At 36.0% G+C, this 144,179-nt stretch overlaps 1 protein-coding gene and 1 long non-coding RNA gene across 3 annotated transcripts; one reads left to right on the top strand and one right to left on the bottom strand.

The window, feature by feature from the left end:
- Positions 1 to 30,654: 30,654 nt before the first annotated feature.
- LOC113963709 lies at positions 30,655 to 60,813 on the bottom strand. Its single transcript, XR_003532920.1, has 3 exons — positions 60,695 to 60,813; positions 34,862 to 34,931; positions 30,655 to 30,975 (listed from the first exon to the last, which is right to left on the bottom strand). It is a non-coding gene; the product is annotated as an uncharacterized LOC113963709 (long non-coding RNA).
- PNPLA4 (patatin like phospholipase domain containing 4) lies at positions 60,340 to 82,499 on the top strand. 2 transcript variants are annotated; one of them, XM_027675128.1, is made up of 9 exons: positions 60,340 to 60,452; positions 61,544 to 61,838; positions 62,749 to 62,875; positions 67,551 to 67,735; positions 71,668 to 71,762; positions 71,939 to 72,074; positions 75,361 to 75,426; positions 80,171 to 80,323; positions 82,244 to 82,499. In XM_027675128.1, the coding sequence occupies exons 2-9, from the start codon at positions 61,686 to 61,688 to the stop codon at positions 82,373 to 82,375; spliced, it is 1,047 nt and encodes a 348-aa protein (XP_027530929.1). In that variant the 5' UTR covers positions 60,340 to 60,452; positions 61,544 to 61,685; the 3' UTR covers positions 82,376 to 82,499. The 2 variants fall into 2 exon arrangements, with proteins under 2 accessions (XP_027530929.1, XP_027530930.1); XM_027675129.1 differs by lacking the exons at positions 60,340 to 60,452; positions 61,544 to 61,838 and having other exon boundaries at positions 62,861 to 62,875; positions 67,551 to 67,640.
- Positions 82,500 to 144,179: the final 61,680 nt, after the last annotated feature.

The raw sequence follows: 144,179 nt of genomic DNA, 5'->3' as shown, positions 1-144,179 counted from the left end.
AATAATGTAATAATTAATTTAATAATAAATTATTAATGTCACAATTTTAATAATTGGGTCCAGCTCTGAGGTCCTTAGAACAAGAAAGACATCAACCTGTTGGAGCCAGTCCAGAGGAGGGCCATGAAGATGGTTAAAGGGATGGAGCACCTCTTGTGAAAACAGATTGAGCAAGTTGGAATTGTTCAGCCTGGAGAAGAGAAGGCTCCTGGAAGGCCTTATTGTGGCCTTTCAGTACCTATAAGAGGCCTACAACAGAGCCAGAGTGGAAGTTTTTACAAGGTCATGTAGTGATAAAACAGGGGAGAATGGCTTTAAAATATTAGAAGAAATTCTTCCTAATTAATAGAAATTCTTTACTCTGAGGATGGTAAGGCACTGGAACAGGTTGGCGAGAGAAGCTGTGGATGCCCCATCCCTGCAAGTGCTCAAGGCCAGGTTGGATGGAGCTCTGAGCAACCTGGTCTGGTGGAAGGTGTCCCTGCCCGTGGCAGGGGGTTTGGAACTAAATGGTCTTTAAGGTCCCTTCCAACCCAAACCATTCTCTGATCCTCTGATTCTATAAAAGAAGTATAAGTAGGCAAGGAAGTTTGTAAGAAATTATAACATGTACACATATTTTCAGCATTATATTCTGTAATTCCTATGTATTTATTAATACAGTAGTACCTAAGTGTCATAATTGATGTTGCCTGTACAAGGCTGAGTATTTTAAGTTACAAAACGTAGCACACTTTCTGCCTGGGACACCCAAAACTAAATGCAACTCCAGCTGATGTAAATGGGATCCATGCATTTGCACTTGTATTCTGTATTTTTCCACTCCAGCTTGCCTCTGTAGTCAGACCCATGTATTTGAAACTTGGTGTCTGAATTAGTCTGTGCAGATCCACTTTCCGAATCTGGGTACATTTACACTTCTTTGGGTTTTTTATCAAGATACTAATTTTGTGTCAGCAATTGCTTTTGCTACTAACAATGCTTTTCCCTTCTTATTTGATTTGGTATCCTTGAAACCTGCAGTAGGTATTGACTGGTGTTGCCTGGTACTTAGATAAAAGGAAGATTTAAATCTTTCAGCCCATCGATCATGCATTGTTTCCAGTTCTGGAAAATTAAAAAACAACAACAACAACAAAAACAACCAACCAACCAACCAAACAAACAAAAAACAACAAAAGAAAGAAGGAATGAATGACAGTGTAAATCTCATTAAATTTCACTCCTAACGGGTACAATGAAAGCACTGGTACTTTTAAGGAAAACTCACACAGAGTAATGTTCAACTCTAGCAGTGTTATAAGTAAACTGCTGCTGTGCACCACATTATCCTGGTCAGAGAGATTGACCTTGGCACTGTGATGAGAACTTGAGTGACAGGTTGGATGCAGTAGTCTGGGTCTCACCCTAAACCTGAAACCCTTTCAAAATTCCTCTTCCTGCTCCTTTGGTACCAGGTTGTTTAATTCCTCCTGCTGATATGTTCAAAACCTTCACTTGTCTTGGAGGTAAATATAGCCTTAGGGGGTCCTGCAGTAAAATTAGGAGCAAACAATAAGGTTAAGTTGCCACCTTGTTGAGAATTTTAAACTCAGACTTGTAATTCACAAGTTGCAAACTTTCATCTAAGCTTTTTGGCAGCGACTAGCACAATCTATTGATTTTTACGAAGAATCAATAATACTAAAAAATGTGATTTCACTTCTGGATGCTGACAGGATACAGACAAAACTTTAAAATAAACTCAGAAGAATGAAGAATCACTGAAATTAATAAGTTGCACCCCTGTGTACTATTCTCTGACATCCAAAGAGATAGAGGATTTCTGTGTGTTAGGGTGCAGTAGTCAAAATAGAGGTATTAGAGACAAAGTTAATGTAGAATAGTGGCATAGAACTGCCTTAAAAATCAAGTAATTAATAATGGGGGAGGCAAGGTATAAGCCACCTCTTCAGTTCCTTATCATTGTTGCCAAGTGCCGAATGTAGATTACTAGTTCTTATACAAAGTATAATGTGATTTGTGATTTGCTTATAGGTTACTATAGAGTACCAGGTCATCTCCTCTGCCCCAAGGTTCATCATGCACAGCTAGACTGGACTTAATAAGATGGAGTTGACCTTATGGGAGTATCTTCAGTGTGAGACAGAAGTCACACAACATTTAAACTCACTGGTCCCAAAATGCTAAATTTAACATACTCCTAATTTATGGCATAACTCACATCTATTCAGGTCCACTTAGGTTTTTTTCTAACACACAGCTAAGAAAACAGTCAGTTAGGTTTTATTTCATGCTTGTTTTGTGTACTTTTGTAGAAACAAAACCGACTACAAATTTTTAATAATTTCAATGTGATTCATACTTATATCTCTGTCATTTGTTGGTAGAGTTTAATTGAAGTTGCTGGATTTTTTTAACATAAATATTGATCAATACAATGATGAATAAAGCCTTTTAAGCATTATTATTAAAAAACACTCCAGTGATTCACACAACTAACTCTTTTTTTTTTTTTAAGTATTATTCTCTGAATATATTTCTCTTTTTCTTCTAAAGTCAAAGGAGAGAGAAAACTTCTCAAGAGAATAAATCAGAGTACCAAAGCTTGGTCTTCTGAACCATTCCTTTGGTGGAGGCTATTTTTCACCACTGGCCATAGATTAGATTTCTTCTATTTCAAGTCAGTCTTTCCTAATGCACCACCCTAGTATTGCTGCTATTAAAATCAATGGAATTTTTTCACCAATGCTGAATACTTTTGAAGATTATACTTTTTGTATCCAAACTACTTCTTTTGAATGCATTCACAGAATCTCTTGAAGTAACATCACATCCTGTTTATTTTCCTTAATGTCTCTGGTTTTGCAGCTATACTGCAAGATTGTTACCCACAGAATCATAGAATCATTAAGGCTGGAAAAGACCTCCGGGATCATCAAGTCCAACCTGTGACTGATCACCATGTTCTCAACTAGACCATGGCAATGAGTGCCATGGCCAGTCATTTCTTGAATACTCCTAGGGATGATGACTCTACCACTTCCCTGGGCAGTCCATTCCACTTGCAGTAGTGGCATGGAGTGGCACAAGACCACAACTGACCCACCATATCAGAGTGCAAAGGCCTCCTACAGATCAGCCAGATTCTGTTTACATAATACACTGTTGGTTGACTCTGAGTATAAAACATGGACAATTTACATGAGTTTTGTGCAAAACTATTTGCAAACACTGAAGCCATCAACCATGTCAACTATCTCGTTTACTACATTTATGTTTTATACAAAAGAATCAATTTCAAAAGTACTAGTGAAGTTTTGTGGATCTAGTTTATTGTTATTTATTATTCTTATAATCATCGTTATTTTTGGCTTTGTGTAATGCCATCAGTAAAATAAAACATGTAGGAGTCTTCCACCATATTCTATAAATGTCCAGAAGCATGTTTATAAGTCCCTTATGAAAAATTCTTTCTCATGGATAGTGTCAATGTCAAACAAAACCAACCCTGATGGAGTAGATGACTCAGAGCATTCAACAGTATGCACTGGCTGGAAAGGCTTCTTGACACTGAAGTAGTCTCTGAACTAAAAGCTTACAATACAAGGAAATCTAAAGACTGATGCAGATAAGACACTGTATGGATCTCCCAGTAGTCCTTAACTACTGATCAATGTAGAGAATTCAGTATTCAATGAGAATTTGAAAATTACCCGGTTTATATGAAGTTCCACAAAAAGATATGAATCTACTAATACTGATAATGATAAATACGTGACAAAGGTTTACAGATTAGGGCTATATCAAACCACGTAGCCTCTACTGGAAAGCAAAAATCAGTTTAGGAGGCACGAATTAGACTGTGATTTCAGTTTGTCTCATGTTAATCTAGTCACTTCTGTTGAAATCCCAAAGGTGTCTGAAACAAGCCATGAAGTCTTCAACTAGGACACAATGTGAAGTGCTGAAAATGTGTGAACTAAAATCAACTTAAGCCCAAAAGTTGTCTTGCTGTGAATTGCCCCTTATTTTATTATTGAAAAACTAAATTGCATCCTAACAGCCTGTATAATGGAAAATACGAATGAAAGTACAGAAAATCAGTGTCATATATTTCTGCTGCTATACTGTAAAATCATTCACCTACATACTGAAGCTAGTTGCTCTACACACTGTGAGATGAAACAAGAAGGCTCCGGCGCCAGTAGCTCTAGCTAAAATTCCACATCTGGAACTGCTTAGTAATGTATATGTAAAAATTATTTTGATAGACAATACAATATAATCCCACTCAGACAACATTACACTACTAAGTAATGTTGCCAGCTCAACTTGCTAATTCTAACACTATCAATAGATATAGATTTTCTACTGTTATATTTGCCATGCCTCATAGTTAAGTTTTTAGTTAAAGACTGGAGGTATTGATCCCATAGAAGGACAGATGTAACATAGGAACTATATTTTTCTGCAGATTAATTCCTCCTGCTGGTTTATGAATAGCTGATATCCCAGTATAACAGAGAAATCCAAGCAGCTGTAGCAATTAGACATGACAAAACATTTTCCACATACTGTTTTGTCTAATGAACTGTCAGAAAGTACAGTTTCCCTGACTTTTAATTACTGCACCACCCACAGTTAGGATAAGTTCACCTACCTCTTCGGTCTGAGACTTAATTCATCTTCTCAAATGCATCTTTATTAAAAGTGAGGGTTCCCAGTTTGGACTTCTGCTAAACAGTGCAATGCAACAAAAAGGCAATGTTATGGTAAGCAGTGTGTTTTGTAATGGCCATCCTTTTTCATTTAGAAAGAACATTCATTTGCCTACCTAATGGATCAATTTCTCTGCCTTCACAAATCAATGAGTTTGACCATCCAAAGTAAGGTCAGACTTTACTTGACAAATGTTAATCATTTCACTTATAATATCTTGGATAAATTAGTAGACTGAAAAGGAAACAGTTTTAATACTCTGCTGTATCTAAGACTCCAAGGAAATTCTCCTTAATCACTTGTGATATTTTATAAAGCTTAATTTTAACTATTGAAAAAAGGGTATTTCATTGTGATTAAGGCTAAACACGCATTAAGGCTGAAATCCTGCAAGTGCAGGAAATAGAACTTTTAAGGTAAAATATTATTCTATGAATCTGAAATACAGAGCTGCTTGCATTATACATTTTCAGAAACATTTTCCTTATTATCTCTTTCTGTATTTTTATTTTATTAACAGGATTCCCATAAAGATGAAAACCACAGAATTTTTTATTCTTCTTGCCACCAATAAAAGCCTTCCTTGATATGAAGGACTTTTTTATAGTAATGTTATAACTTATACAATAAGAACATAAGAATGTTGAAACAAGGCATCTGCACACATAAGCTATAAGCATAAACTGAATATTTTTTTATAACTACAGTGCTCCAATAGACGTGAGACCAAAAAACAATTAACTGCTAAATAAAATCTTCATTCAGAACAAAAGAGATCTCTGTCAGTCTCCCTTAGCGAATACTTAAAGACTAAACTCAAAGCAGGGTCAGTGAAAATCTTCACACTAAGTGATATGTAGACACTTGCTTACTGAAAGCTATAAGTTAAAGAATGTCTGGAGAAACCCTACCAAGCTCAGCTTCCCACAGTCACAGACAAGACCAATTATTCTCCAGGGTGGAAAGGCCAGTGATTCTGAGACAAACTAAAGTGCAAATAAAATTTTAAACAGGAAGACCAAGAGAGCTTTAGGTGTTTTCTGCAAGAGTATTTTAGGACTGTGGAACCCTCTCCAGAAATTCTTTATTGAGAAACATCTGCATCTCCTCAGGCAAAAAGACCAAATGATGATAGATAAGAATATGAGTGTGTTTTCAGAGGCTTGCATAGAGGTGGCATGAACACTTGTAGCTGGTCATGGAGAGGAGGATGATAAACAAAATCAATATACAGGGAGCTAAGAGAAGCACAGGAATTCCCACAGATAATGCAGTGTGTTGAAGTAAATCAGGATTCAAGTTCTTGCACTGCCTGAACCAAACCCTTAAGCCATATGAATGAGTGAAAACATTAATCTGTTCTTTTAAGACTGTACCAGGTAATGCTTGGTGAGAAGGTTGGGCATAGGGAAAGAAAAAAAATACTTGGTGGCAGGAAGGCTGAGCAATATCCTGCTTCATTTTTTGTGTTTAAAGGTTATTAGTAATGGAGGAGAATAAGAGCATTTGAAAAGTAGTGCTTAAAGATGCATAGTTTTGCCTATTCTGTGAAGTGACCATTTTATGTATAGAATATAACATTTAGATAGGAGATCATATCTGATAAAAATTACCAGAGTGCTCGGATGTTGCCTCGTAGTCAAGACGCAGCCTCGTATTTCTGCAGATATGTGTCTTTCAGTGTTCCAGCAAAGCAAACACTAATCCATCTCATCTTGAAAAAGGAGGAGTTTTCTGCACTGCTTTCCTATCATTTGGGATTATCTACTGAGAAGGAAAACCTAATTTAAATATTGTTATTAAATGGGCACTAATTTTATAACACTAGATATTATGAATCCAGAGAAATTTTAAGTAATAATATAAAAAACTTACTGTTTGTTATTTCAGTTTGGAAAAATATCCATTAAATTCTCAGTAAAATAAAAGTCAGAAGACTTGAGTGTCAAAATATCTCTCTTGCTCAAGAGAGACACTTGTAAAAAGATGAATAGGATTAAAAGATCTAAAATTATGTGTATGAGTTGAGTGATCTCAGGCCTTTATTACATGTCATATACTGAAACATGGAAACACTTGTTATAAGTTGTTACTATAAACCACACAGACAGTCTTGATCAGCAGAATTCTTTATAGCTGAAAAAGAAAATTAATTCTGCAAACTGTGTGGCAAACTGGGTTGTCGGCTACAGTAAATCTAGACTAATCCCTCCATGAAAACTCTTGAGACTACATTACATTTTTAGTGTAATATATCTATAACTGTACAGATTCTGTGCTGAGGTTCCACAAAAATAAAACTGTCCTAAAAATAAAGTTAAATTATGAAGTTATTAACTTTCACACCAGTACTTATATAAAGATTCATATTTCATTAATTCTGGTGAAAGAGAGGATGTAATTTACATTGTGTAGGGTGAGGGTTTTTTGTACTAGTAGGAAATTCCTTATGATACTAAATTTTACACTTTTATACTCAAATGAACTAAGCAAAGGTACTACTAGTAAGAACATTTTTTAAAAAAATCTTGCATATCTTCAGTTAGAAAGGAGCTGCTATGCCCTTTCTCACTTTTTACCCCTCTGACAGGGCAGTTCTCCTAGAAATTAAGTTATATCTTCAAGATAAAACAAAGAAACAAAAAAAGCTAACTGTTTGCTTGCTTCCTTAACAGGAAAGGAAGACAACACAAAAAAAATCAGACCTACAGCTTTTCCAGGACAAATTTAAACAGGGCTAGGAACCATCTTACAAAGACAAAACAATTCTGTCTTTCAGACTGGCACAAGAGATCTGTTCATCCCCTAGCCTGTACTGATACTGGGGATTGCCCTGACCCAGGTGCAGCATCTTGCACTTGGACTTGTTGAACTTCATGAGGTTCTCATGGATCCACTTCTTGAACTTGTACAGCTCCCCCTGGATGGCATCCCATCCTTGTGGTGTGTCAACTGCACCTTGATATCATTTGTAAACTTGCTGAGAGTGCACTTGATCTTACTATGTCATTGATAAAGGTATTTAAGAGCACTGGTGCTAAGACAGAGCCCGGAGGGACCTGGCTATGTCAACAGCCTTATGTCCAGGTGGATGTTGGTGATGAATGATGTCCCTCAGGGGTCTGTTCATTTTTAATGAATGCTTCATTAAAAAACTAATCAGCCTTTTAATTAACCAAGGCACTTGACCCAGACTTCAGTAAAATCAATGGGCTGCCCTGCTCATCTCACCCCACTCCAGGAGCAGTCAAGTAGTCTAAGCATGTAAAATTTCGGTGATATTTCAAATCTTCGAGGTGTCAGACATTCACATAGGACCAACAGATGTGATAGGACTAAGAGATACCCTTACACTGCTACAGGTGAGAGTCAGGTAAGAGATCTGCAGTATCTAACGTGACTTAGATACCTATGGTAAAAGTAGCAAATTCCCAACATCTTGAGAAGTCTGTGAGATACAGTTTACTGTGTTGTCATGTCAGATTGGATGGAGAAGCCACGATACTGGTATTCAATCCTTATGGAAAAAAACAAACTGACACAAAAATAAATGCAATAGCTTTGTACTTCTATACAAACTGCCTTTGACAGTTTTCATATTAAGTTCTTTGCTAACCACACATTTTTAAAGACATATTGTGTAGTACTTTGTAAAAGAAGTGCATGCAGTATCTTATAGATTTAATGATTAATCATATACAGATTGTACAAACTATATAATCACATAGCATAGAGTTATTTTGTTTTATAGAAAGATACGTGTAAAAATAGTACATTTTATGGAGATTTTAAAGACAGATTTCTGAAGAAGTTTGGGAGAAAGTTGTCTTCAGAAAATGCCATGATTTCAAACTACATTTGATCAAAAGAAGGAGCATTCTAAATCAGATTTAACTAATCCTTAAGCGAGGGTTGTTCAAAGTTCAGAGTGGAAATGAAACAGAGCTGCAGTTAAAGGATGGGGCCACAACGAATTCTCCTCATAGCAAGAACTTAGGTTTGGATTTCTGCCATCTCCCTCTCTGATTGATGTTTCTCATGTGATTTCAGCATTGTGTAAAAAAAGCAAAATAAATAAATAAATAAAAAAACCCATATCCTCTAAAAATTTATTAAAATCAGGGATTTTGTTTGACATAGACTAAAGTTTAAGAATATTGACAACGGAATCTTAACATCAGTTGGGAATATTCAGTATCATTTGTTCTGATTACATGAAGGAACCACTTTCCTGACCATGGGACTCTTGAGAATATTGTCTTCTGATGTTTTGTTCCTGGCCTGGGGAACCAAGTATGTTGCTCAATATTATGCGTGGTTCCTGGTGGTTGAAGAGAAAACCTCATTCAGTTTCAAATGACTGAGAATGGATGGTTGTTTTCCCTTTATTTCTTCCAAACATTTTTAAATTATGTTATTTGAAATTATGTTTTAATATAAAGCAAGGGAAAGATGCCGATAAAATCTACAATAATCTTGTTCCTATACAGGTTCTCCTTAAAAGACTGCATGAATAAAAACACACATAGCTGCAATTAAATAGATTTTTGCAATCTTCGTCAAATGAAAAGTCAAGGCCATACTAAGGTGGAAAGCAACATAGAGATTGAGATGGAATTTTAAGAGTTTAAATTAATGTTATAAACCAAAAATATATTTAGGTTCCTTCGTCTACAGTATCTATATCTTAATCTTATGTAGTGTTTTTCACTCAGAAGTGCCCCAGAGAAATTCTGTGGAAACACCAGGAAATAGATAGAATTTCCATGGCACTGTAGTAATGAAGGAAAACCATAGTCTTTCTGGTCTTCCTGTAGATGATAATTTCCTAAATGAATGGGGTGTCATGCTGCCCTTTAGGTTTACATTTAAGATTATGGACACATGATTCTAATGAATTTTAATGGATCCTTAGAAGTTTTGTAACATTATTCAGTAGTTTGTAGTAGTAGTACACTTAACGCATTAATAATAAACATATATTCATTTTCAAACCAGCTGTTAGAACAACACATGGTCTTCCTAAAAAATAGATTGGGAAAAATGTTATACCAATTGCTCCAGAAATAATAATTAAAAAGTTGCATATCAACAACAAGGAAGTTGAGTATAAGGCAACTGCTTACTGAAGCAAGGCTTTCATTCATTGTTAGACAGTTTCAACATAATTTGTACCTGAATGAGTATATAGTGGGTCGGACTTCATTTAGGTTACAGCCTAAAGAGAAGGGTTCAGGAAGAGAGTCATGTTCCTACAGAAGTGATGAGACTTATTCTTGTTCATCAGAGTGTCAGTGTTTCTCAGTTTAGAAGCAGACACAATCTATTGAAGTTTTAGTGAATGCATCTGGCCATGATCACTCTGACTGACTTGCGGTACAGAGTGAAACCATCAGCAGTCACCAGGAGGAGGCCAGGCTTCAAGTCCACTCACAGGCAATGTTAGATGGTTAGCCAGCTTCAGGGGACACACTATCCTCCAAGACATGGCATTCTCTTTCCTTTGGTCACAGTGGACAGTTTCAATTAGGACAGCTGCAACCAGATCAGCCAGTCTCCTGTTCTAGGCAAGTGTCTCTTGTGAGAGAGAATGACGTCAGTCTCTCTTAAGACCATGTTTTTCTCTAAGCAGGTTCAACTCTATTATCTGACATCAGTTAGGGAAGATCTCCTCCTCTCTCTGTTCTACTGTTTTTACAAGAAAGAGGACAGAGTTTTAGGGACTATTTAGGGTTTGTTCTTTTACCATGAATGAACTAGAAATAACTCAATGAAATGTTTCCCAGCTACACCACTATTATTATTATCATTCATTTTTATTCTCCATTCAGTAGGCTGGTATGCAAAGGACCTTTTTCTGATATTCAATGATAATGAGGTACAGGGTTACTAACAAGAGCCCCATCAACTGCAGGGCAGCCACATTCCATGTGCTCTGAGTCCCTGAGAGCTTTCAGGAGCACAGCTGTCCCATGAGGAGGATTAGCCAGGAGCCACAGTGACCCAACCAGCAGCAGGGAAGAGCCCTCACCAAGAAGGGCTCAGCCCTGTGACACCTGAGCATGGCAAGAAGGGCAGGGCTGCTGACAATAGCAGGTTGTAGCAGCAGTCCAGTGATACTTAGACAAATTCATAGTGGCAAGTCAGGTCTAAATTCCATCCAAGAAGTGCACCCAACAAGTCAGGAACAGCAGAAGACAGACATTGGTCTGGAAACAGCAGCAGCACAGACCCAGAGGGGAATGGGGGCCCAACCTGAACTGAAATAGGACTCCTGGGTCATAGGCAGGGGAATTAGGAGGCCCTGGTGAAGCCAGTGAGGGCCATTAAGACCTTCTTACTGCAGTGAGAAGCATCCCATCCCTACTGTCCTACTGTCTCCAGACCCTGCATGGCATGGCTTTTCAACTCAGGCATTGCTCACAGTGAAAGGTGCAGCGGGCATAAATCAGTTGGTCTGCAGCACAGAGAGCCAAGGGGCATCACCATGATCTATTATTTCTCCTACAGGAGCAGTTATGGACGAAGGTTTCGCTGCTCTTGGCACTGCAATGAGAGCTCTTCCTCACAGGGGTCACTGCTCCGCTTTGTAAGGCAGGTAAGGAAACAGGGGCATAAAGGGGAAGAAAGATGGGTGAATTGTGTAATTCTGTGCAATGAAAAGCACTCTCACATCAGCTCCTGTTTAAATAGTTAATGAGAGTCGCTCAGTTTTTCTTTGCTCCCTCCCCTGCCTGAGGTTCATAAAGCCAACTGTGGGAGCTCTGAACTGTTGAAGAGAATCCAATTAACTCATTTTTCTCATTTAACTTTGACAATTTAATTAGTTTCATTGTTTATAAGGTTTATGTTTATAGATATATGTGTTTATGTCCCAGTGATGTCTTTAAAACACTGTACTGGGTTGTTTCTTTTTGGAGCTAAGTTTTTTGGTGGTTTTTTTGTTGGTTTGTTTTTGGTTTTTTTTCCCCAGTAGTTTGTCTTTTTGATTTCTGGTATGGAAATATTTGCGACATACAATGCACTAGCTCTTCCAGAATAGTCTTTCTGTCCTTGAGAGCAAAGATTTATTAAGATTCTCATTACAAGGTATTTTCAAATTAGTCAGGAAGTGGGAAGAGCAGTGTAATCAGTTACCAGGAAAAAGTAAATGTTGCCTTCTGACCTCTTATTATAAGAATGTAGCCCACATCACCTGCCTAATTTTTATGACTGACCCTTTTCGTGTCTATACACAGTTCAATTAATTGGATATTATTATTTCAGAAAATTTCTGTAGGTCTGACTGTTTTCTTCTGGCAAGATCTGGGTTCAATTAAATTAAAATGACTGTGTTTGTCTTGTTCTGCTCACTTTGCAATGCTCAATTTTGTTGATAGAGAAATAATGTCAGTCAACATTAAAAGTACCTATGTGAAAGATATTGATAATTATCTATATTTTATTTTTGTGACAATATGATTTTTGAGTGGAAGCCTGCTATTAAATCTCTTCATGCAATATGGGACAGATTGAAATCCATCTATGCTCAAAAACTTTATCTTATTCAAGCATTGGCAGACAGCCATTCTGAGATGAATTCCTGGTGATACAGAATCAGTTCTAAAACAAACAGGGAACAATTAAACTATTAAATTGTTAAGCTTTTTATATTATTAAACATGGTTATAGGCCACATGCTTGGGAAATAACCAGAAATAACCTTTTTTTTTCACCAAAGAAGTGTCTGCATCATTTATATATATGGAAAAGGAGGAGGGGAAAAAAGGCATAGAGTAGTTTAGGAACAAGTTACAGGTACAGTCTATCATATACACACACAGCTGTAAATCTTTTTGGTTGCTTCATATGTAGGTATAAGGTTTGATTTTATAAAGACATCACACTGATCATCCTTTGGTCTTAATCTGGGGACTTTCAGATCTAGTGAGCCAATGTAATTCTAGCTAAGGATATCTCAGTGGGAGCTGTAGCAGTAGTATGCATCATAGATAAAGAACATGAGAACACATGAGATGTATTGCTAAATGAAATTTTATGTGACTTTTACAGTTTTCAAATAGTGTTGAATGAAAAAAGTATGTTCATATGAACGTTCATGGATAATTAATAACAAAGATTGGAGGCATCATGTAGCGAACTGAGAATTACTAGGCAAATCAAGGTTGGCAAATACATTTTTTGGGGGGCTAAAGTACCTATTTTTGGCTAATAATATTAGTTAAAGTACTGTTAGTAAAATACATTGCTAATTAATAGCACAGACTGAAACTTCAGACCTTTAAAATAGCGACATAACTCATCTTGGCTTCAGTATGGTTAAGATTAATGAATACTTCTTCATGAAAGTAGCAATGAAATACATACGTAAATAAATAAATTCTCTCTTATGTTGCCAAATCTAGGTTAAAATTCACTACGGCACTAAGTAATAATTTATCAACTACTCTCTGTATCAAAGCAGACTTCTGTGTTCAAAAACAGGCCAATTACTGAGGTCACCGACAGCAAGCGCTTGTATTTCTTCACATTTCTTCATCAGTGAGTGTGGAAATTTATTTCACTTCTCAGTGGTCTGGAACTCGAACCAAAGTTTAAGCTGTAGCCTTTTTGCAGCCCTTTAAATGCATTGTTTTCACCAGACAGAAGGTTCTCCTAAATGCCTCACAAAAAAAGGGGAAAAAGTCACTCTTTCCCACCTCCTTTTTTTTCCTGTAAGACAAATGTGGTTGTGTGTTGTGGCCGATGTATTTTGTAACTGACATTCATACAGATTTAACAGACAAGAGGGACAAGCTCATTGGTAAACCCTGTCTCATTTATACATGAAATTATTGATCGTAGAGGTCATCCAGCATATAAATTTAAAAATGCTGCAGCATTAATTTCTCTAAAATGCATGGAAACCTCCTTCTTTGTGCTTAAGTATCCATCTGAGGCCACATGGGAATGATCATGGTGTGGTTAAGTTCTCGTTATTCCAGCCTTGAAGGGGCAGTTTTGTGCTCAATGGCTAATGCATTTGTCTCACTCTGATGGATTAAACAGACACACAGAGCTAAGAGCCTGTGGAGGGTGCTTCAGTAGGCTAAAGCCCTCATATTCTAGCCTGAGCCATAGGTAGCTCTGACAAAAGGTTAGAAGCATAAAGATTTAGGTGCTCCTTCAGGATGTGAACTTATTACCTGTCTCAGGAGAGAAATGCAGTAAGAATATAATACTTCCTAGAACAGCACCAGGTCAGCCAGCATGGCCCTGAGCATTATGGTGAAATCTTAACCTCAGTGAGTGCAGAAGGAATGCTGCTTTCAATAATAAACTCAGACCCTGGGTTCAGTGGAGGAGCTGATGCTGGTTTCCTCATCTCCAGAGATCTTTTTCCTTTGCATGTAATTGCATACAGTAGATTGTACTGCCAGTTTGCAGTTCCTTTCCTCCCTCTAATACTGATCTCTGGTACTAGAAAAGGATAAAGATAAATATTGTTTTTCAAGAGCGTGTTTTGACTCCTTCATGCAGTCCATCACTATCCTTTCCAACACCTTTCATCATATGATCTAACAGCCGCCTGAAAATAGACCTGTCTATTCCTGTGTATCAGACAGCACATGAACACAGACAAAGTCTTTGAAGAGAAGAATAGAAAAAACACTGAGGAAAAGGAATTATGAATGCTACAGATCTAGGAGAATCCATTTAGTCAGTCCATTAAATTCTTGTCAAATCTCTTCAGGGAAGAGATTAACCACTTCAGAAATCACAGCTGAAGAATCTGAGTTACTATCGCTTTCTTTAGAGAATAAAGGCATGTGGGAGAGGTCTGTACATATTGCCTTCCCAGATCCAATTAATGGCCCATCTAGTCCTATATTTTCTCCCTTGTAGCTCCCAGATATTTAGAGGCAAAAGACCTGTAATGCTGGTAATTTTTAAATAGAATGTTTGTAAGATCTTTTTTCCCTTAAAATTAATTTTTTTCCAGAAACAGAATCTTCCAAAAGAGATGTGGCAGAAGTGAAATTACTACCACTCCTTTCCAGCAGCTCTAAAAAAGTGTAGTACAGAAATAACAAGATACAGTAGGTGGTAAGGAAATGTTACTTGAAATGACAAGAGAAGATCTAGACTTTAAAATTTTCTTCTTGAACAAGAATTTGGGGTAGCCAGCTGTTACTGTTACTTTCCTATGCCTGTTTTCAGTTTGCCTGAGAATTAAGAATTGTTATATCAGACCTACTGAACGTCACAAAACGGTTTCACCCAGAAAACTTGTGTTATGTCCAAATTCAAAGTCATTTTATTACTCAATGGACTCAGCTTCACATCAGTGGCAGAGATGAGATCAGTGCTGAACCAAAAGGCAGGTAATGGATATGTGAGGTATAGGTGAAATATACCCAGATGGCCTCACCGAGATCTATGATATAAACAAAGCCTCCACAACCCTAAATACAGTGATCAGTAATCATTTAACACTAGTCAGCCATCTAAAAATTAAAATTCTCTGTAACCTGTCAACGCATAGTGCTATAATGTTGATTGTCTTATCTTTGACAATAGCTAGTATTTCATTCTCCATAGGGAGAAAAAAACCCCAAATTTTCAACAGATATATATAGGCTTCTCTGTATCTAAAGATGGAGAAACAAATCATTGTTAAGCTTTAGGGAATGCTTTATTTGTAATTGTTACCTTTAAGTAAAATATTATCTGGTATGTTGAGTCCTATATGAGTGTCCACAAAGGGAGGGGATGAAACTCGCAGATTTTAAAAGCAAAGGGACTATCCCAACAACTCTCTCTTTCTTCCCTTCCCTTTCTGCCCTACATATACTAATTCAAACACAACCACACAAATCATAAAAAATTGCTTTTAATAAATTCCTTTCTAATTATATGAAATCTGTTTCTGAAGTCCCTAATGGCAAGAGCACCTTCCTCCTCAGTGTCTGGTGTTTAGCCACATTGTTACTCCTATACTGCTAAGACATATCATGTCATTTCCAAGTTTAATATTTTCTAATATTATTTGGATTCCAGCAACAGTATTTTGTCATATCTTTATCATCAGACTCGAAAAATCTTCCATCAGCGGATAGGTCACCTTTCATCCTCCTCTTCTATGAATGGAAAAACTATGCTAATCTGAATTTAAATAATGTGAGCATCCTTTGAATACTCTTTTTATTTTAATGTTCTTCAAGACTGGGCATTAGACCTGGACATAATGTTGCATAGAAAAGCAAAGTAATTTCCCTCCCCGCACTTAAATTTAAACTTAATTTAATTCCAAGTTTGAATAAATTACAAAAATATTTTCTCAAAATCCTTCATTTTACTCACTTCTAAAATACAGAAAATTGCATCTCTCTTTTATAATTACTTTTGAAAATTCAAAAATAACTACAAAATTACTCATTGAATAACATCTTTTGTTAACGTTTGAAACATTTTTTTTTGTTACATTTGTTTCCCTACCAAGCACCATGGTGAATATGCAGCCATTAATAGCCTTTTTACAACCCTCTACATATTAACATTTTGTTGCTTTATTCTACAAATTACAGTATGTGATCCAATTACAGAAAATGTATGTACATACATTGAAATATAGACAGCGTATATATGTATGTCTATGTATAGACACTGTACATTTCTTTACTTATATTTTAAAATGTCATTGCAGGATATAGAGGTTAAAAAAACAGAAAAGGTGTTCTGATGGTTATGAAAAGTCTCTCTCGAGCAAGTACTCCAATTACAAAGACTGTAAGAAATTATCCACTATCTTTCCGGGTCAGAGAATAACAAGAGATTACCTTTAAATCCACTACCTCCTTCATTCTTGCTGGATTAGCTGAGAGACAATATAAATACTGCCTTTCTTTCTGATATCTTTGGGACTTTTTGAAAGTCAAAGTTCTTGAGAGAAAACATCTTCCATAATGATATTTGGTGGGTATTTTCACATATACAGTTACAAATAAAAGAACTAATATACCTGAAGAATGGTATTTATCTTCCCTAACTTAGTATTCTAAAAGTCATCTGAATTGACTGGTGAATGTATACCACCCAATAGACAGGCATACACTTAGTTTAATTCACACCATCAGCTTCTATTGCCATTACCTCCAAGAAGTTTCACTTCTCAAGATGGCCAAAGGAGCTGCCCAGTTCTGAGGCAGCTAACATTTCAGTGTACACATCTGTCATAGTTTGAAATTGGCCCCCCTGAGAGTCGGGGGCTCAGAGGTGATTGGGTGCCAGGAAGAGCTGTGCTTCGGTACCACTTTCCTAGGATGTAAGTGTAAGTGAAACAGGGGCACCATCAGATGTGTTCTGCAAGCAGCTGTTTCTCCATACTGTGAGGGTCACCAGTTGCCAGCTGTTTCCCAGCTGTTGGACACACTCTTTTACCAATTTGCCGATAATCCTCCTTTTCACAGTTCAGGTGAACCGAGTTGGATTGCTTGGATGAGCTATTTAAAACGTCTAATCCTATTTTGAGTGAAATATGTTAGGGATCCCCAGGGTTGGGGAAAATGAACTGGTTTAATTTAGACAGTCTAAAAAGGAAATCCTGGATAACTCAGCACATTTTGACATAAAAGGGGTGAAAAACAGCACAGCTAGGTGATCAGTCACTGTCATATTGCAATTTTAATTGCAAATGAGACAGAATAAAGACTGAAGTAGCTTATTGTCTGTCCTAAAGCAGCATTGGTAATGCACCTCACACCTGGGAACTCCTCATCTCCCTAGTCTTACAGAGGTCAAACACTTATTGAAGCACTCAAGCTTTAGAGCTGATACTCACAGTAATTCAGTTTTTGCTATTAACCAAGTCAAAATTTCCCTACTTGCTGTAAATTTGTGGCCTTTATAAATCTCACCAGAATTAAGGAAGTCTGGCATCATGTAGCTTTTTGTAGCTCTCATATGGATTCTCTGATGTCTCATATGTTTCAAGTGTCAATCAAGATATTCCCAACCTCTCCCTCACACATGAACCCTCATGTGTCAGATTAGACTCCTTCAGATGTGACACCAGTAGGGTCTCTCTTTCCTCCTCCAGAGACCTTTTCCATGATTCATGTCTTTGATATATACAAGACCATCACATCCTGTTGCTGATTTGATCAAAGAGCTTTGGGGTGTTTTAGGTGTGGGTGCACTTACATACATAAATACCTCCAAAATAATGATGTTTCATTCTCTTATGAAATTCCTCATGTATCACCACAAAACTGATGCAATTCACTAAGAGCAAGAATTTGCTTACATGAAAGTGTTAAAAAAAGTACATGATCCTTTCAACCAGCTGCAAGCACAGTATAAGTCTCTGTCTTTGTAATGAGTTATATTTTATTGAAAAAAAAAGCATTAATCTTTAATCCAGGCAGGGTTTTTTCAGATCTTCTTTTTTGGTTTATTTTATCTTAGTGTGCGCAACACTTTTTGCAAATGATTAGTGTGCAGTTTGCATTTACATATTCTGTAGAGATCAGTAACATTATCAGAAATATATCTGAAGTAATATTACAAATTGTGAAAGGACAGAAAGCATTTGTTAGTTTTAAATTAACACTCATTTAAACTGTAATAATTTAATGATGTTATACCATAAAAGCCTTTAGCTTCATAGAATTAAGGAAAGACAAGATTATTTTCCACATTGATTATATATAAATATAGAAGAGGTTAAATATGTACATCTAAGATGAGAGGAGTCTCAGATAGAGTTCTGAAAACAATCACTTTTAAGTAAAAGCTCTAACAGAAAGGTAATCTCTGAAGAAGCTCCTATTTTTGTCTGAAGTCATGTAAGCATTTAGTATCAATTGTAAAACTGATTATCAACTCTTAAAATCTTTGCCTGATTACATGTCTATATGGATTTGTTTTGCAGGCTAACAATTGTAATGGACACATCTATTCTACCAAACCAGGTATTGACCCTGGACACATGAGCTCTGATCATCCACTCTGCTAGTCCTTAGCCCCCTTACTGATGTGGGATGCTCTGGCTAGCCCTCTCAAACACCACTCCTATTTATTGTTCTGGAAATCCTTCACTGTGGGAACTGATCCCAAAAGCCACCATGGAAGAAGCAAAAGACCGAAACAGAGATTGACTCTGTATGGAGCCGTAGTGTTTTTCCCCAGATGCACGTATGTTGCATATGTTCCTGTGTGATATCACCCCTCAGTTTCATGTTTTAGGTGTACAACTGCTATATATTCTTGTGTTATATTGAGAACTCTGAACTTAAAAACCAAACTAATAAACAAAACCCATGACCACAAAAAATAGTCTGACGAAAGGGAAATCCCAGAAGGAAATTCAAAATTAATTGAAAAGTAATTAGCATAGAAGAGACTAGCTGTCAGGAAAGTGCACACAAACTTGTCTGTATCTCTCAGCTTCCGAGCTAGAGATCTTTTCCTGGTGCTGATTTGTTTTTCAAAGTAGATGCAGGCATTGGAAATGTGACTGATAACACTGGTAAGGATGAAGATATCTACAAACTCTACCCCACTGCACAGGAAGCAAAGGTCTGCTGTGTAGAGAAGCCATGCATCAGGTCCAAGCCTGGGTGTCTTCTCAGCCTCCTTCCACTCCAGTGGCTTCAGAAGCCTCCCCCAGAAATATCTGCCTTAGGTTTCCTTCCAACAGGATGGTGATTAAAGGCCTGGGGAGAGGCACACCTTTCCTCACTAATCTTATATGATGTACCCAGATTATTCCTCCCTGGACCTTTGCATTTCCTCATATTTCAATGAGGAATTTCCTCATATTTCTTCTGGGAAGAAGAAAACCTCTATCTTCCTCTATATTCTGTTCAATACACAAAGACTTTTTCTACAGTGCCCTTGAGTAAAAGCTTCAGGCCCATGGAGCATTTGCAGATCTCTATTGATCCTTTTCAGGGTGCAAATATATTTAGCTCTTTAGTGCTCTTTTCTTTACCAGCAAGGGAGGGAAAGTAGCTTGTACCAAAATGGGATAAATGTTATTCCATTCATGCTCTAATTCTAATAATTGGAAATATTCATATCTGCGCAACAGATCTCACAGTCTTTAAATTAAGTTTGCTAAAAATCTGAAGTGTTGTGAGTTTGGTTTTTTTGTTGTTGTCTTTGGATTTGTTTGGGGTTTTTTTAATTTATTTAGGGTAGGGTTCTAAATCTTGACACTTTTCCCATAAGCTGTGGCAATTTGGGAAATCTTTCAATGCACTATTTGTTGTCTCCCGTTGATATGCTATTAAATTGACATATTATGAAATTACAGTGTATGGATATGTTTTTTGATGCTGGGCTATATGCTTTTCCATTCCACACCAGGGCAGCCCACGTGGATTTTTGTGCCTTGGCACTGAGCTACAGGGTCCTGACTTCACAGAAGAGTGTCAAATGTGAGCTGTGCACTTGGGGAGAGCATTTTTCAGAGTGTAGAGTTAGAAGCAGTGCTAGCACTGTGCTCAGCCTCCAGAGATTTACAACATATGAGATCCCATAAAATCTAATGCTAACAGAACCATCTGGAGAGCATCCAGTCAGGGAGGCACCTCTCCTAGAGCTGTGTGCCTGGCATAAGCCAGAATCAAACTGTACATACTAATGCTGATAGAATTTTTTTCTTTGGGTGGAGGGAGATGTTCTTTTTTGGTTGTTGTTGAGGTTTTTTGTTTGTTTGGGGTTTTGTTTTTGTTTTTTATTTTATTCTATCATATATTATTAACACACTGCCTAAATAATTCCTTTTGTTATACTTAAGACATTGAAAGAAAAGGAAAGGTCTTTCAGCAAAGGGAAGAGAGCAACTTGGCAGAGGTATAAACAACAGGGCAGGGCATGAGCTATTTAAGCTAAACTGTAACAAGGATACAACTAACTGAGAGGCAATGGAGGGGGAGCTTTTGCACAGAAATGATATGGAGAAAATATATGACAATGATATATTTCAGATGACGATGGTGTATTTATGAAAGGGACTATGAGAGCTATGGCTCTGTAATGGCCCAGGTTCTTAGTCACGTGCCCACCTAAATTCACTGGAAAGCTGAATTGTTTAGTTATACTTCTGCATAGCTAATTGTGCTTTTGACCCCTTTGAAGAAATAAAGCAGAGTAATGCACTGATAAAGTTGGGGTTTCTTTTGTGGGGATTTACAAACTCATCACTTCACTGGTGCAAGTTTCTCCTGCCTGGTATATCACATATACCTCCCATTACCTGGAGCGATGAGTTGATTAGGAAGGACAAAACAGAACTATTTATCCGAAACAAGCTATTCCTTTTTACATTTTGGAATATATGTAAACTTTCAGTTGTTCTATAAAGTGGATGGAAAGTATGGCAGAACTCATAAATCTTTTATTTTTTTCCGTTTTTCCCTGCTTCCAAAATATCTGGAACTTATGTTTCCACCAGGTCTAGGGAACTCATTGGAGGCTGGTAAGAAAAGACTCATGAGCATGCCTGGCCCTGCTCCACAGTGCACAGGCAGCAGGAAACCGAGAGAGGCTGCACTTTCATCCACCCCAAGCAGAGCTTGGGTAAAAGTGTGCAGGATAAACTGTCTGTTCTGTACAGGCACTATAGAGAGGAGAAGGAGACCATACAAGTGGAGCTAAATCATGTGTCCTTGAAAAAAGACACCTCAGTATGTAGCTTAGCAGAGCCCTCAAAAACCCTGGGAAACTTTCTAACACATAAACTGGCAGAATTTGGTCCACTGCCAGGAGCTTAAGTGTATTCAAACTATCCTATATCAAAAAGGCATTTCTGGGGACAATTTACATTCACATAATACATGTGAACTGTAATGGGATGTTACCTAAATGTTCACAGGCTTCATATTTTACCAGCAGAAAACTGGAAAACTTCACAATATCTTTTTGGTCTTTAAATCCTCTAACTCCTGTATATCACTATATTTACAGAGCACAATACTCATTTCTAAGTATTATTTGCTTATTTAAGACCAGCTGCTTCCTGACCCAAAATGCCATTTAAACAAGTAATCCTAGCTCTTTGACAACCTTACTATTTGCCCTTTCAGTAAGTTTTTTTTATCTTTTTGGTTTGCAATCACTTGCACCCTCACCTGCAGTTCAAATCAGCTCTCAGTACCTCAGAAGGTTACTGCTTTGCTGTGAGAGTGTGATTGTAAAAAAACCTAGTTTATATTAGCGCTAGTGGTCCTATTCACACCCCCAATCAACCCTGAAATTGATATTCTTCATCTGATCTGCATAGGTCATCTGGCAGGTCACTGCCTCTGTTATATTACACCAGTGTTTTTCCACCAACCCAGTTAACAAGGTTAACTAGAAACGTGACAGACAGAAGAGAGAAGCTGGACACATGGCACATATTATTTGGCTTGGAAAATAGCAGAGCTTTCTCTGTGGCAAGAACATATGAAGAAATGATTTGTGACTCAGTCAAAATAATTTTAGTGTCTTCTTTTTTTTTCTGAATGTCAAAACTCTTGAGAGACCAAACCATGCCCCTCTCTACCCTCTCAACTACAGCAAACTCCTCTTGAAATAAACTGTTTGCCTTAAAGCAAAAAAAAAAAAAAAGGCAGAAAAGCTATTTCTCTTGCTGGCGCGACTTGAGAGAAGAGTTTTATAAATTTAACTGCCAATATACCATCTGCCTCTGCTGCTCCTTTGAGCCTAGCTCTTCTAATTGTGTCTTTAACAGATGACAAAACCCCTATATTCCTCTTGGGCACTGTAAAATAATAACAATTAAAACATGAATAATAATAATTAATGAAGCACACATGGTGCAGTAAGCCTGCAGCCTCAACAGGCTGCCTATTCTGCAGGAAGTCTGTGCTCATTTTGTCTTGGGAGATAACATTAAAAGGCACTCCATCCTGGAGCTGAGGCACCAGCCTTGGGAGGGCAACTTTACATAGTAAGTGACCCACCGCAGCAAACTCTATGTTCTGCATCACTTTATGCATTTTTAGTTTCTATTGACCATAAGCAATTTTAGCAGGTGGGCCACAACCAGCAGACTGGGCAAGCTGTGTTTTAGACATGAAAGTTTTTAGCTACCCTTTTTTCCACCTGCTATATTTGGCACCTCAAACATCAAAGTGAAAAATCAGTTTGTTGCAGTTCTTAGCTGTGTTCCAGTTAATTTTTTGCAGCTCTGCTAGTTTAAAGCAAAATATTACTTCACACACTTGGCAAAGGAAGCATCAGACTTATGTAACAGATCTTGGAAAAATCTGCTGGGAAAAAAATTGCTGTCACTTCTCCTAGCTGTAACATGTGCTGAGAGAGCTTGGGTTATGAGCTCAAATGATCTCTAGGTGATCTTTGAGTCTTTAAGATAGTTGGTATGCCATATAAATTAGAATAAGCCTTAGGTTTCTTTAACATACACTCTCAGGCTCTTTCAACACAGACTGTGGGCTGGTGCTCAGAGTTGCAGATCTGCTCCTCCTGTCTATCCAACATGGCCTGTTTGGGCAGTGAATGCAGCCAAGGATTTAGCTGAGTCCAGTATTCAGGGCTATGGCAGCAAACTATGATGGCTAAACTCCACTTTTGTTCCACTGCTAGGGCAGAGGGTACTCATAGGGAGTTTTTCTCAAGACTTCTCTGAACTTTTAGAGGCCCTTGTTTTTTAATTTGTATTTTTAGTTTGACCCTTTCAGGATGTCCAAGAAGAACTGTCTTTTGGGATAAGGTTAAAACTTGCATATAAACTACTAGAATTGTGAATAAAGATACCTGTAATTTGTGATTAACTTCAAGCAGTAACTTATGTGTTCATAAATTCAGTCCACTAGTAATGTTTTCCACTCTGACCACAGATGCTCAGTGAAGATACTGGCTGTTTTTCTCCTTCACAGTGGAGAAAAACAGTGGCTGTGTCTTAAAAGGCATTTTGACATTTTAGTACTGAACAGTGCTTTCAGCAAAATTATCCTCCCACATATGGAATTTTCTTCTCTCTTTTCTGTGAAGTTTGAAACATGACTGTGAAATGCTTATTTTCTGCAAAAATATACTAATTCACCTAACCTTTCTGATGCCTGGTTCCTGTTCAGTCCTGTAATAAGGTTCACAGATGAAAAGAATTAAAAAGTATTTGTATATATAGCTGTATATCCCTTCAATCATCTCTTCTCACTAATTGATATGCAAGCAGCCATGAAGTTAGAGACAACTATTTAAAAATCTTATATTGATGGAGGAAATATGATCAAATACAACTCTGAAAGTGCTTTCATGTTACTGACACCCAAAATTTCCACAGCTGGTATGAAAACAATGAATATTCAGGCCTCATGGTCAAATGTCTTTTCCTCACGTTCTTTATTTTTCATGCTGACTGTAATCTAATAGCAGAGTGATGCTGAGATAGATGTTGATTATCTGCTTTCAAAGCCTACTCAGCAACTGTTGTCTGTTGTGTGAAGCTAATGGCTTCCAAGTGAGTTCGAAACACTGGAAAACATGTTTGTGTAAAAACATTTCTTGTTTGTTTTCATTAGAACTTATCAAATATGTTACAACAAAATGTAACTGAAAAAAATGACTTTAGTTGCTATCTTAAGTTTTTTGACAGATTATAATCAGAAAAGTGGATTAATTAAGCCCCATGATTTTTATTGTAGATTTCTGATTCAATAATCAAGTGAAACTTGTAGTATGAATAAAGATAAAAATAGATACATGTAATTTGCTTATAGCCTTCTTCACAATGCAAATTTCAGTTGCCACAGTCATAAAGAATGGAGAGCTACTTACTAAAATGCATTTAATTTAGATTTAGGATTTGCCATGGATTTCTAATCTTAACTACTTCCCCTACCATTTATTTATTTAATTTTTCTGAAGCTCTACTTGTGTGGTGATCTTGGGATGAGCTATAAAAAGGTCTCTGACAAATATTGTATATAGAATATTTTTCTTCAAGATAACTTCCTATTTACACTTTTCAATGTCTCTCTTTTATTTGGGGAAGAAAGTATATGCCTGCTGGCAGCCAATTTAGCAAATAATATCCCACAAAAGGCAATGTAGAAATATTCTTAGAAAGTCTTTGGAGATCATGAAAACACTACTGGCATGGTACTTGTAATAGAGTGTCTAGCAACTCACTTTGAAAAAGTTATAATAAAATACAGTAGGTCCAACACATCAACATTTATCTTACTCTCTTCAGGTAAATGAAGTGAGGTTCACTTAACTCAGATGAATGATTTAGCTGGTGATATTCTCCACTTCATCCAGGGTATAGAGAAGTGGTTCCTGCATGGCAGCAGTATAAAATAACTGTCTGGGAAAAACTAAGAACAAAGAGCCCAAATGGCTTCTTCCAGAAAGCACTGGTGGCTGGCCAGGCAGGTAATAAGAATTTATAACAACAAGCCAGGCATCTAATGAATAGGCAGGACAATCATTTTATCATTTGCTCCAAGCCTGTGTGTTGACTAGAGGAAACAAGTCTTCCTGAAGAGACTGAACCAGAGAAACAAAAGGAAATATAGATCCTCATTAATAAACTGAAGAGAGCAAAGAAAGCATGGTAAGAACACAGTCGAGAAGTCACTGTCATGGGAAAAAAATAAGAAGCTTTGTTTGATCTTGGGAATTAAAGACAGTCTGGAAGGACATGGTGAGAATACTATATAAAAAAAAAAGTGCCAGAATTTGGCTTTGGAACAGAACTGTAATATCTTGGTCATACAAACAGTTTAGCTAAATTAAGGGACCATCTTTGGCAGGATGTTCTCTGAGGGCTTGTAAGAGCCGAGCCCTCATTACCAGCTATCAGGTGTGTCTTGTTCTACTCAGGCAGTGCAACGGTCAAAGAGAACCGTAGTGGTAAATAAATCTCGGTCATTTAAAGACTAGTTTAGATAAAATTATGCTGTTAGATACTATTAAAAAATATTCTTTGTTTGCTTTGTTTTCTAGTGCTTTTTCCCTGTGTGTAATACTTTGGAATTTTTTTATTGTGTTATAGCTACCAGATCCATGACCTAACCTATGTGCTGTAATAATGAAAATACCCCTGCCAAAGGCTATACAGTACTGTATCTTTCTTTGAGTCATTTACTGCAGTTTATATTCTTCCTGAAATTGATGTAATGTCTCAAGCTGGTAAGAAACTATCTGAACCTTCACTTTCATTCCTTTTCCAACTGTTTCATTAACCACGGAAAAACAAATACCCATACGGATTGCAGAAGTCCTCTAGGCTATTTGCCTATTGTTTTCATAATCTCAAAGGTTAAAACATCCTGCAATGCAACAGAGGTGAATGTGTGGGGGAAATGAAAGATTCTTAATATACCTAAAAGGCTGGAAGTGTTGTACTTTTTTCATCTGGGGAGAACAAATTTTGAAAGCTAGTATTATGAACAGATTTTACACCAAGCTTTTAAGGCCAGCCAGGCAACGTGCTGCAGCATCTGCCTCAATTTACTAGTCCTTCCGCAGTACGAGCTGGCTGCAGAATGACCCTTGGACTTTCTAGTAATGCTGAAGAAAACCCTCTCTGTCCAGAGCCTACCACACTGGCAACATCCTCTGTTGGGATGTGTCCTGCAGAGGGGCAGTGCTGCACAGCACAGCTTGAGTAGCTGACCATGACAGGCTGAAGCTCAATGGCCTGTTTTCTCCCCAGCTGACTTTTAAGAGAAGAGGAAAAGGCTCAGCGGGAGAAAACAGACAAATGAGAGGTCAAATATTTACAGCAAAGCTGTAAGACAAGAGGTTTGAAATCCTGGTGCAAATGGCAACACCGTGGCAGGGAAAACAAAATATAGCGTAAAGTACAAATACACAATAATTCACTATGGATTGCCATGCAACACATTGCCAAATGGCATAATTTACAATGTTTATAATTCACAGGCTGCACAAATTACAGTTTGCACCAAGTTAGACTTTGCAACCAGTTACAGAAATAGGCTTTAAAATTTGCAGGAATCTAGATTTCAGGTCACCATACAGGCTCTTGCCAAGAACTTGGTATACGATTTCAAAAAGAAATTAATCAGAGATTTATAAATGCTTTCTTCCAAAAGAAAAAACCCTATTAATTAAGATTTGTATGGCTGTAAACATTTCTAGGTAAGAGGTGAAATTAGTCTTCAGTTTTAGTTCACAGAAATTTACAGGTAGATATATGATGCATTCTTTCTTCTTGTTGTTGTCGCTATACAAAATGTCAATCACATTGAATATTAACATGAATAAAGCTACAATTCCCTCTCCCAGAAGAGTAAACAAAGAAAACTTATAACTTCATATTTGAAAACAAAAAGTCCTCTGCTGGTTTTCAAACAAAAAAACCAAAAAACAATTCCTATCCAACAAATCAAAGATTGGACACGGAAAAAAATAATAAAAGGATTAAAATTACTATGCCCCCGAAGATATATTAAAAAATATTATATAAAATAACTCTAATCTTTACAGTGATGATTACATCTTATGTCATACAATCTGTACCTAAACCTAGGACCTTCTGCCAGGCTAAGTGTGAATCTTCCTCAGAGAAATGCTACCCAGGAAATCCCTTCTCCTCTCCACATCAGAAGATGTCAAGATGATTTGTGTCACCTCTGTGAAAGTGAAGATAAACTTTCCTTACCATTGCAGGCTGAACTGTGTCTGACACACTTTGAAGTGACTTTGACTCATCTGTATTCTGTGCTCATTCTTGAAGTTGAAAGAAAAAACCAAAGTGTAATCATTAGCAGTTCTGCTTCATTAGCAACACTTCAGAAATTTAAACTGACCTCTTAGACAAAAATTGTTCCTCATAAAGGACAGCAAGATACCTTCTTTTTAACAATTTGGTCAGGGCTTGTACAGTTTTCAGATTATTCCTATATTCTAAACATTAAAAAAAAAAACCTACAGAGAATGTAGTCTGATAACTTATTTCTTTAAGGGGTGACATTTTGTCTGAAATTCATAGTTCGGGAACAAAATTCACATTTTCCAAGCAATGATGAAGTTGATTTAATTGAAGTAAAATTCACCCAGGTGCCAGCTCTCCTTTGGGGAAAAATATTTAAACAGTCTTTATGTGGATTACAAATTATTTTTTTAGGTTAATTATGTTATGTAGCGCTGATTTCCAAATAGATAGTTTACCAAAATGGAATGGAAGGTTATTAAAGAACCAAGACACTGCAAAATAGGATTAGAATATAGATCATTTAAAAATAATCATGGGTAGCATTTGCAAGTTTTCATAGTGCTTGGCTAAAAATACCTGATACATACTTACAGCCCATTGTTTCAGGTAAAACACTCAGGACTTACAGAGAAAAAATGTAAAGTTTCTTATTCAAAGAGATAAGTGTTGAAACACACATATCCACAACTTCCCCCAGCCAAAACCAACACAGCAGTTTGCCACCTTCTAATTCTATCATCAACCTCTGCTTTTCCCTGCCTGAAATTATTGCTTTGTAGAACTCATTATTTTGTAAGTCAGTTTTAAAGGAAATATTATGTTCTGTCTTTGCAGAACTGTGGCTATGCCTCTACTAGCAAATTAACTGAATCAAGAGTTCAAATTTAAATCTTCTGATTTGATCATCTATTGATAGAAGAGTTCTGGTAGACTTTTAAATTAAACAAATATTACACTCCCAAAGAAATTCTATGCAAGATTCAGGAATAAGTATACGAAAGGGACCATTCCAAATAATTATTTTGCCTGCCACCAGTCTCTTTTGGAGGCTAACAGAGTTTAATTGTAGGGTTACAGACCATTGCATGCCAGGTGGCCTTGCTGCTAGAGACTAGGTTTCAGCCTGTTTAGTTTATTGGTTATAGTAGCAAACTTGTGAGACTATATTGGTGAAAAGATTAATACTGTCATGTAAATTAAAACTTTCCTGGCTGAAGATAAAAAAGGACATACAAAAATACCTTTATTCAAAACTCCCTTTCTTTTCAGTGGTTTGGTGATAGACTGAATCTTGTCAAACTTTTACAAAAAGTCTTGCTGAAATTAATGTATCTCTACTGTTTGCCCTAAGAGAAAAAAAATATTTTAAATGAGCAAGGAAATCTGGAAAGCTATTAAGAAAAAGTCTGTGCAGTTCAGAACTGTAACTTGTTAACAAAGTCTTGATTTTTAAACCCAATGGCTGCATTAACAGACGTCTTCTGAAAGTAAAAATGTTCCCTTCACATCTGTTGTTTACAGTGACAGATCCAAACCTAAATCTGCAAGAAGCTCAGGAAAAAATTCACAGTACACGTGTGGGTGGATGCCTTGAAAGCATGTTTTTTCGCATTGTGTGTTCCACCAAAAAGTGCCCCACAGTGCCTGAGACTTTGCCAGGAGCAGGGCAGACTGTGCAGGTCGCTGCAGAAACTGCCTGTGCTCTGTGCTCTCATCCAGACAGACATACAGCGGTTAATCATAGAACCACAGAATGGTTTGGGTTGGAAGGGCATCTGATCCAAACTCCATGAACAGAGCAGAGGCATTTTCAACTAGATTGTGTTGCTCAGAGCCCATCCAGCCCAACCTTGAATATTTTCATGGATGGAGCATCTCAATTCCCTGTCTTGAAAGAGGGATTGATTATAGCAGTACATGTACGCAGCTTTCTTCCACTCAGACATAAAAAGTGATCTTTATTACCTGGATAGAACCCATTTTATGCTGCTCAGAACTTTCACTTGCTTTGAACAGAAATAGTCAATAAGTAACAAAGTAGTAAAGTATTGGCTGTTTCTACAACCACCCAGTATCAACAACATTATTTCCCATAGTGATACTGAGAAAATTTTGCAGCCTAAAAGTCTCATCCAATGATTTCTGGAATTAATTATGAGGCCATTCCAGCACTCAGCTATGTATTTTTCTACATGTTTATATTTGTATATACACAAACACACACACACACATACATATCTATACAGCTTTTCATGCACACACAGTCTATATGTTCCGTATATACACATCATATATGTTTACCATGGAGATAAATATGAAGTACATGTGTAATGCCTAATTAATGCATGATATCAATGCACAATGATATATGTATATATGTGCACTAATTGACATGTAATTAGATGGGATACTGGTGCTCACAGGTTCAAGAAAACATACATATACAAGGAAGTTAGTACTTCTAAATGAATATTTTCCAGAAATAAGTGAACAGAATGTGAAAAGATAAAAAAGTGCAGCTGCAGTCATGCAAGCTCATTTTGAAATTATAAACCAATTACTAAAAAGTAGGAACTGTGTATTATTTGTCCATAAAATTTACCAGCATCTTCATCTCTTACATGATATAGTCTAGCTATACACTTGTAAGCCTATTTCCCTGTATCTCTATGTATACACATTTAAGAGAAAAATTCCAAATAAAAATATCCTGACTGTTATTACATATATGTTACCTGTGTGAAGTTTACAGGTTGTGTGGATGACAGAAAAATTTAGCTTTAGAAAATAAAATAATTCATCTCCACAAAAAATTTATATGAAAAACTATGGGTTTCATTATGCATTTAGGTTGGTAAATGAATGCAATAATTTTGCTATTTGTTTTAAACTTCATTGGTTTTACAATTTGAATTTCGTGTAAGGGTAATTTCTTACACAGGTAATGTAGAGACACAAAAGTGAAAAGTGTTAGCTATATAAACAAACTAAGTAAGCCACAATTAGGTTTAAATTCCTCTCACACTCAAGGGATTATGAAATAACACGTGAGACCTAAACTCAATAAGTGAAAATAAATAATTTAATAAGTCTTGGTTAACTTTCTAACAAACTTTAACATTGGAAAGAATAATATGCCATGCTTAAACTGGCTGATTAATGATTGATGTTGTAACATTTTAAACCTGACTGATTGATGTACAAGTGATTAACAGCCTTTGTCATGCTTTATTCCTCTGCCAGGGCTGGAAAAAAGTGTAATTTAACAAGTTTCTTAGAGAACCAGAATGCAGCTCAGAAGAGTTTATTAAGATTGGATTAAATTTTTCTTCATATGCATACATATATATCTATGACACTTAAAGAACATTTATAAAAAATAGTCTTTAATCAACTAAAAGTTGTTAGCTCAGTTAACACACTGGATCTTTCATATGTTTTTGTTCGGATCAATTAAAAAATATTATGTTACTTCAGGAAGATAAACCAGAACTCAGGAGAGAAATACTGCAACTAATATCAGCATGATCCGGATAAAGCATTCATTCTTCCTGGAAAGAAAAATGGAGGTGATTATTAGAAAACTTTGTTGCTAACTAACATGCAAAAAATAACTTTTATTGCAGTCTTTTCCACAGTGGTTGCCTGCAGAAGAAATACACAATTCCTAATCCTAAATCTTCTCTTGCTCACTTCTCAAAATTTCCAATCTTCAGGGTGACTCATTATTTTATCTTAAAATCTAAGCTATCAGTTTCATATTTGAGACTTTTCATACGTTATAAAATGTGGCTTTTACTTTTTCATTAAAAAATCTCATTAAGTAAGAGTTTGAAATGTGTTGCTATTTCTAAGGTAGTATGTGTTACTTTAATGCTGGAAATTGAGATAAAATCGGAAATTTAAACATTGGAGACATTTAAAATATTTTACTGCAAATTCTGGAAGAAATTACCTGGAATACCATATAATTTTATTTCATACATAGTCATCCTAGAGGGAATGAAGAACATTTATTGGAATTGTACAAAAGATATTATGAAAACTAGTATTTTTACCAAGGTTTTCAAAATTATTCTTTATATTCCCATTTGACTTTGAATATTTAGAGCATTATTGACATTGTTATAGCTTTACATAGCTCTGTGTGTGTGTGTAAAAAAATTATCATAACATACATATATAATACATAACACATTTTATTAAATGTAAAGTTGAGATTGATTATATGCCATACTCTACCTGTAGGTAGTCATAAATATGCAGGTGTATTGATTATATACATTAGAAACTGAAATTAGATCATTGGATTTTGTATCATTTTTTATCATTATTTAATATATTTTAGGTACTTATATATCATAATTTTTTATATGTTTTGTGTGTTTTCAAAAGAGATTAGAAGAACTACATTTAACTTGTCTATGTAAAAATATTTTTGTCCTTCAGACAGTATGCACAAAAGTACAGGCATTAGGCAGAAAGAACAAAACACTACCAAAAAAACCACCATGAGAAACCCTGAACAAAGAGTTTTAGAAAATGTTGCACACCAACAACCAGAACAACAACTTGGTATCTCTTTTTCTGGAATGCTGAAAATAGCTTTCTGATAGTTCTGAATCCCAGTATTCAAAGCCTGAAAATGTCCATCTGTGAAAAGGATGGAATTGAAAACTGTGGGCTGATACTCCTATATTAACTAGTATATTTGCGGCTCAGAGCAGGATAATAAGGAAAATGTATCTAGTGCAGAACTTCTGAAAGATGTTCAGCGGTTTGGTGCAACCTCAAGCAAGAAGTTTTAGAAGAGTGACAATGAAGAAACCAGTGAAGCACAGTAAGACATCTTTCTATATCATATCCACATGTTATGTCTTAACCATATCAAGTTTTATTTCTAGTAAGTATTTATAATATGAAGATCATTTGGGGGGCGGAAGGGGGAGGAGTGTCTATAAGTTGCAGAGCTAAGTATATCAAACATTTATTTAGTGACATAGTACAATGTGTTTGAATCTTTAAGGTTTCTGGCTCCACTGTAAGTCTAGATTCTAGGATCCAGAACAGTAAAGACACTGTTATGGTTCGTATAATTTAGGAATTGGCTCAGAGCTTGAGCTCTGGGGGAAAAGGGTAAAAAATTAGTGAAGTGCCAAAGCAGTGGCTGAAATAGCCTGATTCCTGTTCATGGCTCTTGATCTGTATTTTATACTATATGCATTAACACCTTATGCTCTTGAGTGTGAGTAAGTATATTCCTGCTATCAGATCAGCCAAGAAATGTGTCTGTTTAACCTGACTTGAAGATAATTAATATAAGAGACAATCATTAAGAAGAACTGAAACAGAGGCTATGGTCAGATGTTACAGTAAATCCAAATTTACTCGACCACATCAAAAGTGCTGAGGTCACATGCAGTAGTCCAGTGGGTCAAATTTGTCTAAGAAATGTGTGATAATAATTTTGAATAGACAGATTTTCTTGCATTAGCATATTCCGCAGTATGTATCTTTTTCCTGTCTCTTGTTTGTTCCTCTTCCATTTTCTAAGGCCAGGACCTGCAAGGAGATGCTGGCCCACACCACGTCCCTTGTTGCCAAAACCACTTCTCAGTCAGGCCCTTTTTTACCCACTTTTCAAAGAGACTTAGGGAATAAATCCTTTTATTTTTATTCTAGACTCTCTGTCTCTTGACCATCCTGACAGCAAAGAGCTTTATTCACTCCTACCAAATGGCAAGCAGAATTACACCTCAGATGTGAACTGATCCTGCAGACTAATATTGGCTATTTCACTCTGTTTCTTCAGCAATTGAAATGGTTGAAACGCTGAGTGAAGTTGAATTGAATCTGATGAGCTTTTTAGCCTATCCTGAATTATTTGCTTCCTTTGTTATGATTAATAATAAGGGAGTGATAGTCTAAAAATTATCTCAGGCATGCGATCCTCACCCTTTTAACACAGTAGTGATTACTCAGTAAATTACTCTTAAACCCAACTATTTGTGGAATGACAACTGAGAAAATAATTTGAGAACTGGAAACATATTTCTGAATTATCTAACTTAAAAACAGACTCTAGATTTCTTCAAAATCTTGTTTGAAGTTTCCTTTCATGAAAACTCTTTTGTGAGAAGTAGTTAAAGGGAGCTTTTAACAACTTCAACACAGAACTAAAGCTTTACGGCAATTTCATAATTTACTGAATTGTCAGTGAAAAAGTCTACCAACCCAGCAAGCAGTAGCTATAGAGTTAGACTGTTTGACTGTGAGAGTTGTAAATGAAGCATAATTTATACGTGTTTTTAAAAATTCTATGAGAAGAGCCAGAGGTTATTTGGCAAGGCTTCTGATGAGCTTGTTTTATGTTAAGAGCTGCCAGAGCAGCAACCATTAATGCAATAATTGATGTGCTACATCCTTAGAAATTGCAAACCAATATTTTATTTCCAAATGTTCCTATAATTTTCTTCTTTCCTTTGGTATTGACCTTCGGTATGAATCTTCATATTTCATATCAAAATTAATCTGTACTCCACATAATTCTGATTAAACCACTTATATTTTGATCTCTCCCTTACCTACTTCTCTCTTACTAATCTTTTTTTTAGACCTGGCTTCCTCAGTCCTTTTTTACAGAAAGGTCCATTAGAAATCTAATACAGAGACTGATGGTGAAGGCTGTGAGCATGGCTTTAAAGTCAAACACCTCATCACTTCAATAATGTGGTTAGCCTTTGAAGCTTTATTAGGCCTGAGACAGTGTCTGATCACTTTCACAGTTCTCCCACTTGGCAGCCATTGACTGTTAACACATAATTGAAACAGTTACTTAAGAAACTTGTATTTTATTGGTTTAAACACTTTTCAACATAGTAGGAGCTAGAGTAGGATTATAGATTAAAGGAGCTCAGCTATTTTTTACTGTATATTTTTGTCTCCATTTGATTAATTATTCCTCAATAATAAGTTGGAGCAACATCACCTAATTTTTTAATTTAAATGACAGACAAGAAAAAGTATTTGAATAACAAAAGGTTAATTTGGTTCTACCAGAGAGTAACAAAGAAGTATTTAAAACGGAACATCTCAGCTGTGTAATGGCCACCTGTTAGCCATATATTAAGATGGATGACACAGACACCAAATATTTATTAAAACCATCTCTTAAAGCTTCTTAGACAATTTTACTCTTTTCAGCATTGAAAAAAATGTGATTTAAATGAGGAAAAGAAGTTCAATATTAAAAAATTCCAAGAAGAAAAGAATATTAAATGATAACCACAAAAAACATACTGGACTTGAAATTTTTCAACCACTTTCACCTTGTACACCCTAAGAGTCAAAATAGAAAGTCTCCATTGGTGTCATTCATCATAATTGCAGTGGAGGTGGTGGATTTATGCCCACTGGCTTTAGGCTCTGGATCCATACTGTACAGCTCTCATTCCATCTGTCTTCATCCTCACACCCCAGTCTTCCTAGCTCTTCCTCTTACACATTCCTGCATAGAATAAAAAGCAGCGGAAAACTTCCACTACACATGATGGACCAAATTCCTCAGACATTAGCACCTGAATAATTATTGATCCTCAGAGAAACTAAATACAGGATCAGGACAACATATTCTGGAAAAACATTTTCAAGCACCTGTGTTTTCCATCCCCTTTATTTGCCTGAAGAGACTGAACCTCATTTCTCTGTGGTCACCTACAACCTTAAAGAGTATCTACTGCCTATCTTTAATAAAATGAACATTCAAGATCAGAAGCTAGTTGAAAGACTATATATGCAATACCACAGTGGTAGGAAACCAAACAACACTAATGAAATAAAAAATAATGTGCAAGATGCTTCTTCTAATGAATATTTCACACAATATCTTTTTTCAGATTCAGAGCTTCAGTATTCTTTTTGCTAATGGAAATTTAAACATTATAAAACTATCAGTATTCCCAAATAGAGGTTTTTCCTCTTTTTCTCAAAAAAAAAATGTGCTTCACAAAAACACACGTATTTTCCCACATTGGAAAATAACCAATAAGCCAGTTGCAACTGACATTGCAATATTGCAGGATATAGAACTGAAGAATACAATTCTTCTTTAATTCACTTGCCTAATCCAACACACAGAACTTTTGTGATGCAAACATAAATCAAATAGCATCTGCCAAAGCAAGAGGATGTGCAAAAATATATCCACTGTTAATAGCATTAGATTAGGTGTAATGTCATAGGAACCTTAAAGGGCAGCTTAAATTTATATGTTCCACAATAATGAAGATAAAGTGCTGTTAACTACCAAATCACTTTCTAAAACTGGAAGCGAAGAAAAACTCACATCCACATATCATGGCAAATAACCCAAAACAAGTCCTTTTTGTCTTACCATAGTTTATTGTATAGATATTATGGTCTATAATTAATACCACAGGAGTGAAAATAAGCAATGAAATTAAAATGGCTTCACTATAGACAATGGAAATGGTATATCTCTCAGAATTTGTGTAAAAAATGTTTTATTATTTCCTTAAAACTCTTAAACATTCCTAAGCCTTCTCAAAATGTTAATTGAAAGTGTAGTATGGCTCATTCCCCACGTCATAATATTCAATAAGATGGGTGAAAAACTGGAAAGCAAGCAAATTATTTTCTTCTTTAGTGCTTTACTCGTGATAGTACACTGATGAGTCTTATTTCTTCCAAAGTGAAAGCTAATTTCTTCCCTTTCTAGTGAGGTAAGCAGGGATATTCAATGTTGCTTAAGAAAATACCAAACTTTGAGGATATGGATTGCCTTAAGTTCATCTTATATCATCAACATATTGTACTGCTCAAAACTACTCGGAGAAATCTTGTAGGCCAAGTGCTGTGTGAGGATAGCAGCCTATCAGTTTCCCATGGATACTCAAAACTCATGAAGACCCAAAGGTCAATGGGTCATGAGAAAAAAAGAGTTACCAACCTGAAGAGTACAACTGCTAAATCTGTGAACAAGTTCCCAAGAACAGCCGTGGTGCATGAGTGGCTGGAGGTCATGAGAGCATGAGAATTTGGGGGGTTCCTGCCCAGCAAAGTCCACTCCTAGAGCCCACCAACTTAATTCTAACTAAGGTTCCTGTAACCACATGTTAAAACTACATTAGCTCTTCAGCAACATCGAGATGTTAAAAAGGTCTCAACATATCACTATTGCCTAGAAATGCCCCTTCTTGAAAATAGGATGTATAATATGTGGTTATCATGGACGCATACTTCTCTTAAAAAGACCATATAATTTCCCACAATGCATATAAAACATTTTTCAGAGCAAATACATGTAATATAAATTTCAGGATGCATAAGCTCTGAACGCATCATAAAACAATCCAAGGGTTTCTTATCTTTGCAAGAAAAGATAAGCGTCCAAAACCAAAACTCTCTCATAAGAAGATGATATTTATTCTCCCCATAGTAATTTGCTTCATCATTTGTTCATATAGAAAGTATATCTGAAACACATGGTAATATTACCAAGAGTTAAAGATTAATTTGTAAAATTCAGAAAAGAACTCGAGTTAGAGAGATGAAGTTGCTGCGAGATAGATAGGTAGATAGATAGATAGACAGATAGACAGACACAGACAGATACACACATACACATACATATGTATATATATATATACGCATTTATATATTTATTCTTAGCTCAGGACAAAAAGATACCACATAGTATGCCACAGGAACCTCTAAGATATAGATAATATGAGTAAATAAGCAAACAAAAAATTATTTCTGAGAATATGTCTGAGTGAATGTACTGTGAAGTGTACAGGTGTATAACTAACTTGGATGTCATGTAAAATGGAAGGATTCAAAATGTAAGAACTTAATTTGAAGGCAAGAGCTTTTGGTGTTATGAAAATGGTATCAAGGAAGAAAGCATTGCTTTTAGTAAGGAGAATGTAACAGAGGACATTTGTATATTAAATAGAGGTCATATGGGTGAGTTCTGTTTACCTATTAAAAAAACCTAACACTGCAGCATTACTTAAATTTTGTATTTGGCTCTGGTTTGGTGGTGGTGAGAAAAAACCCTTGTATTAAATCACAGCTGCCAGATGCAGCTTTTATTTATCAACATTGTTTACGCTGAGATGAAATAGTGGCAAGGATATGTCCATGAGTTTAAAATGACAAAAAATCTTGTAATGTGACAACCAATTAAAGAGTCAATGTCACTTGGATACAGAAGTTTTAAGTCCTTAATATATTTCAGATCCTTTACAGTTTCACTTGGTTCAATATCAAAGCTTGTAAAGGCCTAAACGTCCAGAAGAACCTAGGGTCTCTGGAATTCCATGGTATCTTTTATTTTCTAAAAATAATCTCAGAAAATAAATACCCTTACAGTTTATACACATTCTAAATTAAATCAGCCATATCCTAACTAGAAATTTCTTTCTCTGCTGTCATGTATGTATGCATTCAACATTAATGAAAAATATTAATTAAATTGTTAGTCTGAAAAGTCTCTCTTTAGAGAGTTGGACAAAGCAATGAAACTAAAATTAATTGTGGTGTGTGAAATATTTTTAAAACATGAATTATAAGATTCAAAAATAAGGATTTTTCCCCTTCATTTCAACCTTAAGGAATGCAACTAATTTTGTTATTTTCATAACTTTATGTTCAAGAAATGCTATTTATGATTTTGGATTACCAAAATGTCTGTCTCTAGTAATCAGTAAGGTTTACCTCCTTTCCGAAGAGAAAGTCTTCCTGAAAATTAGAATTGAAAGGTGACACCATTCATGCAAATGTGTGATTGTTTATCATCCTGTTCTTCTGAATACTCTATTCCTAATCCATAACCACAAACTGACTGCATTCTTCTGTGTCTGTCCCTCACCATCTGAGGAAATAGTTTCTGTTTAATATATGTTTTAATATATAAGTAATAGACAGGCAAACTTATTCATAATATGCCTGTCACAATCTGGCTCTTTACTTATGAAAATTTTCACCAGTTGATAGTACACAAATTCTTAACATACAAGACAAATACTACATAGTTGTTACAGTTTTGTAAGTTTTAAGAATGCCTTTTGGAAATGTGATCACAATTTAGTACTCCATGAGGAATAGGTTCTTAAGGCCAATAAGGGACCATATATTCCAGGAACAAATCTCATTTTTCTCCTGTGAGGTATCTAGTAATATTTTTAAAAGGAAGGACTATATGTCTCATGTTAAAATATGAAATCTCCTTGCAATATACACTTTAACTTTCTAGTCACAAGTTACTTTTTCTTCTGCTGGTGGAATGGAGGAATCACTATTACCTTGAAAAGTGGTTCACCAAACACAACCTTTTAGATTTCCTGGTGCTTGAACCTCTACCTGACCAGTACCCTTTTGAAACATTTCTACAACTCTGTACCACGGTAGTGGCTCTTTCTTCAGGGAATACTCCATCTGGGAGAAAGGATCCCTCTTTATGTACACTAACGAATTGGTTAAATGAAAACTGAAAAGAAGATAAGAGAAATTAATGAAGAGGCTTGCTTTTTTTTTTTTTTAATAAATATATAATAAAAAAGGGATACTCTATTTATTGTCCCCTTGAATGAGAGAGAATTTGATGAACTGAAGGGCTTAGCTGCCTAGAGATGAATAGTCAGAGCTATGCAGTCTGGGGTTGTCTTCTGTTGTGGTCTAAGATGCCAGGGGCTGGCTTGCCAGGAATGTCTATACTTGCCTCTCTCATCAACACCAAACTACAAAATAATGGCTTTCACCAAGAAAGTTGTAACAACTATGTATCCAAGAGTCTCTTGAATGATTCACTTCCTTGATTCCACCCTGGCTTAAAGACTAGGATGAAGAAAGAATTTCTCTATTTCTCATGATCTGACATGTCCTAACTCTGTCAAACCCTTGGTAGTTCTCACCTTTCCTCATGCCACGTCATAGAATCACAGAATGACAGAATCACAGAATTGTTAAGGTTGGAATGGAATACATCCCCGCAAAAGCAGGGTCAACTTAGAGCACATCGCACAGAATTGCATCTAGACAGTTCTTCAAGAGACTTCACAACCTCTCCGAGCAACCAGTTGCAGTGTTTGGTCATCTGCACAATCCTCTGACTTCATCACATCCTGAAGACCTGTGCTATTAAGGGCTTACAAAAAGAAAATGAAAATTTCAGCAGAAAGGTTATGGGTGTCTTAAATGTTCTTTTCATTTGTGTTCTTTCTCTTTAGCCAAGTTACTAGGCTGTTTTATTATACCAAATGAAGATAGAGATATTCTTTTTGCTTCCACCACCACCTAGTGCAATGCAGTGTATCAAGGAAGTAATAAACTCAGTGTGCTGAGTTGGGCTAAAGGCACACAGGGTACCTTTTCCAGCTTCGGGTCTGTCCTTAATTCTCAGAAAAGATGAAGAAAAGAAACTGGAGTTGCTAAGTCCCTACCTTGGAAATGAAAGCTACCTTGTATAGCATGTGGAAAACTGGCAGAACTAAGGATCTGACCAGATTGTGCAATTACCACCAAGGCAGAGTAGTTATTTCAAAGTGCTGTCAGTAACAAACACTACAGAAAATCACTTTTCTCCACTGTGGCTAATTCTGGGGTCCTTGCCAATTAGCAATGGTATGGAAATTGTTAAATAAGGTGTTTGAAACAACGGCAATAAGATTCATACCTCAGCCTAATCTAACACAGAACAAAATACAATTTTTGAATATAAGAGATCTTTTAGTGTGATGTTACCAAAGAATCTGTCCCAGAGCACTGGCAGTATTAAGATGGGGGGTTTTTAGTTATTGATTTGTTAACTCCAGGTTTAAAAGTTCAACTCACTTTTCCCAAAGTTGTTTTCTGACATTGCTATTCTATGTATACATTATACTAGAGCAATATCTAGGAGTAATAAACTACTTCTCACTAGAAAATTAAATCCACAGCTGCCTTTGTGTGTTTACCATCTGAGACTAGGGCAAGGAATGCACATATCTGGCTCCACATTAAGTGATCAAATATTTTATAGCTAACCAAGGACATGATGATTTTATAATGTGAGCTTTCAAATTCCTTTTGCATTCAGTAATAAAGGAATGACTTTGTTAATGTCCCAAGCCAATCATCTTACCTGATAAGTGTGCCTTTGAAATAGATATTCTAGCAAAAGGAATTTGAATATTGAAAAATGTGTTATGTAACTTACAAGTAAACACAGTTGACAAGATGCGTATTTTCTATCTTCACTTTATTTTTGATATGACTTTGAGAGTTTTTTGTTATGGAAGGAGAAAAGATGATCTGGAAACCTTCAGAATTATACAAAATGGAAATAAACATATATATATATTTACAGTCTTCTATTTCATCACTATTGTCCATTAAATTCTATGTTTTGGATGGTGTAAACTCCCTGTGAAGAAAGAATTAATCGTCTTATTCGCATAACCCTTGCAAAGGTTTTCAGATTGTGGTAAATGTGGAAAATGTATTTTAAGCCAAAACTGCAAGTATGAATTCTTGGGATTCAGTCTGAATGCCAGAGTCCTGACCTTTAACACTTCCTAGACCAAAAGGGAAACTATAACAAATATGTGTCAAGAGGTGATGACTCTTCTCTCTGTCATCTTAAGGAACTTAGCAGTATCTGTGCCTCCCAAACATAAGCATTACTGCATCAATAACAAGTGATGTCCAGATGAAGCAAGCAAATCTTTAATTAATTAAAAATGTAGCTGTTTCATATTGTTCACTATTTGATTAACTTTTATTTGGTGAATGCTCATTTTTCTCATTTTGGAATCAATACCTCAAAATTAATCATAGAAACCTATTTTTGATCATCATAACATGTACAACTAGGAGACTTACCAGTTGCTCTGTTAAGAATAAAAAAATACATCTGCTTTCAGTCTAGAGGGCTATTAATGCAATACAGATGACTAAGTACTTACACATAGAATACAGCCCTGCCTGAACAAACTGGTGAGGAAATCTGTAAGAAAACTCCACAACTGGCTTAAAAATGTGGAAGTTAAGTCACTTAAGAAATTTGTATAAATTAAATGCACATCTGAAATAGATAATATCACCATACTAGTGTGGATAATGTATTTTTCTTTTTGAGGTGGTTATATGAAGCTAGAGTGGTTTGCCAGCCAATCAGTAATTCAGCCCCAGTGCTGGTTTTTCTTTTTCCTAGAACAACGTCAAAGAGAGAACAAAATGGCAAAAGACGGATCACTGTTTTCTTCTTTACAATGCAACAGAAAGTGCAAACAAAAGTAGTGAAACACTAATGCAGGAAAAAATATAGCAAGTGATTTCTAATGGCCTTGCACTCAATTTTGACAAAGTTAGAGATAAGGATCTGCTGCAAGAACACAATGGTTATTGCAATGAAGGCATGTATCAGAAAATGCAGAATATTAGGAACACCGTGTCAAATCTTTGCTTTAAGACCGCAAAGAAGCAGTCAACAAATCAATAGCATTCATAAGCAGTTTACTGATAAATCCTGGACATAAAATGATCTCTTCTCAGCTAAGTCTCTAATCTATGATAATTTTGCCATCAAAATATGTCTTCTATTTTCCCTGGGTATAATGGAATACAAAGAAATTTGCAAAGATGACTGAGTCCATTTTGAAAAAATAACAGTTTGCTATCATAAATCACACTGCAACTAAACCTCATAATTCATTATAGCATGACTGCTGGCGGGAGAAGGGAAGAAACACAAAAAAATGTCCTTTTAGGAGTGAAAGGTGGTAAAAATAAGCTGAAATTGCATAGAACTACTGTCAATCATGCAATTATAGCTGTTCTGCTGTTCTACTATACTTCAGTAGCGTGTCTAGTCTTCCCCTTATGGGTGGCTAATAAATCCATCTAATCATGTTTTTCCTTCCAGTGACAGTTCTCAAGTCTGGTCACCTTCCCTTTTTTGCTGACAGTTACAGCTTTTTTGCCTGCTTCTAAGGAGAAAGATTTCCCATAATTGAGAAGCCGAGAAAGGTTGAGGTATTGTTGACAAAGCAATGAAATCTGTATCAGGCCATTTGATGATCATATTCTGTTGTATACAGAAATATATGTAGATATTTTGGTTACCTTAGGAGTGTGATTCCATAATACCCAATGTTTATGTCTATAAGTGTCCACCTATAATTTGTGAAGCAGAAGTTACATATCAGCTGGTTTGCACTCAGTATAGGTTATAAATCGGTAAAAGTCTACTACAGACAATACTTAGTGAAAGATATATTTAAGGAATTCTATGAGGAATGACAAGATATCCAACATCGCTCTCATATATGTGCATAACACAATAGATAAGATTTTATAGTAGAACTGCTGACCAGTTTAGATGTCATTCCTCATTTCCTCTATATGAATAGAATTATAGGTATAAAAAAACAGAGAGAGAGATTCATAATGTTTACAGACTAATTAGAAACATTAAATTAGTGAAGGAGTTTGCAATGTTATTAATGGATCATTTGAAAACTTTTTTTCTATACTAAAGAAACGGTCATTGGTATTTTATATCCAATTTTAATAACATTATCCCAATGCTCCTCATCAATATCAGTAAGTGTAAGAAAATTAAAAATTATCCTTCCAAATGTAATTTAAATCTTCCTAATGTGATTTCAAAACGACTAGGAAAAAAACCCATTAATATTTTCAAAATAACTTGCCACTTTTTGAAAAAGAAGACAAAAAGAAGTCCAAACCTGACAGTCAAATGTTATAAAATGTTGTCTGACAAGTTAGTTGGAAAAAGTCTAAGCAGCTTTCATTGCTCCTTTTCTTTGTATTGCAATGCCCCCTGCAGGTATAACAGATCCTCTGTTTCTCCATAGCATTTTCTTTTAGCTCTTTGAGGGGAGCATGTCATCTGACAAACTCGTGACTTCCAAAACCCTTGCTAGTCACAAATTATTGTTTGAATGACAGAAAAAAAATTTCCCCCCCCCCGCTCTTAATTGAGAAAATAGAAAGAAAAGGGGAAAATGCGAACTGGATATATCTTGTATATTAAATAGAAAAGACTGTGTAAGACAGTGAAAAAAACCCACTTTGCAAAGGTTAGTGAAAACTTGTGTACTCTGTATGTCTCAAAAGCCTTAAACTGGAGAGGAATATAATGGTTGTCCAAAAAAAATTGAGTCTAAAACCTCTCAATTCAGTTTTAAATGAAATGTATGTTGTTATTATTTAAATGAACTGTTGTTGTTACTATTTTTCTTAGGTGAACACAAGAGAAATGAATTTTCTCAGGATGACAGATTACATGAACTACCCATCCGCACCAATATAGGTTAAGTTTGAACTCAGACCACTGACTGTGTGATTACCATTATCTTGCAGAAGATACTTGAACAAATAAAGGATGCTCATACCTCTTCAACAGGTTTCAGACAAAGAGGTATGGAGCAGACAGTCGAAAAGACTGAGGAGGCAACACAAATCTCTGACACCGAGGTGTGGGCCAGGTGCCCCTCAACAGCAGCTGTAGTGATTGCTGCTCTATCCCAAGTGCATTGTTAAAACTAAGTAGTTTGAAGGATTGGTGGAAATTGTTCACAGGCTAGCAGCTTGATTAAAGAAGCATGTAAAACAAACAAACAAAACAAGAGAGAAAGCAAGGAGATTTCACAGTTGTTGTCAGGTAATATTGGGTTGTATTAAAGTGTCATGTTCCCCTACTGTATCAAACTCTGCAATAAGAAGATCCATGAAGTAATTACAACATCCTGACAACAGATAGGGCATAGCTGAGGCAAGGAGCGGATATAAATGTACACAGTGGTTTCTCTGTTTCAGTGGGACTTTTCTCAGTGAGAAGAATGTGTAAATACTATTAGATATACAGACCCTTAAGTGTTAAAATCACTACATAATCAGAATAAATGAATATACCATGGATGCATGGAAGGAGTTACATAAGATTTGTAGAAGTTCTATGAGACTGAGAGGATGAGAATGATTACATAAAACAGTTACTGTTGTTGCCTAAGAAATGACAGCATACATACACTTCTACTTAGTGAATTAAGCATAGAAAAATTGAAAGGAGGATATTATATTAAAAAATTTTAAACCATAGAAATAAACGACAACTATATTTATTTAAATATTGTAAAATTAATCACATGGAATAATCACATGTAATCAGGAATACACAGTCATTTTAACCTGTGCCTCTGGAATAGGAAACAGCTTTGTCTGAAAAAAACCCTTATCTTTTTTTCTTTTTCACTGGCAGGACTAGATCATGAGTGATGTAGGAGTTTGGAAGAAGAGGGACTTTGTTTTCAAGAGCAGCTCATATCTATGCAACTTTTACAGAAATCTCTAGCTATGGGCTTCCACTTGCAAGGAACTAGATCCAGAGAGCAAGAAGTGTCTCCCACTTCAACGTATAATTGAAAGTACTCAGAAACTGTGGATAACTAACACCTTATGGGAGGGGGAAAGATTGAAAGCAAAACCAAGATACAGCCCACCTTTTTTCTTTCCAGGGAAATCCAAAACTTAGGCCTATATTCATATTTTAGGCTAATCACTGCTTTTGCTCTGTTAAATATTTATGATATCAATGATGATGTTTGATGTTCAAAGATGAGAGCATAAGGTGAACGTGCAACAACAAGGGCACTTAATATGCTATCAGGAACAGGTTCCATAAAGTTCTAATACTTTTCTGAATAAAAAAAGAAAAAAGCAAGAAAGTTTCATCTTGATAAGTCACATGTGCTGATTTGTTGCTTACAAACAGCTCAAAGGCTGTTTCATCAGCTGAACTAGGAAAGACACTTACATTTCTTAAAAAACTAGCGAAAAATGCAGCAAATCTGAGTGAAATTAGACTGAAGGCATCTATCCATTCTTTCTGACTGAAATTGTTAAAAATCAAACATTTAAGAAGGCGTTTCACTCTAGCTTTATAAATGCAGAATATCAAGATTGAGCAGCTAAAAGATAACAACTGGACTAAGAAGGACTCTTGTTCTAGTTTGATCAAAGAGTATTGGCATTTTGGAGTTTGTTACTTTCTTAAAAATTAGAAATCTAATTCCATATCAACATTTCCTTGGTTTAATTTAATATTACACGAATTTTTTATTCAAAATAGGAAAGCGGAGAAAACTGTAACTTCAGTAAAGGTTATGCATTGGTAAAAACCCTTTCAGAACATCCGGTGATATAGCCCTGAAGTCATATTTTTAAATTAAACAGCCTTCCTTCTTTCTACTGCAGTCATACAAGTGTGTCATACCCAGATCAATTTCCGACATCAAAAAATGAAATAACTGCTGTTTATTTTTGCTCTTAGTTGGACTTCTTATTAAGGGAGTATTTTTTTAGACAGATACATATTAAATGTTACAACTTAATCTCAGTTCTGTTTTCTTTCAAACTTTGGTTTTCTTATATTTTGCAAATTTACAGTGTCATAAAAGTTTTTCATTTCTACACATTAGAAATTAGGCAGGTAGAGATTAATTGTACAGAAAAGAAATATATATTGAAGATATGCAAACCTGCAATCAAATTTATCCCAAGAACATTACTACAGTTTGAACTATTCCAGAAGCAGGACAAAATGATAGAGGTTTTTCCATTTGAGGATTTTTATACCTCACAGATTGAGCCAAAAATATGCGAATTTCTTCACTTTGTACAACTCAAGATAACAAGATAAGAATGATTTCCTCATGGATTCACCGGATTGGAAAGCATAAACATCAAGAAACTGTCAAAATACAATCTGTTAATCTTAATTTAAAATGTAATAAATCGGGGCTCTAAAGGATGATAAGCAAAATCCTTTTGTAGTAAAAAACTCTAAAGCAAAAAGTACTAAGATTACTTTTGGTAAAAAAGGTAATATACAAAAAGAAGATGACTTATGCCCCAGATAGTTGCAAGATTGCCACAAATTTTTTGCTGAACAAACTTTACCTTTTTGTAGTGCAAAGTCTGTATGGCCACATGGTGAATTTACAGCTTGGTAAATCTGACAGCTTGCACTCAAAAACTTCCAGTTGCATGAATATTATCTGAACACAAATGAAGACAACTATGAAATTGTAACTAAACACCAACTGAAAAAGGCTATTTCTTTTAGAGGTTCATCTAACGCCTATCAAAATAACAGTCAGTGTATACACTGATTTGAACAGAGAGGAATCACTGCCTCTGTCATGAAGGTCTCATCCAGGTTATGACAGTAACCATTGCCTTTATTGAAAGATGGAGAGGGACTTCACAAGGCTATGCAGTGATAGAACAAGGTGTGATGTCTTTAAACTGAAAGAGGGTGGGTTTAGATTAGATTTTAGGAAGAAATTCTTTACTTTGTGGGTGGTGAGGCACTGGAACAGGTTGCTCAGAGAAGCTGTGGATGCCCCATCCCTGGAAATGTTCAAAGACAAGTTGGATAGAGCTTTGAGCAACCTGGTCTAGCAGAAGTTGTCCCTGCACATGGCAGAAGGATTGGAACTATATGTATTTACGGTCACTTCCAAACCTAACCATTCTATGATTTTATGATTCTCCAGTGACAAAAGTTTTACCTTGTAGTTTTTGGTTGAAGTTTTTCTTGGAGTTTACACAAGTGCAAAGAGTGATTACTGTATATAGTATAATTCTTGAGCTACAATTTTTTACTTATCAAACAAGTTGAACTTTACATTGCTTACAGAAATGTGATGCTTCAATGAGCCTTTGATATGCATTTGAAGTCTGTTTACCTGTTAAAACATCTTAAGATGTACTTTTCCTGCTGATTGCATTGATTGATCAAGAGGAAATAAAAATGCAACACCTTTCTTCTTCAGGTTCTGTGTATTCCCATGCAGCACATCTTCCAAACTCAGGAGCTATGCATTCACCCATTCTGCACAGGATAAAGGTATGTAAATCAAAGCTTCTTTTACATTTCCATTAAAAATATGTAAAAATACTTTCTTTCCTTCACAACCTGTATAAGATGTTCATCAGAGGTACTAACACCGGGATGTCATTACTTCTCCTGCATATTCTGTAGGAATCTTTACCTGTAACCGGCATTTTTCATGAGGATTGTGATCAACATTGTAATTTATTTTAAAAATAGAAGTTATTTATTCACAACACAATAGCAGGAGAGGATTTTTTGGGGGTTTTGTCACTAACAGGTCCAGTAAGGACAAAGGAAAAGCTTGAAATGAAATGTTTCTGCTTAAATAGTTAATTTCATGGTTATTTAACTATCTGAATTTATGTGATGCTTTCAACATTTTATGTTCAAATTATTCATAAGGAAATTATCATTCTTTGCTAATGATGATTCCAGAAAAGAATTTGCACACTGCTTTCCAACAAATGCTTGGGGAAATCTATTCACTGATTTGTAAATTACAGAAGAATGAATGGAAAATGCTATTTTTACCAATTAATATATTTAATGAATATATAAGGTGATTTTTTTTCATGATCAAAACTAATAGGAACTATCCTAAAATACAGTTTCTGAAATTATGTCCAGTTCTAGAAGATTATTATTATTATAGTGTATTTCACCTGTGGGTTACAAACTTGGACATTTTTTGCAACAAAAATTTAATAAATTAGATTGCTTGGAAATTAGGTTACTATAATATGTGAAAACCTAATTAAAAGGATGACTGCCAGTAACTGAGAGCGAAATATCCCAGTATTAAGGCATATTCAGAAATCATGTACTTAGAACTTATTGATGCCAAAAGTCACCAGGAACATTCTATAGCATTTAAAAGCTGTTATAAAATAGTAAATTGCACGGAAAGTACTATGATATCTTAAAGTGTGCTTGCAAGAAAAGAAACATTTTTAGTTTGATTTCACATGTAAGAATTCCTGCATTCTGAAATTATTTTGTTGTTCCCAAAGTTCTCCAGTCTCCTCCAGCCTTTACAGAGGTGACAAGACCTGCCCCTGTATGAGAAGCGTCTGGGCTGAGAAGTGAGAAGTCCTAGATCATGGGCAGTCATCATTGCTCCTGCTAGGATTCCAAATAAGCAGAGTCAGAGACTTGTCATTCAATGGCAGCTCCTGCTGCTTACTGCCACATGTAACATGGATTGAAAAAGACTTGACCCTTTCCGTGCACTACAGTGGAAAAAGCTATGATATTCCTTATGCATTATCTATGAAGCTTCTGCAAAGGCTCCTCAGTATACAATGCAAGAAATTATAGTCAGGCAGGATTGACATGCAAAGACATCGGAATTTTTCAAACAATTTTTTTCTACCTGCAGGAGCAAAACCATTCAAATGAAGACTTACTTAAAAAAATTCTCAGGATGGCAATTCTGGTAGAAGAGAATGGCCTCCCACCAAGTCACTTCACGTTTAGATAATGGTCTTCATTCTAAACCCAGCTCTGCCCCATCTGGAACAGATTTCAACTCAGATGAGCTTTTCATCACTTAGCTGTTTCAGCCTAGGTATATTTCCACTGTTTCTGTTGGAGCTAAACTATTTAAATGTCTACTGAGTTAAATTCACGTATCAAATTCACATTAGGGAGATGAAAAATAATATGACTAAACATGAATTGTTATGCCTAAAATTCATATCCTAGAAATATTTATAAAACAGTATCATGGCAACATAAGTTAACTGATGAAAGCAGAGAGTTCTTTTATCCTTTTCATACAATTCTGATTTAAACTGTCATAGCTTCATCATCCCTATATTCCCCAGCAGGATGCTTCCCACTTGTTTCAGGATATACTAAGTCAGACAGAAAACAGTATTACTGATTACAATTTTATCAAAATCCCTGCCTAAAAATCTTGACCCCCTGATAGATAAAATTATCAAAATAATCCCAATTAGTGATTATTCCCCTTTCTCTCTCAGGAAAATTCAGTTGAATCTATCAGAAAATATTACTACAGAAATCTTGGTTAGATAAAGATATTTCAGAGTGGCAGACAATTCTCCATTTTTTGAGACATCAGGTAACAAGTACTAGTTTAAAGTAAACATTACTAAACTGTGGATATTTCACAATTTTCTTCTGTCTGCCTTCAGTTCCTCACTAAATTCCTTTGAGTCCGGTAAAGGTTATTATTTTGGAGTCTTGGTTGGAAAGTGGAGGACGTATACAAATCATTCACCATGTGAACTTCAGGCAGGTTGCTTTGAAGGACTGAAATATTAAATCTACTTTGCCCCCTTCTTAAGCTATTTTTTGTATGACTATATTGTATTTATGCACATGCATCTATTACAAGAACTCCAAGTAATTTAACCACATAATTTCTAAAAAAGTGCAGTCATTCTATCAGACTGTAGAATCCTAAGAAAGGAAAGGTCATGCAAACTAATCATATTTATGGCTTCACTCTATCTCTATCATAAAGTACAAATAAAATCTGACCTTTATCTGATGTAGAAAGAGCTTCAATTAACAAGTTTTTGTCTTATGAGAATGTTGTTCAATAGCTTTTAATGATACTGACAACTATCAATGCAATAATGTCCATTACTCATTTTACAGTGGTGGACATGATATTGGCTAGTAAAGATAACTGGCATAAAACATAAAGTGAAATATAGGGCTGAACAAGCTGTGGAGCTCAAGCAGAACTCAGAACAGAAAAAAAACCCTGATATTTTAAGAAATTACCCAATACCATACATACCAAAACAGATCAAAATATGAACTGTAATTGAGATAATTTTATCTTTTATTGCCTTCTGCCTACAGAACCTCTTATTCAGTTACTCAAAGCCCTTTTCTATTGCCCTGCTCAGTAATTTTTATCTTGTTTTTCACTGAACTTGCCACAATTTCCTGTAAACAGGTTATTTTTAGATAAAAAAGAATATTTTGCCATAGCAAATCAACAAATAACTTTTTTCTCACAGTCTAGTACTGTCGCCAGTAAAGGAGACATTTCAGTTAAATATCAGTGACAGTGTAATTAATAGTATCAGTAGATAGTAGAAAGAGATCATTTGCTCTTGAGGTGTGTTATGTGGCGAAAGAGCAGACAAATCACTTTGGTTACTAAATGTCATTTGTGAGCCCTTTGAGGCCGTGTCAATTCATCGTAAACTGCCTGCATGGAAATACGAAGCTGTGTTTCTACATGGAGGGGAGATGATAGGTCATAGGAAGATCAAAAGTTGCCCAAAAAAAGCTGAAGCAATCATTTATGTCCTTACTCAGGAGTCTTTTTCTTCAATTACTTTTTTGTATTTTTACAAAGATCAAATTCCCATCTAAGTACAGGAATCAAAGTGTTATCAGTTCTTTTTACCTTTTTATGCAGGGAAACAGAAAACAAAGATGAAAATGCTTCAATATATCTTGAGAGCTTTATTTTAATATCTAAACACTTTTTATGTCTAAAAACTCAGCTATGGCCTTTTTGATTCTGAATCAGTAGCTGAAAAGAATTAATGGGGCCTAACTAACTCACTCTATATTCACATCTATGTGGGCAAAAGCTTAACAAAGACTAGTAAATTGATAGAAAGCATATTACAAAAAATAGACTGAGAGACGATTTGCTTAATTAGTCACCAAAAGACAAATGTTGTTACAAGCAGCACTATTTTTAAAAATATCACATGCTAAATGTAGTGGATACATGGGAAATACTCATATAGAGATATGATGTAAGCACAGTAATTAAGTTTGCCACTGAATAGTTGTAACACCTAAAATATAAAGAAGTCAATGGGAAGGTGAGATAAAGGCTCAAAAGAGGAGAGATGGTAAGAAGATGAAAAAAACCCAAACAGATTAAATGGTGGTAATAGTATATACAATCTATTATGCAATACAGGGAAGTTATCAATAGTATAAAGATTTTTAAATCTTTGTCAAGCCACATAAAATTTATTTTTTTCAAAGCTAGTACAGGACTGGGGAAAAAAAAAAAGATAATTTCATAGGAAATTGGGCAAAAATGTAATAACATCAATATGCTAAAGCTAAGTATTAAAGACTATGAAAGATGCAAAAAAATCTAACTGCTTGCATATCAAGCTGCAACTTGGAAAAGAATGGTAGCCTACAAATCAACAGTGATAATTATGTCCTCTCACTCTTTACAAACATATCTCTTCTCATTGCTGTGCTGAACCCCAGTAGCTCCTATTTAAAAGAAGAAACAACAAACCAACATCTACAGAAGGCTTTTCAGAGGAGCAAAATCACAGAATCATCGAATGGCTTGGGTTGAAAGAGACCTTAAACATCATCTTATTCCAACTCCCTGTCATGGGCAGGAACAGTTTCCACTATACCAGGTTGCTCAGGGCCCCATCCTACCTGGCCTTGAACACTTCCAGGTTTGGAGCATTCACAGTTTTAACACTTCCAGGGTTGGAGCATCCACAGTTTTCTGGGCAACCTCTTCATGGGCATGGCAGCTGTGAACCTGAACAAAGGCATCCACAGAGGCTGTGACAAGAGGAAAAAGATGAAGTGCAAAAGTAGACACTTTGAATGATGTGCCAGGAAGTGAAATGAGACAAATTGTGAGCAGATGGAGTGACTTAACAGCACTGCGCCATTCCCCTTCTATACCGTACATTTTCTGACTGAGTTTTCTATTTAATGGATGGTTTCAGGTTTTGGTCTCTGGCTTCCAGACAGTAATTCATCTCACCTCAGAATCTTAAGTGATGGAGGACTCAGCATTTGGCAGCCAAGTGACTCTACAACATTGCCAGGACGGAGGCTACTTCTGCAAAACTTCAATCATTTACCTCTGAGGTGGTCTTCTTAGACCTTCCTCAATATCAATAAAGAAAATAAGCACTTTTAGAGAATGATTGATTTAACATATTTCAAAAGTCTACTCTGTGTTGAAATTAATTCCTTTCCAAAAATGCCTATTTCTTTTCACTGACCATTGAGGCAGCTTAGAATGACTAGCTCAAATACCCATGTCTAGACTGTATCCCACGCCTGCATTCCTTTGACAAATCCCACCCAAGATGTCAAAAACTGAGGGGGGAAAGTATCAAACTGTCTAGTTATATGAGAAGAAACAAGCAAAAAATTGCTAGGCCTTTTATGAACTGTATGGACATTTATAAAAGATAACTATTAATATAAAACAACATGCATACCTTTGGATGCAAAAAACACACTATATTTGGGGGATGTTAAAGAAGCAAGAGCAACTCTAGATTGCCTGAAAAAAAAATATTCATTGTCACTTTGATCTTTGGCTTCATCTATAAAAAAATCAAGCAAAAACAGAATAGAAAAAAAAGAGCAAAAATGCAAACCACTACCCTTCCTGTGATTGCTCCCAATTTCAATAACTATTCCCATGTTCTGTTCAATAGGTCATAAGATTATCAGGAAATTTCTAAAGACAATTTTCAACATATGAGAAAAATCTGCTTTATATTTTCAGATTTATAATGATTTCCTGGTTTGGTTTTTTTCATTGATTTTTCCCCCCTCAAATTAATCCCTTGGAAATATTGAACTTTCATTTGTTTGGGGTTTTGGGTTTGTTTTTTTTGTTCAGAAAATATTTTCATTTCAGATTTTTGTTCAGCTTCTTGGCCAGCTCAAGAAAGTGGGAAATGAAAAAGGAAAATACCATCAATGTTGATAATATTGATTTATCAAGACTAGACAAATAGCAGTGCCACCTTATGCCCAGACTTTTTAACTACAGAAACTCCTAAGGGCTAGACTGGTCCATCATTTATGATTTTTTACATGTGGAAATGTCACTTAAGAGAAGGAATTACTTTCCGTAACTGACACAATGTAGCCTAAAAAAAAAGTTTAAAAGCAAAATTATAACCAAATAGCTGTGAATTAGTGAGATCACTGTCTTCCATTTCAATCTTATTTTTTCATACAAACTATTCCAATCATGGAAACGAAAAATTTAAAAATGTTTTAAAGTTAAAGGATAAAGTGGGAAAGCAACTGATTTCACAGTCCTTTGATTTGTTACATGATATTGGAATGTATAGGTTGCACTTGAGCTTTCTGTACGCACACTCACTCACTCACAACACACACATGAAATGGACTTGAAGACTGAGGTATTCCTGAAATTTATGATTTGTTCTCCTATAGAAAATAATTACAGAATAATTACACATACATCATCATGGCTAGGCTTTGCGAACAAATACAGATTAATTACAAATACAGAATAGTTTCAGAAAATAATATTATTTCCAGATGAATTGATAAAGGGCACACAAAATATTAGTATCTTATTTGGAGGAAATGTTTGTACTGACATGTTTAGTAATGTATCCAGAAGCTCTTATTGGGATCCATCTCCACAAGAATTTATAACCCCTCAGTAAATCTTGAAGTGTGATTTCATTCATATGTCAGGCTGTCGCAGGGCACCTGCTAGGACTGAGCCCACCACCACAGATGTCAGGATAGGAAGGTGCATCTAGCCCACACATCAGGCCCTGGTGAGGACTTCCCTGCTCTAACCCAAGCCCTTGCCCCTCTCAACAAGTGTGGGGCAAATGGGACTGAGAAGGAAAAAATTAGTATTTCCTTTGGGAAGTAATGGCCATTTGTGAGAGTGGGGATGTATTTCCAACTTATAACAACTAACTACCTTACTCTTGTATTACCCAACAGATAACCACTGCTTAATTCGTTTATTCTCTCAAATGTCAGCTGTGTTACACACATGTACATATAGACACACAAGCCTATTACAAAACTTTCTGTTGAGATCATTACCAGTGAAAAAAGCCTTACAGGGCCTCTTGGAGACATTATTCTAGAAAGCTGGATTTTAGATTCCTCATCCCTCTTGTAAAATTATTACAACATTCCAGCAATAGATGAGTCCCTAAATGTAGGATACGTGTTAATTGTTGAAGTCACCTGACAGTGAGGCTTCTAATTCAACCACCTCGGGTACCTGAAAGAAGAGAGGTCATTCAGTGGGCGAGTTGCTTCATCTTAAGATACAATATAAGCTGATTCAGTTTACTGCAAATGAATGTCAACGTTTGCTTACATCGAACAAATAAATGAAAGCGTGATTTTGGCCAAAATTAATAGGTCAGGAAAACCTGATCTTTCAAAAAAAAAAAAAATCCAGAAAAAATGGAGCTTGCAAAGTGAAGAATTTCAATTCTCACTCCAGAGCAACGCTAAAATTTATGACATTTGCTTTTACTAGAATAAAATATACCTTGACCTGCAATTTTTTGCTTTGGGTAGAAAAACTATCATTCTGATATTTATCATTTTGAACAAACTTCTTGGCACATTTGCCGTGTGTGGCAAAGAAATGCACAGATTAGCTTTCTTTTCCAGTCTGAAGTGGTCAGCTGTATACCACAAATGACTAGCAAACTCTCGTCTTACTTCATGTATCAGTGGTACAATGATAATGAATATTGAAAGCAACTTTTAATATTACAACTAGATGATAATATAAATACATAAAGACAGGACATAAACTCTCAGAGGCTGTAGGGAGATGTAAAGCTGCTGAAAGGCTGACCTATACAGTATCTAAGTGGCAAAATCTGATCAGCCTGATTTAAATAATGTTGCTCTGTTCAGTCGAAATAGATGAGGCTTTTGGAAACTAAGGAAGAGCTATCCTCTTTTTGATATTTACGTGTAACTTGAATATGTCATCTTTGGGCTAGATAGCAGCTGTGAGTCAGCCCAGGAGAATTCTCACCCTCAGCCTTTTTGTTAACTCTTGTTACTCAGTTTTCATTAAAAAGAATGCTCCAGATAAAGCACAGACAGGTGCAAGGGAATAAAAATGAAGAGTATGTTGCCTACTCAGCTTAATCAAAGTAAATTTAAGTGGCACCCAAGTGATACACTGGGGGCAGAAAGGAACAGACAGAAGTCAAGATAAAGACAAGCTTTAATCCATATAACCATGAAAAATTAGTGTTACATGTTCCTCCAAAGTAATATTGTACCATTTTATTTAAGGAGGCTCAAATTGCACAGCGTCAGTGAATCTTCACAAGACTGTTTAATTCAGTTAACTGTCAGCCATAGCCTCATTTGCTGCACAAGTCAACTACAGGCAGGTCAGCCTGCAAGCTATATCGTATAAGGCTAGTATGCACTGTTGGATATGACTAAACTCACACAAATTCCTTCAGGCTTTGACTGAACCTCTGGTAAGGTTCAGCAGAACTAACCAACTACTATGTTCTACCAATATTCTATATTGTAGAGTACCTTTTTGTTCAGAAAGGCTGTGATTGTTAGCCTTCTGCCTTGATACAACCAAATAGAACTGCCTCATACTTTACATATAAATATATATATATGTAGGTCTGAGAGGCCATATTATAGGGCTGCATCTGGAAAGTCCATTGATTGATGAATTTCTGGTACGGTAACCTATATTCCAGCTTTCTAAATTGCTGTTTAAGATAGATTCATATTTCATAAAATATGACAAATAAAAGATTCTTTAAGCATTTCTAAGGAAAATTTTAATTGGGCAGTTTAGATGTTTTTCCTGTTGACAAACCCAACAATTCGTGCAAGTTGTACCTATTCTATGAAATTCAAGCCCACTCTTAACTGTGGACTGTTGTCTTGGTGTTAGTAATGTTACCATTTAATAACAAAGTCCACTAGCAAAGATGTAGTCCCAGTGTTTTATATTTGTTTCCCACAGATTTGAAATGAAGTAGGACAGGAACTGGAAAAAGCAATTAAAAAAAAAAAAAGGCATTTCCTGCTCTGACAAATTGTCTTCCTATAGAATGCCACAAACTGCATTTCACCTTCATACTTATTTACAGCCAAACTGTCCGGTTGTTTTTTGGGTTTTTTTCCTTCTGAAAACCTTCTACTAATGTTATTCTCTCTCATAACAAATATTCAGCTTTGTTAACACCTTTCCCCACAGTTCCTTTGTAGCTAGGCATTTCCAGATTAATCCCACCCGTCTTCCACCTTATGAAGTCACCGGTCTCCCTCCAAAACCAGATGGTTTTTGTCTGGAAGTACCTCTATTCTTTTGAGCTCACTTTTTGGGGGGAAAATTCCCACATTTGCTTTACCTGTGAACTTCTGCGTCCTGTAATCAGGCCTCTTTGAGTCCCTGTTTGGACACCTTAGCCAAACAAAGTGATTCTGTGAACAGGACACACTCAGCTTAGAAGTATAAAAAATATTTATTGGTTATTATACATAAATGCTCACTATTAGGTTAGACATCATTGTGCTCACCACCTTTATAAGACATAAGCATATACTTTGCCCTGCTAACTAGAAAAGCAAAAGTCAGGAAGGAGAAAGGGCAGCTCCTACAGCTCCCTGGAGCACAGCCACAACCATGCCTCCTTCTGACACCCTTTCTTTCTTGATGTTTTTATACTTTCCCATTTCAGTGCTTTCCCTTGTCTTACCCTGTCTGCAATTGCAGCTTTCTCATCTCACAGGAACATCCTCTTCATACATTCTGACAGCTTCACCCCAACTCCCCAACATAGCAATTTCCTCAAAAGTCTGAGTCGTGGTTAAGTATCTGGGTAACTTCAGCAATGGATCTGGCATCCTTAGACACAGACACTTGAATGGACTTCTAGACAGAAGGAGTCACACTCCTCTTTTTTTAGCACTGACATGAAGAAAATTTTTTAAGTGGTCACCGGTCAAATCCTTAGGTTTGAGTATCAGTTGCTCAGCACTAACCTCTATTTTCATGTTTATCCCATAAAAAAAGCTTATCCTTTTCCTTGTGATGCACCATTACACATTTCTGCAGATCTTAATATACTGCCATAAATCATTACATTTTCTTGAACATTTCAATCCATGTATCAGCATTTGGATACAGGCCAATTTGAATTATTGTTACAAAAAAACCTGCATTAAATCCTTTAATGATAGCTATCTATAACAAGAATCTTCCATCCTCCCAACTAAAATTTTATTATGCAGTTTATAGAAAAGAGACATATTTTTAAAATACATACTTCTGAATTATACAGATAAAATCTTTGTCAGTAATAAAAGAAGACTCAAGTTAAGTTTGACTCTTGATGATTTTCTTTATATCTCTCCTTATTTTTCATGTGGTCCTTAAATCTATGAAGTAAGAATTCAGTCTTACTGACAGAGACATGTTACAGTAGTCACAATATTAGCCAAGTATTGCGCTGACCAAAAATACAATAAAGTGCTGTTACCAAAAGCATCTTTTGCTTCTGTAGCTTAGTCTGTTAAGGGAAATGATTTTACACACACTTTCAAATGCCTTGTAACTTAACTATATTGGTGCTCCAAAATACCTGTTCTGACAAATACCACGTTGTAAAATCATTGAAACATTTATGTAACGCATGTAAGCCTTTTTTGATACATTTTATTCTTAAGAAAATGTCAGAGTATTACAAAGAACAACTATTAGAGGAGCAAGGAATGAAATATGTATATCATGCTATAAAAATGTTGAATATAGATAAATTTATCTAAATGTGAACACGCAGGAGATGAAATAAGCTTTGACACTTAAAGGATAAGGGTCTGATTGAGTCTACCTATGGGAAAGAGAAAGGATTGAGTTGAGATAGGGAGCCAAAGAATCACAGACTTGCAGAATCAATTGGTTGGAAAAGACCTCTGAGATTGAGTCCAATCTATGATCAAACACCATGTCAAATAGACTAGGGCACTAAGTGCCACATCCAGTCTTTCCTTAAACACGTCCAGGGATGGTGACTACACCACCTCCCTGGCCAGCCCATTCCAATGTTTAACATCCCTTTCCATGAAGAAATTCTTCCTGATGTCCAACCTGAACCTTCCCTGGAACAACTTGAGGCCATTTCCTCTTGTCCTGTCACTGGCTGTCTGGGACAAGAGGTCAACTGTCTCCTGGCTACACCCTCATTTCAGGTAGTTGTAGAGAGCGATTAGGTCACCCTGAGTCTCCTCTTTTCCAGGCTAAACAATGCCAGCTCCCTCAGCCCCTCCTCATAGACCATGTGCTCCAGGCTCTTCACGAGCTTCATTGCCCTTCTCTGGACATGCTCCAACACCTCAATGCCCTTAAGAAGTCTTTAGGCCAAAGAAGACACGAGCATTTCTTTTTTAAGGACATAAACTAAAACACAAGAAGTTTCACTTCAATATAAGGAAGAATTTCTTTATGTTAAGAGTGCCAGAGCACTGGAACAAGCTACCCGGGGTGGTTGTGGAGTCCCTCTCTCTGGAGACATTCAAAGCCCACCTGGACGTTGTCCCATGTCACCTGCTCTAGGCGACTCTGCCTTGGCAGGGGGTTGGACTACATGATCTCCAGAGGTTCCTTCCAACCCTAATAATTCTGTGATTCTGAGTGCCAGCTGCTACATTTGAGACACCAGCTCATTTGCAGTCCTTGGCAATGACTTGCTTTGTTTATACTTGTAACTATCCATGATTAAAGGTTTAATTTACACCAACTCAGAAAGCTTAATCTACATCACCCATTTTCCAGTTATTAATAGATAAGACACAGTACAGAAGGAACAAGAGGCGAACTAATGTACTTGAGTACACATCTAAAAGCATGAGAAAGGTCCTCTGCCGGTGTTTGTGATCTTTGCACTTCCCACAGCTGTCAACCAAGTATTAATTTAGGTGCAAGTGTGGTCCTAATGATAATACTGACCACTACAAATTAGAACCTGTCTATAATTAAGGCAAGATTTTTTTTTCACCATTAGGGCTCATCTGGTATTCTCACCTAAAAGCTTGTCCTGTAAATATGGGGAAGAGTGCAGGATGATGTAAAAGAGCAGGCAGTAACTCCACCATGAGACTGTGTGGTTTCTGTAAAACAATCCCAGGGCTCTGTTTTGTAACTATTGCTTTTTAGCAGTTGAAAAGTTGGCTAAACTCTGCATAAACGCTTTTGACAACAGAAGCTGCCAGGGTTCCTCCACCAAAACAGCTGCACCTCCTTCTATTCCAAATCCATCCCAGTATCTCTCAGATACCAGTAAAAGCAAGGATAACGGATGGCACGGGTGAAAGAGCCTAATCTGTGTTAAATCTAACAAAGTGTTTTTTCCCCAGTTTAGTTTTAACCCGACAGACTCCAGGGAGAGTTCAGACATGATCACTTCTCTCCCACAGGTATCTTTGTTCTCCCTCAGTAAAGTGTGCGCCTCCTTCATCCACTGCTGGCTGCAAGATCCACCGCATCTTGAATCTGTGACCCATGTTTGCTCTGGCTCTTGCTCACCAGAAGGCTGTAATGACACAAACACTCACAAACACTCACAAAATGGAATGGGCTGCCCAACGAAGTGGTGGATTCTCCATCTCTGGAAGTTTTTAAGATGAGACTGGATTTGGCACTTAGTGCCATAGTCTAGTAACCGTGGTGGTAGTGGATCAAGGGTTGGACTTGATGATCTCAGAGGTCTTTTCCGATCTCAGAGGTCTTTTCCAACCCAACTGATTCTATGATTATATGAAAAAATGGGGAAAAAAACTTAATCTTTATTGCCACCCTGAGGTCACTCCGCCAGCTTCAGGACATTCTCACACGGCGCGCGGCCCGGCACAGGGGCAGTGCTGGGGATGCGGACACCCGCCCACACGACGGCAGCGACAGCCCCCGGAGGGGCCGGGCCGGGCCCGCCGGCACACCCACACTCAGCGGCCTCCGGCCGGGCGGCGGGGACGGGCCGGGGCTGCCTCTGCCGGGCACGGCCCCCCCGCAGCCGCTTCTCCCGGGCACGGCCCCCCCGCAGCCGCTTCTCCCGGGCACGGCCCCCCCGCAGCCGCTTCTCCCGGGCACGGCCCCCTCCGCAGCCGCGGCCTCTCCGGGCGCTCATGACGCCCCGGGCTCTCCTCACCCGCCGGGCCCGCGCTGCGCAGGCGCGCGGGGGTGGTGCCAGGAGCCGGGGCCGGGCGGCACCACCGTGACCTCCCGCGAGCTGCCGCAGCCGATCTCGACCCGTCGGCAGCAGCCGCTTCCCGCCGCTGGGGCTGTCTCCGGGGCCGCTGTCGGGGGAGGTGGGGACGAGACGGGCAGGGTGCCGCCTCTGCCTTGCGTAGGCCGCGTTAGAACCCCCCTGGAGGGGCTGGGGCAGGAGCCTGCGGGGAGGGAGACAGGGAAAGACCGGGGTCGGGGTTGTTGACTCCGAAGGGACGTGTCCCGCATAGGGAGCGCCCGCCTGCTCTGAGTTTGACGGGCGCAGGGACTGCCCCTTGCGCTGTGCGCCCGCCGTTGTCACTGGACGTTCAGTGCTCGTTACCTTTCAAGAACTTGTCTCACCTTTCAGCTCTGTTCTGCCTGTTTGTATCGGCTGTTTGCTGGGCAGGAGTGGGGGCAGGAAAAACCCAACTGCGGCGTAGTTGGGTCTCATAGCACACGAGATGAAACAGAAAACCTCTAACTCGGTTACTTAGTTGGAATGAAGTTGGAAGTTGGCAGAGTTCCGCTCAGACCTGGTCTGGTCAGGGTCACACCGGTTTTGTTTGTACTGGACTTAGTCGAGAACCTCCTTTTCGTCTAAAAGAGAGTATTTCCACACATTATTTTTTATGGTCAAACTCTTGGGAGGTGTAAACCATTCTTACACTGGTTTTGTGACTAACCCCTACTATATGCTTGTAGCATAGAAGATTACAAGGCTTGCCGTGTACCAACCAGCCTGCTGTGGGGTTTTCTTACTAGAGTCCTGACGTTACCACGTTGTTTTTTGTGAACAATTTGGTTGAAGTTGCAGGATCACTCCTTTGGCGTTTTTCAGCAGAAGTTGAAGGGGACACTGTATTCACGTTTTTTATTATAAGGGACAGTTTGTTTGCTTACTTTTTGCATTATTTACAGTTTTAATCCTTTCTGTTTCTGAAATGAACGATTGACTTCATGGACAGTGGTGAACGACAGGGTGCCAGATGGGGGCTGGTGAAACCGAGAGAGAAGCTACTGAACAGAAGTTCTCCCTGGAACTGTACCATTGTGGAGTGAATCAACTGTTAATGTGTTTGTGTGTTTTAAGTGAGAGGAGTGTGAAGAGGACCTTGTTACAGTATCAGGGCCTTGATGTGCAACTTACCATTCAACTACACTTTTTTTTTCTCTAATGTCTTTTTAACAGGTTATACCTAGAAGAAGGTTTCTGGTGTGTGCTTCTATGGAATCCAAGCTCATATACTGATGCTTCCTTTGTAACTTTATGGTAAAACAGAGTATCAGTTTGGTTACCACATCATCTGAATCCAGACGTCACTTTTAAGAAAATGTGGACTGCTAAAAATCTTTATAGTGCTCAAATACTGTTGCTCCGGTTGAAAGAAGGCCGACTGTATAGTTGCACCTTTCCCAAAACTCATCACTTCTGGATTGGAATTCCAAACTCTTGCACTGTAAGATGTACCAGAGTTAAATTCCAGTTAAGTATTTTTGTGATGCTCTGTAGATATAAGTGATGTGCATCAATACAGTGAAAATATGATTTATTTTAGAATGTACAGAACTAAGGTTTTGATCTTGCAGTGTTATTTATGAAGATGCCTTCACTTTTATATAAAGAGGCAGGCAGCAACAAGTACTGGAGTACCATTGTTTCAGAAGAAACTTTTTGTGTCTGATAGTTTTAAGTTAAGGGAAGAAATGGTAATTTTCTTCAAATTAAACTCCAGGCAATACTGCATGATAACTGACAGGCTGATTAGTTAGAGTGACAGTCGTTTAGATAGAAATAGGACCAGAATTCTCTGGAAAATGACTTACTGATACAATATTGTGCAACAAAGGTGGGGGGGAATGGATTGGTAGGGGAGGATAAAAACATAAGAGTTTGATTATAAAAAACCCCATATACATATATATATTTTTGGGTTTATATATGTCTTGCCGATACCATCCAAGGAGTCTTTCTGTTGTGCCTTTTGCAAACGAACTTGTCTATCTTGCATTGGCCTCTTTAGCCACCAATGCGCTTGTAACAAATGTGGGTAGAGTCCTTCCCAAATCTTCGTTTGCGAAGCCTAGCCATGATAAACAAAAATAGCGAGAAACGACATAAAACTAATTTTGGACTCTCACTGTTCCAAGTGGCAATGTTTTCCCTTTTCAATGTCTAATGAAATTCATCATTAAAATATAAATTGTTGCATGTGTAACTAGCAGAACATTGTGGTTTAAACGAGTTTAGTGGGGGCTAAGCAATTGAGAAATTCATCTAGATGATTTTACAACTATTTTATTTGACTTTATTAATCTGTTTAATGTTAAATAATGTCATCTTATATTTGCTGTTGTTTCTCTTTTTAATAATAATATTTGACTGTATGACTGTAGGTTTCCAAGGTGAATGATAAGCAATCGGTAGATGATAGAAGAACGGCTGCTAGTGCAGAGGGAACTAAAATACGTGTTGGAAAAAGTTCCAGTGGAGTACATGATGGAAGTCATCATTCATTAGAAGGTATTGAACCTTTTACTGCCCTCTTCTTAAGAAGTCAGCTTTCCCTGCCCAATGTAGACAACTTGTATTAAGGGTCAAGATGGTCTAAAATCCTAATTTGAAAAATATCACGTGATGTGTTTATTTTTAATTTTAAGGGAATTATATGCAATTTTTATAGTCTGTGAAGACATGTAATTTTCCTGTTTTTTAGTGGCTGATTAGATTGTGTACTTATTATTTTGTTTTATTATTATTTTAATGCTTTTTGCTTCAATTTCATCGAACTATTATATTCACTGAAGACTATGAATGGTTTGTGATGAAGCTAGTGAACTTCATGTTATAAATGTGAAAAAACAATTAAACATTTCTGTGTCAATGTTGATTTTTGATTCAGGTAAATCAGTAGTTACGCTTCTGACCTCTATTTTAGCAATGCTGCCTAGCTAGAGAGTTCTTTCTGTGGCTTTGCTTGTTTTGTCATTCTTCACTAATAACTAATCCTCAGATGTGCTGTTATGCATCATACTTTTTAGCTCCTGTGCTTCAGGGTATTTGGTCATTTGCATTCTATGTATATTTAGTTTTTGTTTGTAAAGTTTTTTTATTCAGGTGCTTTGGGCATTTTCAGCTTTTGTTTACAAATGGAACGACAGGGAGGTAGTTATGACAGGTTAAGACCCTGAGATCATACAATGTTTATGTAATTATGTTGCTCAGGAAACAGCCACATGAGAAACTGTTGTGCTATTTCTTGTGTATGACAATCAGGAAGACAATACCTGTCCTGAAAAATCTGTATGGTACTGTATCGTAATTCTTCTGTACAGTCTTGTCTCCTTACATATGTTTCCTTGAAGGTTTGCATTACAAATGGATGAGATACTGCTGAGCAAACAGAAATGCCCCCAACCCCCAGTAGATTTTTAATCATTGGTGAATTTTTCTAAATTTTTTTTTTCCCTGCAGATGTGGTAATCTTTTAAAGAGAACTCTGAGGTTTATGTTTATTCCTGAATGCTCCTGCGTTATCTGTAAAGTAATGAGATTGAACTGCCCCAGTGTTTTTCTCATTTCTTCTTGTACATATCTTGTCTTACACTCCTGTTTTTTTTCTTGGAGCCAACAGAAGCGTTCCTATTCCCTTAGCCAGTTGAAGTCCTCATAGTCTGAATTTTGCCAATCATGTAAAATGACAGCATTTTTGAAAAGCAGTGGCAATAGTGTTTGCTATATCCTGTTTATGTCGTATCTCTACAGTATGTGTACTGTCCAGCTGAAATGTACTTATGCATCTTTTAAGGTTCAATGAGTTTTTTTTCTTAAGACATGGTAATATGATAATTTTGCATCATAGGAATCAATATCTTTAATGGTCACAATTTATGTTGAACCTTCTAAGAATATTTGTTCTGAAGTCTTGTAGAACAGGTGTTTCATACCATTTCTAAGATACAAAGATTTCTGCTCTTTGCACAGGCAGCTCAAAGAAGTGGTCTGTGTCCAGACATGACTGTGCTCCTATTTCTGTTACTCTATAAGAAATTGTCAGGGAATAGTCATACTGCAGACTTAATTAAATTTCTCTCTGTTTCCTCTTTGGAGTTGTTATAACCCTACTATTCTTTTTGATCAAAATGGAAGTGATCTACCAGATCATCAAAGCAAATGACATTTTAGCATCATTCTGTCTTTAAAATACACCATTATAATTTGCAAGTCAAGTGATACCATGACATATTTGCAAGAATCAAAAGCTATGGGAAAGTTTATATTCTTATAAAAGTGTTTTCGAACAGCGTTCCTTGACTTGAAATCTTAGTGCTGTTTTTTCTTCTTCTGTGTTTGTCTCTCACTAAGTGCTTTTGTCAGTCAAATAACTGATGTGAATACTCATTCAATAATCTCTCTTTTTGTGTCTTGGGTAGGGAAATGAAGGAGGCAGAGAAGTATGGGATCTAAGTGTTAAGAAATTAACTCTCATCAAAGAGTGAATGAATGCCAGGTATCCAGACACTCAAAGAGAACAGTGGTTACTCCCAGTAACTGATAACTAGATAGGACTAAGGCTCATATAAGAAGCTACAATTTCCTCATGAAGCCATGTAAGAGAAGCCATGGATATCTGACTTTAGTTAGTATATGTTTAGCAGTTTTTGGTCTGAGATTCAAATAGTTTCTTCAGTTCACATGGCCTCCTTTTCTGTTCTTACTTTAGACAAAATGTGCCCGCCAGTTCTGTATACGGTGAAGTTTGTTTCTATATTTGTAGAGAATTTTTTCTTTTTGAAAAAAATTTTTCAATCTAAAGTTTCTTGCTGTAACTATGCTTTAGATGCTTCTTAGTTCTCATATTTTTTTGATTTGTGAATATTTAATTATTTTCCACAAGGGAGAGATACTTTTTGGAGTATTAGCCTTGTAGAAGATTTGGATGCGTATATACATGAACATAAGCATCCACATGTTTATTTTTATTTACATAACCCTATTATCTTACAGTGTGTTTCTTAGTTATATTTCATAGGTCCCTTAGATGTAGTTATTTGCATTTATGAACTCATACTTCACGAGTTTTTGACCAATCAGCAATGTAAATGTAGTCCTTATTTCACATAATGTTTCATATTAGTAGTGTTTTGACCTTGAGGTCTGTTTTGGACAGAAATGGGAGTTGATTCTCCCATGCTTGCTTTTATACCTACATAATATTGCATTTGCTTTAACCAGCTTCACCTTTTTGTCAGAGTGGCCTGTGATGCAAATGCACTTTTTCTTCTAATTTGTAGAAGGCATGGAGAGAGCTGCAGCAGTTGGTTAAACTCCCGAGAGTTTAACTAGACTGAAAAAAAGCACATCATGACATCATACTTCAAAGTTCAAGGGCTGTTTTAGTTTTCTTCCACTCTACTTAAAAAAAATAAAATCAAAGTAGGGTTGTGTTTCTTTATTTTCCAGTAACATCTTGAGTAAACTTTTTTTTAATCTTCTATTCAGTACAGTGAATTTTCTTTAAATTAAAAGATCCTTTCTTTTTAAAAATAATAAAGGGATTTTCATTTGCATCATTCTAAATGCCTTTCTCTCATGTTGTCACAGCAAGAACCAACCTCTAAAACTTTCTATGAGTACAAGTGTGTTAGATTTGTTACAAGTATTCCTACTTACAAGTGTATATGCAAGCGTTTCCAGTGCAAAGGGCGTAAAGCACAGCTGATAAACTACTTTATGATAGTGTAGTGTTTTACTGGAATGACTGATGCACCAAATATTCCTTGGCACTATGATTTTCTCTCTCCATGTCAGTGAAACGTGGTTAGACCATCAGGTCTGATTGTAATCATGCCATGGGTAAAGTAGCTGAGTTGAACATGTCTTCTTATCTGCTGGTTTTGAAAGCTGTTTCTTATCCTCATCTTTCCTGCGCTTCCCATTTCAAAGTTGAAGAGGCATCTTTAACCAAAATATGTTGCTGTACATTTGCCTCTCTTCATCAGGACTGATTGTTTCCATTCATATCGAGATGTACCCAAATATAGTAGGAGTTTATTTTTAATTCAATACTAAGATAACGTGTACAATATCTCATATATCTGTACAATATAATCTGTGGAATACCTTGCTTCCATAATTGTGGTTATTTGCAGAAGCAGAAGAACTAATAAAATGTACAGCATTATATTTTATTTAGTTAGTTAACCATCCCAAATGATCTGAACTAATGCTTCCTGTTTGCGTTTTTTAATTTTAAATTCTACCCTAGACATCTTCATACTATGTGTGTGTTTATACATTTAATGCTTTGTATTTTACTTTGATTATTTTTGATTCCTTCTTATTTAAATAGTAGCAACAATGTTGTGTGTTTTTCTTTTCTAAACTAGCAATTACTTTAAGAATTTGTCTATTAGTAATACTAGTAAGTAAATGAGTTTCAGAGGTGACAGAAAAAATTCCTTTTTTAGAGAATTATAATGGATTCAAGGCTCTGTGTGTGTAAGGGAAGTATGATCATGGAATCATAGAATACCCTGCGTTGAAAGGGACCTTAAAGATCATCTAGTTACAACCCCCCTTCCATGGACAGGGGCACCTTTCACTAGACCAGGTTTTTCAGAGCTCCATCCAACCTGTCTTTGAACACTTTTGGGGATGGAGCATCCACAGTTCTCTGGGCAACCTGTTCCAGTGCCTCACCACCCTCACAGTAAAGAATTTTTTCCTAATGTCTAATCTGAACGTACTGTCTTTCAGTTTGAATCCATTCCCCTTGTCCTGTTACTACATGATGAGACAGTTTTATAATTAATTTGACTTTTTTAGTCAAGGTGGCTAGCAATGTTTGCTCTCCAAAGGCATTCTTTTTTCGCTTTTGACTAGCTACTTTTAGTTTGCATTTCTTTGACAAATTAGATGAAAATGTGTAGTTATGTTGTACATAAAGATATATATTTTTGATTGATTTAAAAAGGAATTTGTACTAAGGATTATTTTAGGGTTGTTTTCAGTTTTGGAGATACTAAACTAACTGTTTGATGTATTTAGTAATCAGAAGTTTTTACTGCTTTTAAGTAAACTGCTTTTTGTTATGTAAATACGGTTTGTTATGTGTTCTATGCCAAAAGAATAGATGTATATTACAAGACGAAATGAACCAATCCTTTTTTCTTACTGTGACACTTTATTTCCATAGCACAAATGAAACACATCAACCTGTCCTTTGCAGCTTGTGGCTTTCTGGGAGTTTACCACTTGGGGGCAGCAGCTGCTTTTTACAGGCATGGTAAGAAGTTACTGACAGATGTGAAAGCTTTTGCGGGAGCTTCTGCGGGATCTCTGACTGCCGCTGTCTTGTTAGCAGTGCCAGAAAATATAGAGGTAAATTAGTAAGCCCGTAGGTATAGGCCATGATAATTTTCAAAGGACATTTTTTATATAATCATCTTCAGTTAAGTTTATTAAAATATTATGTTTCTTGTTTTTTTCTTCTTGCTATTTGCTAGGAACAGGATTGTGTTTATTTTCATTTACCACATCTGTGACTTGTGGGCAAAAACGTTTATGACAAAAATATTTCATATAAACTTTATCTTTTAAGCTACATAAATAGAAATCTTATGTGTGTGAATGTTGAGTTGTAGGCAACCAAGTATACTTTAATATACCAAAATGTATATCTGCTTAATGGTGATATATTACAAAGTGAATCATTGTTTTCTTGGCTAGAGATAGGCTTTGTTAAGCAAGTGCATAACACCATCCTTTCTTCCTTCTGTGAAAGGACATGAAAATGGTAGATGGATTGTATCTTCATAAACACCACACACCTGCTCAATTTTTTTTCTTGCTGCCTGTGCTCCATTAGACAGTATAAGAAGTGGCTTGTGCATCTTCTTTACACTCAAGTACAGCCCACTCCTCACCAGCAGTAGCCCCCGCTGTTTTCCTGGGGGGATTAACCCTTACAGCATTCTGTTCTGACACACTGCATGCATATGTCTGGGTTCTTTTTTCTCCAGAGATGCCACTCCTTTCTCACTGTGCATATGGTGTCACGTAGAGACACCAGAGTTTTATTTAATGACTGCACTGTTAGAGGTTCTGTGGGAGAGCATAACAGGTTTTTTTTTGCTTTTTGTTTGATTTTTCCCCAGAGGTTAAGGTTCTTTGCCCTTCTGAAATGCTTGTAGTGACTTTGCATTAATATACATAGAGGACCAGATATTACCAAAATGTTAGTATTTCCTTAATGTCTTATTGTGGGGGAAAACAGGCTGTTAGGTTTTTGGTCTAAGTACACTTATATTTCAGTTCTGTGAGTGTTGGGTAACTTTCTCCAGACCTTGCTTATTTCACTGCATTTGATTCAAATAACAGTCCCAACCAAACCACACTTGGCCACTGATCTTTCTGTTAGTTTGTGTGTTGGTTGTTTCTGCTGGGATATGAATTCAGCTTGCAGCATTAGCTATACTTCTGTTGCTTTAATCAGTAGGTTCTTCCCTGGCTTCTTTCCCCCGCCTGACTCCCCCAGGTGCATTCTTTATATGATTTGGTACTAGGCAAGTTACACTGGTGTGAAAAGAGCCTTACTCGTATCCTGTTCAGGTGTTAACTCCCTTTCTGTCACCTCTGACTGGTGGTTCAATTCCAAGTTTGCCTGATATAATGTGTACCTCTGACTTTAATTTTCTCTGTGGTGAGTACAGCAGCCCTTTGTTAGCCCAGGGAAATTTTTCTGCTTATTGTAGGCTCTGGGTACAAGCACTTGTTCTCAGCCTGGTCCAACTTACGAAGATATTTCTAAGTAAAAATATTAGAGCAGTTTTTAGTTTTTGTTTGTGGAAACTAAGGCTATATTATATTGAATCTGATGGATTTTTCCTTTGAAAATTTGTCATTTTATTGCAAACTGAAGAATGTTGCATTAACTTTTTAGTGCCTTTGATTTTTTTATGTACGTTTTAGTTATTCTTTTATATTGTTTAAATGGAAAATTTAAGAGCTATTTTATCAGGGGGAATAATTCTATCTAATTCTCATGGAATTTAAGTAAAGGCAGTGTTGTGTACTGAATAGAATTAACTTTTCCTATCAGGATAATTATATTATTATCTTTACTACATTTCTGTCTTGAAATATTTAATATCCACAGATATAGCTCTTAATCATTTAATTATTTTTTCTGGTTTTTAACTCTCTCCCCAGAGATGGCAATGTTAGACAAGCCATAATTAGGACTTTCTGCATCTCCTAGTCTCAAAGCTCTAATGCAACCTGTCCTTATCTTGAAGTGAATATAACATTGAGGGTTTATTATTTTGACTGTTGCTGTTTTAATAAGACAGTTTCCAAATGTTTTTCTGTCGTATCTTGGATTTTTATCACTGCTGAAAAGGCATGGGACTTCAGAATTCTAGGGAGGCATATACAGTTATAGATAAATACCTATTTATTAAAAAAGTACTTTAATCACATTTGATATCAAGTTTGCTTAAATCAATATAGATACAATTTCTAAACATGTCCTCAGTCACTATTTAAATTTTAGATGTATTGTTTAAAGCTTTTAGCAATAAAATTCTAAAATAATTCATAGTTGTTAGAAGTTGTTCCTTTTGGGAACAGGAATTGAGGGCCTAGGTATGGTCTATTCTTAGCATTTGTAATATGGAATGTAGCTTTCTGTTATTGAACTGGGTTTGGGTTCATCCAGCTCCCTGTTACTCTTAGCTCCCCATTGCTTTATTAAAGCTTCGTATATATAAAGATGGTAGTTTTAAGGTACTTCTTTGTAGGGTTTTGTGGGTTTCTTCTCTGTTTAAAGAGAGATGTGTCTGAATATGTCTCTTTCCAGCAGATTGAGTACAGAAGAAGCCTAACTGCCTACTGTAAAATAAATTAAAGGCTTAATAACTGATTTTATGTATTTTAATTGGCTTGGAGCTCGCAATGGCAAGTACCTCATGGGCTAAAGGTGCAAATCTAACCTATGTGAAATTAATTAACACAAGTATTTATGACGATCACTTCTTTAAGAGATATGAACCTCGTAGTGAACTTCTTTAATACATTTATTCAAATGCCATGTAAAGAAAGTGGATGCAGGAACTACATTTCTGTCTTTCACTTAGATGAGCGCTCTGTTGTTCAAGTGATGTGAGGAAGTTAAAATGCTTCAGTCAGCTTGATTCTGATCTCATGCTAATCCTCCCCCCAACTCCTTCCTGGTTTTCCTTCCATCAAATCCTTTATCCTCCTCCCCAGTAGGACACATTCACTTCTCTTTTTTTTTCTTACCTTTCTTCAGTCACTCAATAATTTATCTAGCTACTAGCAACATATTTGTTCTTCATGCAGGGAGCTAATAATCCAGGAAATCCAAACTATCTTTTTTTCGTATGGTTATATAGGTGAATATGGGTGTATTATATTTATAGAGTACCAATTTCAGAAGGCTGCATAAGACTGAATTTAGTTTTTTCCCAAGTCCTTAAAATCATTAGGGAAATCTGCATGAAAGGATAAAAAAAGGATTGCAAATACTGAATACTGAGTCTTAAGCACTCAGGATCATAATTAATTCTTTCAGCATGTTATGACTAAAAAATAAATTATACCAATTCCATTGCTCTCCTTTGGGAGTTCTTACAGATCACACTTCAGGCTATTTTTCTGTAGCCATTAATGATGGGTATTTCAACTTGTGTAAAGGAGGTGCAGGACTTTTATCTGGTGTCTTTTCTTCCTATGTCATCCATCATAATATTCCGTTCATTAAATACTTCCATAGTATTGTATTCATTAAATGTGTATACTTCTTAGTAGCTTGGTTTTTGCATTGGTGAGAAGTGGTAGTAATTTTAGTTTTTTTAAAGCTTATAAGCATCTTAAGGTAATTGTATCTGGTTTTAGTACTGAAATAGTCTTTAAAATAAAAGGTGCTTTAGAATTGAATTATAAATTATTGTTTTTGTAAGGGCATGGTTTAGGCAGCTGGTTATTTATAAGTGATAGTGTGTAGAAAAATAGCCTTTAACTTTCCTTGATTATTAAAGTAGTATACTTGTGAAAGTTTATAATATTTTTTTTAATTAGGGAATCTTTTCTTACAAATTAGTCCTAATAAAAGTATCAACATTTTGTTATGCATATCTTGTTACAAACCAAACACATATGGGAATGTATTTCAGTTGGCTCTTTTAGCTCTCTTGGTTAAAGCTTTAGCCTCTAGTATGTTTTAGGTACTACACTTGAACATGCTTCCCGTCACTGAAACATCCTTAATGGTTAATGTTTTTCATTTCCAGCAATGTAAGCACTTTGCCTATGGATTTGCAGAGGAAGTCAGAAAACTGAACTTCGGTGCTGTAACACCTGGTTATGATTTTATGAAAACACTTAGGTACCTATCTTAATGCTTCTATAAGATCACTTTTGTGTTGGGCTCTCCAAATGCAAATAAAGATCATTTTAATTCTGTACTGTGGGGTGCTCACCACTCTTTCTTTCACCACTAATGTATTTTCAGCATTTTTATATAATGATGATGAGTAATGTTGAGTGTTTTCTTTCCTCTAGGGAGGGCATAGAGTCTATTCTTCCTGCTAATGTTCATGAGATAGCTGAGAACCGGCTCTATGTGTCAGTCACTAACTCAAAAAGTGGGGAAAATCGCTTGGTTTCAAATTTTTCCTCCAGGGAGGACCTCATTAAGGTAATGAAGTTGAATACTTCTGTATTAAATAAAAATGCTTGAGTTTCTTCAAGACTTGAGTATGTTATTAGCTGTACAATGAATCACTGTTTTACTCAAGTAACCACTTATACTGTCAGTGGTGCTACAACCATAACATAAACAATGGAAGCAGAATTTGATCCTACAGTTTCACAGATTTTACTAAAATTCATTTTATGCTTGTCTGTGTTTCCTTAATCTGTTATTATTAAGGTATATTCTACCTTTTAGGCAAAATATTTTTAAAAAGTAATAGGTTAGCTCGTTGTTGCAGTATATGAGAATAAAATAATCTCGAAATTTTATAATAATTTTTGCATCTCTTACTTCACTGACACTATTTATATTAAGTTTCATCACAAAAGAAAGTAAAAGAAGTCTTAAAAAAACCTCAACACTTCCTATAGGTCTTTGTGGGGAATAGATATCATGTAATGTTAAGTCCTGTATGTAAACTCTATTTTATCTGGTACTGGAAAGTATATCTTTTGCTGCCCTTCTCTTCATTTAAATGTCACTTTTTAAATTTAGATCAGGATTGAATACATAAGCTGATATGAAATTGTAGGAAGAAGTCAGATGCATGTAAAATGTGTTCTTTCTAGTAATTGATTGTATCTTAGTGGGGATTATTATTAGCTATAGCAGAATAAAGGAGGAAAAAGAATAAGGAGGAATTCCTTTCTCTATCCGTGTGGATGCTTAGAGCAAATAAGACTTTCTCTATAGTTATCACTTTAAAAAAACACACTTGTTTACAGAATCTCAAACTATACATTGGGAGTTTACCTTTAAAGTATTTTTAAAAATCTTGATCCTATTATGTTAGTTCTCATAATTTTTTAAGACTTCATCATGCAAAGATAATTATGCAAAAAGTTTGTCTCAAATTATGCACTGTAATTTCTAGCTATAGAAATAACTGGCAGTGACAAGCATGGAGATTATTATTCTGTGGGTATATGTGTTTTTGCAGTGAAAACTTCTAACCTGGAGAGAATTAGAAGCATCAGGATGACCTTGGAAGTTTGAACATATTATTAGTATTTCAATAGTTCTCTCCTTGATTTATTCTATTCTTTTGTTCTCTATGGTAGCAGTAAAATGGATTGGAATAATAGTAATAAAATTACAAATAATTGCTCACTGGAATGCATTCATATTGTCTGATTTTTCAGTGCAGCTCATAATACATGTTTTTGTGCATACCTTCATCTCTGTGTGTGTCATGTGTACAGCTGTCTGAGTGTTGGTGGCTGCTGCAGTAGCTTGGAGGGTAGAGCTTGTTTGGTTATTTGATTGTATTAGGCCTAGACATGACCTGCTACATCCAAGGCTGGATAAAAATACTGCTGAGCAAACTGTTTTTCAAACAGCAAAACTTCTGTACCCTCTGTCAGAAATCTTTCAGCTTCCATATGCATTTGGTTTCAATGCTTAACAAGCCTCATGGTTTCCAAAATTTTTCATAATGGCTGAACTGAATATATGTTGCTACAGTGTTAAGCTTTTATCTTTTTTATTATTCCCAGTGGACATGGAAAGTCAGTTAATAATCTCCCACATTTGAAATAGTCTTTACATATGTGAAGACAGTCATCTTGTATCAGCATTCCTAGACTTGCAGTTCTTAAACTGGAGGTGACAGGGAAGAGAGGCATGATTTTTGTGTTTGTGAGGGAGCAGGGCACTGAAGACTGTTGTATTTAGCTTGGAAAGGTGGGAGCAGTGTATTGAAGTCCACAGTGGTCTGTTAGTGGTAGACAAATACTGAAAGTGTTCTTCAAATTTGTCCTTCCTCTCCTCACTCTTGAGATCTAAGTGACATTAGAAGGAAAAACAACTGCTTTCTTCAGTCCTTTTGAAAAGAATTCAGGTTTTGCAGAGGTCACCTGGTTTTGACTGTTCTTTCACTAAACCTTTTTCCCTTTACAAGGGCCAAAGTTACTGAGGTAGAGTTGAAGGAGAGAGGAGAAAGGGAGTTGGGCAGGGGAAGATGCTGATGTTGGGAACTTGGGAGTCCTATGTTCTGCTTTTGTGAGGGAAAGGAAAGAGGAATAGCTGCAGTTTTCATAAGAAAAGTGAGAAGGCCTTTTTATCTGAGCTCAGACAAAGCTCTGATGCTCTACATCACTAGGAAGAGAAATAGGCAAGAGTTCTCAAAGTGAAAGTTGAAGACTTCATATACATATACAGTCTTAATTAAAATTTTAGGAGAGCAGAGGTGCTTAGTACTGAAAGTAGCTTAATTTTTTTGTAAAAGTAAGTGTAATTCCACCCAAAAAAGCTCAGGCATTTTATTCCATAATCTCCATGGACTGTGGGGTTTTCTGCATCTGATCTTTCACGTAGTATATACACCAGTTTGGGACCCACTTCTGTTCCCCAAATTGGTTTTTTGTGCTGCCACACAAGCACGTGGATTCACCCTGTTTAGCCCTATGAAAAATTCTGACATATTGCACTTTGTCCGTGCATTTTCCCTTTCTCTTTGAAATGCTGTATACTGATTGCTTATATATATATGTGAGTGGATACACAGGTATAGAGAAACACATTCTCTCACAGGTATTGCTATGAATGGATAGAAAGGTATGTGTGTGTGCAAATCTGTACATGACAGAACAGTGTCCTGATCTAAAAAAAACCCAAAAAACTGAGAGCTGCTGTGGATAGCAATGAACACTTACAGTAGGGGAAATAGTAATTTGTTAAGTATTGAATGTATTAAATGCAAAGTACTGATACTGGTAAAGATATACATGTGTGAATTTTTGGGATGTTTATAATATTTTTGAAAGTTTGAAAATCTGATTTATTAGAAGACCGGACACTATATTAATATACTAATAGAATGACTGGGTCAGTTTCTTCTTTGACAATATATTGCTTTTTTTTCGGCATATGCATATTTAGTTTCTGCAAAACTATAGACATACTTTACATTGTGCAAAACTAAGCTCATACTCTTTTGAATCACATAAGTCAATGAGTTAATTTTTGATATTTTGTTTTGAGAGCTGTCACTGTCAAGTCATAAAAAAAAGCCAACCCTATTGAATAATTTTAATCACATTTTGACATACCACAACAAGAAGACATTTTGAGATGACAGTGGGTTTATGTAAAACTAATATATTCCATGGTTACTGCTGTATTATTTAATATATATAAATAGGTATGAAAATATGTATTCATTTAAAATTGCTTTGACGCCTTTCTTTCATTTTTTTTTCCTCTATTCTTTCTGCTTTCTTCTCTCTAGGTCCTGCTAGCAAGTAGCTTTATACCAGTATATGCAGGAATTAAGCCTGTGGAATATAAAGGAGAGGTAATTTTTCATTAACTACCAACTTTCTTTTTATATGTTCTTTATTTATGATATAACTATTTGATATTAAGGGAAAGCAACTGCAGTGCTGTATTTTGTAAGACAGTTATTGTTTCTGTTGATGTTGCAGATTAACACCAGGAAGGTTAATACGAGTTTACTTGTGTGTTGTTTCAGAAATTGTGGGTGCTGAGACTGAAATGATCTCTGTAGCGTGAAGCTGTTTCTAAAGATAGTGTCTGACACTTACCGTGAGAAGAAGCTTGTTTTGCTAAAGATTCTTCTTGCCACAAGCTGTGTTACCAGCTTTAAAATGGTTTATTTTGCAGTTTAGAGAACCACCAATCTTTTTTCTGTTTGATGGAAGGAATGGTAGGGGAGGTTCTTGGCAAGTTGGATGGTGCTGGAGTACATGTGTTTTCATGCGTGTTGTTCTCATGTTCTGTATAGAATTACATGCTTACCAGGTGCCCTCAAATCCCTTACGTTTGGAAAAACATTTAGAGAATAAACTTTTTTTCCCTGTATAGCATACAGCTAGGAAATTTTCAGGAGTATACACTATTATAAGAAAACCTTTCACAGTTGTCTTAATTTAGCTCCAGGAACGTTTTTGTCTATCTCACATAAATATATTAACACTCTAAGAATAATTTTAGAAGCATGGAAATAGCTGTTTCTTTCTGAGAAAAACTACATGATACTTCTTCCTTTATTTCCTTGTATTCATACAAATGATTCTTCTGAAATCTCTGTAATCCTCACAGCCACCCTGCCAAAAAGCTGCACAAAACCATATATATTTGCCCCTAGCTAATAGTTGTTGTGTCAGAAAGCTTTTCAGCTTGAGAATTATATATATGGCAATACATATCAGCTGAAATATTTGAAGAGTTTAAATCAGTATTGTTTGACTGCTTGAGTTAAATGGAGACTGCTTACAGCTTCCCAGGGTCTGGAATTTTTTGTCGATTGGAGTCTCTATGTTGCTTGTTCCATTTCAAAGGGGATCTTTGGATTTTTAGGTTCATTCTGCCATTAGTTAAAGGGAAAAAAGTGTCATTGTTAATTTTTTTTGTGGTAATCTTTTCAGTTAAGAAATTGAAAAGTTGACCCAGAGTTTTGTCCAAAACTTATTTAAACCCCATTTTATTGGATGAACAGTAACAGTTCTACTATGATTGAATAGGTATTGTAATATTTACTGAAGCCTTTTTAGACCTTTTTTTAGCCCTGTAGTATTTACTGCAACCTTTTTTTCTGGGGGACAGTTCTCATTGCTGCCTATGTTTATTTTTTGCATTCAAAAGTTAAATCAGTGAAGGTTTCATGGAAACTGATTCTTCTCTTAGTTGAAAGCTTCTTTTTGTTCCCAAAGCTTCTTACTGCTCTCCTTTAGTGAGATGCAGAAAAGACAGTTTCTGGGAATGAGGTTGCTTTCATTTATTGTTATTTTTTGGAATGATTAGTTCTGCATGTCTGCACTGACTTTTCTCATATTCTGTGAAACAGTGCATTTGTGGATTGGAATTTTTTTTTTTTTGAGAAAACTGTTGCCTGTAGATTCTTGTGACTTCCATTCTTTAGTCCCAAGTGCTTAGAGCGGGATAAGAGCAAAACCTTGGGATCCCTCTTGCAATAGTATTTCCTTGGTTTGGAATGAGGATATGTGGGTGTGTAGTAGGGCCTAGAAGCACACATGGTAGAACCAGATACATGGCATGTAACATCATGTTCCAGGCATGGTAAGCACTAAGTCAGTAAGATGGATTGGATATTGATTTGGCTCTGCACAGTCACCTATTATATAGCATCATATTTCAAGCTTCCTGAAAGCTTTACTGTAACAGACCAGAATTCTGTCTGTCTGCATTTACATTGGTTCCAGGAGGTAAATTCCTTGGGCCATAGGTCCCTGGCAGCATGGAATTCAGATTACTGCCTGCTGGCTGCCTGAGTCTACAGGCCTTATCTGGGTCTTCTCTGAGCTACATATATCACCTGCACACATAGCACCACATCATCTGGGAGTGTTTTTGAAATGTATTTCACTATATTACCTCTGCTATGTTACTACTACCATTATGCATTGTAAGTAAGCAGGTATGGTGCACTTTTGCTGAAATAGTATCAGAATATAGCCAAACCTTTTGCTGGCCTACCCATACTGCCTTCAGAGACTGAACCCTAGGATTCAGTTTACAATTCATGGCACTTTAGTTTTCTTTTTAGGAAGAACACTTTCTGGGGAGCATTTGGCTTCACTTTGGGTTTAGCTAGTTTACCTGTAAGTGTGCATTCCTGCAGGCTACACTCTTGAGATGGATAAGCTAAATTTCATGTTATGGTGGACATAACATTAATCTCCTCATATTATGTTTTCTTCTGATTTGATGAACCTAAAAATAATCTGACAAAGAAAGAAGTGTAGGATAACATCTGAGAATTTATTCTCTGTTTGTGGCCTTAAAAACTTGTTACCTGGGTTGGGTTTTTCAGGTACCCTTGGACTAGGCTTCCAGTAACACTAGTGCAAACCTACTCCGTGTGAAATTATCTTTCTTTGACTTAGTTTGGTGTCCTTTAACATGACAAGGTTATTTTTAAGACAGATAAAGATGAGCAGATGATTGAGTTGACTGTATTTGATGATGAGTCTGTAGTTTGTGTGACTGCAGTTATTATGGAACAACTTTGTAAAAACCAAACTGATAAACGGGTAGATTCTGTTAGGTCAAGCCCACATCCTCATTCTCATTGACTGGTTTGGTTTTCATCGCACGTTATTTCAAAACTTTCTCTGTCTTTGCACTGTACAAGATATTAGTGACGCTAATTCAGTAGTTACTAGGAATTTGTCTCATCAGCTAAGAAGCACCTTTCAAGAATTGATTAATGAAATTAAAAGAAGCTGGGACATCACTTTTCTTTGTAGCAAATAAATGTTTTATAACTATGAAACACAAGGGACTGTGGAGATAAAGTATTTTTGACTGAAAAACAGTTTAGCTGAAATGCTCAAAAGAAAATAAAACAACAGAATCTATAGAAATTAGTGCTAAATAAAAATTACTGAGATGCCCTGGTAAATGTTTTGGTTTTCAAATAAATATTGAAGTCACATAAGAGGAGAGGGGAGAAAAATAAATAATCAGAATTTTTAAAAGTGTGAGAACTTTTAAGTTGTAACAGTGCTAAGCTAGACTTGTGAAAAACATTAATAATGTCATCTGTTATGTTTTCTTTGACATGGCTTAGACAGGGCATCCACTGTACTTTTCACAGTAGGAAATACAACAAAAAGCCACTTGCTACTACAAGGAACATGGCATATGAATCAATAATAAATTACTATTTATAGATACACACAAAAAAGCTGTGCTGTTAGAAATGTTATGGTATATTGCAGCTCTACTCACAGCTATCACAGCAGTGCTGTAATAGAAGTTTGAGAAATCTGAAAGATAGCTGTTGTTCTGGAATTTTATTCTTTTTTTGCCTTATTTTCTAAGGCAAAACAATCTCAATCCTAAGCATTGAGAAATATGATGTTTGTGCAAAGTGAAGGAATTCAGTGGTGCATTGTGGGTGCTGACATGAGCTAACGTCAAGAGTCAAACGCTAAAGCATACAATGAAGTAACAGGATGAAAAGGGCCATAGAAACTGTTGAATGTTAATATTTATAGCTTATATTTTGAAATCAGGAACATAAACTTCATCTGAGATAGTGAAGAAAAGGGTGGTGTGGGGAGACTGTGCAAACATTTAAATGTTGTAAAAAGCTTCCTAATCATACACTTTTTGTGAGAGCTTTTTATTGATTTGGAGTGTTTTTAACTTTTGTGACTGTTTTCTCTCCCTTGGATGATAAAAGAAGTGTAGAATTACTAGCTGAATTTAGATGTGTAAAGTTCAGTGAGATGCTTTTGGTCATCAGACCTCATGTATGATGTTAGTGAATGCATCTAGCCAGCAGAGGGATGTGGGGTTTTGGGTTATGCATGTAAGCATAGAAAGAAATATGAAGATATAAAATATATTAGTAAGAAATATCACAGCTGTCCTGCTTATAGTGGAATGGAATTTGGCCGTGGTCCTTCTAAAGATCAGATTTGTGCCCCTAGATCTCATTCTTCACTATACTTAACTCCTGTCTGCTCCCTCCTATGTCATAGCTGTTTAACTCCTTCCCACCTTTACCCTCCACTTTCCAGCTGATGCTGTCTTGTGTAGTGTATGTAGGACATGAGGCTCTGGAAGAAGAACCACAGAAGAGGGTAGAAGTGATGTGTAGTTTTGCTTGTGCAGTCAGTTTACCTGCACATACAGATTGTGCAGTTCCTCGGGTCAATCAGAATAATGTTCTAGAGGAATATACAGCATTTAATGTGATTCATGTGTAATATTAAAAGTCTTACATTTTCATGTGTGCGTCGAGAAAAATTCTGTAGGGGACATTTTATTATTAGATTAATCAACGAGCCTTATCGGAGCTTGATAAATACATTACACACAAATATGCACATTATGTCAAATGGTCATTGATTCATAACTCTGCGTGTACTTTGTCAGTTCCTTGATATTTATGCCACATATTCGATATTATCCATTGTATTCTTAGAAGGAAGCTTGTACGTTTTCTTAAGAGTGGACTGGAGGAGGCAAGGTCAGGAAGGAAAAAGTATTCCATTATGATCATACTGTACTAGAGTAACTTGGAAAATATTTCTGTTTCCCAATAGAAGTGGGTTGATGGTGGCCTTACCAATGGCCTTCCTATCTTGCCTGTTGGAAGAACTGTGACGATTTCTCCTTTCAGCGGTCGATTGGATATCTGTCCACAAGATAAAGGACGTGTGGATCTTTATGTTAAATTAGCAAAACAAGATATGATGGTGAGTTACTTGTTTATTAATTAACTTAAAAAGAATAAAAGGTACTTCTGCAGTTAAATTTATGTTTAAGTGTCTATTTTGTGTTATATATCAACTTACATAAAGTTTTGGCGTTTTCTGGTTTGCAAAAGGTTAAACCTTTTCTTAGACACAAGGGAAGGAAAATGTAGAATAAAGAAGGAAGTTTGAAAATCATTGATCTAGTACAAAATTGAGCACATTATAACAAGCTGTTAAGTGTAAATAATATTAGGCTTGCTTTACATATCATCAGTCTATGGCTAGGTACAGTGTTTATAGGAAAAAAACCAAATTGAATACCTCAGTAAAGGAGAACTCCAGAACCTTTCTTCATACTTATTGAACTCTATTGCTCCAACTGAATTTAAAATACAAGTTTAAGTTCTACATTTGAAATGGTATACAGTGACTTGTTTGATAGTTTTCACCCTAGAAAACTTGTCACAACTTGTCACCGCATTGCTCAAGAGAGCTTGTGAACACCTGTGACCACAACAGTTTTGCAGGTCTTGTTAGAAGTTTCAGAAACATTTCCATATATTGAGATATAAGATCAGACTATTTTTTATTACCTCCTTTTCAATGTTGACATTTATGTTATTGCAACCTTTGTCTCGTACACTTTAACTAGTCTTGCTTCTTTTGACATGATGAAAGAAAATATTGAATAATGATAGACCTAGTGGTCAACAACATTCCATTAGAAAGAAACAATAAAGATTAACAATAATTGGTACTTTAAGTTTCTTTTTAGACCGTTTTTAATGTTTTCTTAATTTTAGTAAAATTAGCGTTATGTAATGTCATTCCAAATTGGACCAGTTTCTGAATCTTTATAATGTTTCACAGAGAGATTTTAAGCATGGTAGTGCTTGGCAAAAGGTCATAAAGTATATCTCGAAAATATACACAATCACTTACTGTGTATCTAGAGGAGGAAAAATTAGTTGATGATTAGTTTAGTTTAGAGTAGAAAATTAATTGCTTCTGGGGTCATGCATGTGCAGACTTGTGCTGAATCTCAGGAAACATTTTAAACTATTTGATTTGAAGCATCTCTAGCTCTTAAAACTGTAAGAATGATCATTAAGGATCTTTTTTTTCAGCAATATTGTAATCTGCATAAATTGAAGAATTGTATATCTTCATTTATCTGTATTGGAATGTTAATAATTTTTTGTCTCTGAATCTCCTCCATCTTCTAGAATGAATTTGAATAATTGCTTACTTTAAATAATGAAGATGATGTTGATATTGTTTAGCAAAATTGTGTATAATAAAGTATGTGGCTAAAATATGAAGTTAATTTTATAAACAAATTGTTCAGAACATTATTGAATTTAATTAAATTTTATTGAATTTAATTACATTTTTTATTTGGCCATAATTTAATAAAGTCTGTTTTCAAGAATAAAGCTCCAAAAAATTTATACATGTTGGAGTGACCACTTAAAAAGCTGAGTATTCCTTAATTGTTGGTAATACAAGCTACGTTTATACTCATATGTAAACATTGCCTGGGAATGTTCCCAAGGATGTGGTTGTTTGCACTAGTAAGTTGTCAAAATATTTCCTTGCACAAGTTTAGCATGTGCCAGCTACCACCCTGCCAGACAGTTTTGGGAGTGTTTCCAGACTTAAAGTGTTTCAAAAACTTTGGGCAGTTTTACAGGCAGACAGTCTGTTTTGGATGCTGTGAGTTTAATAGTGTGTATGTGGTGTTTTTGCCAGTTTGTCTTGGCGCTCAGCAGTGAACCTGGACGTGGTTAATTTCCTGGTGTAGACACAGCCGTGCTGCTCTTTTGTTTTTGCATATGCTGCATGAAACACGTGACAGAACAGTCACATCTAGATAAGTTGCTTTAACAAACTAATTTGTAGCTTCTTGCTCTGTTGCAGCTGTCACTGGCCAACCTGGTAAGACTTAATCAAGCTTTGTTCCCACCAGACCAGGAGAAAATGGAATCATTGTACCAAAATGGCTTTGATGATGCTGTACGCTTTTTATTGAAAGAAAACTGGTTTGAATAGATGGCACATAAAAAAGTAGCGAGACATGATGGCTGTCAAAACACAGCTACAGGCTTCATGGAGAATCTCAGGGATTGCTGCCCCGGTTGCTGTATGTGAAAATAAAAATCCTAATGGACTTGAATCTGCTTCTGCTGAGAAAGTATCAATTGCACTCCAAAGAACTGTATAAACATGTCAGAATGGAAATAGTGCTTGCCTGGTGGATGTCTTCTTTTGAGGAGGTTCCACTTAGATTCATTTTGCTTCAGCTGGGGATTTGAGTGGGGGATTTGTAAAAAGCTTGTGTTATCATAATAACAGAAATTTGGCAAAGTCTTTTTCAATGTTATTTCAGAGGCAAATTGATGTTATATCATGAAAAATTACAATCTATATTATTCACTTAACATACTTGTGAGTATTAATTGGATGTTCTCAATGTTACTGATCTAAAGCATTTCTTGCAGTGTTCTAAAGAACTTGAAGATTAAGCACTAGCCACAAAAAATAAAACATTTGCACTCTTATTTTGTGTATTTTTTCACATTAGAAGGTCTTAATTTTTCAGTGAATGTGTTTCTTTTAAAATTTGAAACACTGAAATTTGTAGCAGAAGTGTGATATAAAAATAACTTGTAAAGAAGGGTGTAAGAAGTTGTCATATTTATTATGTTTTCTTCCTCTGCCAAATTTGAATAAATATATTTTCTTGAATCTTTTGTCAAGAGTTCATTTATAAGTTTCTTGGAATGCTATACCTTAAGTTCAGGATTTTCACTCTTAATGTCTAAATGCTAAAATTCACAACTATTTATTTAAAAGTAAAGTGTTTGATTTATAAGTATGGATTTTAGTTGGTTTGTTAATATGTAAAAAATTTTTAAAAAGTGAAGGTTGAATTAAGCATGTATGAAATTTTAGAATTCCTAAGAACAACTGAAAAACCTGTGGTTAAGGAAAAAAAAACCTTCTATAGCTGTTTGAAAGCCTCTTCAGCATGTAACCACCAGATTTATATTCATATGTAGATTACATCAAGTTAGGAATTAGGATTCATGAGCAGGAATTGAATTATTTTATTACTGTTTTTGATAATGAAAGAAATTAAAAAAAAGGAAATGGCTGATGTAAGACCCTTTTCCATTTTGGAACAGCAACCCTTTCTGCATGCGTGAGATTCTGTATACAGTGAAAACAGGATAACTTGTGTGATTTTCAGATCTGTAGGACACCATTTTTGCCTGTAAAGCTGCAATAAGTTACCTTCGGTCTACCAAGGCACCTGTGCCTCGCTCACTTGCATTCTCATTTATAGAGAGGATAACTTTCAGCATGAATAGCAATAGTAGATAATGCTATTAAAAACTTCTTTTATTTCATGTTGCTCTGGTATGGCTGAAGTCTCTGATTCAATGGTAATACCTGTTCTGGAACTCTGGTGGAATCTTTAAACAACTCTCTTTCACTGAGGGAAACAGAACTCCAAGAAGATTAGACTTTGTTTCAACAGTAGTTATATTCTTCAGGGAGTAAATATTAGCCTTTTTGAACGGACAAAGTTCTGGGGGTTTTTACCACTTTGCAAGTTCTTCAGTTGTTATGGCTCTTTTCTAGCTAGTTATGCTGACTAGTAACTAGAATTTTCTGTTAGAACATCATAAATCAGTTGTGCTGAAAAAGAATCCTTGCCACCTTGTTTATGTTCCTCACAAAAGCCTAAGATATTAGGAAGTCCTTTTTAACAAGTCCTAAATCAGTGGGGTTGAAAATCAGTCATCTCTTTTGTCAAAATATACCCCAATGAAATAAATGAATTTTTAATTTCAAGAATACTTCTTAAATAGATTCTGTTGCTTCTTTTAGATTCATTTTAGGTTTAGTCCTTGTGTGGCTGGAAGCAGAACCTGCACTCATCAGAATTTTCTGGTGGACTTGCTACACAAATAGGCTGCATAACTATTTTTCAAAAATATGTTACTAATATCTTAGAAGGTTGAGGGAAATGAAATTTGCAAAAACTCTTACCTACTTTGTACCATGATGTTGTTGATAAGTGTTGCTATGAATATAATTGCAAACAATACTTATAATTTGAATAGAAGGTTCTGTTTCTGCTGAAACATTACTAGCTCTTCTAGCTGTGTTGTCTGGGAAACCATTGCTTTGGTTTGTTTGGGTTTTTGATTCAGATTTTATGAATACTTTTGAAAATCATTAGTACAAATAGTCAAATCTAGAAAATGAGATGGGCTAAGGTAATATTTTATCATGAGAATGAATATATTTTTAATGACAAAGCACGATGTTAATATCTGTTCTGATATTACTTCAGATAATGCTAAGGATACGCTAAGACACTTTTTCTTGTTTAAATATTCTGTGCCGAAGTGTACTTAGACAGGTAAGATGTACAAATCCTAAGAGACTATTAAGAATATATAATTTCTGTGCTGCATCTGTATCTTTCCCTCTTGGCCTATAGATAATAAAGATTGTTTTAGGCAGCAAAGATCCTTCTATGCTGAAATACATTTATTGATTTTCGGAAGCTAGTCTGAGATCCTGTTATACTCCAGAGATGTGTCTCACATGATTTAGGTATTGCTTGGTCAGGGAGTAATTTTTTTCTTAGAGAATTTCATATTTTCTTAAAGAAAGACTTGTGTTCAAAATGGCAAGCTATATGGCAACACTATTTCTCCTCTAGACAGATCAGTTACCACCATTTTTTGTTCATATGCAACAAAGGAACAGCAAATTTGAAAAAGATTTTTTGTATACTGACAAAGGAGAGAACTTGTGCAATTATAATTGTACTAGGGAAAGATGGAGAAGCATTAAGAAAATTGTTTCCCAGATTTATGAACTGGACAGCTGTGTAGGACTTGGTGCTTTACATTTTAATTATAATTTTGATAAGGATAGACAACATGACACCTACTGAGACTAGAAAATTGGCATTTCAATGTGAGAATAGAAAAATACAATAGTTTTCCATCTCTCCTCATGAAGCTGCAAGTAAATTCTAGAAAAACTGACTATGAAAGGAAAAAAACGTAGAAGTACTCTAAAGACCATGTAAGTCTGTCTTTAACCATTGGTGTTCTCCATAACTGATGAAGTTTATTTAGACTCTTTTTCATGACACAAGGTAAAGAGGGCATGCCCAGGTGTACTAAGCCCAAGTCTTCAGTTAAAACTTCACTGTCTGCATGCTGAGGCAAACAGAACAGCTTCACCTCTTTTTAGAGCTATTGAGGAAGATCACTTCAGTCCTTGAAATGAAACAAACTCACTCCTGTGTGGCAATTGGATAGCGGTTGGGATGTAGCATTCAATTAATGCTTGTATTCTTGGATTTCATAATTTTCATGTTTCAGAAATGCAGTGAATTTTATGTGAACATATCAATGCTCTGTTTAGGATATTCAGGAGTAGTTCTGTATTTTCTAAAAGCTCTGTTTTCCTAAAAAGACTCGACTCTGAACTGTGCTCTGACCTTGAAAAATTTGATCATCTTTGTGTGTAGAGTTTGGAAACGAAGATCACTGTAAATATGCAACAATTCTTTTGTTAGCTAATACAAATGGCAATTGGCTGTGAGTACTAGGCTTAACAGTAACACTCATCATCCAGATGTAGGTACTTCTATAAATATCTGATACCTAGTACTTTATTTCTTCAAGAGCAGTTCTTCATATGAACTTTAATACCCATCCTTTCTCCTAGCTCCCTCTTCATATGAAGATCAATTTCAGTCCTTTTTCCCATCTTCTTTCATTTCTCTAGGGAAACTATATGGCATGTATGCTATTATCATATATATTTTTCTGGGGTCCAATAAGTCTGTGAGGTGTTTTCTGTCCAGTTTTCCACACTCTAATGTAATTTATACACAATGCATCTTGAAATCTGTAATTACTATTAAACTCCTAGCTCAGGATGTATTAAATAATCCTTAATATCAGATGAAGTAACTGGAAGTGACTGCTTCAATTACTATTTTCCTTTAGCTTGTCTACATGTTTACTATCAGAGTATATAATTAAGAGATTTGAAGGTAAACTTGAGTCCTACTGAGATTATCAGGAGTTCTTTCTCCAGTCCCTGGAGGGCTAAGACTCCATCCTTCATGTATTAGGTAATTAACTTGAGTTTCTTGTTTTAAGTCATGTGGAGCAGAACATATACACATGGTGCAGAGGGACCTGGACAGGCTGGAGAATAGGACTGAAGAGTATCTCATCAAGTTCAACAAAGAAACATGCAAGTTCCTGCATCTGCTTTGCACAGAAGGACCTGAGGAGATACTGAAGGACAACAAAAAGACCATGAGCCAGCAATATACTTTCAAGGCAAAGGTGGCCAACAGTATCTGCCCTGCCTTAGGCAGAGCATTGCCAGCAGTGATCCTTCCTCTCTACACGGAAGAGGCTAAACCACATCTGGAGTGCTTTGTCCCGTCCTGCGTTCCCCGGTACAAGAATGTTACGGAATTTCTGGAGTGAGTCCACTGCAGGCCCATGAAGACAATTAAGGACTGGAGCGTCTGATATGTGAGAGGCTGGGAAAGCTGTGATTGTGTATCCTGGAGAAGAATCAAGGGGATCTTAACAATTTTTATAAATACCTGAAGAAGATGGAGCCAGGTTCTTTTCAGTGGTGCTCAGGGACAGGATCAGAGGCAATTGGGCACAACATGGAACACAAGAGGGTCCGTCAAAACATCAGGAAACACTTTAGTGTGAGAGTGAGTGGCATAGGTTGCCCACAAAGGCTGTGGAGTCTCGTTCCTTGTAGATATTCAAAAGCCTGAATAAGGTCTTGGACAACCTGCTCTATCTTCAGTAGAGGTGTTAGAATACATGATCTGCATAGGACCCCTATAACCAGTAGTTCTGTGATTCTTTGACTTACTGCAGGATCAACATTTCATGTAAATATTGGTTTCCTTAACACTACAATGTGCACTTAAAAAAAAAAAGTGTAAATCAAAAAAAAGGGATATTTCACACATCTAATATTGTGAATTTTTGTGTTCTACACTCATTCTGAATTTGGTCCTATTGTTTCATTCTGTGCTAGGCTTCCATAAAAATCAATGGCATTGCTGACTGGAACATGACAAATAATGTCTTCGTGCTGTTGGTGTTAGGTGGTAGAACGTATTACATAATATGTCTTTTCAGTTCCCCAGAACTGTCTGAATTTTTAATCTTTCAGAGTAGAAGTTTATGTCCAATTTCTTTGGAAGCAGCTTTCAGCTGCCCCTGAGAAGTGTGTGAAAAACTGCAGAAATCCCATTGACCTTCATTTGAAGGACCATTGATCTGAAGTGGAGGCAGTGTTATAAAGTGGAAAGAAAAGAACTAAATCTAAGTATATATGTTATCTGAATTAGATGGTTTTTTAAATGCACCTTCTAGTTGTGCCTGCTACATTAGGTATGAATTCTTCTTGTTTTTTTGACAAAAGGTCAGAGCTGAAGGGTTTTACTGAATGCATTGTCCTCTTTGTGCTTCGTGTACTTAGAGGTGACTTTGGTTCAGTGACTGTTGCCTTCAGTTCTTCACAGAACTGCATCTGTGGCTCAGATGGAGTTCACACTTCACATTTAAAAGGATGGAATGTCTGTATCTTTGCCCTCTAAAACTCTGTGTTAAATATATAAACATTCCCTGTATTTAACCCCTTAATATTTAACCCAATTTTTAATTTTACTTTTAAAATTAAGAGGCATGTATTATATGCAGTAACGATTTTATTTTTAAAAGAGTCTCAAAAGAGGAAATATCAAGTGCTTCTTTTTGCTGGAAAAGAAATGAACTATGTATTTACACCCACAATTAAAGTTTGATTTACTCACTCTGGAAACCTAAATATGTATGACTGCAGGTGGAGTTAGTTCCAGTTTAGGTAGAGGAGGAGGGAAGACCATTGTTTAGTTCTCAATGTCCAAATAATAATAAAAATAATAATAATAAATAAAAAAAAATCTTCATAACTGTTTTCCCCCATCCAGATGTTCAAACACAGCCTATCTGTCCCTTTGAAAGTCATATTTCACTCTAAGTGTAGTAGCCAGCATTTTCACCAAAAGCAGTCAAATGGTCAGATCAATTTCTTGTAATTATTTGGCATCTTTACTGATGTGGAAAGGAAATATTTCACAAAAAATGGCTAGTGATGAAGTTGATCCAGTGAGCAGTGTGTACCCAGTTCATACTACACAATTAATGTATAAGGCTGTAACTTTTGTCATTTTATTCTATGAACTGTTTCCATTCACAAAATATATTTACAGTGATAAGCAAATTTGAAACACAGTATTCAGCTTGAAATATTTGACTGGGGAAAAAAATGCAGTAATTTAAATATTTTGTCAAAGTATTCATTTCCTTCAAGTCACACATACGTAACTATACCAAGGTTGCATTTCCTCAAGTACTTAATTACTATGCAAATTATGGTAATCTCCTTCTATGCAATTTAGTTGTATTGTTGTTATTTACTTAGATTCCACAACTATTCTAAGCACTGTAAGTCAAGTTTAGAAGACACATTTTGGATCCAAGTAATTTCTATTACAGTCTTAGATATGGCACATAAGCAATAAACTTAAGCCCTACAGCAGTAAACTATGTAGCCTATCTACCTGTCAAGATTATTTCGGTAATTAATATTTCTTTAAAAACATGTAAGTTATGACTTTTAAAACCACATTAGGTATTTTCATTCTGTTGGAACATGCATTACAAGGTGGCATAGCTGGCTAAATAGCTAAGAGTAGGAGGAATTGTAGGGATTTGTAAATGTGGGGGATTTGAAAGGAATTAGAAATAAGGCAGACAGTGCACTGGGAGCATGTGAGGAATTCCTCTCTGTCAATCTGTCACTACAGCGGGCAGATACTGTGTTACAGAACTGCATTTTTAAATCAAAGAAGCTGCCTTAACCTGGGTAAAAATAAAATTGTGACGGTGTTCTTGTGTTTGAAATAGAAAAAAACCCAGTGTATATGGTCAGATATGTTGGCATTGACAAGAGGTTTGAATACCTTTAGCATTTACAGTATTTTGATGATAGTTACATACACGAAAGGTCATTTCAGTTGTAGCTGCATGGAGTGAAAACTTCTTTAACTTGAAATAAGTACATGAACAAAAAACATTCCATGTTACTGAAGAGATTTGTGTGTACGTTTCTTTTCTACCTTGATAGGATTAGCACACACCACACATGCTCATCTCTTGGTTACTGCACACACCTTCTTTTTCATATAATTTTCCTTCCAGTGTCACTTAAAGTTCTTATTATTGACATGTCTTCATATTCTTGATTAAACCCATTATTAACTGGTCTTGGTGGCAGTTCATAAATCCATTCACTTTGCAGGGTAGCACTGCTCTCTGTGTATCTTGACTCATTCTTGCACTTTGTACAGCATTGATGAATCTGTTGCAATAGTCCACAACACATATAGTTAGGCAGTTTAGAGAACAGATGGATACCTTTACTGGTATAGCAGTCCATTGCTTATTCTGAATTGGTTTAAAAGTTGTTATGGATATTGCAGTCAAAATGAAATGTGAAAATACTAACTTTACACCTTCATAAATTGTTAGACTATTAACTACTATTATTATTAGTAGTAAAAATGTTAGTAATATGTAAACTAAGTTACTAATACCTTATTGGTTTATAGTTTATTTGGTTCTAACTTAATAAACAAGTGGAATATGGTCAGATGTGTGCCATTACGATACAGCAGAATAATTATGGTACATTTTGGTTTAAAATTATTAAGAACAAATACCTAACAGCATTAGATTAATTAATTTCAGTGAATTACAATCTTATATGATGAATTCTAAGCCTTTGCAGGTATCACAGTAAGGGCAATTCATATTGTACTCAAGAAACAAGCAGAAAGTATGTCTGACTGTGTACCAGTGATTTCATGGAATGCTTGTCCAATTCCCAGTAGGGAATAGGAGTGCTGTGTAAGGTAAACATGCTCAGTATTCTTCCCAAGAATGCCAAGGAAGTGGAAGGATTGAAAAAAAGCTTTATTTCAGATGCAAGGACGACTTTTTTACGATGCGATGCAGCACACTGCAGGGGAAAAAAGGGAAGTTCCTGCCCCCCTCAGGGCCTCTTTTATCCTCTCTGTCCCCCTCCTTCCCAAGACCTCTGTGCATCTCTGTTAGGGCTATCTTTCTCCTCTCACATATCAGACAGAGAGGCTGAGAGCTTCTCTTGCTGTGTGGGGAGGGGGGAGGGAAGCATTGAAACTGCTTTTGAGAAAGAGTTACTGTTTAGGCAGAAAGCCTTCCTAGCAAAAACAGAGTTCCTAACTTTCCGTTACAAATTCTTCCAAAATTGTATGTATCCCTACAGCTGGGAGAGACATTTTCATTCATTTTTGATTCTTAGGTAGTACAGACAGGGTTTTTTGGAGATAGATGTCTTCTTTTGGGGAGGATCCCCAAGTGCCACTGTAATGACACAGTTATCAGGCACAGGTTTCATTGGGATAGTGCCTTGCTGTGCCTTAGTCTGGACTTGGAATCCCCGAGAAGGTTTGGCAGAATTAAGAAACCAGGCAACAGCTGAGTGGGTTTTAGACTCAGAAAAGGCAAGTCAGACTTCTTCCGGAGTTCTGTACAGAAGCTCCCTGAAGGCTTTAACCAGCCATGACATGCTGGATTTTAGCAGTGGACTGTAAGGGCCAAAGGACCTTTGAGTCATCCAGTCCCACTTTCATTAGTTTACACTCTGATTTTGACACAATGTACATTTTCATGACAGGACACATTTGTCATTTAGTAAAGAAATGACCTTTAAAAGTTATAAACTTCCTAACTTTATGAATTTCAGTGTTGGTCTATGTGGTAGGTTGAGCCCAGCCAGCAGCCAAGCATCTACAGAGCTGCTTGCTTGCTCACTTCTCCATCCCGAGAGTGGGCCTGGGGAGAGAATATGAGGAACAAAACCAAAAAACCTAATTTGTCAATATGAAGACAATTTAACAGGTGAAGGAGAGAGCTAAAAAAAAAGACAAGAAAACAACAAAACAAAACAACAAAAAACCCACAGGTTGTGCAGGGGAAATCACTCACCACCTCCATCCAGCAAAAATTGCCCAGCCAGTCTATGACAAATGGGCAACTCAAAAGCAAAATAAGCCATTTGTTCTTCTTCCCTTACCCCAGCTTTTATTGCTGATCATGACATTATATGGTATGGGATATGTCTTGGGTCATTTGGAGCCTGCTATCTCATCTGTGTCCCCTTCCAGCCTCTTGACCACTCACAGCCTCCTCTCTGGAGCAGCAGAGTGAGAAAGAGAGAAAACCTTGATGCCATTCGAGCACTGTTCAGCCAAATCACTGCTGTGATAGCAATTGTTTTAACCACAAATCCAAAACAAAGCACCATACAGACTGCTATGAAGAAAGTTAAACTCCATCCCAGTTTACTGCTACTGCTTGCTAATTGTGCTCACAGTGATTCATTTTAGGAGACTCACTTGTCTCACTTTGTATGTTCAGATGCAATACAGCTTCTGGCAGGCTTCCACTGCTATTATGTTTAGGAAGATTTGACTGTTTACCACATCTCTTTCTCATATCTTGTCTCCTACTGCCTGAACTCTGTGAACATTTCTGGTTTTGTTGTGGCTTTGAGGTAACTGTACTTAAAAACTGGTTGTTAAGGAAAACAAAACCCAAACCTTATTTGACCTAGAAGGGCAATCAGATACCATAAATGTCTTTGTAAGTCTTGTAACTTATGTCACTGGTGCTGAGTTTTATCTGATAATTAATTCCTTGGCTGTGCATCAGTAACAGCAGAGAGGGAGCTGTTGCCATAATGCCAGGTTCAGTGCCACTGAAGTAGCCCCTTTAAGTAGTACCTTTAACTAGCACAAGCTGAGGAAGACAGAACAAGGTGAAGGAAATCATTGGTTCCCTGAAAGATCCATCTTTCTAGACATAGAAGAACTACTGGTTTAAAACTGTGTTGATTCCTTAAGAGCTAAGTTTTCTTCCCCTAAGCCTGTTAAGTTTGGTACCTATTCCCTCTTGGTCCAATTTAGCCCATGTTTGTTAACTTGAAGGGACTCTTCTATAGTAGCTTTTAAAAAGAGACACTGTCGGTGAAGCAGAAGGAGTTTTTGAGGTATCATATAAATTATAATCTTGGAATTACACTTGCAAGTAGAGGCCTTGTAAATGTAAGTAAAGCACGTTGTACTATTGAGGGTTAGGCAGGAATGCAGTGCCATCCATGGTTTCAAAGACTTGTGATGCTGATTTGCTTTGAGTTCTGGGCATAGCTCAGATTGCTTCAGCACAGATTTATTTCCTTCTAAATGGTTTCATTTATGTGAAGGATATTCCCAAGCAGGATCAAAGTAGAGCTATTCATTAATAACTGGCTTTTTAGGTTTTGATTCCATAAAAAGTAGTTGATTAAAATTATTATGAAGTATTTTCCTGAAGTAGGGAACAGAGCCACAAATAGAAAAGAGAGAAGGATTTTTAAAATACTATGGGAAATGTAAGAACTTTCCATGGGTTTAGACAATTTTGTATACAAACCTTTTCTTTTTCTGTTGCAAAAATATTTTCAAGTTTTCAAGTTGTCACGGTGCTGCACTACTGGACACGTAAATGTCCAGCAGTGGCCCATACCAATTAGTGAGTGGAAGTGGGCACGAAACCCTTGCATGACTGGTTGGTTGGTCAGAACATGAGTAAGACAAAAGATGATCATGTGCCTGGGGGAGCTCATGAAATTAGGAGCTGTAGCCCAGAAATATGAAGGGAGCAGGATGTCTTTCAAACTGCTAATCATTTAGGCATTTGTTTTCTCTTTAGTTTGCAAGTTAAAGTAAGAAGATCAGCGAGCAACATAGAAAATATCTTCCCAATTTTCAGAAAAAAAACATATAATTTCTCTATGTGTCACAACTTCATCTTTTTTTACTTTAAGGCTGCGCTCTCAAAACATTCATAGGGTGTGGACTATACCTCTAACACTTTAGTTTACATAAAATAGAGCGTGCATATCCAGGCTAATCTGCTTATTGTTTCTTTCCATCAGAGGATGCTACCCATCTTTAGGTTTGTATTATTTGTTTCTGAAGTTATTACTTACACCAAAAGTTATCATAACTGTGGTGACAAAGATGGTGTACCCAAGAAGAAGGAACCAACCCCACCAGATCTCATCTGATCTTTTACAGTCTTTGCATTTGAAATCTGGAAGAAAGAGAAAGAAAATTAAGTATTTGAAACAGAAAAAAAGTTACTTTTCTGATAAGGTTTCATTTGAAGGATTAGTGAAAATTGACTAAAAAAGCACTGCTGACTTTGTTTTCATCACATTTTCTTATGCTCTTTTTCAGGCTTAAAGGTTAAGCTTCTCTAGGGAGATCTCTTGTCTTCTTTTTAGTCCAAACATGAAATTTTTGAACCTGTTGTAAATTAGTTATACAATTGAAAGTAAACAAAATTCTCAGTTTAATAGAATTGGGAAAATATTGTGTAGGAGAAGCAATGTAAATGATAGTTATCTTACAAAGTCTCAGACAACTTTTTTTTCCTTTTCTTTTTTTAAGCTAAAACAAACATATGGTACAATAGTCAATAGAATTTCCTTGATTCCGCTGTCTTTTTGGGGGCTCTGAAGAATTGCATTGGGCGATTGTTAAACACATCTGGAATGAGAGAGATGCTGTGTGGCATTTAGAACTTGCTAGCCCCTTTTGTCTGGAAGGTCCATGTGAAGAAAGTTTGGCTCGTGAAATAGTGTATCTTGGTCACTGAGGTCATATGCCCAGCAAGATTGTGGGAATTGCATTCGTAATTAGAAGATGGGGAAAAGTTATAAGTTGTTGAAAATAATTTTACGATCAAACAGAAAGAAAATTCTGCTTCCACATATCCCTACTGTTATGCACACTCTTTATAAAAACACTCACACTACTCTGTGAGTTTACTGTACAGCTTTTGAGTAACTGGAAGAGAAAGCACAAACTGCATTTTTCAAGAGATCATTTGCCTATAAAGACTGAAGAAAATGATAAAAAATATTATCATGGACTTGATTTGGGTGTTTTTAAATATGGTGTAAAAACTCAGCAAATATCTGTGGAGGAGACTAAGTATTTAAAATAAACACATCATTTTAACAGATGCCATATATTTTGATATGTAAATATTTAGAATTCTATAAAATATATAGTCAGAGTTCTACTTCACAGTGAACTGGTTTAGATCCGCAGAAACTCACTGTCTGTCCAGCAGTATAAATAGTTCAAACAAAAGGCATGCCTACCCTCCCCTACTCATATGACTGTAGACTGGTCTTTCACACCCTTCCTCTGGCAGAGGCAAGCAGTGGGAGAGAAGAGAGTAAGGCTGAATGAAAATTTAATTCGCCTTGCACACATCAAGACTTTTTCTATCACTCCCAAACACTCCTTACCATGCACTGTTAGCTTGGTGCCATTTCCACGTTTTCCCTGGCTTTTCTGTGTTAGAATCACGTCACAAAAATAGGAGTTACTGGCGTTCTGGTCAACGTTGCTCAGTTTCAAGATGGAGAATCCCCTGATGATGTTTTTTGTAATGTGTACCTGTGGCCCGCCTGTGCTGGGGCTCGACTGGAGGTTTTGCTGGTTGTGGAAGTCAAGGCCTTTCCTCCAGTACACGACTGGCTCCTCGTCCTCCTCACTGGGGTACTCAAATACACACAGCATCCACACTGTGGAGTTAAGGAGCACGCTGGCATCTTCAGGGTATTGCATGACCAAAAGCTCTGGCCCACTGCTGGCTGTAATTTGAACATACAAGAAATGTATTTTCAGAAATTACTGGTCTGTATTGAAAGAGATTCCTGAAAGCTAACATGAAACACTTTTTAAAATGGTAATAATCCAGAAGAGTTTCTAGGCCACACTTTTTAATTTGGGTGAGAAATAAATATCTTAAAAAATCAGTACATTGCATCAACAGTGATATTTCTCTACCCACAGAAAACAAGTCTCACCTCAGTTGAATGAAGGAGAGGTAGGTAACTTTTCGAAGAGGAAGAGTCTCATATCTGAAATACCTTACACGTTTTTATCAGGCTATAAAAAAAAATTAATCCTAAATAACTTTTTTCTTTTAAGTTTGTTGGTGCAAGAGAATATATACACTTTTACAAGTGCTCCAAGATGCAGTTTTATAAAAATCCTAAAATAATATATTGTCCAGCTCAACTCCATATAAAAATATCAGCATAGATATGAATGCATATTTTTCTACTTTTCTACTCAGATGTAACTAATTTTCTGTCCTATTAAATTTTAATTTCTATTACTTTAAGTAATTTTATATTTTCTTTTCCCTCATTTTTGCTTTCCTCCATAAAACAGCAGCTTGAAGAGTTTATGAATTAAAACTGAGCAAATGACACTTTCATCCTTGATCAATAAATTAGCATTACCTTCCTTGATCAATTAGGGTTTGGAGAATTCTGAGCTAAAATAAATAGCAACAAAAAACCCCCCCTACTTACCTGCAAAGTGAGTGAAGTAAATTGAAATAATTTTTAATATACCAAGTGACATCATTTTCTTGGGATTTCTAATGCAGAGGTTTTAAAACATCAGCCAAGACTACTACTACCACAGCTTTCAGCAAGTAGTTGAAAAATAAATTAAACTCTCCTAAAAACATGTTTTTAATCTTGTTTCTAAGGGGAGGTTCTTGTGGTTTCATTTGCTGTAACTATTTTCCTTTGTACCTTCAGACATCCTGGACATCGCAACATTAGCTTCTAACAGTTTCAAATTTAACTCCACTGGGATTATTTTTCCAATCTGAGAATTTTCTTGAGATGATTAGAAGTAGGATCAGTTTTGTATGGCAGATTTCCTCAAAGCTGTGCATCTCAAAAAAAATGCTAAAACCTCCCAAGACTCAGAGCAGTGCCTGTGATGTAATACAGCAAAGTTTGCAATAGAGGCCTAACTGATGATTTTGCCTAAAGTTCCATTTGTGCCTTAAACACCATATGGATGAAGATGGCTTTGCTTTATCTAGTGTTGATCCAATTAGACAAATCAAATATAGTACAGGAATGATTCACAGGAAGTGTTATTTCTCTTTGCTGAAATGATACTGAATGTCTAATTAACATCCTGCAGTCGATGACATGTGAACTTTACCTGCCAAACACTGTAAAATGACAAAGAGGACAATGTATTTAAGCTCCTAATATATACTGTCAGAATTTACAGGAGCCCACTAGGTTAGTTAACATTGTGGTAGCATCTTCTATAGGCTAATAAATTTCATCCCACAAAGTTACCCCTAGGCTTAGCTAAAACTTGTTGTCATCCAGCCTCACTGCCTGCAGACTTGAATGTCTGGTTTTGACTAAGAGATAACTTCCATGGAAATATCCAGTTCTGATCTGAAGGCTTTGAGGGATAGAGAGTCAGCAAACTAAATGGTTAACTGCTGTGATGACTACTCACTGTCACTGTGAAGGGCTGTGTCTTCATTTGTATTCTGAGCAGTGTCTTCAGCTTATCATCACTGAAACAGCTTTGACATCTTCTCTATAGCCCTTTAGTACCTCCTTTTTTTTAATATTATACTTATGCATTATATATGATAATCTCCTGATATTCTTTAAAAAAAAAAATCCCAAAATGCATGCAAGTCTCCTATTTGAAGACCGTAATCCTGGTATAACTGATTCTGTTTCTTGCAACTGGTATGCTCTTTAAAGCTGGACTCCTTAAATCCCCTTTATTCAGGGTTCAAGTCTAATTTCTGTTCTTCTGTCCCTCTGTCTTGTTTACAGGTACAGGAATATTCCTCCAGAGTCCTGCTGGGAATTCACTGTCAACTGATTTTCTACTTGAAATGTGTCTTTTCAGAGTCACTGCTTTCTTACGGGGTACAGGTATGTCACATGTTCCTTAAATAACAATCAAACCCTCCAGCTTTCCAACACATGCTATTTAATGATGTCTCTTCAGTGATAACTTTTAGAGGTGTTTTCTTAAACTGATCTTAAATAGTGTACTCTAAAAATAACTTCAACTTATGTCTCAAAGAATCCCATTCTCTTAATTTATATTCATTCAAAGACCCATCACAGGGAAAAAAAACTTTGTTACCTCATTTTGTTATCAGCAGATAAACAAATGTATTTAATTATTTTACCAACATCTGAATATAAGAATATCTAATTGGATGTGCTTCTTATTGATCATATCTAAAACTAATCAGGTTAAAGAGAGAAACAAAAAAAAAAAGTGCAAACTAGAAAATTTCCTGGTTTTTGATAGTAACTTCTCAGATAATGCTCTATTTTTATCTATAACATTTTGAAAAACAGTGATAAAATCCCTTTAAGATACTGACTTGAAAAGGAAAGAACTGATTCAGAGAAAACTGATCAAAGATAAGAATAAGTAAATTAATGAAGCTGGTCAGGCATTCACATGCACATTTAAGCAGATATCCAGTATCAGAACAAACAAGGTGTTTTGTTTTATTTTTCCTGAAAATTAATTTAATGAATGATATAGCAATTAAGTTATGTTATACTGTAATTCAGTATTTATCTCAGTATCTTGATTCAATGAATTTGGGCCTGGTAAAGTTTAACCCGGTTGTAATAATATGTAATTACAATAGTACAGAACTATACTACTAATTAGAATTTGATGTTGTAAATAAGCATTGATTTATTGGCTGAGTATTCAGGAAAGAGAAAGGCTTGCCTACAATTTTGACTAACTAAACCATGACAAATTTCTGTTTTAATTGCCTTGAAGTTTATGTGTTACTGGTATACAAGGCAAAAATATGTATCATCTTTCTAAAATACTAGAGAAAATTGCTAGTGAACTAAATCCTACCAGAGCCTTGAGTTTCTGCTAACCGAAAGATTTATGTTCATACTTAAAGACAGGCATGTGCTTAAGTCTTTTTCTATTCATTAAAGATGTTTGAGAAGAAGCTATGTCCTATAGGAGTGATGAGCATGTGACAGAAGAACTTTCATGAGGAGAAATCAGATGACTTTTGTACTTGGCTATGCCAGTGAAACTTGTGGCTGAGAAAACATGATGAAAGATTCTAAATCATTAAGAGTTTAAATAAGATGATATATAAAAATGCTCTTTTATGGCATAGAATAGAAACTATTAAAATGTGCTTGCCTAAAAAGTGTATTTACTCTCTAGCACTGGAGAGATAAAAATTTTAAAATGTTTTATATTCTCCCTGTGCATGAAATCGCTGTCGGAGAAGAATTTTAAGATTTGAAACTTCAGACAAGTTAAGAAATGGACAATGACTTTATAAATCTTTTAAAAAGTGCATAACTTTGAGATACCTAAGGATCAGGGGATCAGTGTGTAGATCTGTTTCAGGACTATCTCATGGTGATGAAAATAAGAATCGGGTCTATGAAGATATTAGAGAGATACCAACAGACAAGTACAATCACATTTAGATTTTCTGTCATATCAGTCCTGTATACTTTCTCATTGCTAGCTTCAACTGTAATTTCAGGGAATTTAGAAACTTGAGTCTGATCATTTGAAAAGTATCTTTTTTATTTTCTGCTGAAATAAGGATTAGATATAGGCCTATAAAAATGTCAATACATAATAGAAAGGCCTTCATGCCAGCTAAATATTGTCCTCTCATAGTACTGGAGAAAAAGATGGATGGATGTAATGAATAGACTGTAGCTCCTCCATTATCAGCATTATTTTCCACTATGCTAAGACTTTTGTAAGAGTTGAAAGTGTGACTGAATGGCTGCCTCACTGCTCTGTGGTTGCAGCCTGGAGGAGTGGCATGGTTAAGTAATGTCTAAATGAAAAGCAAACACATAATTTGTCTTGAAAACACATTACAGTATCACCAAGAGATGAGCAAATAATTGTTGTGCCAATTTACAAGTGAAGCAGTGAGAAAGGATAACAAGACATGAGGGATGAATCAAACAGTCTCAGTAATATCCTTCACCAATTCTCGTTTTGAGGTATTTGTCTGTGAGAAGCAATCAAGCATTTTATGAAGTGGAGGTGAATGTGGCTGTATGAAATAAAACAGTGCCTTATAGTTTGACAACTACCCCAAAATAGCTACTTTACAATATGGAACAACTTAAAATAGGCATCTCCTTAGCATATGTTGAACAAGTAGCGCAACTTGCTTTCAGTTTATTGTTTAGGTTTATTCAGCATAAATTTATAGTCCAACAAAGCAGTCAAACACAGTAAAAGCTTCCTAATGGTGAAAAACAGCAGACCTCTGGCGAGACTGGAAACCTTTGAGAAAGATGAGACGAGCATGTGTCAAGAGTGACACAGATGTTGTGGATACCACACTGGCCGATGATGGAGGATGTGATTTGTTGCTGCTGAGTGCATATGGCCTCAGGATTTCTCTGTGTTTTCTACTCAAGTGTACAAAGTGAGAGAGAGCTGCCACAATAGCACAGACTGAATCTACCTGACCTCCTAAGCTGCTTTATGACCAGTGACCCTTCCTGAAAACTTCAGAGAAAATATGTAGGTTCCCCATTAAAGCAGAGGATGTAAGCTCCTGCTGGGTGTCTCCATAACATAGCATTTTCTATCCTAGTAGAAAGTTAAAGGCACTGCAGAATCCTTTTTAATGAAAACAAAACAGGAGTATAAATGAAATTCAGACAGGAGAAGTAAATACTTTTATGGGATCTTACATTGCCAACCAGGAGAGAAAATGGATGAAATCAAAGATGAAATATGGAAGAATATATAGTCTCATTTGACCAAATTTACAACCTTTTTTTAATTATTGAGTAGTTCCTAATTCTTACAGCCAAGAGAGGAAATGCCATCAATACCAGAATATTTACCATGTGCACATATCTCTTTACTAACCACTATGAATTAAAAATGCCTTAGTAATTTGAAATCCAGAGACCAAATTCATGCAGTGTTCCCTTCATTAAGTGGCCCCATCCCTGGAAGTGTTTAGGCCAGGTTGGATGGAGCACTGAGCAACCTGGTCTAGTGAAAAGTGTCCCTGTCCACGGGAGGGGGGTTGGAACTAGATGATCTTTAAAGACTCTTCCAGCCCAGCCTATTCTATGATTCTATCATAAGCAGGTATGGTTATAGATACCAAAAGTGCTTGTCGGTAGTGGGTCTGCAGCTTGGAAATTGGAGTTAAAGCAAGTTGTTTATGAAGTCAGCTGATTTCAGACCCCAGGATTGTTGTGTGTTACTACTAAATAAAAAACTAATTTAAACAAAGACAATCAGAGAAAAATAGCTTGATTTAATTTTAAAAACAAATGTTATGCAATTAAGAAAACTGTCTGTTAATGAACATTACTGGGTGGAATCTTAGCTTCTGGTTTAATCAGAATAGTTTGAGGTAAGGAATATGATACTTTCCACACAGAGGAATGTGGAACCTGTTACCAGTTCATTTCTCTCCATGGACACATCTACATGCAGACCTGCTTTTCCCTCTATAGAGGAAGCATGCTTCCACATTCTGGAGGCTTCTTCCATGTTCTTTGTATAGGCATGGAATAAGCTTGAGACTAAAACATCTGTGTTTAACTATTGGCATGTGTAAAGGGTATTTGAGCTGCCACCATAGTCAATGGAGATGCAGTCATTATCTGCAAAGGCATCTCTGAGACATTTCAGCTAAACAGCTTGTAAGAGTCTGCAATATATTGAGATGACTTAGTGTTCCTGGGGGTTCTTTTCTTGAACCCAGTACAGAGAGATCCAAAATGGTTGTTAAATCCTTAACAAATCACTCAAGCAAGCTAGTGACATTAAATTCTAGCAGACTGCATGAATCAAAATATTTCTCCCAAAACCAATATAGTAGTTCAATATTCTGATCCTGGAGATACCCAAAAGTGGTAATTCCATAGCTTCAGTAATCATATATGATCCTCTGGAAATCTTACTGCTCGACTGCAAAATCCTGGCAACTATGCACTCCCAGAGAAATCTTTGCATTTCATTGTGTTTCAAAGCATCTAGCCTACCAATTACATTGTGAAGTTATCTGGACTGCGCTTCATCTGCCCAGCTGTTACCTTTTCCTTGGTTAAGTGTGTAGTAGCTCTTGTAAGAGTCTCTCAATCTTGTGAATGCCACCACCACAGTGAACACTCTGGAGCAGATGCTCTTACACTTCACAGTCCTGCTGGCCTGATAAAAGACTACGTCAGGTATAAGTCAATCCTTACATGAGATACAAAAGAACTTTTTATCTGAACTATCACTTGAAACCTCGAACAGAAAAGATGAAGCCTTCTCAAGAGTAGCTCTGTTCACTGCCAAATCAACAACTTTGTGCTTTCTCATGTCGAAAGCAAGCAACAGACTTATCAAGCCTAATGTAAGTCTTCTTCATCCATTAGCAGAAAGAGTAAAAATACTATGAGATCTTTCTATGCTGTATATGAGACATATTCACTCTCTTTGGAGCAATTCCTTTGAATATGATAATTTTCCCCTTTAAAGAAAGTATCAGTTTATTACCCAGCAATGACTAAAAATCTGACTTAATTCTTACTTTTTTAAATTGTTGTTAACTTTACAAACAACTTGAGGTGAAGGATGTAAGTCTGAAATATGACTGTTCCTTGACGTATAGATAGTTTCTCTAGTGCTTATGTAAGTGTTGATGGACTAGTATTGAACCAGACAACCACTCTGACTTAGCACTATGTTTGTGCACTTCAAAGCCCACTCTCGTTATCGCAATATTTAAACATTCTACCACTTGCATATCAAGCCATAAACTTCTATCTATACAAAACTATATTTCATGCATGGAAATAGAAAATCCAAGGAAGGGAGACAGAGGAAGAAAATGTTAAACGTGGTATGAGAAAGAGGAAGAGATCATTCTAAAGATAAATGTAAAATCACAAACCTATTTACATATCTTTAGATCAGAGGACCCCAGCCTACGGCTCCCAGGCAGAATGTTTCCTGATCATTTCCAAGAATCATTGATGTTCTTTGCAGCTGCACAAGTGAAATTACCTGGTGAGGATTGCTTTACTATATGAGATTAAAGGCTCTGATTCCTAACAATATTTTTTATATTGACAGGGTGATATATGAAAGCTTATATTATCATTGAATCATAGAATAGTTAGAGTTGGAAGAGACCTTAAAGATCGTCTAGTTCCAATCCCCAGCCAGCCTTTGTCTCTTACTTTAATGAATTTATCTAGAGTTTCCAGTGCTGGTCACCTTCCACCTTTGTCCAGCATTAAATGACCATCTGAGAATAAGGATCTGAAAGCTACTATGGCTTTTTTACCAACACAGCATATTTGGTCTCAGCCAGCAAAAATCACAGGTGTTAACAATGATGCAACTAAATTACTGTTTTCTATCCCTTTGAAGAAGCCAGCAGCAATCAGAGAAACAGATGGGCTAGCAAGAGCGATAATTCAGATTCTTATACATACATGAGATTAAACTGCAAAATAGTTGGCTCTTATGTTAATCAGCAAATGTTTTATGTGTTACACTGTCAAACTAAAACAGTGAAAATGCTGTGTGTGTTAAAACATCAATAGTGACTGGAGAGATAAAAGTTCCTCTTTTTAATTTGCTTTCTTGTGTTTTCTTTAAAGGCTAGAAAGAACACACAGAAAAACAGACACTTCCTATTGCTAATCTAGTGGGTTTTCCATGCACCAGAAATTTGAAGCCAATTTTCTGTTATGTGATATTAGTTTGTTATAGAGTAGGCAGACAGTTTCAGAGTCAGAGTTCATACAACTTTTGAGCCTTTGAGGGCAGTCATACTGTAGTCCTAAAGGAGCGAACCTGGAAGAAGTAATGATGGCTTGACATGTCTGTTGTAGGATCTCTCTGTTTTGTCTGTGATGAGCACACATACATTTTCCACAAGTAGAAAATCACTATCAGCATCAGCTTTTCTCTTTATGCTTCAGAAAATAAGGCAAGGATTCTTCTGATGTTTGCAAATCCTGCTTTTCAAAAGACAGTTTGGGCATTACTGAAATTCTCTTCAACAGCATTTAATAATAGAAGGCGGTTGACCAATTCATTAGAAAGTAAGGTAATTGTATGAACGATGATTTAAAGGGTTGGGAAAGATAAATGTGGACAACCTTGCATTTCTGTTTTCTTCATCTTTCCCCTCTGTTTCATTTCCATTCTGTATTTTGTATAGGATCATTGTGTCCAGTTTGAGCAATTGAATGTGGGGAAAGTGGAAATGATGTAGTTATCTTGTTCTGGTGTCTGACATCATTAGCTTTTTGATTATACTGATTTTTGAAAATATAACCAAACCTAGTATTAATGACGTGCAATTTCAGTTTACATTATCAGGCATAGTACATTATGTTGTTATTAAATGTATCCAGTTCTGTCACCTATACCACATTTAGATTGCATTGCTTAATTTGCTTTTGTTTACCATGTATATTGAACTAGATCTAGATGTCTATAATTATTGAAACATCTAATTATTTTGTTGTTGCTTTAATCAGGATTGTATTGTAGAAATGGGGATAATTTGCTGTGGAGGGTATATAGAAACATTTCATCATAAGCAAGTAATTAAGGCATAAATTAGTACATAACCTTTACTCATCCATATTAACTTTTGAGCCTCAATTTACCTTTTGTAAAGGTGGAGGAGTTGTAATTTTGTTTTCTATTTTCATTCTATAGATTTCTAGCAACTGTATATTATCAATTACTTATACAATGTCAGAGAGAAACACTTTTGTCTTCTTGATGTGTTGTCTTTTTAGTGTTATGATGACATCTGAAGATCATGGGTAGCCTCCATTTGGACAAAGTTGTTCATGTGGTTAGGTAGAAAAAGGCTAAGTCTGGCTTTTTCCAAAAGTCTGTGGTCTAATAGACCCAAAACTGTCATTATATCTTTTAGCTATGTAAAACTGGAGATTTCTCAGAATTTTCTGTTTGGTTGGTCTTATGTGGGTATTTTGGTTTGGGTTTTTGTTTTGTTTTGTTTGGGGTTTTTTTGTGGGATGGAAGGAGACTGTTAAATTAGTAATTATAACACTAGGCAGTTTAGATCTGTTAACATTACAGTTAAATTGCAATGTTTAAGCTCCCAAAAGAACACTGCTGAATGCTGAAGGACTCTATTTAAGAAATGCCCATTTACTTAGAGTAGTAAAGGTGAAACAGTAAAATCATAGATGTCCATGCTGTAAGACAGAGCACTGGAGGTAAAGGAAAAGGTTGGTAATTTTGGGAAGTTACTTGCAGGAATTACAAGAAATTCTTAAAAGTCTTCAGTTGATAATCATGAGTCCATAGTACTTTAATTTATCACTGTTGTGATAAATGTAACAGTTCCATTTTTGTATTTGAAACTTGAATTAAATATTCTTCTGACATGAGAAATATTTTAGGAACTTTTACTTTATATAACCAGTCAAGTTAGGAGCCAAGTTTTCTGCAGGAGGTGTAGTAGCTGAATGATTTTATCATTCAAATTCTGCCTGCTTTTGCTGAACCATAAGTATTGTATAAATGGCAGCAATTTGCCATCATGATGCATCAGTAACGTTACTCTCAGGTGCCATCCCTAAAGGATGGCAGATGGTACCAAACCCAGCTGTCAGATCCTAATAAGTAGAGGTCAGATCAGCATCTGTCAGCATTAGTGCATGCTTGCTGACATGCAACAAAGCTCATTTAAGTTCTGTTGTTAGTGGAGTATGGAAGGGTCTTTTAATGGAAATATAAGATGATAAATTACAAGTAATTCAGCAAACTATCTTTCTGTGTGGTTTATGCATTTTAAAGTCAATTTGTAGGTACTGTTCATAATTGTTTTCTTTAAGTGTATGCCTAAAAATCTTTATCAGCAGAATGATAATGACTACAGTTGGTCTCAAGATGAGAGTATCAATTTCTAGTCAAAGGGAATGAGCCCTACTGAATCTGACGGCGGGTGTGTTGGAGTGTCAATGAGGAACGATGATTTTCATGTAAATAAAAATAGTTCAGAGTCATAGTACATCCAGATGGATTTAGTGACTTCTGAATGTAAAATTCTTTAACACTTTTCCTGCTATGTGATTGTGTTTGTCCCTTAATATTAAAAGGGTTTTGTTGCCTGAGATTCTTTAGTTTTAGAGTTTGTTGCAGATGTATGTACACTGAAAAAGTGGAAGCTTAATTAAAGTGTAAAAATTATTTCTATATGATAAATTCATACTTTTTTTTGGTTGTCAGCTTGTCTTTGCAGTCTGTTTATCAATGAGGGTAAAGGAAGTGGGAGCAGAAGAGGAAGAGGGAGAAGGAAAAGGAGAGGGAGAGGGGACAGAAGCAGAGGCAGAGAGGGAAGGGAAAGGGAAGAAAATGTTGGGAAAGGAGAAGGAAAGAGAGGTGAGGAGATTGTAAAGTATGTTATGCATGATGTAGAATTGATGGGAAATTTCCAAACTACCAAGGCCCGCTGCTGAGGAAACAAGTAGCAAGTTCAGTTTTGTGTGTCTGTGCAGTGTAATAAGGGTAAGCTTAATGTTTTAGAGTGTCTTTTTATGTTTTCTTTCTCTGCAGTGATAAAATTGGAAAAGTGTTAACAAATTTTTCAAATATTGTTAGGTATATGCAGTCTTTTATTAGAGAACTGTGATTCAGCTTTGAGAGCAAGAAAGGCTGGGTTAATTGATTGAAATTTGGCATGTCTTAAGCTTCTCCTTTTGAGAAAGGAGTTTTAGGAGGGTGACTTTTCAGAGCTACTCAGCAGGTGGTAAAACATTTTGGGAACATTTCCTTTTGAAGAAATCTGCACTACCCATAATTTCAGTTCACCCCTTTACCCTCTTCCCATTACCATCCTTAGTGTAATGTTATTGTCATTAGTTATAAATAATTGTTAGGGTATTTTGTTAATTTTATTTTAATATTTATTGTCTTCTTCATCATCACCACAACTACCCTGAAGTTTTTTAACACAGTGTGTTACTGCCTTATTCAGTTGACAGCCTGCCCCCAGCTGTGTTGTTTTATTACTAGTAGCAGTTGAGATATGAGAGGTACATAGTTCCCAATGGCGACAAATGTAAACAGAAAGCAAATAGACCTGTCTGGGAAACCCTCAAAAGTAACAGAGTGCTAACCAAAGAAACCACAACGTTCATGGGGCCCTAAATGAGTCAGCCTTCCTTTTATCATTTCGCTAGCCTAAATTGTTTTTATGGTTGGCAGGACAGGCTCTTTTAGAAAGAGTCATGGAGAAGGATTTATCTTTTCCGAAGATGGAACATTGGTTTTGTGGCTACTTTATCATAATGGGTAATATCACAAAAGCTTGCATTGTGTCATGTGGCAGAATACTATTACAAGGGGAATCGTGTTATGTTTTTTAACATCAATATAATATCTGCTCTACTTTATGTAATAGCTCTTTTATCAGTGAAGACATTCAGTTATCAGTTATGAACTGTAATATTTTGTGGAAAATGCCATAGCAAATTAATCTCCTGTTTCTTGTTGTTTGTAAGAACAGTTTCAGACATAGGTGCCCTCTAAGATCTGTACATCCTTGCACCTCTGCTGCATCATTTGCAGAGTTGCTTTCCTATGAGGTTGCTGTTTGCTCTGCAAGTTGCTTCAGGGTGAGATTGTGCAGAAACTACAAAGAGACCTTACTGCTTTGGTCTAATGTCCGGGCAAAGCAGTGTGTGGTTTTGTGTCTTCACAGAGATCAGTTCTCATGCTGTAATCCTGGCTTGTTTCAGAAACATCAGCAAAACTGGATATGCATTCCCAGGGGCAATAAAAACCCTGACAGAGTTCTTGTTACCCACCTCTAGGCCTGAAAGATATCCTACCTTGATACTTGGTTTTGAGGGAGGATGCCATTGTTTTGTAACCTCTCCTAGTCTTTCTCCTTAGCACTTTCTATGTAGCTGAAGGCCGGCCTTGGTCCTGCAGCTGAAGTCGACTCAGGACTGAGATTAAAGTAGGTTAATGCTAGGAAAGGAAGTACTCTTTTGGAGCTGCTGACAAGGAAGCTCTGGACATACACACTGAGGCATGCATGTTGTCTACAATACCAGAGCAGGTAAGCATCAGGACCTCACTTCAAAAGTACCAAGGACAAAGGATTATAAGCACTTAGAACTGGAAACTAAGTCTTGCTGCAAGATTACTACAAGTAAGGGAGAAAAACTGGCACCTGTAAATTGCCCTATGAATTATGTCACCTCTGATTTTCAGATCCAGACCTAATAATAAATTTCCTTTCCTGTTCTATGAAATTGCATATTGAAAGTATTTGTGAACTACCTTTGGATAAAAGCTTTTCATTTTAATGTGTTCTATACTGTAGTTTAGAGAGCTATTTCTGTAGGAATCACTCATGGCTGGCAATTTGTGGGTCTGTGGAAAAGGCATGCGACAGCTAAGCTGTTGTGTTGAATATGATTTTTAATGTTGCTGAGCCATTCAGTGAGACTCTTGCCTTCTGCAGCTTCACTCACCTGACTTATTTCTTCATCTTTTTTTATACTTTCTTCTCTAGGTGTGTTCACATTTGCCATTTATTCATTAGGTACTTTTCAGAGCAAACCTAGTCTGTCATTTAAAGACTTAGACTTCATCAAGTATAGATATTTTCTGCTTTTATGGATTCCTTCCGGAATACAGATTTATGCCTTATTCTGAGTTAACATTTGTTCACAAAACAGAAAGCTTTGGTTAAAGTTTCTGAAGCCTATGCATCTCGCTAAATTAACACAAGTTTTTTCAGCCATTAGGCCTTCAGCACACAAGAGGGTCACTGCAGAATTAATGAGAGAGGAGTTTGTTTATTGAGCAGTGAGAATGAAAATAAATATTATTCTTTTCTTCAGTTTACAGTGTACTATCCATCTTAGATTTTGTCGGCTTTTTGTTTTTGAATGCTGACCTTTGCAGCCAGAATGTTCCCTTAATGCATTTAGCTGTAATTTAATTTCACAGTTATATTAAAGAACGCAGGTAATATAGTCAATATTTTAAAATTGTATAGCAACTAGAACCTTAAGATCAAGGTTCAAAGCCTATTCATTACCCAGTTTGGTATTTTAACGTAGTTTAGCATTTTAACTTTCCCTGCAGAACTATCAAGTAACAGAACTCCAAAAACTCCAGACAAATTTTTCAAGAATTATGGAGTAGGTACTTTTGTATCTCTTTTCTAGCTGCATTATACTATTGTTAAGATATGATTAGCTAGAGATTGGATTAAGGTGCCTGAATTAAGGACCAAGCGAGACCATATGCTGAAGTCAATAGTATAGATTTTATTTAACAGTAAAATGTGAGGTAGAGACAGAGAAAGAAACAGAAAAGAGAGGAGGGAGAGAGAGAGAGTTAGACACAGAGAGAGAGATTAAGCAGAAGATAGACACCACCCATGGATCCAGCAGTGTCCCGTTGGTACTTCTTCACCCTGGGTGTCTCAGTGGTGGGGATCCCAAGGTTGTTCAAAACTTTTCACTATTTGTACATTTTTGCAAACAAAGAAATTAACTCATTGGCTACACAGAGATTTTCAAGAAACTTTCTGTGATGATGGCTGGCCTGAAGAAAAGATAGGGAGATTTGGAAAAGTTTCAGAAATGGGATATTCCAAAATATTTTCATTTTGACACATTTTATTAGGTATATCTATTTTTATATATAGATATAGATTTGGATTTAGATGTATATATTTAGGTTCAGATTTATGTTTTAAGTGTTTCATACTATTTCAGGAAAATATTTATGAAGATTCAATGCCACCTTTGTTCTAGCTTCTTTTTTGCTTGAATTGGCTGTACAGCTCCTCCTGGTTTACGCACACTGAACATAACTGCCTGAATGAATGAAAAATGCAAAACAGTGTGCGAAGAATTTAAGAGGTGAACCATAAGTGCTAGCTGAATGCCTAAGGGGTGAACTGTAAGTACTAACTGAATGCCTAAAATACCTTGTTGTAGACTGAATGTTTCTGTGTATATTAGAAGTAGAATTATAATTTATCTGCTTGACATTTTCTCAATCAATTTTATTTGCACATTTTCACTTTGAGTAAGCTGGATTAGTCTTCTTATAAAAGTGATGTTTCTGAAATGCAGTGTTAGAAGAAGCTACCCTCCAGGGTCCCCCTTAGCTAACTTATTTATTTGCTTGCTTAGTTACTTATTTTAGTTGAAGACATCATAACCTTTAATGATGGGCTTTGCATTGTAGTATTATTAAAAGTACCAAATCCCTCAGTTAATAAGTGGCTAAGTGGAGCAAGAGGTCAAACTTCCCTTTCCAGTGGTTTGCAGTCTCAGTAATACAGTGCATACATATATTTATTTTGCAATGTCATCAAAAAATGTCTTGGCTATTAAGTACTATAATTTTCAGCCCATAATTTTCAGTGGTTTCTTTCTTTTTTATTTATCAGAATATACAGTGACATAATTAGTTTTATAAAATATTGTATATGTAAGATAAATATGTAAACATAAATATGTAAAATATTGTATATGTATATGTGACACTTTGAGAAGTGTATTTTTCTTAAAAAAGGTTGTTATTTTTACTGGCTGTACTAGCATGGCTTTGACAAATATATCTGCACATATGGTAACTTATTTTTGTCTTTGCTACTTCAATTAAGCAAATCCAAAACTATTACATGTGCATCAATTTTGTTCACCAGTTAAATGCCTTTAACAACATTTTTCCCACAGGTTCCTTCTGTTTACCAAGTCCTGATGTGCTTTTTATGCATCTAAAGGGCCGAGCATCTGTTTCTACAGGAAAGTTCCATTAGACCATAATAATCTCCAGTTAATTGCACAGCAAATATTTATTTCTCACACATCAAATTAATGAAACAAGCTCAGTAAGAGAAAAATAATATCAGCTTGGAGAACAACACCTATCAAGCTATGTAAGACTCTTAAGGCATTCTTGGCAGAAATCCTGTATCCTGAAGGACTGTGTACCCTTGGGAATACTGTCATCATTTAATTACTAGTTGATAATGTTATTACAGCTTCATTTATTGTTGTTTTGTTTTTCACCTAGAACAAACATAATAAAAAATTGGTTTTCTGCATTACTAATGTGCCATGCAAGGGCTACAACAGTATAATTGAAGAATGATCATTTTCAAGCTACTAAAACCACCACTCAGTGTTAATATTCAATAAGATTAATGGTATATTAGTATTTAATATTCATAGAGCACTTACTCCTCTTCATATATAAATGTGAAAGGAGCTTTAAAAGTCAATTTTCAAAACCCCCACTTTGATTACTCTACTGATTACTCCACAATAATGACTTTCTTTCCTTCCTAAGAGCAATGTGGATGCTTTTCATATGTCTTGCAACGATTGCTTCACACCCCACACATCTTTTTGTATTCCCTTCTACCAGTGCTAATATGCCCTGTGCTGTGTTGTGTGTGAAGGTGATGACATTATATGCAACTTGTAACAGCAAAGGACAATGATGCATGGAGTCATAAAATCTTTTTGAACAGAGGAAATAGGAAGCCTAAATTGTTCTCTGACTGTCTAGGTTCATTTTGATACTATAAAATTTATACCATTTTTCTTAACATAAATTTCTGAGAACTTCAGAAATATTTATTTTTGCTTGCACAATGTTTGGTTTTTATGCCATCTACTTCTTCTGAAGCTGACCCGAAAATAGGTGCATGGGGCTTGTATGACACATAACAGCTCATAGCCTGTCCCTAGAGGTTAAACTTTAATTACTAGGAATTAACTTAACATTTAAAGTTAACTGAATTTAATGTTTTTTTCCTTGAAACTGTTTAAATCTCAATTAAAGGTATGCCTTTATCCAATAATTATTCACTTGTTATTTATTATGTGAAGGACACACAGAACTGTGTCCACGAAGGTGGAAAATTTCTTCTGAGTTCTCCCTGGCTTTACATAAAAATGTAACCATTTTCACTAGGAAATATGGTCATTATAAATAAGGAGAGAAACCTTGAAAAATGTAAAATTCTTTAAATATTTAAATAAAATCTGTATTTCTTCTGAAATGTGGATAAGAAGTGTTTTCTGAAAATAGATGAATTATAACTTTTACGCCTTGTAATTTGGAAGGATTTGGATAAGTTAAGACTTCAGGTCTCTGGTCCATGGGTGAGATAGTTTATTTAGAAGTGAGAATTAGACAAAAGGTATTTCTAAATAAAATCAAAAAAATCTGATTTCTTACAGTTGTATCAAATATTCAGGAAGAAATATTCCTTATTTGAGCTCAAAACTTTTTTAGTACTGAAAAATTCAATTAATAAATGGATTTAACAAATCATGAAAAATAACACAAATAAAAGCTTCCTATATTTTTAAGTATATACATAGAGTTATTGCATATGAAATTGTATATTGAAATACTGTCACACTAAAGAGATGTAATGTAAAGGAGTCAATCTTAAAGCTGTTGTTTCCAGTGGGAATGCTCCTTGAATACATTATCAGTCTTCAAATCTCCCTATCTTTTGTAATTATTCATTTTGGGGCACACACATCAAGTGGACTCAAATCAGATAGAATTTTTTATATCTCTGAAAAAAAAAAAAAAACAACCCCCCAAAAAACAGCAAAACCCACTCAGAAATATTGCAAATCTGTGTTATCATTCCAAATTTTACATTGAAATTATGGATAGAAATACACAACCCAAAAGATAATACACTGTAATATATGGAATCATCTGTTCCTAAAATAGCCTTTCTGTAGTATATGTATTACTGCAGAATGGGATAAGGAAATGTGTGAAATTTTCTTCTGATTTCCTTAGGGGATGCCTTGTTGCATTGCTCTTACTAAGGATTAAAGAGACTAATGCAAACTCCTACGGAGTAAAATCTTAATATTACACCACTGAATATTCTATAGGTAAGGAACAAAGATATAGCATTAGAAATTTGGTAACAATCAGTAAATGCAAAGAGGAAATAGATATCATGCCTCAGTGCAGAAAAAGATATTCTTGAATCCCTCCTCACTTTTCCCTCTCTGTCCTTTCTGCTCCTGTGTATTACCTATGTTATCTGCTGTTATGGACAAATATTCATGAGGGCTGATGACCTGGTGTAAGTCAGATCTATGAAGAAAAAACAAACAAAAAAATCCAAACAAACAAACCACAAAAAATACCCCAAAACCAAACCAAAAAACAAAAACCAAAAAACCCCAGCACATGAAATAAAAGCAATCTGTAAAGTCAACTTAAATTTGAATTTGAATATCTTTATTGTAAAAAGTTTGTCACTGGCATTACACAAACCAGTAGACTGTTAGTCATTAGTAGCAATATAGAATCATTGTCTGTTTGCTTTGTGTATTTTAGAAACTGTAGTACTGTAATCTTGAAAGCAGAAAATTCTCAACTGGCTAGAACTGTGCAATATCAAACATATTGCAATAGTATTGTGTATTTGCTAAAGTATATGGATAAAGAAGATCAGATGCTGCAGAGGAAGAAAGAGATAGGGAGAGAGGAGGAAAGAGAGAGAGAAAAGAAAAAAAATTAAAGTTTTCCAGGGAGAAGGGGATGGAGAGATTTTGTACAGAAAATTATTTCAGTCTCCAGTTCTGGCTACAACCAACTCAGTTTCTGTGCACTCTTTCTGGCCTGGTTGGAAAGGCTGAGATTCTCCAGACTGTGAGGAAAACTCATGAATGGAAAGAGAGAGTGGACAGAAGACAGTGGGCTTTCGAGTGGCTTCAGTGAGAACTTCCTCCAAATTTTGTATTGGGTTTGTTATGCTCCAAAACAAGACTACTGAGTGGTCTTTTTGAAAATACTTCAGTGGAATAGATAATTTCCTTACTTCCACTGGGTGGAAGAACAGCAAATTTACCTGAATACATCAGTCCTTGCTATCTTATTGTACTGAGAGAAATCTCATAAATCATTTTGCAAAATCCATCCTTTTTCCATAGTTTTTATTTTGAAGTGGTATTCATTCAATACCTGTTAGCAGAGCTAAATCCTTCATTAACAAAATTCTAACACCATTGAAAAACAAGAACAATGAAATATTTGCCAAGTTTTTATTGAAAAATCAGATTCAAATTGACATGATTCCTAAATTCCCAGAGTATCCCATCTCAGTCATTGAAAGGTCTTTTTCAGTTTGCCTGACAAAAGATACCTCGATATTAAGACTTGAATTCAGTAGGTAAGTGAATATAGAAAATGTATCACTTCATTGTTGTGTTTCAATAATTCTCAGTCACACAATGACTTAAATTCAAATGCAGATCTCCTACACTTACAGTTTCCTCCTTATCTCAGTTTCATATGAGAAGTACAACTGCGCATCATGCTTGTTAAAGAGATTTCTATTTTTCAAGTGACACAAAGAAAATACGGTTACTATTCTTATTTCTTAGACATGTACAAAACCTGAACTGAATCACCTTCCTACTATGAGGCACAGGATATTTTATTTTCTGTTATCAGGTGGATACTGAATGCAAATTTCCTCAGTTCACTTACAAAGAAGTTTTCACTGTACAGAAGGACTTTCCGGTGTCAGAAAACATTAAGAAAATGGTAAGGTTTCTCCCTGAGTTATTCAGTAGAAATATTTCTCCCGCTTTTGACAAGTCTTTAAGTCTTTAAGTCAGTTTTTATATATATGTATCTATAGTATTTAAGAAATGGTAAAGATCTTTTTGAAATCAGCCTAACAGAATCCTTAACCTAGTGAAACTTGTCTTCTGAGGCTTTGTATTCTCTCTCTTTCTTTGCATTGTTTTGGGGTTTTTTTCTTTTAAATTTTAAAATACTAGGGATTAGCACTTCAGTTCCTGTGAGATGTGCTGGATAAGTAAATGTTGAGAATGAGCAGTTATATCTTATAGACCTCCTTAGATCACAAACTGAAGTAAGTTCAGCAAATTTGAGGTCTTTCAGCACTTTTCTATCATGCCTTTAAGCTTTCTTTTGTGACTATCAAATATGTTGGAGTTAAAAGCTGTGTTCTGAATTGGAACACAAAATATAAAGTGTAAAAGAAAAGTAGCACAGCATTAAAAGCAAACAAACAAACAAAAACAGAAACAAAAGCAAAACAATTCAAAACCCCGGAAATATTTTATCAAATGCAAGATTTGTTCTTAAGTCAGACACAATGTACAGATCTAACAGGAAATAGTTCTTTTTCTTTTCTCAAATTTGTCAAAGGTTTTCATTAATTTTCACTTATGAAGAGAAAACTTGCGTATGCAATTTTCTCTGTCCCTTTCCTCCATTTGGAATAAAATAACAGATCTTTCAACTGAAACTGTAAGGCCAAGAATTTCTCTGTATTATGTTGTATACTCAAATTTATTTGGAAAATAAAAATATTAAATTAATAATATAATCATTCTAGTACTTTTTCTATTAATATTTCCTTTATGGTAATTGAAAATTACCTTCTTCTCCATATGTGTTTGTGTCTGATGAGAGCATGATGCTGAAAAGCAGAGGAGAAATCTAAGAGTGACTTAAAAGGAGATATCTGCCTCCTAAAGTTCTGGGAAGTGCTGAATTACACATTGAGCTGAATTCTGTCTTAACTGAAAATACCAACTTGGAATTATCACCTTTTATAACAAATGTGTTAATCAATTGTTTTCTTCACCAGTTGTGAAGAACAGAATTCCAGAACACCAGAAGAACACATCTTGGGCCCAAAGAAGATAAAGAGGCTGTGTGTGCTTGCAGAGGGTATTGTACAGCAGGAAAAGCAACTCAGAAAACACACATGATAAGAGAAGCTTCACATCAACTGTTTTATCTTTTCCTGCTATACAGATATCTCTTCCAGCTAACTCATATTCTCACATGTGCATCTAGTGAAACCTGTGCAAAACAATTATTTTCTACATAGTGACATTATCAGTTTATGACACAAATGTTGTTGATTTACCAGGAGGCAGTTCTCACAGATTCAGACTTGTCAATGTGGAAATGAGAACAGAAGACAGTCCTTTGTGTTTAAAGGAAAAGGCTCCCTTATAATACAGCTGTGGGAAAGATTCTTTTAAAGTGAGCAATCCCCTCTGGAGATTTTTGCTCAGTGAAAAAAAAGAGTTCTAAGGTTAAAAAAAAATACACTGCCTGGGTTTTCTATTGTTTTAGTGGGGTTTTTTTGTTTGTTTGCTTGTTTGTTTGTTTAATTTGTGGGGTATTTTTGTTTGGTTGTTTGGTTTTTTTTAAATTAGGATCTGACAAGCCATGCATTCATGGACTTGGGAATTTCAAGGTGTATGCTTATATCTCCCTCTTGGCAGGATTAATTTATAGTGGCACCTATATTTCCGTACTGTAGAGAGAAGAAAGATCCCAGTATTTTACTGTACATGTGAAAGATCACAGAATATGCTGAGTTGGAAGGGACCACAAGGATCATTGAGTCCAACCCTTAACCCTGCACAGGACCATCCCCAAGAGTCACACCATGTGCCTGAGAGTATTATCCAAACGCTTCTTGAACTCTGTCAGGCTTGGCATTCTGACCACTTCCCTTGGGAGCCTGCACCAGTGCCCAACCACACTCTGGGGTAAGACACGGGCCAGAAAAATAAATTTTAGCATATTTATTATTTGGGAATCCTGGTTTACTTCAGGTGGTACAAAATCTTTCCATTTTGACAAAAGGATTTAAATGGAACCATGTAAAATACATTGCAGCTACTATTACTGACAAGTAGGTTTTGTTAGCAGTCTGTTCTGGTTTTTACAGTGAGAAGAGATAAAAGCTTTTTATAGGATGCAGAAACATGCTGTAGGTTAGATTAGAACACAATCAGACATGATTTCCTATAAGGAGAGTGATGCTATAGACCTACCTGAGTACTTCCCTGGGTACAGAAGTATGAGAAGCAACATTATTATTTCTGATGATAAAAGTTGGAAAAATGTGAACAATTATAATAAATGTCTCCTTATCTTAATTTTAAAATCGAGATTACTTTTGTGCTGAAAATGAAAAATACTGTAAGAATTATGGAAGTTTTTGTCTAAAATTAGAAAAGACAAAGGAAGTTAAATGTACTTGAGACATTTGTTCCTACATGTACACAAATGATATGAATCATCTTCCATTTTGAACAAAATTCTGGAATTTATGTACAAAAATAACAAAATGAAAAGAAAAACAGAATCTTAGGGAGTGGTGCCAATATATCTTTTTATTTTACGGGGGGATAGGTAATTCAGCATAATTCTGTGCAAAGATAAAACATTAATCCCATCAAGTATAAGGAAGTGATATTCTGTGTGCTCTGAAGAGGCTTTTCTTTTAAAGGTTATGCAATAATTGGGTTCACAAGGAAATAAATAAACAAACAAACAAGCAAAAGTGATAAATTGGCAGAGCTACAATTAATGAATCCCACTTTTGTTTTTCATTTCACTGCAGTAGCCCTAGTAACTTCAAAAGGGTTTGACTAGATTTTTCCCTTGCCTGCCAAAGAAAACAATTTCTCCCATGCCAGGAACAACCAATTCAGTTCACAAGCACACAGCATGTATGTACTCTGAATTCCTGAGAGTACAGAGGATATATTATTTTTTTGACAGAAGAAATCTGACCAGCAGGAAATCAGTTTGGAAAACATCTGTGGCTCTTAATATTTAAAGAACTTTCCCATTTAGATAAGTCAAACTGGAAATATCTGAGTCTGGACTGTTGAGGGTTTGTTTCTCACTTCTTTCCCAACCACAAAGATCAGGAGTACTTTAGAGGAAATATTTTGATAAAGAGTCTGTTGTTTGTTATGTTTTGCAAAAGGAATCAAGGAAACAGGTGAGGAACTAGGAGCATACTCTGTCTTAGTTTATCCCAGCTGTTGTTTTGAGTGCTGGTAAATACTGTCAATGAAAAAACATTAAAGAATATGATAAACTTTAGTCCTAGTTGCAGATTAAAATCCAGGAATCTGTTTTTGTGTTCTCAATATTGTCTCAAAGATTTACTTGCTCTTGGTGCAGCAGTCATCCACGTATACTCCCTGGAGATGTTCACACTGCCATCAGTGGGATGAAGACATCTTTGACTGCATGAATTGAGTGCCAAACAGATGGTTTGCTTGCCAACTTTTTTCTGTATAGTACTCTGGAACCTTCATGCCAGTAGCTAACTGATAAGAACCTTACGTGAATTCAGAAGCGCATTTTCTATATCAGAAAATTCATAAACAGTGCTAAGCACTGGTGAAAACAAAATGTTCCAAGAAAATTCTATTTGAAATGTACACTGAACTAGTTATTTGTCAAATATAATAATATGCTTGTGAATTATTTAACAGTCCTCTAAAGGCAGTATTATAGAACTGTTCCAGAATATCTGTACTTTCTTTAGATAACTATAAACTTTGATAGAAAATTTTATTTTATTATTTATTTTATATTTTATTTTATTTTATAATAAACATCTTTGTGTGTGTCTGGTTTTGATAGCTGATAAACATTGCACCTGGCAGTGGGATCATAGATCATGTACATTACCATCAATTAACTATATGTAAGAACTGATTCTTATTCCATTTCATTCATTCTGGTATTTTCTCCATTGGTACATTTTGTCAAGATTTCTTTTGTCACAATTGCTAGCATGTGGTTATCAGGAGTATCATATCAAGATTTGCATTCCTTTCTTGTTAAAATACAGAGTAAAATGCTTATCTCATGTCCTTAAATTTAAATGCACATCAGACACAGAGTCAACACTTCTTTTTTGTATCAGATGGAGGACAATGCTTCCATTTACATTGATGGTTTCTAAGAGGAATTGTAACTTGAAGAAGAAAGTAAGATATCATACTTATGCTATGCTGTTGCTTGTGTGATACCGTATTTAAATACTGATTTGGCAGCTGACCAATGGAGAACATTGCATGAAATATATACTTAATTTCTCTCTACAGTGTAAGAGGGGAACTAATTGTCCCAGCAGGGACATGTTTAGAACCATCTGGCCAATATGGAAACTTACGATTCTGCATTGGAAATCACAGTTCTTTGTGATCACCCTTCTCAGAGTTGCTCCTCCATCCAGAATTTTGTCTGAATTTTGGACAAAATTCCACATCAGAATTGTTTCCTGAGGAAAAGTACTTAGAAGCATTTTTGGAAAATGGAGTGGAACTGGACTTCATTTCCCCATCAAAAGTCACAAAGTGTCTCAGAGAACTTCCTAGTCTCAGAACATGCTCTCTTTCTGGTCTTTTAGGACTGGACTACACTGAAAATTCAGAAGCTGCCATCAACCTCTCTTTCCTAATTTTGAAATCATTAGACAGCTGACAGCTAGTGGGGCATGCAAAGAAGCTGTGCCATTGTGCTCTCCTATTGAAAAAGCATTTGTTGAGCAGACAGGTTGAGACCTGTTTGGATACTTTCAGTGTGGAGATGGGAAATGCACAGCTAGACTTTGTTTTTTGTCAGCTGTCCAACCACATCCATAACTCCCTGCTCCTCTTCCTGTTCTGAAATATGCCTTCAACTTGATATCTCTTTTTGGAGTGTGGGAGTACAGAAGCACTAGATACTAAATACTTGTATGTGAGGTGTAAGCACTGTTCACCATTTCTTTTCTTCATGTATTGCTTCAATGATAAATGACCATGAATGGGTGAAGTACCTGTCAGTCAAAGATTAAAAAAAAACAAAATTAACACGTTTTGAAGGTTAGAATTCATTAATTGTACTGCTGATGTAACAGAAACACAGTAGTATCTAATTTACTTCTACTTGGCCTTTGTAGCAATCATAGAATATCCTGAGTTGGAAGGGACACACAAAGACCATTGTATTCCAGCTTCTGGCCCTGCACAAAACCCCAAGAGTCATGTGTCTGAGAGTAGTACAGAAGTAAAAAGCTATTATTATTACACATATTACAGACTGACATACAAAATGACTTCCACAAAATGGCATCATACCCAAGAAATAAGGGGGAGGAAATGGTTTTTCTTTTGCTTTTATTCCAATACTTCTTACAGTACAGCTGACAGATATTTTAAAACTTCTGTGTCCCTGAGGGCACCATCACCACAGCCCTCCAAGGCTCCCCCTGCCCTCCCCAGGGCCCAGGACCCCACATCAGCCCCCTGGGACCATCAGTCCCATCCAGTGATGCCACATCAGGGCTGGTCTCCGGACTCCTGCAGCCCCACCCCACCCTGCTGAGCCCGACCCATCTGTGCACTGATGACCCTGCCTGGCCTCTGCCCCTCCCTATCCCCAGGGAGGTGCCCAGTTCCAGGGGCTGGGGCTGCCCTGATCCTGGCTGGGGGAAGATGGTGCTTTTACACCAGCATCCGGTAGCTTTTATACCAGCATCTAAAGACAGGCAAATATTGTCTAGGTGTATACAGCATCTCAGCAAGCATTTCCAGTTCTTTTGTAGAACTTCAAAAGGAATTAAAAGGCTTTTTTCTATTTTACTGAATTGCTTCATACCTACAGGCCATAGCAGTAAGGCCCCACCAGATTACTAATTATCCTCTAATCACTAATTATTCTGCTTTGGAGGCTCTGTTTAGCATTGGATAAAGACTATCAAATAGTATATTCTGCTTGGTTATATATTAAATATATCACAACTGTTACTTCTAATGGCATTTTTGAAAAAATATTCCCAACGAGAGATGTGGTGGTTAAAAATTATGCTGGAAGAGTGGCATGTAGGTCCTGGTGCACCAAAGGACCACTGACAGAGCATCGTGCTACCTTTTGATTTGTGCAGCCTTGCCAGGGATAGATTTACAAATATTTATGCTCAAGGCACAGAGGAAACACAGAAATTTAAAAAAAAAAAGAGGTGTTGCGGTATTTGCAGGGGGAAAAGAGGTTGTTTTTTGTTTTTCCAGCAAATCCACAGAGTGCAAAATGAATAAATTGGAGGTCATGTGAGGCAGAAATCTGATAAATAGGAGTCATCTTTTTCTAGCGGATCAATTCCTTTCAATTTCAACTCCTTTTCTATCAGAGATATAAAAGCTAAAAATCATTACTGTGAAACATAATTCAAGATAAAAGAGAGCCAGTAAGGAAAGTGTTCTTCCTTTCCAGAGAGAAGGGAACAACAGGAGTGAAAAAGCACTGGGATAGATATTTGGATTCAGATGGGTAGTTTGACTTAAAAACCATAGAAAAGCTCATTACATACCTCCTGTGAAAACAAGTGAGGAGATATTTCTTTTCAAGGAAAAGATGAATAGCATTCTGATAATAATGAATATACAATTAGGTAATTAGTAGAAAAGACCAAAGGCGAGAACTTTATGATTCATCTTATCTAGTGGTCCTGAGGCAATTTAGTTGTTAATATAATGATAGTTTCTTTTTTTACTATGATTTTAATGAACCTGAATATTTGTAATGATACTGCAATTGTTTTCAAATTTGAAGTTTCATTTTATTCAGGAGAGAAAACTTGTTCACAAAATTATGAGAAATATAAGTAGTAATAACAGTGCTATAGTCTTACATTAGAAATACATCCGAGTTCTTGAGGCTTAGTTTAATAATTAGGAACTGTAGACTCAGTTACTATTGAAAATTATTGAAGCAATACTTTACATTTTTTTTAGTTTATTAAAAAATAACATTACAATATCTAAATTTTGTAAGGACATACATTTAGCATTTAATAAAAATTAATTTAAAAAAATAAATAATCTGGCTTTATACACTTCACAGCAAAAGACAAAAGCAAGAAAAATCTATTGTCATTCAGAAATGACCAGCAAGTGTCTTCTTTATTATCCCAAGAGCAGAAAATAGTCAAGGGAAAGCCATTCTTGTGCTGAACCAGGAGAGTAAAACATGTCTCACTAAAGTTTGTCTGAGTATTTCCATGTTCTTGCCTATCTTGGCTTCACCCAAAAGTGATAGATGTTCTGGATTTCCTAGTTTAGTTAGGATCTACTTAAATATGTTATTTTTTGCCAATAACAAGTTTTTCGTTTATAGTACATATATGCTAGAGTAACTGCCAGTTCAACTCTTGTTTAAAACTATGACTTTTTCCCCCCTCATTGAAATAAGAATACAGGGCAACTCCTCAAACATTAAAAAATCTCCCAAACTTGAAATAAACCTGCTAAATTATAAGATAAAAATTAGAATTATAGCAGTATTTTTTCTTAGCACAATAGTTTCCAGATACTAACCAGCTGCCATCAGAGTACTCTGCTAATCTGATATGCACAGAAATTTACTGAGCTTGTTCACACATACATCAGTTAATGGCTATCCTCAGTTTTTGCCATGTTAGCACATACATTTAGCATAATGTTTAATTAGACCATCTATATTTTAAATGGTACACACTGAATTTTCCAAAATGTAAGAAGATTTCAGATAACTGTATCTCTTTTACCACCATCTTATAATTTGCTGCCTTCCTGTGCCATATAGTATTTCTGCAGAATCTGCCTTCATACTCAGATTCTTATGTAAAAGCATGTTCAAAAGTCCTCTCGTTTCAAATATTCAGTTGCATGCAAAATTACGTGTATCAATTTAGCAAAGAAATAGTTTCTGTACGCAATTCGCAAATTACTATAATTCATAATTTCTCACACTGTCATCTTTACCATGTTTTTGTTTGCAGGGCCTCTTTCACATTCACTGTTCTGCTTCTTGTTTGCATAAATTATGTTTGTGTTTGTAAACATATAGCCCTAAACTGTGCTGGCCTATTGAACATGACCAAACATAGTACTCAATTCCTTTTTATACACCAAAAAAAAAAAAAGTAGTGAGTTATAATTGAAAACCTTTACTCTTTGACTTCATTTATTTGCAGAAATATTGTATCAGAAATCATAACAAGTCTTGATCATGCACTAGATTCCACTCGACCAGGTTTCTCAGAGACCCATTCAGCCTGGTTTTGGACACCTCCAGGGATGGGGAGTCCACAAACTCTCTTGGCAACCTGTTCCAGTGCCTCATCACCCTCACAACAAAGAATTTATTCCTAATATCTAATTTAAGCCTACCTTCCTTTATCTTAAGGCTGTTTCCCCTTGTTCTATCACTGCATTGCCTTGTGAAAAGTCTCTCTCCAGTTCCTTTGTAGGCCCCATTTAGGTACTTGAAGGCTGCTATAAGGTCCTCCTGGAGCCCTCTGTTCTCCAGTCTGAACAGCCCCAAATCTCTCAGTCTTTCGTCACAGGAGAGATGCTCCAGCCTTCTGATGATCTTAGTGGCCCTCTGGACTCACTCCAACAGATCCTCATCTTTCTTGTGTTGGGAGCCCCAGCACACCTTGTTCATTCACATATTTTTTGATTTATAGCAGTAAAAAAAAAGGCAACTAAAACAAAGCTTATTTTAAAGAATTTTTTGGTATTTTTTTCACTTTTGTTGCCCTTTTCTTTTTTCCTAAAATTACTTTCATGGCATTTGTAAATTTCTTACCACAAAAATGTATCTTTAGCTATTGCATGGTCTTTTTCCTTGGTGGGAACAAAGGGGATTATTCAAAGCCTCTCTCCCACAGAAGCTGTAGTTGTGGGGGTAGATGGGCTTCCCCTTAGAAGAAAAGGGGCATAGAAAAATAACAATAATTTATGCCAAGGTACAAAATGCATGAAGAAAACCACTGGCATCTTATTACAGAAGTTTGTCTCTTGGGTTTAATAGAGGCTTCTTTTGGCATGTGCCCATCCCTTGGTCTCTGCAGATAGCTTTCTGGCAGTGGGAGAAAACTTACTGAGTTAAAATGGAAGAGGCCATATGAGGGCAAAAGTGTATGAGAACCAATGTTTCTTTTTTCTTGAAGGTTTTGGGTTTTGGAGAAAAGGAAAAAGATTGATTGAAAAAATTGTATTTTTTTTTACTTAATATCCAACCTCTTCACCTGTATACATTTTAAGAAAATAACATTTCCATGGGGGATGGCAGAGGACATTGTAACAAATGAAAGCAACGTCTTTTCCTGCTGTGTGAATAACAAGTCTATGTACTGCTGTCTGTGAAATCTGTCTTGGATAGCTATTGGCTAGAATAACCAATATTCTAGCCACAGAGGAATAAGCCTTGTTTATGAGACTGAGCTGATACTGCAGCTGATTGAGTGGATGTAAGTTGGAGTTCTGCGTGCATCTCGAACCAGATGTGTTGCTTTCATTGCCCAACAGACCAAAACAATACAGAAAGGCATGGTCCTGACTCCAAACCACGTGAAATGCATCATTATCATTTGTACACAGATTATGTAAAATGCTAATATTACGCTACCCCTTGCAGTCTCAGAGTACTCAGCCAACAGGATGAGCAGTTTATTTTGATGCTGCAAGAGCTCAGGGCCCAACCAAAGGTGTTTGTGATTCTTGGTTGTGCAGAAACTGAGGCATTTATGACAGTTGTGATGGTTACATTGTGCTATTCACCCTGAGGATTTCATACACCATTCACAGATGATGTCTCTTGGGGAAAGGAGATCCCAGACTACCCATATTTGAAGGCCCTTGAACTGTGGAAAACATAATCATTGTGAGTTTGTCTGCACTGAGGGTTTACAGCATCTATAAATCTGCAGAATAAGGCAAGAGGGTATTAGATTTTATTATAACTTGATACATTGTCACCTTACTTGGCAACACTGGTTTAATGAGAAGCAGATGAATAGTAAGTATGATGTGTGCTAGAAAGGGCTTTGGGCACAGAGGGTTTTGAAGAGACATGCTAAGTGTGCTTAGCATGTATTGGTCCCAGAACTGGCAATTAGCATGCTATAAGCATACTCATTAATTCTCTTCCTTGTATGATCAAATTTCTCACTACAAGCAGAACCTGCCCTCTTTTTTCCAAGATTTTGCAATTAGTCTGGCTTTAATGGGGATGTGATTCATTCATATTCTTCTTGCAGACGCAGACATATTTTTCAGAATTCTCTGTTAAATCAGCTATTTACAGTGTTTATTTAATTAAATGAAACATTGATTTCCAATATGGGACAGTGTATAAAAAAGGAAAAAAAAAACAAACCCAAAGTGATAAACATACTCTGATATTTATTATATTTTTGCTACTGATCATAGTAGGTTTCTGACTGAAATACTCTGAAGTCTAACTTACTATTAACACATAGGCAGGCTCTCCTGGACCAGATTCTACTGACTATCTTATTGTAAAGCACTTTCTTCAGGGAATAAAATCTATTTATTTCTTGGTGTGTACCTCCTGCTTTACTATGATCTAACTGCTATGCTCTAATTCTAGATGAATTAATGAATGATCAGTTGCATTCTCTTAGTTACTAATCACACTGGTTTTTGGAAAAGAATTTCCTTCTTCACTTAATTGTGTTGCAATTATACCTGTCAATATAATATATAATATGTAATATGTAATATATAACATATTATATATTACATATTACATATTACATATTATATATTATATAATATAATACATAAGTTTATTTTATATTATGTCACTTATTGATGAACTCATTGAATATAAAATGATTATATTGATGCCTGGCATATATGGCACATTTCTTCCATCTCTCTCATTAGTCTAGCAGGTTGCATGGGTGAAGCAATTCTCAGGTCTTTTGAGGTCTGTGTTGATAGGAGTCATACTTTATGGGCCAGTTCATGACTGTTTATGTCCATATTGTTCAAGGTTGCCATATTCTTGCCGTTGCCATTCTTAATTTTAAAAGCATTCAGAAGTGTATTCTGATAATTGCAAGATGACCCTCTCTGAAAAACGGTCATGGTTTAAGGGGAACAAATATACACAGCCCTACCAGCATCACAAAACAATGTGTCCTATGCCACTCTTACAACTGTCGTCCCTCTGTAGGATTTGCCAATTGCTGATCTCCCGCAGTTTCTCTGATTTACCAACAACTCAAGTGCTAAAGACAAAACTACCACTGACAGCCAAATCCAAGGTGCATTGTTTTTTAGTCACTGAGTCAAAACTGTCCATCTTGTTGTGACTATACTCAGAGGTGGAGTTATTAAAAGTAAACTGCCATGTAGAAAGAGCACTGTAACAGGTTACAACTGCAGCTGCTTCGCAATCCTCTTTTCATACCCATGTGCCTAGGTGTCTATAGTAATGAAAAAAGCTGGTGTGGATCTTTCTGGACAGCCTCTTTAAATAGCAAAAGTATTTTCAGGTCAAACTTCCTCAACACAGGGAATAAAAAGAGCACAAGAGATGTGAGCCATACCAGCAGAACAGCTCAGAGACTGAGCCTGAATTTCCTGATAAACGCTCACTGGTATGTATATGGCGATCTCAGCTGAGTTCACCTGATCACTTCTTCCTCGTTGTCACTAATGTTCCCTTTCAATCCTAAACTGACTAAGCATAGGGGAGCATTAAACAGAATATAATCTAAAATGTATTGCAATCCAAAGAATCAAGTACAGATAAATTGATTTGTAACATATTTTTAAAAATGAATAATTTAGAAAATGTGCCTTTTAATATTGTCTGCTTATTTCAGAATACACTAATAAATCTGCAGGATATGAATGTAAAGTAAGAAAATGTATCAGGCTGAGGTCTGTGTATTCATAACGTGAATATTTATAAATATCTTTTATCTGAGATAAGCAGTCATTTTTCCTATCTTTTTTGTAAGTATATGAATAGGTTTGTGCTAATCAAGAGGTTGCAATATCTGATTACTCACAAACTTCTTTTGAATATTGACTTGTTGTCTTCTTGTATTGCTTGGTATGGCTAATTTACCAGGCTATCTTAAATTTTAGCCTATTTTCTGTCAGACAGAAATAAGCACATGTTTCTGTTTCACTGTATATTCTTATCAGTCATCTCATATAGCAGTATCTGTAACAATTTGTAATTTTTAATCACATTGTAAGTTTTCTTACACTTTTTGCACTGTTATGATAACAAAGGCAAAAATTAAAACCATTCAATATTTCATGCAAAACCATATACAAAACAACAACCCTTTCTGAATTAGTTTTCAATTTTTCAACTATGCACAACTTGCAGTACTTTCAGTATTTACACTTATGAACAATGGATTTTTTTGTCCTAAGATCATGCAAACTTCCCTAGGATCTTTGCCTTGGTAAGAAATAAAGATAAGCAGAAGTTTCAGGGTGAGGGAAGGGCTTCTGGAACACAAAATAAATATAGAGAAAGGTTTACAGTAACTATTTTTCTATTTCATACAAGTTGACAACCTTTCCAATGCTTCTTGTAGCGAGACATGAAAAATTAGTTGGCACTAGTTACCTACACTTAGGGAACTGAACCCTGGGCTCTGTCTCTTACTTACCTTTAAGTCATATCTTTCCCTTACTCCTCCTTAAAAAAGAAATTAGCATGCCATTCTTGTTTTTCCAGAACCTCTTCCACTAACACTTGTCCATTCATAAGTGTGCCGGCAGGTAATTCAAACTCTCATCAACCAATCTGCAAAATCCTTTTTTCCGGCTACCTGCCTCCACCTCCAGTTTGGTTTGCTTTTTTTTATTGTCCATTGATTCTGAGTATTAGGAACAGCAAGTAGGTTATTTTCACAACCTGTTGTTTAAAGACCCCAAATCCTTTCACTGCATTGCTTATTTTCTGCAGTCTCCAGCCCACTCAGAATTTCTCTTCCTAAGGAACTGTTTTCAACTCTCATAAACTAAACCAGCCTTGAGATTGCCTCCAACTCTCAGAATTGGAATAAGAGCGGAAAATCTTCATAGTTCATACACTTCGTTTTTAAAGCATTACTTTGACACTGAAAGACATATATTCAGTTATTGAGATGCTCCAAAGAACAAAGAAAATCTGGTTAATTTACCCCTTCTCTTTCTATTGAGTGCTTTTCTTTAGAAAGAGATTTCTTATTTTCTTGATATGCAGAAATGTTTTGAGTTTGAAATAAAATATATATTTACACTCATTGAAAAATATACACAGATTATGAATGACATTTAAGGATACTGTGTCATCATCTGATTTCCTCGTTAAGATAGATGATCTGAAGTGTTAGAAGCAAAGCAAAAAAGACACGCTAATGTAGACAGACAATAGTAGCTTATCTAGGGTTTATAGTTGTTGTATTGGAAAGCATTTTCTCTAATAGAAACCAGAGAATAGCCTTGACTCCCTGAACCAGTGGTCACAAGTGAATGTTTCAAGAAAAAGAAGAAACGTGTTTCAAAGTGATACAGTATATAACAGAATATTTGCATTCAAATGTAGAATCTTACAGTGGAAAGGGAGAAATTTAATTTACGTGTCTACAAATATATTCTTTTATTTGTGCATCAGAAGGCAAATTCTGACTTAGTGAAGGATTTATGCTTCTGTATCTCTGTATAATAAAAATTGAAAAGATAAATAAACTATTGTATAAATATTTTTTTTTTTTTAGAGGTCAGCAATACCTGAAAAATTACTTTTTTTACAGTTTACTATGCTTAAACCCCCCTGGGCTGCTTTCCAGAAGTGCCTGCGGTATTGGAATTGCACTAGAATAAACAGTTTGAAGCTGAACTCAGGTTTGAACTCTAGCATACAGAGATTGCTTTTAAAAAAAAAGATAACCAGGGAAGAGCAAAAAAACCCCTTTGTATTCATTTCTTTTCCTTGTGTTACTGTTTTGCAGCTTCAACAAAGGACAAGTCTAATTTTCTTTTCTTTGTGAAGTGTGACTTTGGACTTTGGTAAAGTTATAACTTCTTCACAGCAATACAAGTAAGAAAACAAACCTTGGACTTCAAGTTTTGGTCAGTGGAAGAAAATTGAGTGCAAAATGGCATGCGTTGTGTATAACCCATCTGCAGTGTTTCTGTTAAAACCAGGTGTCACGAATCATTCACGACACCAAGGACTTGCTGCAGCTACTAAAACATCAGTATTCAAATGAAATGTCATTAATGCAGTATCTGACTCTCTGTATATTACCTTAGTGTTTGCTTTAGTGACCAGCTCCTTTAACTACAATTAAACTGCAAAATAAATAATTATTCTTCAGATATCATTAATGGTTAGTCTTTAAAATAAAGACTTACAGGAGTAGTCAAGGCCAAGATTTAAGATTTATTATAATGACAAAATTTTCATGTCTCGGAACTTTTTAACTGAATGTGTTCAGAACAAGGATAACAACATATGGTCTTGAGGTGATACATGTAGAAACTGTAGAAAGGATTCTATGTTAGATAATTCTATTTGAATTCCATTTTCATTTTTTTCTTTGGATTTACACAAGTATAAAGAAGAACAGAATTAAACTCTGAAGATGACCATATTCTCTGCTTCAGTGAAATCAGATCTGAAATCAAGGCAATCCTTTCAGAGTTACACTCCCTGATGTGTTGCATAATCCCACTTCCTCAACACTTCCCTGCCCCAAAACAATCCCTGTAGGTCTTCCCTTCATGGGACAGGTATCTAAAGGGGTTTGTGGAGGAAAAAGATGGAATGAAAAAAAATTATTCTAGTCAGCTTAAGTGGTACCACGAAGGTGATACCTCTGTATACATGAACAACAACTGAAAAAAATCCACTTCTGAAGTATATTTATCTTCATATACAAAAAAATTCAGTATCTCTGAAAGCAGGCGTATATACAAACTGCCCAAACATGATGATCTAAGAAATCTAAGAATTCTGTTCTCTGCTTGGTGAATGCTGGTGGCATTCTGGCTGGGGGAAAAAATTTGAGTGATTTTACAACTGGAATAATATTCTAGTCAAAATTGACATATTGGCATGTCGTTTCAAAAGAAAGGAGCGTTTTTAACAAGACATGAGTTAATTGGCTTTTTAAAGGTTCTAGTTGTAAAAGTTGTCTGTCGAAAGTGAGGGACAAATAACCTAGATTTCAATTGGATTCACTGTAGTTCTTACATCATCTGTTCGGTCATTAAATAGTTGTCTATGTTTCAGTTTTAAGAGAATGAAATGGCACATTTTTTTGAGAGGATTAGACTTTGGCAGGAAACTGGAGCCTAGTATCCACTTTTTTACAGCATAAATAGCTTGATAAATGATCAGTGCTGTATTTTTTCTTTGCCCTTTTTTGTCCTACATTCACTTTTTTTTTTAATTTCTTCTCCCAGCACTCTACCACAGCAAAGATATTGTACTTTCTTAAGCTATGTTTAGCTTCGCAAACAGATACATGCAGATGCCGAAAACTAGACATAGTGACTGCATCTGTTAATGTTTTTTGGGCACAGAAAAAAGTGCATAGCTGTCAATTATCATATTTTTTCTCCATAATACCAAACTGCAATATGTTCAGTGCTCCTTTTACCTTGCTACTATGTGTAGTAAATATATATATGTAGTGAATATTTGTTTTATAAGCAGAGACAATTTTAAATTTGGGGGGAAAAAGAAGAAAAAAGAAGAGAGAGACATCAGACATGAAAAAAAGTTTCTCAACTACTGTTGCCCCATACGGATCTATTAAAAGGCAACTGTATATAATAGAATTGGTCTGCTTCATTTTAGAAGTTAAGGTTAATTTTTGCCATCGACAACAATGTAATAAAGATGTTACCTGAATTGGAAGAATTTTTAAAGGTAATTTTTAGATTTACAAGCTCAGACTTTAAAAAACTTTTTCCACTTGAAATATAAAATAATGAATCACTAAGATGAAAATTTAACTCTGTATAAACTCATGTATTCGACATTTTTAGTTTGCTGTTATTGTTATGTGAAAAATTTTGGATAGTGAAGTATCATTCATTAATTTTATGTAAGAGAGATACTTATCATCATAGGATCCTAGAATTATTTGGTTTGGAAGGCACCTGAAAGATCATCTAGTTCCAACCTACCTGCCATGGGCAGGGACACCTTCCACTAGACCAGGCTGCTCAAAACCCCATTCAATCTGACTTTGCACACTTCCTATATGAATATCCAAGTTTAGATATGTGCAAGAAACAAATTTTAGATATTAGTTTTATTGTAAAAGAAATATTTAAAGGGATATATTTCACTCACAAAGGACATCAGGGATTTTTAGTGGTGAAATATTTTCATTATCACCAGAACCTGTGTGTTAAACTCTTTTTCTTGAAACTTCCCTAAAAATATAGTGCCATTAAGTGTAAGTTTACTTTGACTTTACAACCTGTATTTTCAGATAAAGCCTTCATAGTATTACTGATTATTCTGCTGGCATAGGGTAGTATTTAATTATTTTCACATCTGACACTGACAAAGGATTTATAAAATGTTAATATGCTTAAAATGAATGTACAATTTAATGCTTATGATAATTTTTAGGGTGAAGTATGGGGCCTTGCATGTCCATCCAAATTACATATTCAGTTTCTTCATTCATCTGTCTTTATCTGAATAGCTTTTTTTGTTCTGCATTCTCTGTAAAAGTTTATGTATCCCTGGAAGATTACAATACTCTACTACTTTTGTAGTCATTATTATAATTTTTCTTAGATAATTTTTTGCCAATGTTGTTTTGAAGAATTGTTACCCTTGTACATTTTTTTCTTTCAGCATGAGACACCTTTCCTTCCATGGCCACGAAGCATGGGCAGAGTGAGGGATGGAGGGCATGCTCAGACGAATCCAAAACTTCCAGATGAGAAGGAGCCTTGGCAGCCCTAGAGCACTTAAAGGTGTTCCATTGCCAGGCAAACAGCTTAGAAAAGCAGAAAACTTAAATGGTCTTAGAATAGTCTATAATAATGGTATATTTTTTAATGAACTAATCACATAGACATAGTTGATTTTTGTAGATGAATATTTAAATGACAAAGAATTAGTTTTTTACTGAATCATATTGAAGATATATTAATTGGTTTGGAAATGCATTTGTATACAGTTAAATATTAAATATAATCATCGTTCAACTTCAAGGAACATATATTTACTAAAACAAACAAAAAAGGAAATAATATATACTTTTTCCCCCTAAATAATGGATAGAAGAAGAAGAAGAAAAAAGGAAAAAACAACATTCTTCAGTATATTCAGAAGGCAGTTATTAATTTTTAATCACATACTCTGATAACATTTTTATTGATAGCATTAAATCATAAATAATCATGCTTATATTATTTTAAAATATTGATTCAGGTCAGAGTTAGGGATGTATGGATGCCTATTCATGCCATAAAACATTTTCACTTCAGTCTTAAATACGTATTTTCAGAATTGATTACTGTAATTTTGAGATGATTACAGACTTCCTGTATATTTTCACGTAATTGAAATGCATTTAACTATTTTATATCAATACGCCAATTTTATAGGAAAAATAAAGAACTTGATTCAAAGCTGGAGAATATAATCATTACCAAATTCTACAGTCAATCAAAAAGACATAGCACTGTATCTAGATACAAAATCTATTCTGTATTCTCCACATTTCCACCAGACTTGTCTTGACCTTACATGGAGGTGTGTCCTGGTGGAAAAACTCACTGTAGCCTTCACAAAAATAGAGAAAACATAGTCTAATGAAGAAAGGCGAGTCTAAGAAGTTGCTTGGCTTCATTGTTAAATATGTTTCCTTAGAAACTTACTTTAAAAATACCATGAGGAATTATGGGAAATAGCCCAGGTAATACAGAAAGAGGTAAAGGAAACCTTATAAAGAACATGTCAGAGAACTAGGAAAGAAACGAATTATCAGAGAATTTTTTTTTTTAAAACAATCTAGTTTTCAGAATCCCTTGTTAGATTGCCAAAGATCATTCTTGTGTCAAGTTACTCTAAAATAGATTAGTAGAAATTTGTTCTATGTCCTTGATCAAAGCTTGTGCAACATCATCTCTTTTTTGAATAATTGTTTTGTTTCTCCAGATGGACTTTTCCCAAAGCTTTGATTTATTGATAAGTGTAATAGCACTCACAATATCAGCTTCAGAATTTTTTTATTAACGCTCTTCCTGGGAAAGCCTGAAAATTTTTCTTAAGCCTGAAAGTCGATTTTACATTCTTAATAATATGACTGTTGCTAACGTCTCCTGCTCACCCCAGGGAGTGGTTATGAATGAAATAAGAAGCAACTAATGCTTCCACCATCTTCCCAACAGGTGGTCAGGATAGGAATACCATTAGTGGTTGGACATTTACTGGTGAGCTGCATGAGACAGGTTGTGTTATTCCTCCTGGTCTGATAGTTTCACTGCTATGGATCACTGGGCATTAGAAATGTGTTTTTCAGGAGGTTAAATTACAGTATCAGCTTTTCTGGCAGATACAGAACATAACCACAGAAGAGATGAAATGGCTGTAATGTTTGTGAAATTGTTACAAATATATCTTAAAATATTTTTCCACAGCAGTGAATTTAAAAGTATAAAACAAATTTAGTCCCAAGATATTAGCTGCTGCAAACGTGGTGAATACCATGATCAAAATCTAGTTAGTAAACAGAGAAGATGGGAAAAATACTCAGTGCTGTGTATGAAAGAACAATTTCTTGCACATTGCCAGAGAAAGAAGAAATTGTTTGTTTTTCCAAAATATGGGATTATAGTATAACTGGATTGACATGAAATCAAATGATACTGACCCGATATAAGCTAGTTTTAAAATTCTATTTGCTGATGCTGCAGTTAATATCTGTGGACCCGTCTGGCTTTAACACCTAAAGCAATTGGCCTCCAGTGGAGTTATTTGCTGAATGATATTCATTTGCTTGTTTTATGCCCTTGAAATCTTCAATCTCTGCTGGGTAGTCATTATTTAAGATTGATTTTTGTACTACTAAAAAAGCCTGGGAGATAGACGAAGCCAAGCTGAAATACACCCCTAAGAGACCCATTCAACTTGTGAAACTCCTTCTTAAACACTGAAGTGTCTTCTTCCAGTAAAAGATGCCTGTTAGCCTTGGATTTTTTTCATCTCTCTAAGCTGATTTCTTCTAACTTAAAAAAAAAAAAAAGTGCATAGCATTTTGCAAGTGAAACTGCTATTTAAATGAAGAAATGCTGTAGAGCATAAATGCAATCATCTGGAAGGCAGTTCTTTATCAGAAGTTGAAGCTGGATCAAGGTAATGCAACTTCCTTGAGACCTGAATATTTTCTGAACTGACAGATTGCACCAGGAAGGATTTAGTTCACAGTTTTATGACTATGCATAATTAACCAGAAAAAAAAAAAAGCTGGTTTTAGAAGAAATACTTGGGAATTCCCTAATTCAATGACATGGTGTTTTTAGACAAAGCATGTGCTGGTACCTGATTCTGGAATTCTAACAGGCCCAAGATTAGAAGAATGGCACACTTTGCCATATACAGGCCTTGCTTTTTTTCAAGTTATATTTTTAAAAAGAGTCTTGTCAGTGCTTAAGTGGGCTCTGTGCAGGAGGCAATCTCATTAATTTCTAGTGTAGTAATGCTATAGTGGTAAGAAATGTACTCACAAGCCTCTGATGTGTATGAGGTTATCATTAATCTTTGTACAACTAGCTTAGTGGAAAATAATAACTGTACATCATTCCAGTTTGAGCTGAAAAACATTCCAAGGTGGAAAAAAAACACATAACATCAGAAAAATTTGTGGAAATATATATATATGAAATTTATAAACAAGAACCTGTGAAATATTTCCTTCATGTTTTGCTCAGCATTTTGTGATCCTGCAATATGAGTTTTCTTATTATCATTCATTTTTTTATAGCCAAAATATTCTTAAGTGTTACTTAATGTTAGATAATAAATATTACAAAAAAGTACAAGGAGGAAAAATGAAATTACAATTTAAGTGAAATCTTGTAAGTTTAAAAGCATATAAATATTTCATTATAATTTTAAGGAGTTTTCAATTAGAATGTTCTAGAATACTTTGTGAAACAAGATTGGCAATGCAGGAACATAAGTATCTTGGCATGTATTTCTCTGTATATCAGTAAAATCAACAGTCTAGTAGAAATGGAATTTAAATAATTTGATTTGGTTTGTTTTTATGGTATTAGATACTACCCTTCACTCTACTTTTGTAAGTATCTGGTAGTTAGAGGCTTCATTATCGGAACATTTGAAAATATGTTTATCTTTGTGGGAATGTGAAATATTAATCTATTTTAATATATAGGCAGAAGAAGAACTAATGGGTTTACTCAACAGTAATCTCAGAATTGAAACCTTCAACTGGTAAAAATTACCGAAGATATAATTAATTCAGTGTAGCTTTTTCTCAGAAATGCAAGTTACTGCAAGTGCTACAGTTATGCTGTTCTTTAGCTAGTAGTCTTAGTATTCCTGTTTAGATTCCCTCCTATGAAAGCGATGGAATGACTAGCCTTGGAAACAATTTCCAAGCAAATGAAAGACATGAAGGTGGTAAAGAATAGTTAGCACGGATCAACAAAGGGGAAACTGTGCTTGAATAGCCAGATAATCTAAAAAGAAATGTCTGTCTTGATAGATGAGGGGAAAGCAGAAGATATTGTCTACCTAGACTTCAGTAGGACTTTCAATGCTGTCTTCAATAAGTTCTTTATGAAGAAGCTGATGAGATATGGGCTGAATGAGCTCACAGTGAGGTGGACTGAAAACTGACTGACTGGATGGACCTAGAGGGTGGTGATTGGCAGCACAAAGTGTTGTTGGTACTACCGGAACTGACATTATACACCAGGGATCAATACTGGGTCCAGTGATCTAAATGATGGGGCAGGGTTGTACCCTTAGCAAGTCTGCATATGGCGCTAAATTAAGAGGAGTGGCTGGTATGCCATATTGTTGTACAGCTGTCCAGAAGAACCTAAGTGCAGTGCCCCACACCTGAAAAGGAACAACTCCAGGCACAAAAACAGGTTGGGTGGCAACCAGATGGAAAGCAGATTTGCAGAAAAGCATCTGAGGGTCCTCGTGGACACCAAGTTGAATGTGAACCATCAGCAAAGGCCAGGGGTATCCTGGGCTGTGTTAGGAGACTTGTTACCAGCAGAACAAGGGAGGGGATTGTTTCCCTCTACTCAGCAATGGTGAGGCCAGTACTAAGTACTTGGAGTATAGTGTTGAGTTCTGGACTCCACAGTATCAGAGACATATGGAACTACTGGAAGAACTCCAGCAAAGGATCAATAAATGAATGAAGGGACTGAAGCATCTCTCCTATGAGGAAAGGCTGAGAGAGCTGGGACTGTTTAGCCTGAAGAAAAGAAGGCTCACAGGGATCTCATCAGTGTGTGTAAGTAACTGAAGGGAGGGTGCAGATAAGACAGACCCAGGCGCTTTTCAGTAGTGCCTGGAGAAGGCAATGGGCTCCACATGGCCTTGCAGGGTGGTTGGACCAGATGAGCTATGTAAGTCCCTTCCAACCTCAACCATTCTGTCATTCCGGGAAGGAATCTGAGCTGTTTAAGGAGGCTGTCAGATGATATGAAACTTATTGGGGACACATGCTCTTACAGAATGGACAACTGGATATCAAACTGGATAACACATGATATTGAAAGTTTTTATCCAGATTATTTTACTGAAATGGGGGGGACCCCTGGTGGTCTAGTGGTTAGGATGTGACACTCTCACCGCCGCGGCCCGGGTTCGATTACCAGTCAGGGATACTCCCCCGGGCAGATGGAGCTCATCAGCCCTGTAAGACCATCCATCTATGAGAAGGTCACTCTAAACAAACCTACGTCCTGAGGACCTCACTGCCATTGTCCAAGCTTGCTTGGCCCCGGCAGATGAACCTTAGGATTAAAGGGTGGGCTCAGTTCAGCGCAGGCTGTGTCTCAGCTAAAAAATCCATTGCGCAGGCTGGAAAGGTAAAAGACCTTTCCCAAAATCTTCGTTCGTGAAGACTGGCCATACTTTACTGAAATGATTATAAAATATGTCACAGAAAAGTCATCAAAAATATTTAATTCACCAATGAATAACAATAAAACCAGCCAAAATGGTAATTTTTTCTGTGTAATGGCTATTGTTAGTTATTAATAAAGAGCATTTGTTAAATATGGAAAAAACCTTTGTGCTGCCATTAGTGACCCATAAGTTTCAGTAGTCATGCAAGAATATGCAAGACAGTTCAAGAACAAAAATATAAAAGGCAATATTCATTTCTATATGCTGTACTAGGTTACAGCCTGTGAAACTAGCAAAATACCAACTACAGTGTGTTCAGAACAGTATAGTATAATATCAAGTACTACTTTTCTTAACAGAATTACAAGGCAGATTAAGTATGGGTGAACTGGGTACAGCATTGAGACATCATAAAATGTGTGGTAGCCAGAAACACCAATCTGATTTAATAACATATTTTTAAAGTTATTTACAGGGGTTTTATCTAGACTAGAAAGACAAATAATATGTTACCCAACATTTGAACCAAGCAACATAATTTGCGAATGTACTTGTAATATAGGTTAAAAATGACAAACTGATTCCTAACTCGTCTAAACAACTGAAAATAAACGGGTTAAAAAATCTACTTTGTTTTAATGAAAAAAATTTATCGCATCATTTGATTGCTGTCCTTGTTAAAGAAAATGAAGATAGAATTTGATGAAGAGGAGAAATCAAGTGTGACTCTGTGCATCACAGTGTAACTATATATGGAGATGATAAAATATTAAAATCATTATAGCTTCGAAATATTGTCTTTACATGCAAATGCTTAGGATACCATTCCTGAGATTCTGTCATTTGTTGGAAGTGATTTGTCTTTCAATAGGCATAAAGATAGTATTTTTCGAAGCAAAATAAAGGTCTAAAATGATTAATGAAAAATCTTGGTAGTCATACCACAAACTGTGTAAGGGTTGATCCATCGCATATATCAGACAATAGATTTCATAGAATCATAGAATACTTCGTGTTTAAGGGACGCTTAAAGGTAATCTAGACTGACCCTCAATTTGTGTCTCATTAATTACTATCTATGAAAAAGAAAATCATCATCATAAAAATAAAGTGTGCAGGCAGTTATAACTGATAAATCCAAGTACATCTAACTGCTTCCAATAAGTTTAATAATTTAGTAACTTTTTTTTTTCCAAAAATCTGGTACTAGACTTTTGCCTAGGAAGCTGGAAGCTGCATATTTTTATTAGGAATTGATTGAAGACTAAGTGATACTTGGTGAAATAAGAAATCAATAGGGATTTTCATCTACAGTGAAAAGCATTTTATGTAAACTTAAAAGTGTGTGGTGGTGCATTCTTCCCCTGCTTCCTTGGGGCTACTCTATGATTTCAGGAATTCCCATCAGGCCTTGGCCTTTGTGTAATGAGCAGTAAAGTGTCCCTTGACTACTCCAGGAACTCTTGAGTGGCTGAAGTGGGGGCAGTACTGTCTATACCAAGAGCTTCTGTTACCTGACCGAGGTGGGGAACAAGCAATCATCTGTCATCCCCACCCACTTTGGAACATTACCTGAAATGTATCCTGAGTGGAACAGTACCATTGTTACTGGACTTTTTAAAAATTCCATCAATTACCAACCTGGGTTGCGGTCAGGACAGAAACTGACTGATGACTAAAGCCAAACATTTTGAGGCTCCCTAAACAGTTGTCTCGAGTGAGACCCTTTGAGTTCTCCTGGACCTCAGCAGGCTGCATCAGGATCTCCCTCTGAGTGGGACACCTCTCAGAGTTTGGAAACTCTCAGGTTCACAATACTCAAGGACCACTGCTGAAAGCTGATGATGGGGAACTGGGCTTATACGCCCACTTTATACCCCCACTCCTCAAGGGTCAATCCTTACCTGTATTGAAATGCCAAGAAATTTGAAATAAGTATTTCACAGAGTTCAAGGGGAACCTTTGTACAGTTATCCATATATATGTCTTTGTGTCTATGTGTGCGTGTATGTGCGAATTGATTAAAATTCCCTATATGAAGTATGGTATAAATATTACCATCTTGGATCTATAATCAAGTGATTGTAGTAAATGCTGTTGACTCAGTCTGTAAGTGTTAAATTAGTCAATGATTAAGTGCTGCTAAATCCTTTAGATATAAACCACTGACAAAGTCTGAGACTAAGATTGGATTTAGCCATACTTAAACTCTGTCAGGAGTTCAGAAAGCAAGAGTTTCTGCTCTGAAACTCATGACTCAATTACAAGGGTCTCCCTCACTCTTTTGCATCTCTGGTCTTTCTATAAATCATTCTAGCTTGATTCCGACTCAATTTTCCTTTGTTTCATCAATGTAGTAAAGAATAGAGTGAAATTTGACATTAAACTTTAATGTCACACCTTTGCAAATTTATATTAAGCCTTTGTTTTTTAATATGTTTGACAGTGATTCTCTAAGTGCCCTAAACCACTCATTTGTGACAAAGGGTTAGAACCTTGAGATGCAAGAAATGCTTGACTTGTGTTCTGGTTTTCTACTACAGCTCTTTTACATCCGAATGATGGACAATAAGAGCAATAACTTAAAAAAGTTTAAAAAGCTAATGGTGTTTATAGAGTTTCTTTATGTCTTTTGTGACTAGATGATACAACTACACTCTCCAAGGAAACCAAATTAATCAAATTACTCTCAGCTTTATAGACATTAAAACACCTACACCAAACAATCAATTATTATCTTTTCTTCTGTAAAATATCTTCCTGTCATCACTGATGAGGAGGACAGTAAAGGAAAAAGTATCCATAATGCAACATCTTTTTTTATTTTCTTCATTACTTGAGTGTGGCTTGAAAATACAACTCAGAGCAGAATATAGCCCAGGTTTGTTTCTTTGTTCATAATAATCCAAGTAAGAAGTGCATATACTCTCTCATTATGCCATTCTGAAACAACCTTAGGTTGAATAATATACCTCCCCTTGAATGAAAAGAGAAGCAAATATGTTTAGAGAGAGAGAGGGAGAGGAACATGTGGAAGGCATGTATGATATTTACCACAGAAATTGCCCATGTCTTCTCTTCACAGAGGAGAAGGTGTAGATGCACAAGTGAAAGGAACAGAACAAGGTGATAAAAGCAATTTGGATTAAACAATGCACCAATGCACATGCACTGAGATTGTATTGCACTGTGACTGGGTAAACTGGTCTCTGCAATGACTTTCCTTAGAAAGTGGGTAACACAGACTTTGGAAACTCCCATTTTTACATGAAGAGACTCTACAAAGACCTTTTGCATTAAGGATATCAGGGTATGCTTTAGAACAGTTTTGCTCTTATTACAAGTCAGAGTGAAACACAGTATTTTATTTTCCTAAATACCTCAGTGCTGGCCTGTTTTCCATTGTATGTATATAGAGAGATCAGGTAATATGGATTAAAGACTACTCTGCTGTCTGAGTAGTGGACTGTAAGTGGATTTTAATGTATAACAGGGGCTCTTTTTGATGAGCCTATGCCTTGCAGCTAGCCTAAAGTTGCATATCAGGGCATCACCTTGCAGTGCAGATGACAGGTCCCACTACATTTAGCTATCTATGAATTAATGATGCACACCCAATAACCAGTGTGAGCTTCATTACTGGTAAAGACACAATGCAGATATGCAGACCTAAAATCCTAAGGTACCTCAGCAAATAATTTTTTCTTTTTTTTTTCTTCTTTTTTTTTCTTTTTTTTTCTTTTCTGATACAGCAGTTGAACTTTATGAGAAAGTGCTTGTACAGCAAGTTTCATGACAGAGAAAGAAGAAACTTAGGAGAAATAGAGTTAACCAGCTAGAAGATTTAAATTTATCTGATCCTTGAAGGTTCAAGAGGCCAGAAGAGAAAAACGTTTGTGCTAATCTTTGATCATGGGAACAATTTTATTTGCTGATGGCAGTTCAGTTAAAAATAATAAAAATAAATAAATAAATATTAATGAAATAAAAAAACCTCCTTACTAAAATTCTGAACTATTTTTTTTTCTGTTTCTAATACAATATCTGCAGTGAATGTTTTGGTTCCAGAGGTTTCTGAGCAAGAATGAGTTCCGTTAAGATCAGTGAAAAATTGCTAGGGATTACAGTGGAAACACATTTCACACTTCAGGCTCCTTCCCCACAATCCCCTGTGTAAATCCTCAGCTGTACATAGATGCCAAGTCTGCATGGTCAGCTCTTAAGTGCCTGCAAATCATATGAACACAAACCCAGAACTACCTCTGGATGGAAGGACTGTGGCACCCTACGTTTTCTCCTCTCTGCTTCTTAAGCATATATAACACTGACTTGTAGAAGAAGGTTTAGCAGAACATTGTGTCTACAGTCCTCTTTGTATGAACTCCCAGCAGGAGGATAAAACACGGTAGAGCTTTTGCTCTCAGAAGAAGTAGGCAGTTTTAGAAGCTGGATCTAGGTAGGACAGTCTTTCTGACAGGCTTTCTGCAGATTTTTTCTTTTTTCTTTTTTTTAATACTTTTAAGAGACTTTCGCTTGGGTGCTACCTGAAATAATCTAAATAAAATGCACAAAGGGTACTAAGAGCAGAATGTAGGATTCACTGTAACCACTGACCTTACACTAACTCTTCCTTTCTTTCTTTGCAAAATAAGAGGGTCATATGTACGTACCCCTAGCTTGTTGTATAAGGTCTGTTCTGCAAGTTGGAAGAAGTCAGTTCAAAACTCACAAATTGGAGGAGAGAACAGATTCCAAATTTCTTGCTTTTAAAGTGATTTCTCTGAGCTCACATATATTAGCATACAGCAAACCACCAGTACAGTACTAAAAGGAAATGAAAAAGTGACCTGTTTTGCATTTCTAAAAGGAATAATTCAAGTCCCAGAGACAGGATTCTGGACTGAGAATCAATCACACCTATTTCCAGTTCTGCACTCTCTGCTCCTTAGTGCATTTTTAAAACTGTTATTATGCACCTAAATTTATTTTCAGCCTTATAAGATTTTGGTGGTTCTGTTAATATACTGTATTTAATACTTTGAAAATTAACTAAGATTGTCAGCGAGACTAAAATTAGACTAAGAATATAAAAACACACAAAAATTATTCAGGTTGGAGGTAAAACAAAGAATCTGGGATTAGATTTCAATCCAATTTTACTTTTCATTCTGGACACATAAATGGAACCAAATGCATACTTTAATATATCAACAGTTACTAATCTGCAAGAAATTGTAAATAGCGATAGAACATTGCAGTTACATGAAGTTTATAGGGAAGCAAAAAATCAGAGAACCATAGAAGATAATGCAGCTGTATACTTTGAAAATATACACACATGCTATTCTGCTGTTCCAAAGCCCTGATTATTTAAAAAAACCCAACCAAACGAAACTACTCCCCTCCACTCCCCCCCTCCAAAAAAAAAAAAACAAAAACCCACCAAATTCTCAAAACCCCCCAACAAACCACTGGAGAAAACTGAAAGCATATTACCTATGATAAGGCAAATTACAATAGCTGAGATATATGGTTGAAATAATGCAAGAAAAGTGGAGAGACATCAGGAGAGACATGTAGGTAGTCAAATTAATTGGAAAGGTTTGCTTTTTCCATATGTGTGATTTATGAAAGACTAGCCCTCCTGATCTTGATCATGAAAGGCTGAAGTTGCTGTGAGAGGCACCATAAGAATATTCACAACCTAAAGTTCTTATTTCTTCACTCAGGAAATAGTGTGTGTGTCACTTTTTTCCTCCCATCATTTCCTTGAGTTTGTATCATGACTCACATGTCCATTAGCACAGCAACTACATTTTTTAAAAGTTAAAAGAAGTACAGTGTTTCTGAATGCATTTAATTCTGTCAGTAGCTGACACAATTCTTCACTCTTTTCCATGTCATGTATGTCTTATGTTACAGTGTGCTTTACTTTCATTTTACACCTCTGGGAGCCTTTGTCACCTAATCGCAGGTACGACGAGACTGAGGAAAGCATTCCCGATTTTACTGCTCAGATCGATGGCATTGTAGATGTTATCGACAACTTACATCATCACTATTTGCTGCTTTCAAGAGGTTTCCTCTACTAGATGATGAAATTATAGCTATTAAGGTTCACCAGGACTGTTATGAAATATGCATATACTAAGGTGGATTGCGGACCATGTAGTATGGAATTACTGGAAGGAGATGATGATGATGTAAGTATGATCTCACTATACATCCATAAGCACAGAGGAGTTGGAACAATCTGAAGCAATCAAAGATGACTCTATTATGCACAGTATTATGTTCTATTCAGTGTGGAAACTGGTTTGACTTAAGAGTACACCAATGACTGCTGTAATGTACAATTGTTTAGAACGGTGTCAGTGGCTAAGGCTGGAAGTAGAGTTTGGTGGGATTGTAGTGTGGTCCCTGAGTCACAAGAAGATTGCAAAGGGGAATAAGACAACCAGAAGGTGGTAGCCATTTTCCTATGAAACTATATAATATGACTGATTTATGCAGAAAACAAAATCTAGGACTGGTTTATGTAGAAAATTGGAATACATTTAAATGCATAGCTGCTTCAAGAGGAATTAAATGCAAATTAAATTTATTTCTTAAGCATTCAAAGTGGATCAATTGCACTGGTTAAACACAAACAAAACTTTGGCATTACATTTCACACTGACATAATAAGGGGCATCTCATTTGCTCAAGGAAAGTTTTGGGATAGACTTTTTGTGCATCTGTGTGTGCAAGATACTGTTGACCTAACCTGAGATAGCATTTTCTATTATGCTGTTTTATATGAATGTCTTTAACAATAACTTTCAATTGTCTTGTGGCTGTAGTTCGGTATATCTGCATAATATGGTGAACCTGTTGTGATTTCTGCATGGCTTTTGCATTTGTTCATCACAAACAGATCTGGAGGAAAGCTCAAGAGGGGTCATTTCGGAAGGCTTGGTCCTCATGGAGATTTTTCCTACTACCTTTTCCTCCTTGTGCCTAAATGACCAAGAGCTCCTTCTGCACCTGGAGGCACAAAGGAGGTAGCAGAGACAGAGATGGGACACAGGAGTGCTTCTGTCCTGGAGATGGGCTGAAAGACTGAAAGTGTTGTGAAAGATCTCAGAGAGGACTGAAGAAGAGGAAAGGAGAAAAGTTGGAAAGGATAGCTAAAACTAGAATCTACATATTTTTTACACCTACTTTTCATCCTGGGTTTCTAGTGTCTGCTAATCTGAAGAGAAACGATTTTCATCTTAAACAGTGCTAGTTTCATTCTGTATATAGAACCATACTGAACTGAGAAAGAACAGAAGAGGTAGTGAGATCATCCCCAGGTCTCAAACTAGAGACTAATATGCCTAAACTTTACATTGCTATAATGAGCTGGCCTTGGCTAGCTGCCAGGTGCCCACCAAGCTGTTCTCTAACTCCTCCTCAGCAGGGAAGGGAGAGAAAATACAATGAAAAAGTTTGTGGATCAAGATGAGGACAGGGAGATCACTCACCAATTACCATCATGGGAAAAACAATTGACTTAGGGAAGACTAATTTAATTTATTGACAACTAAAAATAGAGTAGGATAGTAAGAAATAAAATGAAGCTAAAAACCATTCCCTCCCACTTTCCCAGGCTCCATTTCCTTCATTCCCAACTCTTCTACCTCCTAACCTCAAAGCAGTGCATAGGGGATGGGGAATGAGGATTGTGGTTGGTTCACAGCATTTCATCTCCTTCCTCCTCCCACTCTACCCCTGCTCCAGCATGGGGTTCCTTCTATGGGGTGCAGTTTTTCAGGAATAGAGTGCTACAGCAAGCATGGTCCCCCACAGACCACAGGTCCTGCCAGGAACCTGCTCCAGTGTGGGCTCCTCTCCATGGGGTGCAGCTTTCTTCAAGGCACATCTGGCTGCTCTGGCACGTGGTCCTTGGTGGCTGCAGTGTGGATGTCTACT

This window comes from Neopelma chrysocephalum, unplaced genomic scaffold (assembly GCF_003984885.1).
Source record: "Neopelma chrysocephalum unplaced genomic scaffold, ASM398488v2 Primary Assembly neopelma1_25, whole genome shotgun sequence".
NCBI lineage: Eukaryota > Metazoa > Chordata > Aves > Passeriformes > Pipridae > Neopelma > Neopelma chrysocephalum.
Note: the sequence above shows the minus strand (reverse complement) of the source record. Positions and strands in the feature narration are given on the sequence as shown.

Bases quoted from the DNA above. Each gene is read 5' to 3' on its own strand.
- PNPLA4 (XM_027675128.1), top strand. From the start codon at position 61,686: ATGTGGACTGCTAAAAATCTTTATAGTGCTCAAATACTGTTGCTCCGG. The intron at 61,839-62,748 runs TTAAGTATTTTT...GTATGACTGTAG, and splicing joins GTACCAGAGTTAAATTCCAG to GTTTCCAAGGTGAATGATAA. The intron at 71,763-71,938 runs GTACCTATCTTA...TCTTTCCTCTAG, and splicing joins GATTTTATGAAAACACTTAG to GGAGGGCATAGAGTCTATTC.